This window comes from Amblyomma maculatum, chromosome 11 (assembly GCF_055883805.1).
Source record: "Amblyomma maculatum isolate TAMU_Amacu chromosome 11, ASM5588380v1, whole genome shotgun sequence".
NCBI lineage: Eukaryota > Metazoa > Arthropoda > Arachnida > Ixodida > Ixodidae > Amblyomma > Amblyomma maculatum.
This window is the reverse complement of record NC_139354.1, coordinates 46,019,312-46,159,827: the sequence shown is the minus strand read 5'-3', so window position 1 is coordinate 46,159,827 and position 140,516 is coordinate 46,019,312. Positions and strand designations below refer to the sequence as shown.

General features: G+C 44.3%; 5 protein-coding genes, 1 non-coding gene and 1 pseudogene across 9 annotated transcripts in view; 5 read left to right on the top strand and 2 right to left on the bottom strand.

The window, feature by feature from the left end:
* The window catches only part of LOC146173726 (venom metalloproteinase antarease-like TtrivMP_A), a 44,450-nt gene extending 33,051 nt beyond the window's left edge, over positions 1-11,399 (top strand). The window contains exons 12-14 of the mRNA XM_084585255.1: positions 3,140-3,293; positions 4,708-4,833; positions 11,373-11,399. Coding sequence (XP_084441381.1) covers positions 3,140-3,293; positions 4,708-4,833; positions 11,373-11,399 — 307 coding nt within the window. The remainder of the gene's footprint in view (positions 1-3,139; positions 3,294-4,707; positions 4,834-11,372) is intronic.
* Positions 11,400-26,766: 15,367 nt separating this feature from the next.
* LOC146173725 (venom metalloproteinase antarease-like TtrivMP_A) lies at positions 26,767-55,817 on the top strand. 2 transcript variants are annotated; one of them, XM_084584648.1, is made up of 11 exons: positions 26,767-26,952; positions 30,725-30,918; positions 31,120-31,209; positions 31,296-31,428; positions 33,958-33,996; positions 34,106-34,144; positions 43,847-43,968; positions 51,035-51,106; positions 51,163-51,293; positions 54,642-54,691; positions 55,676-55,817. In XM_084584648.1, the coding sequence occupies exons 2-11, from the start codon at positions 30,760-30,762 to the stop codon at positions 55,789-55,791; spliced, it is 951 nt and encodes a 316-aa protein (XP_084440774.1). In that variant the 5' UTR covers positions 26,767-26,952; positions 30,725-30,759; the 3' UTR covers positions 55,792-55,817. The 2 variants fall into 2 exon arrangements, with proteins under 2 accessions (XP_084440774.1, XP_084440775.1); XM_084584649.1 differs by lacking the exon at positions 33,958-33,996.
* An 85-nt stretch (positions 55,818-55,902) lies between these two features.
* LOC146173724 (uncharacterized) lies at positions 55,903-70,285 on the top strand. Its single transcript, XM_084584647.1, has 7 exons — positions 55,903-56,052; positions 64,078-64,214; positions 66,786-67,234; positions 68,405-68,927; positions 69,512-69,580; positions 69,762-69,851; positions 70,011-70,285. The coding sequence occupies exons 3-7, from the start codon at positions 66,822-66,824 to the stop codon at positions 70,116-70,118; spliced, it is 1,203 nt and encodes a 400-aa protein (XP_084440773.1). The 5' UTR covers positions 55,903-56,052; positions 64,078-64,214; positions 66,786-66,821; the 3' UTR covers positions 70,119-70,285.
* Positions 70,286-73,150: 2,865 nt separating this feature from the next.
* TRNAI-UAU (transfer RNA isoleucine (anticodon UAU)) lies at positions 73,151-73,243 on the top strand. The gene is given in 2 exon segments: positions 73,151-73,188; positions 73,208-73,243. It is a non-coding gene; the product is annotated as a tRNA-Ile (tRNA).
* Positions 73,244-78,557: 5,314 nt separating this feature from the next.
* On the bottom strand, positions 78,558-80,081 carry LOC146173722 (uncharacterized; annotated as a pseudogene).
* A 6,502-nt stretch (positions 80,082-86,583) lies between these two features.
* LOC146173721 (uncharacterized) lies at positions 86,584-113,854 on the bottom strand. Of its 3 annotated transcripts, none has more exons than XM_084583709.1 (3): positions 112,998-113,854; positions 88,570-88,766; positions 86,584-86,664 (listed from the first exon to the last, which is right to left on the bottom strand). In XM_084583709.1, exons 1-3 carry the CDS (start codon positions 113,157-113,159, stop codon positions 86,622-86,624), a joined length of 402 nt encoding a protein of 133 aa, XP_084439835.1. In that variant the 5' UTR covers positions 113,160-113,854; the 3' UTR covers positions 86,584-86,621. The 3 variants fall into 3 exon arrangements, with proteins under 3 accessions (XP_084439835.1, XP_084439836.1, XP_084439837.1); XM_084583710.1 differs by lacking the exons at positions 86,584-86,664; positions 88,570-88,766 and adding exons at positions 107,301-109,024; positions 109,660-109,775 and having other exon boundaries at positions 112,998-113,841; XM_084583711.1 differs by lacking the exons at positions 86,584-86,664; positions 88,570-88,766 and adding an exon at positions 107,301-109,024 and having other exon boundaries at positions 112,998-113,841.
* Positions 113,855-132,853: 18,999 nt separating this feature from the next.
* Positions 132,854-140,516, top strand: part of LOC146173720 (venom metalloproteinase antarease-like TpachMP_B) — a 10,001-nt gene continuing 2,338 nt past the window's right edge. Inside the window, exons 1-5 of the mRNA XM_084584223.1 lie at positions 132,854-132,970; positions 135,471-135,542; positions 135,601-135,722; positions 137,897-137,946; positions 139,149-139,254. Coding sequence (XP_084440349.1) covers positions 132,854-132,970; positions 135,471-135,542; positions 135,601-135,722; positions 137,897-137,946; positions 139,149-139,254 — 467 coding nt within the window. The remainder of the gene's footprint in view (positions 132,971-135,470; positions 135,543-135,600; positions 135,723-137,896; positions 137,947-139,148; positions 139,255-140,516) is intronic.

The following is a 140,516-nucleotide window of genomic DNA, read 5'->3' as shown; positions in this document are numbered from 1 at the left end:
ACGCAGCTCCGTTCGCCTGAATTCGAAAATCTCAAGCTTCCGGGCGTACGTCTTCAGCAACTACTTCCCGATATTGGTTATCTGCGAACCTAATTTACCTCAACCAATCAAAATCATGCTCTCCAGGTACGAATATTTTTTGGCTCCTACATGCCGAGAGCGCAGAAAAGTCCTGGTGCGCATCCACACTGAGATGACGAACGTTCGCTGGCCAGTCCTACCTTACAATGAAGATCAGTACGCAGGTTTCATGGCGAAGACAAAGACATTACAGTTCACACTGACTGCAGCATTTTTATCTCTCTTCACACAATTGGACTGCGAAATGCTGAAGGCCGTCAAGAGGCAGCCACGGCTGCTTCGATAATTACTGATCCTTTTAACGCCCACCACTCACTGTCGGGAAGTACCAGAATCAATGACAAAGAAAAACATCTGGCCTTATTTGCTTCCTATAATGAACTCTGTACAATGAATGACGGCTGTCCTTCTTACCTACGCGGCTATTCCTAGAGCAGTTGCCTAGACCTGACATTTCCTCGATCTTTGCACTGGTCTGTTCAATGGTTTTGCGATGTGACGACCCATGGGATTGACAATATTCCTACTTGCCTTAAAATAAATGGACGTGGTGCGTCCGGCCCAGTTAGGCTTATGCGCATAGACTGGAAAGCATTTCAAAGGCCTATGAATTAGACATGCAAAGAGGCCGTAACTGACATTTTAGAGGACACTGTAGCAAATGCTATGACTGTTGATAGTAATCACATCTTGTAATTGAATATACACGGCGAATGTGACATCAAATTAGAACTTTTACGTACTCTTCGGTGGCGAGCAGAAAGACTATACATAAAAACCAATTGCTTAACTGATCTGAGAACGGCTAGGCATATGTAGAAAAATCTAGCAAAGAAAGAATAGACTTTCTGCCAGCAATTGGATCCCGATAGTCCATATCCCAAATCTGGCGGATTGTTCGGGGCCTTCGTGCGTCTCCACAGCCGCAACAGTCAATCTAAGCTTTTGCTGTATATCAAGAGCGCAAAGAGATTGAGGCAGCAACTAGCTTCTCTAAGAAAATTGTGAGTTCAACGACTAGCTCGATATCCTATCTTGTTCCTCCTGCCTCACGGGAATCACCGATGGATGTCATCTTTTCTCGCAAGAAATTTGACTACTCTTGCAAGATGTAGGCTTTCGTCACTAGGGCCAGATAGATTCACATACGCTGCGCTGTTCCATCCAGCAACGACGCTCGAGCAGAGTTCCTCAAAAATTATAACCACTCTTAGCTAAACGGCGTTGTTCCTCAGGAATGAAAATCTACTCGGCTAATACCCCTACTAAAACTAGGGAACTTTCTGCTCAAGTTCACATCCTACAAGCCAATAGCTTCTGTCAGAAAGTGTGGGAAACGGAAAGGTCACAGAAAGAGTGGTTTTAATGCGACTTGAGTGGTACTCCAAGCATAATACAATATACACGAAAGCAACTGCTGGCTTTGATGTTTGATGCGCTGGAAACTGTGGGCCTCGATGGTCGGATGTTTGCTCGAATAGAGAGCAATCTGACACGATAATTTTTTATTCACTGTGAAAGTAGCTCGACTCCAGCGTATGACACCCACCGTGGTGTGCCCCACAGTGATGTACGCAGCCCGACATTGTTTATTCTAGCACTCACTGCCTCCCAGAGAACCTACCTTCCACCGTCCATATACAAATCTACACCGATGACATCTGCATTTGTACCTCCTCTGTAACGCGTCTCAAGGGGCGTGCAAGACTTTAACGGGCAGCAACACTAACTCATCTTATCTTCAGAAGCAGGGTCTCAGCGTTTAAGTGGGAAAATGCGCGCTAGTAGCATTTACACGCAAATCTATGAATCCATATCAGGTATGCATGGACAGTCATAACATTTCTTACTACAAAACTCATCGTTTTATAGGGATCCCGATAGACCGCAACCTATCGTCAAGCCCGCATTGTACCCTTGATTGAGCCCAAAACTTGATGAGCCAATCATGGTCTACGCCTGGAGGCCGGACGTACCGTTCTCACCATTTTGACCAGTTACTTCAACTGCAGGTACCATTCGGCCTCCCGCGCTGAGATGCCACAATGTTGTGTCGCCTGTTGCTAGGAGTAGCATTCACGAACGCCTATTCCCGTCTTATCAGAATGGAAGACTATTCAGCCTGTGGGAGGTGCGGATGTGTTGAAATGATTGCGCGCATACTTCTCAACTGCCCTCAATTTGAGCGTGAGCGTGTCTTCCTGGCTGCTACACTGCGCCACTTGGACTCTCGTCCTCCTACACAAGCTAAAATGTTGGGCCTTTGGACGGTACCTTCGTCAGAAAGGAAAGCAGTGAAGGTGCTCCTCAAGTACCGAAAGGACTCGGGGTTCAGTTCAAGACTTGAAGTGCAAGCTATCTTCACCTTTTACTGAAGATCTCTGGACATATGACAGGCACCTTTCCTTGGCACTCTTTTTTTTTTCGTTTTTCTTCCTTTGTCCCCCGCCCCCCGTGTAAGGTGGCCTACTGGGAATCAAAAAGTTAACCTTCCTGCCTCTATAATATATTCTCTCTCTCTCTAGATTACGTATTAGCGTCGAGGCGGATACTTTTAAACCATCATTATCATCATCGTCAGCCGGCGTATACCCACTGCAAGGCATAGACCTCTCCCATATTCCCCCATATAACCCTCTCCCGCGCAGCTGCACCCAATTGGCCACTGCGACCTTCTTAACCTCATCCGCCCATCTAGTTTTCTTCCGCCCCCTGCTGCACTTTTCTTCCCTTGGAATCGAATTTGGTACCATAAGCGACCATCTGTTATCCTCTTTTCGCAATACATGTCCTGCCCATGCCCATTTTTTCTCGATTTGCACTAGAACGGCAGTCCCATTAAGTATTTGTCTGACCAACTTTGCATGCCTCCTATCTCCTACGTTACCCCTACCATTTTTCTTTCCATGGCGCTCTGCATCGTCATCCTCTTAAGTACCACCCTTTTTGTTAGCCTCAACGTTTCAACCCTATAAATATTCTTGCACAAATAAATTTACACTTCCACAAAATTTAAATACGGCATTTAAATATTCTTCCACAACGCAATTCTATCCAGGTCTGCTTCTGGGGGCTGCTTGAGACAGGAAGCTAGCCGCTTAAACCGTGCTGTGTTGCCAGACACTGCGAAGAAACTTCCAGGAGAAATTTTAACCGGAGACAAGTACTGTGAAACGTACTTCCCTGAACACCCTAGCGCCTCATATGTAAAGGTACCGCATTGCTTTTTTCTTGAATATTGCGTATGCATCTGTCTGCTTCAAAACCGAATTGGCACGGTTGTGCATTGTAGCCTTACAATCCTGCGCAGACTGAAACTTAACGAAGGGCTGCAATTCCTGTAACAATTTCAATTTTTCAATTCGAGGCTGCAATGAGGAAACTATCTTCGAGATTTCCACAAGAGTACTTACGCACAGCTCCAGGAATAGTAGGAGAGAGCAGCAACATTCTGCTTTTGAAATTACGGCCATCAATAGCACTTGCAGTCTGTCATTAAGGTTCTGTGAGATCTCCGTATTCTTGAAATTACGCGTGAAAATAGGCAGAGGAGGCTAATATTGCATGATTGCGCCTTCAGTCAGCTAGTTACCTCAAGAGATTGCCTGCATATATACTAAAGGGGCTTTTACCAGTCCCTGCCATTGGTTGATATCTTCTGAAATGTTTTTGTGTGGACACAACTTTATTCTTCCTACGTTTTCAATATAACTTCAGTTGCTGGTAGCGTTAAGTTGTATTTGCACAAAATTCACATGAGCACTTAGGACGCCTATAAAACCATCAAAGTGGAGGAGCTGGCAGACTATGTAGAGGGCCAGAAACAACACTCCCAGATGGTCGGCACAAAACAACTCACAAGAGCGCTAAGCCCTGGATCCTGTAATCGGAAATCGCGTATATCTAAACAATTTCGCAATATACGTAAATGATAGAGTTCATAATAAACGCGCGGCGCACTACCTTATCCGTAACATTACGCAACGATGATGTCAGCATTCTCCATCCATGCTTATCCTAACAGGGTAAGGTAGCATGGAATATTTATTTATTTATTTATTTATTTATTCAGTGAATGTGTGGGCAATACATGGTACTGCCCGTGGGGCAGGACAAAAGGAGGTAATTAGTCTCCTGACGAGGTCCTGGCCCCACTGGGCACAACAGCAGCGGGTACAAAGTACAGGCAATGCACATGCAACTACATATAACAATCTTCACCGTATATGAAACAAAAACACATGAAACAAAAACACCGAGTTAAAAACTATCACCGCAGTACAAAATACGCATTCAGACACGTGCCAATAACAAAACATAAAGAAATGTAACAGCAGTTATGAAACTCTGGAACAATGTAAAGGAATAGCACAATACATTTCGATTTCGCATCTACTTTAGTCATGTATTTGGTTTTCTATTGAAGTGAAAAGAGGTTTTATTCTCCGTTTGAAAGTTGGCAGACTTCTACTTGGGTATATTCCATCGTATACTCCCGGTTCTTACTTTACTGCAGTGCCACTTCTTTGCTGCCCGTAAAATCAAGTCGTAGCCTTTAATGTAAACCGCGCAAGTACTTCTATGTGCTCTCACTTTGGACCAACGCGCAGTACTCTCTATTTTCAGTGGGATTCCGACCTCAAACAATGCAAGTACCGCTGCAGACTAGGAGACAAGAAAGATGGCACGCCAAATTATGCGATTCGGTTTGCACCAGACGGTACTCCTTGCAATAGATTCCAGCCACAAATGGTGAAGTATATTTAGCACTTTCTGTTCAAATAAACGAGATAAAGGAAACGTTTGCGAATAATTCGCGCATAGTGTTCCCACATCATGTTTTCTTTTCCAGTAATAATGAAGAAATTGTGGAATATTTTAGATATTCTAATGAGCATATTGGCGGGAATCGTCTAATCTTCCAACGTGTAGCATAAATTTTGTTTTGAAGATTTTAAATCGGTCGGCCCGAGCACTCCCATAGAAAACCAATGCGCGGTACGGGTTTTAATATGATTGTTAGACAACGCTGGAATAGGGTTACGTTATGGACATGCTGATTGTAAAGAATATATCTACCTTTGTATAGAAATTTCAAAACTTTAATGTTTGTTCTCCGCTCACAGCCAGTAGACAAGACGTCCATAAAAAAAAAATAGGGAGGATTTATGGAAATAATTAGCAAACACACTATAAAAGTGCTGAGGGTGTACCTGATGATATTTTGATTTTTATGGTAATCTTACGATTTAAAAAAAAATACCTTGGTGTGCATTAACAAGAACAAAAAGCTTTCGTCCAGATTGCTGGGTATATTATGTCCTGCATAGTCAGAAACTACCACTCATCTATCGAAGGCCATCTGCGATATTCAGAGAGAGACTACACTCAAAGTAGTTGAACGATATCCTCTCTGTGCCGTATTTTCCTCTCCAATCTTATCGTTTAGTATTAGATATCTCAGAATACACTGCAAAGCGCTACAGCAAGCATATATACAAGCAGTCGCACATTATCTCCACTTCCAGCTGCATTACATAGAACGTAATACTATTCTAATACTAATGTAACATATTATGAAACATCGCGGGAATTAATACTCGCAAATATAAAAAGAAAATAATCAAAATATATAAATATAAATATATAGACATAAATATGTTCAAAATATAACAAATAATACATTGAAAAATATAACCACAAAATAAATCGTCGTGTGCTCCAAACAAGTTTTGAATTACGCCTGTGTTGCGCCAGTTTTTTTCCTCTCGGCGGCCCCTTGACACTTTACGTCTTCCGTCTTGGAGAAATAGCTCTGACGGCTCACAGGATACCCGCAGTACGTGAGCCCGCAAAAACGGCAGCGGGTGTTGTAGGCGCCGTTCAATCAATTCTATCTCTTTGTTGAACCGTTATGTTGGCCGGGGCCTGCGGTTCAACATTCCTGCTTTAATGCACCCTACCTGGCTTGGTACCTAGAAGAGGTGTGGCTCACTTTAGTAAAACAAAGAAGGAGGAGTGGCTCATTTTAGTAAAAGTAATTTTTAAATGCAATATTTACTTTTGCAGCAAAATTGCTCCGCTAAATAAATCAGTATATTTGAAATTGCCTGGAAAAGTAAGGAAATTACAGTAATTTCATTACAGCCATTCACTTACTGTGATATCTGGACGAACACCTTGCTATGTTTAAATGGCAAGAATCGCTTTGGCCTTTATTATACGCTGGCACATCAAGCAGTTCTGGGTTGATGCACAGCAGGACTTCGTTTCGTTAATACTTGTGCAGATTTAGCAAACAATGTGAAGTGAATAGCCAACTTCTTAAGAAGCTTTGCTTTTCGAAGCAGGATTAAAGAATTGTGACATTAGTACCTTCATTATGTTGGGCTTCCGTGTCTCAGAAAAAGTTATTTCGATGTTTTTCTTTACACGCAGCGCAACTTTAGCAAAGAACATATAGGTTTAGCTAAAATACCTATGTTAGAAGCCTTCTAAGCCTGTGCTGCAAGGCAGTCTGGCAGTGCGCACTCGAGAGAAGTTTACGGCAGGTGACGGTTCGAGCTCGTAATTCTGTACATGCTTGCAGCAATATGCATATGTTTTGGTGGTAGAATGAAATACTCGATTGTTAATCTCACGCAGTTAATGCGGTTCCCAAATTTATACATTCGACCAGTTTATATACAATGCATCTTTTAAACTTCTATAGCATATTTTATTTCTTAATGACCAATCCGAAAACTTTCAATGTTCTCCTTTAGCCCGAAAACCCATAGTCCTGTACACTACAGGTTTCACTTTTCCACACATTATTAAAACGTTTATCTCTTATTTCCAGAATCTTATGTTGGCCCCGTTAGACGACAGATCTTCAGTTTCGTGCGTCAATTCGCCATGACAGCGCGACCGAGTAAAGCGGCAGCCACGTGTAGCCTGACGCTTCTGCTCTGTCTGATAGTATCTGGCTCTTGAGGACTGCACTGTCTCGCCGGTTTTAGTTGACCATAGTTGTAATATTCCAGAAGGCTTTTCTCTAACAAAGTCGTTTTTGCAAATAGCCGTTGAAACTAAAAAAGTTCGGTACGCCCTCGGCGCTGCAGTCGACGAGTACTGGAGAAAAAAAACTGCTATCTGCGTTGCTGCATTAAACAATGCCATTTAAACTATGTGATGATTCCGTGTAATTAAGCTAAAATCGGGCATCAAACTTGCTTGCGGTTCACAAAATTAAAAAAATAACGCAACAGAACAGCGGACACACATCATATGTACACGACCATTTTTCCCTATGCTGCTGCGAGCCCTTCTCTTGCACAGAAACATATTAGGGTGCAAACGCATATTGGCAGAAAAAGCATCCGGGAATTGTGACCGGAAAGGGGAAAAGTATTGTGAAACAATAAAGAAGTAGTGGGAGGCGGCTGCAAAACAGGAGAGCAAGGGTGTCGAAGATGACGAAATTTTGAAATGACTGGAGGAACTACAGCAAGCGCATTCTAAGTGTGTAAGACAACGAAGAAAGGAAACACAAATAAAGAAAGTTACGGGAAGCTTTAATATTATTGGGCGCTATTATACTTAACCCGAGTTAGATGCGAGAATGCTCCAGGTCAGAGATGGAACACGAAGAGCTACGATGTTTGGAACTCGCTTGCCACGAAGAATTCTTGTGTTCAATATCTGCTCGGCTTTTGCTTTTTTTTTCAGTCAGAAATCAATAGAAGCGGCCATACAAAGCAAGACGTTTTGCTAGGCTCCTAACGTCCGGATTAGCTTAAATCAATGGCAATAAAATGGCATTGAGATATTGTAAACTGCATTTATTTCTGATAGCATGTACGTTAAAAATAAATTTTGCAAGGCCACCCGCTACATAAGACCATACATGTGTAGCAAATGGGTTATAAGGTTCAAATTAGCAGTAAAAATTCACTTTATGATAGAATTCATAACATCCATAACATCCATTCACAGACCGTGAAGGATTCAATCAACGAATGAAGGACATTATAGATGTTTTTACTTAGTGTGGATCCGGGCTGGAATTTACTGTTGAAGAACCAGTGGACGATCGGTAACAGTATTTAGATCTATTGATTCAATTCGGTGATGATCATGTTTGTTGGGAATACCACCCGAGATCGATGAAACCGTTGCTAAGCTCCAATTGGGGGCATTTCAAATTAGTGAAGAATGGGATGATTAACACATGCTTATTAAATGCGTTGAAGAAATCTTGTTGCCACGGCATGGGCAAGAGTTTTGAAAGACAAGTGACAAGAATTGCAAAGGCCGGTTATCGGGAGTCGGTTATTATTGAGGCCAGTTGCCGGGTACTGAAGAGCCTTAAAACAACGCACAGACTAAAATCCCTGCCCAGCATGGGTGAGAGGAAGAGGAAGGTTGCAGTGGTACCGTATGTGCACAGAGTTTCGCATGGCCTCAAAAATGTAGGCAAGAGGTATAATGTTGACGTCGCATTGACCGCCCCGCTCAAGACGAAGAGGATCTGCCCGGCTATTCAAAGGGAAAGAGAAGCGAAGAAGCAAGAATGTGGGGTGAAACATAGAAACCCATATGTTGGATGTAAGACAGGTGTTGTGTACAGGCTTCCACTCTCTTGTGGAGCCAGTTATATAGGACAAACAGGACGATGTATTAATAGGAGACTACAGGAACACCGGAACAACTTGGGAAGTGGAAAGAACAAAACGTTTCTGGTGTCACATTGCCATTCATGTGAAATAATGAAGAAGGAGAAGAAGTGCACTCCTAAGTTTGACAAGGTTAGGATTTTGTATCGCCACAAAGAGAAGATGACGAGAGAGATAGTGGAATCCTATTTTATTTCAACGGACAATAAGTGTGTTAGCAAGACTTCTCTTGCTCTTTCAAGCAAAGCGGTGTCTTACTTAAGTGATTTTTTGAGCAGCAGGTGAACCCAGGGGTTATTTCACGTGACTGTTTCGTTTTCTTCATGTTTGTTTTTCTGGGCCTTGGAGTAAAGGGATTAGGCATAGTTGTGAGTCAGCACTTGTACTGTGTCTTTTATCTGGTCCTTTGTCTTCGTGTTCGCGCTGTTTATAATAATAATGAATTGCAGTGGAGAGTGTCGCACTCTCTAAGCTCCAAGAGCACGTGTACACTGCTTGAGCGAGGTTCATTCACTAAGTTGCGTTCAGCACAGAGCTTGTCAGAGCTCCGTAGGAAGGATCCCTGGCCAAAAAGTGGTCAAGTTCGTACTGAAGAAGCGGAAGCCACCTACAAGCCAAGTCAATTTGCTCCTTGATGCCATTTGAAGTGGGGTTGACGTTAACTTTAGTAGGGCTTGTATTACTAGTATTGCTATAATACGTTTAAAATAATAAACAAATTATTCGTCATAAACGAGCTATAATAGCTAAACCCCATTAACGTGATTATTCAGAAAGAAAGAACAATACACCTTATGTGCGGCGCATGATAGCCTTAGTCGCTTACAAGCCGTAAAATCCACCACAACACATTACGTTTCAGGCAAACAGGGCTCTACTGAACGCTTCAATTGCTTTACTTCACGTGCTATTGGGCGCTCACAATGTGATAACAAGCGGCTACTGAGTGCATATGCGAGATCGGTTCATAACAGGAATCCGCACTAGCATTTCATTTGTTTCACTCAGCCTATAAACACTGAATACAGAGCAGACGTTCACAACTAGTTAAGACAATTGCCCCATCGTTTGGCAATAATCGTTAAGATCGTTAGGATATGCGCATACAGCGCCTGTGTGCATGTCGTCTCTCTTGTACTTGTCTCTGTTTGCGCTTAAAAACCCCACATCAAGATGAAAGAAATTTTAATGATCGTTAAGAAGACCAACCCCAGCCAAGGCAAGACATGCGCAAGTCAGATACTGCAAGCTTGCCCAGGTACGTTGACCCTCGATGGAAGAAAAGCGCTTCTCAAACGAAATCTCGAACTAAGAAAAGAAAAACCACGAGATCATGCCTAGTCGTGGGACGAAATGAATGGCGCCATATCAACTGACTAACTACTTGAGGCGAAAGAACAGTGACCGTGCCGAACATTCCAAACTCATCCCATGGAAGAAATGAAATAGTACTTTAAAAGGGAAGTGTTGTGGATGCGGAAATGCCGCACGCACAATATGACGGAGAGGCAATCGAACCGCAGGGAACTCCTTAAATGAACGGCTGTCCTTTCAGAAGCCAAAGAAATTCCTGAAGAAACATAAAATGTCACGCATGTGTTATCAAGCCAGCTCAGACAACCCATGCCCACCGAAATCGCAGAACGGTGGGAAATATACCTCACATGGGATCACGCGCAGGCTATTCCTTTCTTAGGGTAAACCTCCAATTAACGAAGCCAGCGATATCACTGATTGTAAGGAAGGCCTACAAGCGTCACACTAAGCACGCCGGTGACGTCGATTGCTTAAATATAACAGGATATATAATGCGCGATGGAGCGACGGTGAGGTGAGCGTGCAGGACTGGAGCACGTTGGAAGCCAGACCTGTCACGGTGATGCAGCTCTGTTTGCGTTGCTTGTCTACACGGCGCTCGTGCCTTAGATGAAGCCATAGCTTCGAGTATACCCTCAATAAACATTTTGGCCCACTCGGTGTGTTATTGATTATTGCCAGGGGGCCGTAGTAGCTAGCGGTGCGATAACTGAATTGCCCGCCTTGGAACATCGGGAATGTTAAAAATCGCATACGTATGCTTTCACCTCCCAAGAAAGATCACGAGTTAACCGGTGTTGACTTCACAGCAGCGCGCCGCGATTGTTGGCACGGTAGGCTTTTAGAGCTTCTGCTACAAAATTTTATCTCTGCAACGCAATGCCCGCTTTTGTAACTACAAAGCCTAATGGACGCCGCAGTGCCGCCATCTCATTCCCGTATTCCCGTATTCGTAATGACGCCGCACTACATTTCATTGGCTTAACCTAATGTGAAACTAAAATGAGAATAAAACTTCGCTTTCATTACAGTCAACGTCTTGTAGAAATTTCCAGAAGAAATTTTGTTTCACAATGAAGAAAAAGTATAGGTATTCTGAATCACGGTAAAGTGGCTCTATATACATTTGCAGTGCCCAGCGAGTGACGTAATGGTTATACTTTGAAAAAGTGCTGAGGTGAAGGCCAACGGAAAGGAGTTTACAAAAAGAAATGATGCGTTTCATTTTTTACAATATGCAGCTAGTTTATATGGTCGCTATTCACAGGCGAGAACATTTACTAAGCCTTATCTCGTCTTTTTTTCTTTTTTTTTCAGAAATGCAAGAACTCGGTTTGCGCCTAACGAACAGAATCCTTCGCATTTAATAAAATGTCTATGGAAGATAATAACTTATGCATAACTTATTTCTTTACACAGTTATAATTTCCATGCAAGAATAAAGTGTGAATTTCAAATGGAGCTGCTATATTAGGCGAGAGGAAACGTAAGGCTAGCGCCGACGAATGTAGCTCTCGAAGCAATGAGCACTGTTTCCACAGCGTAAGTACATGCGCTGCATTACCAGCTGCAATGACAACAATCCAGTCAAAAGGGCAGGCGCTGCTGCTTTGTTGTTTACTAAGACTGCCAACTTCAAACAAACATTGCTGCGTTTTTGACTGCACGGGCAGACAAAGAACCCAGTTTGGGAGCTCCTGTTACTTGACCGAGTTTGTTCCACAGCAAAAATATTTCGCACATTCTAGCTTTTATCGTTTTCCGGAGAATAATTACGTGCAGTTTCCATACAAAAAAAAATGGTTGTTCGCTCCTGGCACGTTACTCGACAATACTAAGCATACATTTTCTTAGTGGTAAGCAAACAGGCTACCGTGTGCTTTAGCACTGCTCGGCTGTGTAATTGGAAGAGCGCTATTTAGGGTGAACTATATTAATCTATTTATGATATATTTACGGACAAAAGAGGGTAAAGGATTGAGGTGGTAAAAACTTTTTCGAAATGTGCATTTCAGCATACGAATTCACAGCTCACTGGAAGCTACCGCCGTGCATTTTGGATTCAAAATCATTTCACAGGAATTTCTCGTATGAGCGCATTTAGCACTGATTTCTCTGTCATGGATTACCATATAAAAATGGTTCTCACAATTCAGCGCTTTGCATATATCTCTAGTGTTAAGGTAATCAATTATAGGGAAAATTTAATAAAGGTAATTTGTGCTTACACAGATGGTCATGACGAGCGGATGTCAGAAAATATAAATATGTTTTAGTGCTTGACACCCGGACGCACGCCCCAATAAAGCTGGCTTCATGAGAACGTCCATTGGTAGGCTCTCTTCTAGAGAAGTAGCTGTCTGCTCTCAGGCTGCATCTTTGCTATTTCTTTCAGGATATGGCGAATATAACTGGAGGAACAATTATTTCTGCAAGAAGAATGGTCTCATTTATTTGAGGATAACCGCACTGAAACCCCTAATCATGGACAAAGTTTTAACATTTTGTTATAAAAAAACACTAAGATCAGCAAATCTTCAGTGGACTTAGTTTTTTTTTTTATCTAAGCAACATGATTAACAATGCACGAGATGGACACAGACATTTTCTCGAGAATTTTAAGCACTGCGATGAGTATGATGCCGGTTCTTGTTATCTTCAAGCGAATAGATGTTTTCTTTATATCCGTGGAGACATATTATAAAACCTCGGAGGTTACAAACTGAGACACGCACACACATATTCACCCACAATGCTGTACTCTAAAGTTGCTGTTGTGGGTACCTTTATTCCATTATTGAATGAATGGCACGGTCGTCACAGTATATCTATCTTATTTACGAAGATTCTCAATCCGATTCATGTGATCTAAGGCACATTTATGAGTGTGATGCAAGTTTCCGGCATGGCCAAACAAATGCATGAACCATTTATTCAAACAAGCTGTTTGGTGCGGCTCAATAAAACAGTGCCTGGAGCCTACCTGGAGGAAATTGCTAAGAGCAAAAAAGAATCAAAGAACTAACCATGATATTGCCAACATTTCTCGACCTTAGATCTCCAAGAAATGTTTTAATGAAAACAAAATCATCAGCTTTAAATACTGACGTATTGCGCGATTGAAACATGGTTAGATTTGCTCTTAAGCGCGCAGCTAACAAAGCTGCACGCAGTTGACAAATACCGATGAAATTATTCTGCTGTCTCACTCTATATAATAAATGCATCCTATTTGTGACTGCTTTTTTAAGGGGTACACTAGTTCCATATAAAGCGCGCCTTAGAGAAACTTGTTGTTCTGCAATACTATCTTTCCTTCAGTGGATATTTCCTCAATTTTCGTTTGATAGTCGCAATTTGGCCAGCCTTTGAAAATTTCTCTCTGATTTTAATCCTTCGTCTCAATAAACATATCTGACCAGAAGAACTTATAACAATAATGTCAATTAAACTTCCGGAGGTATTTTTTTTTCATATCAGATGGTGACACTTATGAAAAGCTATTGATATAAAAGCCTTCAAGCCATCCTAATTGCGGTCTTTAAATTATAAGGATTTCGTATCGGCTCCCCTAATATTCTATTCTGATAAGTTACATTGCGTTACTAGTGTTCTGGGAAAGTAAAGATCTTTGCCGTGGATTTGTTCTAGTTGAACGATGCGAAATCATTGTGACTCGTAATATCTCCTTAATCACTTCGTTCGTAATATTCCCGAAAGCTGCAACTTAAGGGAGCCTTTTGCTACTGTTGTACACGTCCTATACATACGCTGATTGCACTCTTCTGCGAAAAATGATTAATCTAGTCAAGTCAAGCAAAGCCAAGAATATTTCCCTTCATCTCAAAATCAATACCCCATGCGAGAGGAAAAAATAGTCTTCAGTAAACAACCGCACTTGTCTGCCGTGCTAGGTGCTCGATTTTAGTTTGCGCTTTACAGACATGGTGCATTATCTGAACCATTCCGCCTGAGTTTGCAGAACAAAGGCCATGCGCTAGTGATAAAAATCATTCAGCATTGTAAAAGTAATTTGTCTTCAATAATTCGGTGTTAAAGAATAACTCTACTAAATCAGTAATCAATCATTCACCAAAGCATCACTTAAATCACCCCACTTGCGCCTGAAGTTCTACTGCATAAAAATGATCTGTCGCATTCATCAGGCCCGCTTCTAGTAAAAACGCAATTTTACCATACTTATCGGCGCGGATAATATGTCAGCTGCTCGTTTTTCACGCGCGCCATGCAGGCCGTTGTTTTCAACTTAGTTATGCGGAACGCTCTAATTGGTGCAGTTTTCTTTCAATTCCTTTATCGCCTATCCCCAACTGTTCTACCTTAAGATTTTACTTAAAACCAAAATAATTCTAGTCGATCAGCAGTTATATTATGTTTGCAGTGACACGGTCAAGAGAGAATATTAACTCGAGCCAAAATGCACAAGACGAGATTCTGCAGACTCCCTGTTTTATAGGGATAGGCACAAGGAAGAAACACAATGGCATTTGGCATCCAAAGAGTGATTCTTTTCCTCGTGCTTCATACAAGGGCTTTCAGAAACTCTATCCTAGCGTTTATTTTATTGTATCAATTTATTCGGGTGCCACTGCTTCTACTTCATCGTAACGCATCGCTTAGGGCGCAACGGGGATGTCAGTAATGCGCCTATAATCTACATTACCTGCCTAAACCCTAACCCGCACCATTTCTGTACTAACACCCCGGCGCGGATGAAAAGGTATAATGAAATGCAACAGCGTTTCTGAAATGCTTTGCGAGCTATACCGGCTCAATGGCAATGCCATAAATAGCGGAGGAGGTGAAAAACGTTGTTCACGGCCAAGAACACAGACAAATGAGGCAGGGCTCTTCCTCTGATCCACTAAGATTCATTGCATCTGCGCATTTTTTGTGTGAAGAATGAAGAAATAGCCTGGCAGTTCTCGGGGTTAAAACAGGGGGCTATCCTGTGATGCCGCATCTAGATAGGCACTTCGTGTGATTTGTCATTTGATTATCCCCATGTTGGATTTGTCATGACTGACCTCACCGCGAATGAAACTAAAGCGAACGCAAATGATCAGTTAAGCGTTACAATAACAGCGGCGGTGAAGCACAAACTGGAAGCCGGATAGTCTAGCCTAGCCAACTGTGGCTCAGGCTTGACAGCTCTTTATGTGAGATGCAAGAGGAGGTAGTCTTTAGCTGAAAATAGCGACCCTATCCCTGGTCGGAAGTGATCAAGTCTGACTGCTAGATGTCATTCGACATGCCGATGTTGCATCGCAGCAACAATATGAACTACACAATCGCCTAACCATGACGTTATGCGTGGCAAGCAGCTACTTTCTTGTGGTGCGCACCGCCGTCTTCGCTTCATGAACGTCCATCCTGGCGTTGTTAAGTACCAAAAGCAACAACAAGCAGGCGCATTCACGTGGAACAAAATTCAAAGTGCGGGCACTGCACTGAAATGTGCTTAGTGCCCTTGTGAAATAGTTTAAGAGAATACCCAAAGTTTGAGCTGATTTGTGATAAATAGGTAATTACTGATTTTTATGAACCCGGCGGCTGATTTACGGCTACGACGAAAGGTAGGATGCTTTCTCAACTGGTAAATATATGTCCGGAAGCTGCATAAGCGCGTGCATAACTCTCGTGACCTGCCTTCGAATATTTTTGCAAAGTCGGCTTAACATCACGCGTTTAAATTATTGTTCCTATGCAGTATTCTGAACAAATTCTTCATGCTTTTTAGGAATATTATCAAAACATTGCAACCAGACCAAGAGTATTTCAATCTAGAATTCAGGTTCGTTCGCTCTAACAGTTTAAAAAAAAATTTTCCGTCTTTGCCAAAAGTATCCAGGCTGCAGGGTTTCCCTTTCAACCGTGTTTGGAGCAATTGATCTATTTCAAAAGCAAAAAATGGTCTTTACAGATAAGAGTGATAGGCTGTTTTTACGCACAGGTGATTATTAATTTGGCATATCCTGTAAAACGCTCAACAACAGGGCTAAGGAGCTAATCTGGCGACCTGGTTGCTTTTGGCAAAGACGGTACGTTCTTTCTAGCCGTGCTTGACAGGCAGCTGTTTGCGACGCAGCGGCGCCAGCTTTCCCCGCGGCGTACGCATTCTTTGTTCTCAGGTCTGAGCAGCGTCCACTGAACCAAGCGAACAGCGCTGGCGCGCTCTCTCTCTTCGACCTTCCCTTCTCTCTCCCAGCGCAGGTGCGCGTCTCGCGGGTTGTTTGCTGCAGCTCCGCTGAGTGTTGCCAATTTAGCTACTTTGTAGCTAGATTTAGCTACTTTTGGACTCAGCCAGCTACCAAGAAAGGTAGTTCAGCTACGAGTAGCTGTTTTAGCTCCTTTCTTCAAAATATAGCTACAAATCTAGCTATTTTGGTAAAATGTAGCTTAAATTTGGCTACGTTTCGGAAAATTACTATTCTGGCGCGAAAAACCTTCAAACAGACGCTACACATGGTAGAAGAACAAATGATAACGTAACTCCCATAGAAGCCTGCGTCCGTGTCGACTCTGAGCGAGGCTTTAGTTTCCCAGCGCCCCCTGCGAACTGTGAGGCACAACAAACACGTGACGTTGCTTGTGACGTCACAGTGACGTACTTTTGGCGGGGAATTTGATTGTCTTTTTACTTATGAACGAAAAACAAAGCCAACAACGACGGAGACAGAACGATGCTCGGATAAGGCAGAAAAAATGGACACCGTAACTGTTCAGTCAACTTTACTTGACATAGATTTCTACTGTCGTTTTACGTTAACTGAAATGTTACGGCATCTTTAACCACCTTATCATAGCATCGTTCTGTCTCCGTCGTCGTTAGCCTAGCCTTTCGTCGCGCGTCATGTAAACGCATTCTGGGGCTTATTTCTTCGGGCACGTTTGCGAACAAGGGCCTTCAAGTGAATTCGGCAAGCACATGAATAGAACCACATGGCTTGAGGCATTTCACTAAGGGCATAAATGAGTGAAGCTGTGCTGCATAGAAAGCCAGGCTTTATTAATTCACGATTACTTACATGACGCTTCACGACAATGAAAAATAAGTGTAGGAGAGCTACCACCGCTCATTCGTCACGGACTTCATGAAATCCTCGTGATAACAAAATGACCTGAGCGTAGGTCTCCAAACGAGACGCGGTAAGATTATAAAAGTGTAAAAGATCTTGTTTGACAGTACATATCAGCGTCAAAGAACAACAAAAACAAACGAACGGCATAACTAACGCTAGCGCTAGAACGCCAACCTGTAAGAGCTTAGGTAAGCAATTCAAATTGGGATTGCTAGTATTTAGAAGTTATTGCGTCTGAGAAGTGAAAATATCTACGATATAGCTTCGCTCCAATAAATCTCGCCCTGTTCATGATTCCCATATTTTACTCGCGCTTCATTTGCCACTGAAAGGAGTCAATGTGAGGTTAGAAATTTACAACTTAAGCATTTAACATGTTCATGAGAAAGATCCCATTGACAATAGGAACATCACTGTAATAATAGCTAAAGCACGTTCAGCGAACGTTGGTGCGGTAATACGACGCAGTAAGCAAAACACGCAGCAAAGGGAGCGGAACGGAAGGCTTTGAGAAATGCGACACGCGTCTTGGGGGCAATAAAATCTCACCTTCACCGCTCAATTAAAACATGCAGCGATACGCCGCTCATGCAGACGTGTATCCGTAAAACAAGCCACCACTTTTGCGACGTGCCTGGGAGGCCGAACCGAGCCGCCGAGCTGTGACGCAGCATTGTCCCATCGTCCGGAAATGCGCACATGCAGCGGCAATCAGTTTCTCATCGAGCACACACAGTCTTCGCCTTGCTGTAAAGCTCTACCACAACTAGCAGAATGAAATACTGACTGTTTGGGACAGATAACCCACTGTACGCAGCACGCAACGATCAACCGGGGCCGATGACGCACCCATCCGCGGATGAAAGAAGCTTTGGTCTGAGCCATTTCTGAGCTTTCGGCATAGTGAAAGAGACTGGTAAAGAGCGGACACTCCCATAGGGCCTAGCGGCCCATTTGACTGTAGTGCACCAAGCGGCCGGCGGCAACTACATCCGGTCTTGCTGAAGGGCGCGCGATTTGAATGCTAGCCATGCGCTGCTCCCTTCCCTGCCCTTTTGGCGCATTATTTTGGTTTTAAATGGTCTGCTAGTGTTTCCATTTATTTTCAGCATGCATAACAACAGGAAAAATAGATTCCCAGTTCTCTAAACTACCCATCAACCCAGCTGCGCCACAGCCTTTGCAAAACAGTAGTGCAGAAAAGACTCCAAGTGCTTCGTGAAATGAATTTATTTTGCTGCATATAAAACAAGAGATGCAACAGATGTAAACGGATGCATTGACAATACTTGACACACATTAGGCGATGTGCACAATACAGAAAAATAAAAACGCACAAGGTGAGAAACAGCACTTAGGTAGAGACAAAAAATAGCATAACTGATTTCCGAATTATTGCAAATGATATGTAACAAAACAGGCATTGCATTATACATAAACTACACAGTCCCAGTCGCGGCTACCTTAGCAAGGGTAACTTGTATTGTCCAGGGCAGAGAGGAGTACTGACGCTTGAGGAAGGGCCACGCCACTCACTCGTCGCATCCGCCATGCTTCGGCTGCAGTCCGTAGGTCCATACAGTGCTGTTGGAAAAGGAATGAACATGATGCAGAAGGTTGCAATGAAATGTAAGGCCACTGCACCGCGCACACATCTGTGCATGTGGGTGGGTACTGAAAACTTGGTGAGCAGCAGTTATGGTCCAGAACAGAAAAGCTGTCATTCGTAAAATTGATACAAAAGCTACTCTTGCAACGTAGAGGTCAGGAAATGCATTTCTACAGAGCGTGAAATAACAGCCACTAAATTAACAATATTCTTCAAGAGCACTGAACAGCTGAAGCAATGAAGCTTGCCGCATAATAGAACATTTTTCACTTTACCGTTGTCCTGTTATATGTAACGCGACACCACGCAAAACTAACCGTTCGCAAAACCGCGGCCGGCGAGCACGCCTTGTTGGCTTGCCTTTCATACGCGACTTTGTGAAGCGGAGACAACCACGCTGTGCTAAACTTCCCGAAATGCCTCTCAGTTTTACAAGAATGCAACATTTCTCACCTTGCGGTTGCCCTGTTAAACGCGACACCACGCAAAACTAGCCGTTCGCAAAACCTCGCGCCATGTCACATGTCATCGCGGCCGGCGAGCCATATTGGCGAGCGCCTTGTCATGCCTGTTGGCTGCCCTTCATGTGCGACTTTGTGAAGCGCAGACCGCCGTACTGAGCTAAACAGCCTGAAATACTGCGTAGTTTGACAAGAAAATCAAAAATGAAACGTTTCTCACTTTACCGTTGCTCTGCTAATCGCGACACTTAGCAAAACTAGCCGTTCGGCAAACTGCGTCACCATGGCCGCAGCGGCCGGCGAACACGCCATTTTGGCGCAACGGCGTGCCTTGATGCCTTCACATGCCACTTTGTCAAGCGTTACGAGCTAAACTGTTCGAAATGAAGCTGTTTCCCGAGAACACAACATATTACACCTCACCGTGGTTGGGAACCGCCAGAGTTACGGCGTAACGAACTGCGCCTGAACAGCCGGTGCGCCTGTTCACGAGCTGCGAAACTTATTGGCACCGACCGGCATGGTCGGCGTAAACTGCTTGAAATGCAGCGTAGTTAAGCAAAAAACGTTGCTCACCTTGCCGTCGTTTCAAACCGCTGTCGTTCTGCGCAGCAGCCCACGAGAGGTCTGTGCCGCACAAGCGCGGCGAGGCACGAGCACCCAAACGCTCCCTTCGACAACTTCTTGTCGTCTGCTCCGGCGGGTTACCGCTGCAGCGAGTGCCGTCGCGCGCGCGTCCGCGCATGCGCACGTTGGTGCCGCCATCCATCAATCGGCGGCAGCGCAAAAAGTGGCGCGTCATTTCCTGGGGCCAGGTTTCGCCGAGTGACCGCTCTTTACCAATCTCTTTCTCTATGCTTTGGGCAACTACGCAGCGGATAATAAGTGGCCGAGAGAGGCCGTTAGAAACAAGTTAAAATATTAATAAAAATGTGACACGTTTTTTCTTACGCAAGAAACAAAAACTGCATTCATTCCTGAGCGCGAATATTATGTTTGCTTTCTAGTTCTTTGGAATTCTGGCAGATCTTATTTTCTGTGTGCTAGTAATTTGCCTCACAGTTCGCAGGAGCCCTCATCATCGAGTTGATGCCGCTGGCAATAGGCAGCTGCACGCGTTTTCTTCCAACTTGCGCGACCAGTTGTACATTGACCTTGCGCTACACATAATGAAACTGACGTCAGGCATTTAGCGCCATCTTGTAGTTTTTAAACAAGACGCAAACCAGACAAACTTGCGAGTACTTGCGAGAAAGAAGGAAACGCTTGAAAAGAGAGAGGAGGATGCAATACAAGGCGGCACCTTAAGGGCGTTGGTATGCCGTATGCCTCGCCTCTGCCTGCATGGAGCTGGGAAAAGAAAAAAAAATAGCTCACAAAGCAAAGAGAGGCGAAGCGATGCGGCCATGCGACTGATGCGGCGGCACAGCTTCTGACGGGTGTCACCTATCGCGCAGCGCTGGGGCTCCGATGAGCATCGAAGTCGTGCTCGCGGTACACTATTGTGCATGTGTGTACGCATTCCTGTTACTTAAACTATTAAGGGTGGAATCAACTGTCAGATTCGGCTCTCTTTGCGGATCATGTGTGGTAATCGCCGAGCAGAAGAAAAGGCCAAGAGGCCCACCGGTCCGAGTTACGCCGAGTAGTGGACTGAAGATATCGTCTGGACAGTCATTAAACCTTTCATAACTCTCCGTTCATAGGCCTCTGTGTACGCGTAAAAAGTAGATAAAAGTTCATTTTTTACATGTTTACAGAGCAGTGATGCATTTGCAGCTCGTCTTTTCTTAGCGCGCAAGTCTTAACGCTTTGCGAAAACTATACGTCTGCCTAAATTATCGGAATCGAAACCTGAGCACATTTATCATTCGTTATTCGTTATTTAGCACTTGTCACAAGCTTTTCATGCGTAGTCGCGGGCTGGAAACCATGTCGACCATGTCTTGATAGCTGAGTTTAATTTTTACAATAGTTCTGCTGCCAATAAATGTGTTATATATCCAAAATATAAAGTAAAAATTCTTAGGAAAAAATTTAGCTACTTTTAGCTCCTTGCTATATTTTTTAGCTACTTTCATGCTGCCATTTAGCTACGTTTGCTCACCGACATTTGGCAACACGGCGGCGCTCACACTCAAAGAATAAACAGTACAACGACGACATGCCTCGTCCTGTCTCGCGGAACAGCCTGCAGCTCAGTGTGAGTACCACTGACCCTTTATTTTAAGTTATATGTTCGTAACGGAGCAGGTTTTTGGGAGAATTTGTTGCTTTATTTGCCTACATTGTGTCTACACTTCCCTGCAGGATGAAAGACTCGGGATCACTAGGACTGACATTTGCGTGCCAATTTCCTCTTGGGCTGCTTCTTTTGTGGCTGCATGCAAGGCTGTGCTGGACGACCGATAAGATATCCATTTTTATACAGGGCATTATTAACTGGAAATTAATCATTTTGTCAGTCGTTGGCACCTGATAATTAGGATTACCAGAATGTGCTTATCTGCTTTTTATGAACACGAGACTCAGAAAATCTTTTTCTTCAACTCTATTGCACAAAACAGAAAATATGCATTCCTCGTGAATTACAATTTGAGCACACTGACATGAACAAACTAATTTTTTATCAGTGGCAAATTTTACTGCTCATGAACAGTTTGCCCAAGCTGTACTAAAACAATTCTGACTATTTATCTTATTTTTGTTTTCGCTTGCAGATGTTTGTACGAAAGGGAAGATGGTGACATGCAAGCTGCTCAAGCATACATCCGCAAGAGCTGCTGAAAACGGCTGTCCTTATAACCAAGAGCAAAACCGCGTGCTAAAGATGCTGACTTGGCAGACACCTGAAGCTGCCTTTAATGCGGCGTCTTCCTACAACCTGGGATCTGCCGACACCTTGTCAATGGACCTAATCAGACGTGAAGTCCTGGAAGTCTGAAAAAAGTCTGCCTATGGTTTTTTTTTCACTGTGTACAACAGGCGCACCTAATAAATATCCATGAAACGAACAATTCTGACTTTTTTTGTGCATGTATACTTTCAGGATGCTGTATATATATTATTAGCTGCATGTAAAATACCTGCACAAAAACAAGCTGAACCCTGTGTTTGGCGCATGATGGCCTTAGCTGCCTCTGCGCCGTAACGCCCATCAAATAAAAATATAGTCACAAAAAACAACATTAAACAATAATGGGATTTCCTGGATGCTAATTATGCAAAGCCAGTGTACAAGCTTGGGTGGGTGATATTGGGCAGCCGATGAGCCTAGCTGAATAGCAGTTATTAAAAGCCAGTGAGTAAACTCGGTTGTAATTATGGGATAGCCAGTGAGACTGGCTGGATGTACTTTGTATAGGAGCCAGTGGGTATGCTTGGGTAGAAGATTTTGGGTAGCTGTTGAGTGAGGCTGCGTGCCAATAAATAACCTAGTATGCCATTGGTGGCTATTGTTGGAAAGCCAGTCTAGTAGATTGAATTAAATCTTGGCACGGATAGCGCCCCAATAAAACGCCAATATTGGTCCCAATATTGGGACTGGTTTTCCCCAATATTGGGCTGATGGCGGTCCATTGACGGCGTGCTACTTGGGATAATTTTCTTTGCAGCGCCTCGAGGATGCCATTTAAAACTTTCTCCAGCGACTCCTCTCTTCTCATCAGACGACCAAAGTAGCTGAGCTCTAACTTTAGAATTTGACCCTCCAATGAGCAGTCAGGGTTTATGGTCGACAATATCGACTTATTTGTTCTTCTGGCAGCCCAAGGAACTCTCAAGAGTCTTCGCCAGCACCACAATTCAAACGCGTCAATTCTTCGGCGGTCAGCCTTCTTCACAGTCCAACTCTCGCATTCCTACATCACAACTAGAAAGACCATGGCACGAGTTATACAGATCTTGGTTGGCAGTCTAATGTCTCTGCTCTTTACTAGGCGGTCAAGGCTAGCCATGGCTCTCTTTCCCAGTAGCAGGCGTCGCCTAATTTCATGGCTGCAGTCTCCATGCGCAAGTCAGTGAGTACCTAAATTGATATCACGAGCCTCTAGTAAGGGTCTATGCGAGATCACATAACTAGATTGAGGAACAGCACGTCATTTCTTTTGCAGACATTGGCCCGCGGAAGTTTTCAACAAGCAGGAAAAACAACAGTAGAACTATTTGGCAAAATACATTAGGAGTACGAAACGCAGCCGCTAAAAGGCCTCTTTAACTCAGTCGGTTACCTGTGACCGAGAGCACAAAAACGCCTTGAATTTTAGTTGAAAACGTATTGTTCTCGAGCACAATGAAGCCCTCGAGTAAAAAGACGAAATATCATCTCAACGTCCAAAATCAGCTAATGAAAAAAATGAAGAAGCAAAGGTAATAGACATGAATAATGGCAAAGCCAGTGAAATTGTACAGAATCAAATATAATTTTTTCAGAATTTAAAGCCACATATTAACCATAATTTAGAAGTGATAGAATATTGACCATGCTTTAAATGCTAAACGTCTTGAAACCCACTTTTTCTAATTTGTTTCTTTTCAGAGATGCAAGAACATCTTATGCGCGTAACGAAATCAATACTTCGCTTTTAATCAAACATATAACAAATGTACATAAATTGTAAAAAAATAAAAGGGTGCCATAACTTTCTTTGCCTTCTACCGAAATGCATCAGTTATTACAATGTTGAAGTGCATGCATTATTGCTCTAGACAGTTATATTTCTCATCCATAAACCAATTACGCTCTTTAATATGGACAGCTGGTGCACATGCAACGGGCAAACTTGAAGCCGCGCCGATGTGATTAGCTCCTGCCACTTGGAATCTGTTCGTAAAGTTAAGCACACTGCCTTACTAGCAGCAAACCAGTAGCGAAGGTGAAGGCAGCTGCTTTACTAGTTTCCTAACAGTGCCGATTTCAAAGAAGAAATTGTCGTGTTACCTCCACCCCATGCAGACAGCTGCGACATTTTACGAGGAACTAGGTTTTGCAACTCCTGTCACTGCGCTGAGCTTGCCTTGCAAAACATGGAGCTTTGCACGAACTATCATTTTTCATTTACAAGAAGAATAAATGCTCGCAGATTGCGTGCAACAAAAGGGGATATTTTCTTCTTGTCCGTCACTAGATAACATGCAGCAAGCATTTGTGAGTGATTTGCAAATCAAACTATCCACTTGCGTTTGCGCTGAATGGATGTTTAACCATAGAAGCTATAATGCAGGCTTCACTCCCGAGGATTTCAAACCTATCTAGAGAAACAAATTCCTTCGGAAGTAGATGCTTTCATCAGGAACACTCACCTCTGTCTTAAACTTCCTGCAGTGCATGCAGGATCCAAAAATCATTTCACACAAATTTGTCATTGAGCGCATCTGGGCAACACTTTTATGTCTCGAATTACGATATAAACAATGACTGTCCAATTTCAGACCTCTGGTGTCATTTACAATGTGGTTATGCAATATACCAATTTAATCAATATACCACACCAATGTAATCAAATATAAGGGATTTACATATAGAACGTCTGTGTTTAAAAAGGAGACCATGCTCATGATTAGCAGAAGTCCGAAACATTAGGCTTGCTGGCCAGGGCGGAAATGTTTTTGCACTATTTTACGTTATAAGCTTGCTGGTTTACACTCGCATTCACTCCCTCCATTAAATGTGTTTCACGAGAAATTCAATGAATACGTTTTATTCTAGAGAAATAGCTCCATTCCTGATTTTAGGCTGTACTTTTGTTTTTTCGTTCCAGATATGTCAAAATCTCTATGGGAGTACTTATTTCTGCGAAGATATTTTGTTTATATCATGATAATCACCTTGCAAACCCTTACCAGAGATGTAGTTTTATTAAGGCGAAAGCGTTAATAAGCTGTACTGTTTTCGCAAAACTTGACTACAAAATATGTCATCGAAATGTGTTGCCGAATGTGACGTCAGCACTCATGACGGGAAGTGAGCTGTGAGTCATGTTATAAAATTGTTGTAAATAATATCGAGCCATTAGTCGTTGGCTATTAAAAGTGATAAATTATAGATAAGAAATATTTATAATAAATTATAGCAGTGGAAAACAAAAAGGATGAAAAACGTATGTATCCGTAGAAACATTGGTCAAATATTATTCTGTGTCAAATTAAGAACTTTATGCGCATATTGAACCATATTATTGTTGTCTGAAGTTCTTATTGTGGACAATACGCTTAAGGTGATCGATACACAATTTTAATTTCGATGCAGCTTTCTGTCAAGGCCAAACAAATCCATTCACCTCATGCCTTCAAACAAGCTGGTTGTACGGCTCAACTATGCAGTGACAGAGCTTTATCTCAAGAGAATGACTGACAGCCAGAAGAAGAAGAAACAATAATTTCGTTAACATTTCTGGACCCTGGGCCTGCAAGAACATTTTTGTTTGAAGAAAAACCGTTAGATTTAGGTACTCATTTTTTTGTTTTGTGTACCAGTTCTTAAGGGTTGTGCCAAGAAAGAAGAATGATGATGTAAATGTACAGAGAGTTGACAAATCACTGGCCAGGTTTCATGCTGCCTCACTATCTATAATAAATGGCTTTTCTTAGTGGCTTCATCATTTGTAGGGGGTATACTAAGTGCATATTTAGTGCGCTTTAGAGAAAATTGCTATTTTCTACAAGATCATGACTCCTTACTTTTAAGGTAATTTTCTCAAGATTAATTTTATGCCCACTAGTTCGCTACTCTACAAAATCTTTTCAGCCGATCAAATTCTTTGTCCTCTAAAAATGTCCGGCCAGATGAACTTGTCCTAACCATGGCATTAAAATTCCTGAATATTTTGCTTTGTTATAGCAGATGCTGACACTTAGGAAAAACTAAGCTATAAATACCAAGAAGCCATCATTATTTATGTCTTTAAATTCTGAAGATATTGCATTGATGCCGTAGATCTCCTCAATACATACAGAAATGTTTCGCTAATCCTGTAGGAAAGAATAGATTTTTGCCGCGAATGACTTCTAATTCAAATATGCGAAATCATACTGAGTTCCGAGAATTCCTGAATCTCAGAGTTCGAAATATCCCCCAAACCTGTAACTTAAGGAAATTGAATACCACAGGAGAAGCGCTATGTATATACTGATCGCAATTTCTTACGAAATATTATTGCCCTTTTCAGGCAGTGCCAACAAATCTTCAGGCAAGAGGAAACGAATGTTCGGCAGATTGAACTGTACTTGTCTGCCGTGCCAGGAGCTCCCCTGTAGTTTGCACTTCATACGGCTTGTTACATTTTGAAAGCCATTCTGCCAGAGTTAAGCTAGAAAGCCATTCCTCTATATTGCACAAAAAAGGCCATGCGCTATGGATGCAAATCTTTATACATTAATAAAGTTTTTTTGCATTTAATAATGCCGTATCTGTTAATGTATAGCTAAACCAAACCAGTAATTTATTCTTCGACAATGCATCCAATATATCATGTTGCTTGCGCCAGAACATGTATTGTATAAAAATTTTATTACATATCTATCAGGCCCTTTTCAGCGGAAAGCACATTTTACCAGTCGTATCAACGGGGATGAAATGTCAGCTGCTCACTTTCAACGCATCTAATGAAGACCGTTGTTCTCAACTTTCTCGTGTGGAACGCTCTAACTGCTACAGTTGTCTTTTTTTCTGTTCCTTTGTCGCCTGTCTCCACCATTCGACTCTGGTAATTCTTGAAAACTCAAAGGTAAATCAACTGATAAGCAATTGTACAATATTTGTAGAGACGATATGAAGAGCGATGATTAACTGGAGAACGAGATTTCTTCGGACGCCCTAATTTAAGGCAGCAGAATCAACAGGCAAACATTCTGGCGTTTCCCTCCTAGCAAAAATGATTGCTCTTCCTGTGACTCGAAAAACGCTATCAAATACTTCGTTATAGCGTTCACTTTTATTGTGTCATTTGAATCCTTAGCCACTGCTTCTACTTCGTGCTAGCGCATGCCGTCGGGATTAACGGTAATATCAGTACTACACTCGTGGTCTCCATTGCCTGCTTACACGCATACCTGTCCCCTGCATTACTGGCACAGCGACGCCTATTCAAAATTATAACGATGTGTAACGCCGCTTTTGACATGCTTTACTAGCATTTTGCAGTTTAATGGTGATGCCCTCATAGCGGAGGACCTATAAACATTGTGGAGTGCCAAAGCTCCAAGCAAGTCAGAAGGGGTCCTGTTTTCTTCCAATAGGATCCGTCTAATCTGTGAACTTTTTATAAAGCATAAATACAGCATAATCTCTACGAAGCGTCCTGCCTGTTTTCGAGGTTACAGGTAGCGGTTAGCTGCGACGCAGCCTTTAGGTACACTCTCCCTTTTATTGGTGTTTGATACGCCGTATGAGTTTCTTCATGGTTGACCTTAACGCGAAGTGAAACTAAAACCATCTGATATGAATCATTAGGAATCAAATGAACAGCGGAAGACAAAGGGCAATACAAACACAGGCGGCTAGGACAGCCCAGCGAGCCGAGCCCAAGGTTGCCAGTTTTTTGTGTGAGGTGCACGGCGCGGAAGACTTTAGCAGTTGGTAGCGACCCCATACAGGGTGGGAAGTGGTCAAGTCGGACAGCTACTTGTCGATCGAAAGGCATTTTTTGCGTTGGAGCATCAATAGCTTATAACACGATCTATAATCCTCGTTTGCCTACCGGAAGATTTTAGCAGTTGGTAGCGACCCTATACAGGGTGGGAAGTGGCCAAGTCGGACAGCTACTTGTCGATCGAAATGCATTTTTTGCGTCGGAGCATCAATAGCTTATAACACGATCTATAATCCTCGTTTGCCTACCGGAAGATTTTAGCAGTTGGTAGCGACCCTATCCATGGTGGGAAGTGGTCAAGTCGGACTGCTACTTGTCGATCAAAGTCCAGTTTTTGCGTAGGAGCACCAATAGCTTATAACACGACTAATAGTCGTTGTTTGCCTACCATGAGCTGATCGTGCGCGGCTCGCTTTGTTGGTACGCCATCCTGAATGAAGTCAAAGAGACGGGGGTCGATTGCTATATATTCCTGCCGAGACGTAATGAAGCAGCTCGTCGCTAGTTGCAGTCGGTGTGACCAATTAAGGAGCATCGAAGCTAATACTCAAACTCTTCTAGAAGGAGGGGACCCTTGGTTCTGATATTAGAGCCGTTATGCGCAACGCACGGTCGGTTGGCGTGAAATCGCGCTGTACTCTTGGAAATTGCAGCAAGTAGGTCGGCCCGACGGCGTCCGAGATTAATTTACTTCTTGATGACATGATTCTAGTTGTCCAACAAAGTGCGAGCTCTGTTACGCGTCAGAAAAAAGTACCATCAGTGCCTCATTAACTGTTTACATTCAAATTTACAAATTAATCAAATAAAATTTATAATATCCGCATTTTAACTCAAGTACATGCTATCACGAACCTTTCAAGAATTGCTTAGCGTAATAAATTGAACAATTGGTTATACCGTCAGTTAGCAACCATTTCATTTGATTCATTTGTGCATATAGAATATTTCAGCCTAGAACTAAATCGAACATTGCAAGCTTCATAGAGGTTCTGAGGGTGTAAGTAACTGCACATCAAACAAATACCTTCCTATTTCTTGTAAATTTCCTAAAAAATTTAGAAATGTTTAATTATTGCACACTCACTGCACACTTTAAACTGCCGACCCTGTTCTCATCGCCGAGCTTGCTAACGGTGAAAATAAATATTTAGCTGATAACATTGACCCATGTAAATATGTTGACATCAAATTTTGTATTCGTGCTCTATTCAGCAGTAATCAAACGGCATTCAATTACATGACCAGGACACTCAGCTATCAAACGTTTTGATTTGTTGATCCAGTATAAAACACGTTATCAGCATTTCGTCAAAAACGAGGTTTATTCCAAAAAGATCTCAATGCCTTAAAAAAAGGAAAATGACTTGGGATTGAGAAGGTTCCGCCATTGCAAGCAAACACTTCGTTCCTTTGATTTCATGGTTTGCTCAAAACAACATTTCAGTAAATGTCGCTTACCTCTGGCATATGTTTCATGTTAAATCAATTTTTAACACTCTCCCTTTTAAAGAAGACAATCATTACTTCCTTCACAGCTGCCTCTCTTATATCGGACTAATATTTAGCATACAGTCTTAAGCCGCCACATTTTGTCGAGGACCACCCGTCAGAGATATAGAGCCCCGCTTCAACTAAGTCGCACCAATATAACCGCCAGGCCAGGATTATAGTATAATGAATAAGCATCCAAGGGTCATAGGTTTAATTTCAGTCTCATCATCCCGTCTCAAAGTAGCTATGTACCTGTGCCTGTCGTCCACTTGTCCAATTCCTGTGGTGTCATGGCTTCGCACTGTCAGTGCCCGGCCATGTCAACTGTCAAGTGCCACCGACCAGACGCATGCCACGTGGTGGTTCGCACATAGCGGCGACAACGCCTGGTTTTCTGAAAAAAAAAAAACAATAACCTCTTTCAATAACCTCAAAAGAGAGCACGTTTTTATTGTACCCTCCACGCGGGTAAGCTTCACGTTTAGCGGAAAAGGCGCTGTAGTGCTACCGGTCGCGTCAGCTTGTCGCAAAGTCCACATAAAAGGATTCTTCATGTTGTTTGAATAGTTATTGAAACTTGAGGCGCAGTGAAAGTTAAGGGTGGCCGCATGTGTCAGTAGGCGTTTGAACGCCTACATTTCCATGCATGTTCTGCGGTCTGTCACTAAAGTTCGATTGCACCACTGAGGGCTGCATGCCCCTATAACGCCATGCTCTTAATGTGGCGCTCCAGTAAAGCTAAAATAATAATGCTTTAAAGGGGGCTAATTGGCTGTTCATAATAATGAACGTATATCGCTAACCCGAAAAAAAAAACGACAAACGGGATCAAACAACGGGATCGTATCGTGTATCAAGTTTGTCGGGTTTTGTAAAGTTCGCGGACTCCTTTAATTATTGATAAAGTGAAGCTTAAAAACTCTAATCATTTATTTTACCTTTCAAAATAAATGCCTACATTTCCCTTACTATTTTATTGATATAAAAGCAGCGTTATTTTGTCTTATGGGATCTAATTTTACAATGGCAAAGTGCACCATAGTGTCCGTAATGTGGTAGTTGGATGGCTACATCGGCTACAGCGAGATTGGACAACGAACCTCAAAATATTACCTATATATCCCAATGCTGGTAGCTCCGTCTCTGTCACTATGCAAAAGTCTGGTTTGATGAGGCCGGTGTAAGTTTATCACACTATAAGGACATCAGTTAGCACGGATGGCGCATTCCCACTTACGCTATTTTGAAAAAGAATGCAAGATTTTCCGAGCACAAATCACAGCGGCGCCTTTATGACCAGAACAACCGCTCTACAGTGTTAGATTTTTTAAAATCGAAACACAGCTGGCAGGCTGAGTTGATATAGACATGGACGTTTAGAAAAAGTTCAACTACATTGTGTGTTTTCTTGCAGTCCCTAAAGCGGAATGCGAATTCAACACCACCACCATGCCTGTTTATCCTCAAGTGTACGAAAGCAGACAAGGGGACTCCGAAAAAGTGCTCGTCATCCATACAAATTATTCTCTTAAGTTAGTTAAAGCTTCAGTCCTGGCTGGTACACTCATTCTTCAAAATATAAGTTCTGAAGGCGTAATCGAAAAATATGTAAGTACGAAATTCTTTTCATACACTTTTGCACGCACTTAGATAGAAAATAATATGTATTGCTTTCCGCGAAATACATTCCAAATATTGCGACAGGAATAATAACCCCAGCATGCCTTTATGAATCCACAACAAAACGCATGTTTTTATGAGCCAAGACGTTGGAGGTTACCAGACGCATTCACAATATTATCGACACAGGTGGACGGAGCTTACCACGAGAGGTACTTGTACTTGTCCAAACAAGCCTCGCTCCTTTTAACACCTCTGGAAGGTGGACACTGCAGTGTAGTGAGTATTCTGCCGTACAAGAAGTCATTTTAAAAGCCTTAATGTAATTAAGTAAATTTATTTGGGACAACTGCGTGCTATTCTAGGTTGGCCTTTTAAACTTCACGCACCGAATCGAGCCCGTCATAGGCCCTGAGCGATCTTCGTCGGGTAATATTCCGCACCGAATATTACCGGTTACTATTAAAGAAGAAATTATGGACACTTGTGAAGAATATGGTGAGTTCATTATTATTACTTCATATTTGTTTTGAAGAACCTGAGCTGCGAAGTGATAACAAGCACTCCAAACACAGTCTTCTGAAAAAAAAAGTATTTTGTCGGGTACTGCAAACTAGTTTCCTTCACTAAATAAGAACCAGGGTCATTTCATAAACTAAATTTGTCGTGTCTGTAAATATTATGGACGTGTTGCAACCTTTCGGAAGCTAGGAGGACAACCTTTGGCGCCATGTGACAGAAAACAATATACTAAAACACCTTTACGTCTGGCTGAGCAATTAGTGAAAGGTTTATGCGCACAACAAAGCGGTAAATTATTTATTTCAATTGTTTCATATATAAAAGGCGTATACATATATCATAGTAAAGTATCAAGTACAAAAATTAAGAAATCTGCTTGAGAAATCCACCTGGCTTTTGCAAAAAGTAATGCATGCATAAATGCATAGGAGATCGCACACAAGCACAAGAGTGCTGGACAATACCAACACAAGCACAACATCAAAATAAATTAAAAAGTCTGTTTTCAAAATGCAATTTCTGGTAAATTATAACGTGGGAGAAGAATTACACTATAAGCTGGTGAGATTCACAACAGCTGAGAATATCATTCACAACGAAGACCAGGATTGCTTTACCATAACTTGTTTTCATTAGCGGAGGCAACCAATTATGAATGGATTAGGTTTTGGTATATATTTCATTTTTTTAGTTTTGTAACATACACAAAAGGGCGGACATCAATAATGAAGAGTTTTTGGCAGTACTATAAAATATCCGAGTTATATAATTTCATTCAAGCAACAGCAAACTGGGTAAACAAATCACATCGATGAGCAGCAAAACTAGCAGCTGCGGTAGACTTTATTTTGAAGGAACGATATCCCTATTTTGAAGGAACGATATCGTGTGCAGGTCGGTTTGCGACGTAGTCGCTCAAACTAAGTGACAATAGTAAGAGTACAATAAATATGCGAGGGGCACAGAGTCCCCAGGGGATCTGTAGCGGCTGCACTTTTAAAACGCAACTTGTGACCAGATATCCAATGCATCATATTTGTCGTCAGTGCCTTGTATGTTTCGTATTGTGTGCTGTTTTACTGTAACGTTGTTGTAGTGTGTTTTCTGTTTTCATGTTTCCTAATAATTTGCTAGCACACTAGTTGATACGCGATTGCAACAGAGGCTGATAAATTGTTGCCTTTCGAAAGGGGGTAATTGAGTGGCAGTGTGCAATAACTTCAAAACTTGGAGGCAGTATTTTTAATGAGATGTCGCTTGGCTTCCGCTTTTAAAGCCATACAGGGGCCAAATACCGCGCCTAGTACGTTTCAGCAGCCCACTGTTTCTAATCTATCTCTCTCCGGTAAGAACTCGCGAGGCCTCAAGCTCTGACTCGACGCACGACTTTTGGCATGTAGAAAGAAAACTAGAGGTCGCTTAAGATTCGCCTTTAGGAGTTTAGCGCACTGGCGCCTAAAAACCAATGCATTGACGACGATGGGTTGATGTATAAGGCTTTGAATTGGGCGGCGGCTTGCGCCATCTGTTGCGGCAGCGTCTTCCGATCCAAGCAATTTTCCAGTTAGCGCCGCATCGCAGGTAAGCAAAGCAGAGACGTTCTTTGCTACTCGCCTGATTATTACTTCGGTAAATATTTTCTTTGTAATGACACACCTAAACGTAGCTGACAGTCATAAAGCAATGCATACATTAAGTCCATCTCCCTTTGGAGAAAAGCAATGCGATTCTGTATCGGTGTGGTTTCATGCATGCCTCGCACTGCGAAGGAACAATGCTCGGCTCCGCACGTTTCCGTAAAACGCTTGTTGTTTCTTTGTATTCGTCTTATTTTCTCTTTCAGTCACAACGCTGGTAATTAATGTTCAGTGCAAATAATTCATAAGGCTTTCATTCATTTCAGCTGTGCTAATCTTATTTCAGTAACAGTCACATTGGCGTGTAATCATTGCACCAGTAGAAGACTGTAGTAGTTCGTTCGAGGGCTGTAGCCCTCTGCCACGTCTGTGCCACTCAAGTTGGATTAATCCACACATAAGCCGTACTTTAAGATAGTCTTTCCTGAAAGTGTACGAACAGCAGCGAATGGCAGTGACCAGTCATGTGTTGAGAGGATGTAGCGAAAGTATAACAGTGCATGGCATAGGGATTCAAAATCACGGAAACCAAGGACGAGGCCATTGATTTTAAACGTTCTGGCGACGTATGCGGATTTGTGTACGCGTCGCATAATTCTTTCCATATGGTTAACAGCTTTGAAAGGAGCCTCTATCATTACGGCACTTCTACACGTACTAAAGGGCCAGGTATGCATGGAGTGGTCTGCACAAGTAATCTTTACGTACAACAGGTGGTGTGATTCAAAACAATATGTGAGCACAAAGAGGTTGCACATATCGTGCCACATGAGGCGATTTCTATAGTCTATAAGAATTTCGCACCACCTTTTTAGATTCAAGAAATATGGTTGTCCGTGAAACTTGAATCGAGTTTCATTTCTTGCAGAATACGAGCCGGAGAACGCAGATGAAACACCGGAACTTGGTTCGTGTACAACACGGAGGCTAGTCCTTAGATGCATTTTTTTAATCAACCAAACTTTGGACATTTGTCGTTTTCTGGCAGCATTTTACTGGATTTCCATTGCTTACAGATGACGAGGCTGGAAACGAAGAGAAGACTCCACAAGTAGGTGCGTCCCATGTCATCAGATTACTTTACCGTCCACAGGATAAACTGTTACGCTTTTGAATACAGTCACAGCTGTGTGTGACACCCACGCCAGGCTTCTTTATAGAGAAATCCCCACGTCTATTTTGCATCTTTCTGCTCATTTTTGTATCTTTAAATTTGTAACATCAGTCATATTTTCATTAAAAAGGACTCTTCGCAGTTCAAGCTAGCACTGAGACCTCTGCTATATATTATATCAGAGAAAATCAGGTATTCTAAGGCAAAAAATATTAAGTTTTTAAGATGTCCAAGCCCGCAAAGTGCTTGTTTTTCGCACGTGCAACAACTTTAACGGCGGCACAATAGCCGTACCCTGTACCTTACTAGAATTAGGAGCAAATATTTCACTAGGAAATAATATCTAGAGTATTCATACTGCCATAACGTTTAACTGAACGACGTCAGTCCAGAGTGACCGTTGTTTCAGGGCAATTAGCAGCTTACGCTCAGGGATCCCGCGAAGCCACTTATGCACGTCGACGTTTTTACAAAGACCCGGCAGATAAAAGAGCCATCTTGGCGCCTCAGGGCGTCGTACAAATTAATGGATCGTTATACGGCTTCAATCGGCTGACCTGAACGGTTTCACGATCAAGACGGTATCAGTCGAAGGTTTCAAGGGCTCAGAAACATGATTCAAAGAAGATATTCGTAAAATCATACAATAACGGCCGTGATATTTGGCGTGGAGGTTGTAGGAAAGGTCCGGAGTGCCTGAAAGCATCCATAGGTAAACGCGGCGCCCTTTCTGCCGAAGCTCATCAGCATTCTTGAGAGAACGGGCGAGTTGGTGGCACACTTCGGCATACGTCGCAATTTCAGAGACAGGAGTGCAGTAGGATGGCTCAGAATGCTAATGAAGAATCGTGTTATGATACTTGAAGGTTCGCGTCCGTAAAAAAAGAATAAAGAGAAAATCTGGGGACTTGGCGGCACGGCAGTATTATATGCGTATGTGACGAATGGAAGAATGGGGTCCCAGTTAGAACTGTCCGATGTGATATACATAGTCAACATGTCACCGAGCGTCCGGCTCAATAGCTCAGTCAGCCGTGTTATTGAGGGTGTTAGACCGTGGATTTCCGATTACGTATGTGGCACTCAATAACGAGCTCCTTTATTACGTCGGATAAGAACACGCGACCGCGGTCACTTACATGTTCGCGAGGGGCACCGTTGCGGAGAGCGAGTTGTCGGAGAATCAATACATTCACCTCTCTGCCTGTAATCGCCGGAAGAGCAGCCGTTTCGACATATCCTGTAGGGTGGTAGACGGCTACAACGATCAAGCGCTGACATGAAGTAGAAGGTGGCAAAAGTCCAACCGGTCAACACCTACGCGATCGAAGGAACGTGCAGGGTACGGCAAAGCTGGAACTGCCCAGAGAGTCGCTTAGGTAGGGTCTTGGGGCGCTGGCAGGCAAAACATGAGCGAATATACTTCCGGAAATAGCTGTGCATGCCGCGCCAGTAGCAACGATTGCGAGGTAATGTATAGGTTTTTACAAGGCCACCATGAGTACCTTCAGATTCGGCGTGGAGAAAAGCGCAACTTCAAAGCGTAAGTAACAAGGAATGACCAATAGTAATTTGCGACCGACGGGCATATGATTATTTCAAATAAGAAGATCATGTAGGAGAATGAAGTGGTGGGCTTCACGTCAGTTTGAGCGGGATATTGCTGGTATGGTGCAACCGGATAACAGGTCGGCCGAATAAATCTAGTGGCCTTTTCTTTCTTTCATGATCAGGCCGCGCTGTCGTCAGGACGCAAGCAAGGGGTCAGTGCTGGACAACGTCGCAGAATACAACGGCAGCGGAGATACGGAAAGAGCGTCCGCGCCAGAGTGTTATCATCCAGACAGGTAGACAACACTAATGTCGTACACTTGAAGGCGCAAAACCCAGCTACCAAGGCGACCCGATGGGCCATTTAAGGACAACAGACAGTATAAAGCATAGTGGTCGGTGACAACGTGGAATAGGTGGCCGTTCAGGTAGGGGCAGAATTCGGTCTGGCCCACAGGATGGCTAAAGTTTCCTAAAGGATGCCAACTCGCATATGCGATAACATATCCACTGACTACAGACTTCTTGTGTGCAAGTACAGCACTGATGCCAAGCCGCAAGCACCTGTGGGTATCTAGGTATGAGCGCTAGGGTCGTAATGTCTAAGAATGGGTGGTGAGGTAAGGAGCCAACGCAATGTATTTAAAGCGCTATCACAATGTCCGCAATGAATTCGGCGCTCGAAGTTGCGTTAAAGGGGAATTTATAGTTGCAAAATTACGCATGCAGAGTCCAAAATGTGAGCACAGGCCGAATAAACTAAGCAATTCTTTAATTGTAGATGGCTTCGTCAAGTTCGCGATTGTAAGGAGATTTGTCATGTCCCACATTTGCCTTCTTTAGACAAACGTGTTCATGTAGGATAAGTTCCTGAGCTTCGAAGTGGCATTTCTTCAAATTGAACTGTAATCCTGCGCAGATAAGACAGGTCAGCACTTCATAATTGCGAGTTAGATGTGTTAGAAAGTCGGCCGAGAAAACGGCAATGACGTTAGATATTCCATTATTTGATGTCCAATATTCGTTCGAATGTTGCGGGAGCATAGCCAAGGAAAAATGGTATAAAATTCATCCAAACCGTGAGGTGCGACGAACGCTGTCTTATCACGGTCGCATTCGGTCATCAAAACCTGCCAGTACTCTGAAGGATTGTCGATTGATGAAAAGAATTCCGCGCCTTGGTGGCAAATCGGGCCGTCATTGATACGCTGAAATGAGTAGACGTCTTTTCGAGTTATCGTGTTCAGGCGACGGTAATCCGCAATCTAATGGAGCCGTCTTTATTGTTAACAAGCAGTACCAGAGAACATCATCGGCATTTCGAGGGTCGTACAATGCTGCCCTTCAGCATGTATCCTTGCTCGGTGATGACACGGCGCTCTGGTGGTGAAACACGATACGGTCGCGGTCGCGGGGGGTTTATGGGAGCCTGTATCGATGCGATGGTTGACGGCTCCAGCACACTGAAGTGCAGATTAGCAAGCATCAAAAGATGAGCGAAAGTCATGCAACAAGAAGAACAACTCATATCGATGCGTTCAGCTTAGGACTAGATTGATGGCACGGGGAAAACATCAGACGTTAATCGGGATGATTGGCATACAGGCGGAAGAGTGGCGAACGAAGGATAATGAACAGTAGCGCTTCCTTCAAAACACCTGGAGCAGCTCAGCCGGTTCGACGTACGTAATGCATTAACTATAAAGCAGAGTCACAGGAGATGGGTAGGGTACTGAAAGACATGATCGTGGTGCCAGAGGTCACCATATGCACAGCGGAGGGCAGCACCAGGTTGGTTTGGCGAATAAATAACTCCGACGGGGTAAACAGCACAAGTGTGTTGGTGGAAAACGAAGCCCACATAAAGGAACCAGGATGGACGAGTGAGCAGGACGGTCCACATCGAATGCAACAAGAAATTTTTCCTGGTGCTCAGTGGGAAATTCGGTAAAAAGAGCGTAGAAGGAACCCCAGAGGGTAACTTCGGCTCGGGTGCAATCGACAATCGCAGATTTCTCACACAGAAAGTTCCATCCTAGAATGACTTCCTGCGCGCAAGACGAGGTAAACAAAAACTCAATCGTATATAAATATTTTGAGTCTTCCAGAGATCTTCTTTCATTTGTACATAGCATCGCCATCATCCCGCGGGGACACCTCTGGCACACGTGTGAGTTCGCCATTGGAATAAACGCCAGACAGAGCATACCTTGCCTTGACGTCACGACCTTGCCGTCTCGCCCTGGCCTTCTTTAAAAAGTTGGGGAGGTGAAACTCGATCCCCTTGCTGCCTTGTGCCCTGCCTCTCACTGAAGCTACGTTCCAGTCGCCGTGTGGCAAATGCCATTATCGTCATGTAAACCGAGAGCCATCCTGACCCGTCCAAACCCTCTATCTTGGCTTCACTGCTACCCTCCGACTGTGCCCAAGCGACAACGCAACCAGCCGCTGTTTGCTGGTCGTCGCATCGGAGACGTGAATCACTGGCTTGACATCTATGAACGTTGCGGTGCCTACAACCGGTGAGACAATGTCTTTCTTTCTACCTTATTGAGGCTACCAGGAACTGGTTCATCAACCGCGAGCCCCACGCCACTAACTGGCACACTCAAACAGCTGTTCCGACAGTACTTTGCCGACTCGGGTATTCGAACTGAGGTCGCGAAGAAAAAACTCGCCTCCTGCATTCAAGGTCCCGAATGCGTCTTACATAGAGGAAGTACTTGCACTCTGCGGGGATTATAGTCCCACTATGCCGGAACCTGAAGGCGCACACCATGTCCTCAATTCAATACACACCATAGTAGCCCATAACCCTTCAAGTGTTGATTCAGTTATTGCCACCGGTCAACGTCTCGACCAGGGGCAGTCCTCCAGATTGCAGCACAGCTTCAATACTGGCCCGACCTTTGCTGACCCCGATCTACGGGCACTGATTCCAGCGATCATCCCCGAGGAGCTCTAAGTCCTCAGCCCTTTCTGCCCGTAGGGTGCGATCAATCCTCTCCGCCTCCTACAGTCGCGCGCCTCCGCAACATCATTAAAGATTTGGCAACAATCAGAGATGGCATCATTAAAAACAGTCGACAAGCACAAGAATTGGGCATGGCAGGACATCTAGTTCGAAGCGAGGATAACAATAGTCTCTAAGAGTAACCAAATGGATTCCAATGGAAGGTAAGCGTAGCAGGGGCGGCCGAAAATTAGGTAGTTGGATGAGATTAAGAAATTCGCGGGGGCCAATTGGACGCAGCTGGCACAGACCTGGGTTAAATGAAAGAAAATGGAAGATGCCTTCGCCCTGCAGTGGGTATAGTCAGGTTGATGATGATGATAATTGCAACAATCACCCACGCTCTAGCACCCGACCCTGCTGTACCTTGCACAGGGCCGAAGTACTCTCACGTCACTGCATCCCCCTTTCCTTTCCTCTCCCCCCCCCACCACCACCGCCCTACAATCACATCAACGCCATGGTGACGGCTGAACCTGCGCCATTACGCACCTTAGCGCCCTCCCGACCAGTGTGCTACTATTGTGGAATTCGAAGACATATATTCCGCGTCTGTCGTCGACGCCTTCAGAACGAGCGCCGTGGTTACGACGCATTCGTAAATCACATATCAGCCTCATATCAGCGCCGTCCTCTTCCCAACCCACCTCACCGACCCTCGTCTGAGGAACCTGGGACCCATGTATCCGGAAGCTGGTCCCCTTCCCCATGCCGCCTCTCTGTTCTTCCACTTCGACCAACAACAACTCTCCCTGTTCGTCATTCGGAGAACTAAACCATGCAGTTTCTGGAAATAAAACTGCACTTTGCGAACTTGCTGAAATTCCTCCCTATTACCCGCACAATATGATTTCTGTTTTAGCTGAATGATCACCGGTCCAAACTTTGATTGCAACAGGGGCTGCTTTGTGCCACTGTTGGCGGAAAGTGACGAATACATATGATATCATGAGCTTCGTTGAGCAAATGAAGTCCCTCTGCGCCCTTTAGCGAAGTGTATAGTTTGAGATGTTATCGACGGCATCCACCACCATGTGCAGTTTACTGTGCTTTCACCTCATGCGTATCTCACAATTTTAGAATGTGATGTTTTGCAACCAGTTAGGGTTAATTTCCTGTGGAACCCCTGTCATCCATATGAGAGAAAGTGTTTTTTCGTTTCACTTTCCTGAACGACATGATTCCCTGATTGCCGCAACTGATACAGTATTGCTTTCACCGTGCGAAAAACTTCTTACCATTGTTTCTGAATACTTAGTCACTAACAGGGATGTACTCGTCGCACCAACTTATCGTCATCTTGCGCGTAGAACCGCCTTTCTATCAAAATTTGTACGCTTCCGCAGCAACCCAGCGACAGTAGCGGCCACGAACACTTCCCGTGAATCCCTCGCGCTGCGATAAGGAATTTCCCTGTCATGCATAGTGCATTCTCAACCTATGTCTATGATAATGCTCACCGTCCTTCTGCCTCAGCAACGTAATTCATCGGACGTCTCTCCGTTATGTCAAAACAATCCGAACCTGCTGAAATACAAATTGCTGGAATTGCATCAAAACCACCGAGCCATTTTTGATGCCACTTCCCCGACACTGGGACGGACTAGTGCTGCACACCACCGCATCTTTACTGAAGGTAACTCGATCGGACGCCGAAGGCTCTTTTCGGGTTTCTCCCTCTGATCACAAAGTAATTGAAGAAAATGTCAATAACATGCTTCATCGCAATATTATTCATCGCCAACAAGCCCATGGCCCTCCCCAGTAGAATTAATTCAAAAGGACGGGTCGGTACGCTTTTGTGATGATTAACGAGCATTCAACAAATTACCCGCAAACATCTCTACCCGATACCGCCAATTGATGATGCCCTTGACTCTGTTTAAGGCGCTGAATATTTCTCGACCTTGGACGTCCGCTCAGGTTATTAGCAAATACCTATTCACACAGATGACGAAGAAAAAAACGCTTTCGCAACTCCCGGTGGACTTCACGAATTTAATGTTACGCCCTTTGGTCTTTGTAACGCACCAGCGACGTTTGATATAATTATCGATAGTGCACTTCGCGGCTTAAAATGGAGATCCTGTTAATGTTACGCGGATGACATTTTTATTTCTTCGGCAGATTTTAACGACCATCTCACGCGCCTGAATGAAGTCCTCACATGTCTAACGAACAGCATCAACAGAAGTGCGCCACGTGGCCGGGGACACAGCAGACATAGGAACTCGGCCTGTTATCACGGGTGCGCCACTGATGATCTCCTTTCGTTCCGGTGGACAAAGGAGACGACTGTGGTGTCAGCGGAGTTCTTTACAATGCATACATATATAGGACGTACTATATGTTTTATTTATCATCTAAGGTGTGGAATGTGGCCGAAGAAAGTGTAATGCACTTGCGTCATGCGCCTGCGGTTTTAGAATTCGTTGGCCTCTTCAAGGCGTACATAGCAGAGCAGTGGGGTGGGAAAGAAATATGACTTTTTTCCCAAGCGAAAGAGAGGACTATATGGGATGTACGTACATAAAATATTACAGTCAGTATAAATTATAAGCTAAAAAGTGCGCTGTTTTCAAACAACTGAAAACATCATATATCTTAAAATATAATGCTGTTCATTAGAGAACGTGTTGCTTGAATTGAGCAAAGAGAAAAATGTTTACGTGTATTCATTAAAGGGCCAAATAGCAGCAGAGTACTGCAAATACTTGAGAGTGAGATGTTGAAATTATGAGGAACTTCGTTTTCCAGAAGATTTTATAATTATACACTATTATGTTGGATGATTTGCTGTCCATCGATTGTTCTGAAAATTTGAACTCTCCATCACTCTGAAAATCGGCTGCTTTGTAAAGATATTGTTCAGCTATAATTCTGCTATTTTTAAAATGATGTACTCGGTCGTTCTTTGCATATATATTACAGCTGGCATAATTTCTACACATATATATTGATTACTTCTAACAACTTCAGCCATGCAAACTTTTGGGAAGTCATTGCTGTGCATTCAACATTTGGAGCCATTAGTAACTTTCGTATCCTGCGAAAGAGAGCACTATGCATTCAACTGAGATTCTCATCGCTTGAGCTAGATATGGGGCCGACAACATAAGTAAATAGAGCACTGCTGCAATGTAGGTAATGCTCAGTCCGGCGCCCTAAACTAAAATAAAACATTTACTATTGTTTTCCAAGACGAAGCTAAGGTATTAGCATCTATACAAATTTGTAACATCAGTGCTTCAAACGGCTAGTACATGAGTCTTCGCATGGTGCCATTTGGATGGATGAACCACATTACTGGATGCTAAGAATTCACAGAATATATAAATTATACAAAAATGGAGATAAGCATGTTTAAAAGAATACTTCGTCAGACAATTATTTGCAGCAAGACCACTTGGCTTGATTTGTCTTATAATCGTCCATACGCTGGTGAAGTCTTCAAGGCTGACGAATAATAATCGCGTTTGACAACGGCTATGAAAATGTTTCTACGAAGTAGCCGTGTGTAATGGGTGCGCTCAGCAATTAGCGATGCGTCGGGGGATTTGAGTAATCTTTTCTTGATTAAGGGCAGCCTTCATGAATAGGAAAGCATTAAATACTGACTAAAAAAGCCAAATTTCCATTGCTGAGACGACAACGTTTTCACACAGATTCCCATCTGCAGTCCATGGCAGGCTGGTTCCGTGTTTGTCGCGGCAGCGAAGTTGGTTGCTATTGACCTGGTGTCCTAGAGGGCGCAACTAGATAGTATGTTTCTTTCAGCGAAAAAAAAAACAACGAAAAGTTTGTGACACCACATGTATGCCCCACGGACAAATGTATTGAACGTCTGTGTTTCTGCTTTATATTTTACAGCTTTTATTTCGGACATCAACCTAAATTCGAAATTACCAGTATTTCAAGACCTGTCACACGCTGTTCACATTCTGGCTATAGGGAGTGTTTCTAAAAATCAGTGGTCACAAGCTTTTATATATTTCTTACCAAAGCAATACACTCAACTTGCAACTTCGCTGGTATTCCAATAATTGGTATCATACGCTAAGACACTTCTAATTTTAATCATACCAAACCACCACAGTGTCTCCATGGTCCCGACCTTCGTCGTTGCCTAGCAAACTATGGCTAAATCTATAACCTTACCTAGAATGCATGAATGTTTCCATTTCTGTAAACTTAACTGTTTTGTTGCGGATAAAAATAACCGGAGAACTCTTTTCCTTTTAAAAACTTTTTGTGCGTTTCATAATTTAAACTGGCATCGTGGTATGTGCGAAGCTGCACTAGACGTCGGTGTGCTTTCACTTGAAAAAATATTGTTTTGTTATCTGCAATACAGAAGGCTCGACATTATATTTAACGGAAAAGCGTGCTACGTTTATGCATGTCCGCACCTGTACATAAATAACAGTGTCAGTCAGTTTGATAGCGCTGTCAAAAATATGTCGACAGTAACAATACATTTTATTTTCAGACGAAGTTTCTATAGCTGCATTTGAGTACTGTATACGACCTTTATGTCGTACTGTATACGGAGCTCATTATATACAACATAAAAAGATTTCCTTGCGTATTATGTAAAAATTTATAGTATGCCATATACGCATTGTTTCAAAACTCTGTTATCCGCGGAAGCTCTTATAAAAAGCCACCCGGCGATCCCATCAAAGGTGTCACGGAATAATTAATGAAATGCTATGAGAAATAACATTTCAGAATGTTATGGATATCTTTATTGCAGTAAATAAAAACAGCTAGGAGCTTTATCAGTGGTATGAAAGTTTGAATATTTCATACAAATACACCGATATAATGCGTAAATGCTACAATAATTTAACATGAGTAAAAATAAATATTTCCTGCTGCAGGCCAAAGTCTGTTCCCATTAGTTTTTGCATTTTTAAAAAGTGGATACAAGGATAACTTAAGTCGACGCCGTACTCCCTACAAGACTTATTTAAATGTTGCTTTTTAAAATGTTATAGACAATTTTACTCAATATTTGAAACAATAATTGCACCATATAACACATTTTGTAATTTACCACCTAATATATTTATGCAGAAGAGAGAGCCTCACCCTCGAGCTTCACATTGGAGTTAGTCGCTATCAGTGACTATGCGCACAACAAGCATTTCAAATCTGAAGAGGACCGTGTTTCATACATGACAATGTTCTTGCATTCGGCAAGTATACTTTTACTCTTTTCCTTGTTATTCTAGAAACACATGCAGGATTATTCTTACGGCTTGCATATAGACTCTAAAATATGATTTTTTAGTCACCCTCCCCTGTTGGATGGACAACCCACGTAACTTATTACATTGTGTGCAACTCCGATTGAAACTCCAGCCTACATCTAGCGTATATCTGCACTAAGGTGTGATAAAAATGGCACTAATACTTACACTGTAATGCTTCATACTGGGTGACTTTTATCCTCCCATTTAGATTGGAAGATTACCTAAATTTGAGAAGAGGATGAAGTTATTGCGAATAACATTGCGGGGAACCTTTGTTTTGTTTGGCCACGTAAAATTCCACTGGGCGCAACTTTAAACTTTCTTTGCAGCAAATGTGTTGTGATTTCTCTCAAATGACTGCCGATAGGCGCGACTTCTATATTATACCAAATGTTCTAGCTGCTTTAGTGGCTTTATTTTAATGTTTCATTGCCTGCTCTAAAATGAATGCTGCAGAGCACAGCTAGTTTGATTAGTGCCTAGCATGTTTCCTGCTGTCGCTGACACCGAATTGAAAAGTTTGCGGGCGCAAGTCAGCTCAATAAAGAGTAGGTTTATTTGCCATGCCGGTATGCTCGTTTGCTGCCGGCGGTGTTGTCGCCACTATATGTGATATATGGAGGAGGGGCTCAATAACACACATACTTGTCGCCCTCACCTCCTGGAAGCTGCTGGAGTAGCATGAGTCGCAGCAAGAAAGTTTGCTCCAGGAAACGCACTAATTCAGAAAGGTCCACTGGAGACTGTGAAGCAACTCATTGCCACGGCCAGCAATTGAGTACAGTCGATGTCACCCTTGTGTAAAGCGCTTGATTCGCGCACTTCCCTGAATAAAAGTCGATACTTCGTCGCAGTTTCTACTTTTTACAAGCAATGCTTGTACGGAAGTAGATTCACACAGACCTGCGAAGAAGATGAGCATGAGCACTTTGTCCGCAAATCATGTGCTGATTTTTAATTTCATTTTTATTGCGGTATGAGAACTTCCCGAGTGGTCTACACAATGGTGACGTCGACTGTACATACTGATAATATACTGCACGTGAGCACAAAAGGAACCAGCGTCTACGTCGACCACGACTGCGACACGAGCCTTCATTGTTCCGTGCCAGCCTCAGTTGCCGCGTATGTTCAAGAGTACACCGAGCGAAAATCCCAAAGCAAGGTTGGGACAGTTTGTCGGTGTTGCCAAATTCATCCACTTATACGACATTCTGTCTCCTGTGCCATGAATAAACCTGCCTAAGTCTGGAAGGACCTATCTGACCCTGAGGGAAACGTTCAAGCGAGGTCTACTAGAGGAATTCATAGGTGTCATACGAAAACAAAGGGCTGACGCACTGCTGCGCTCATGCATTCGGACAATACGTACGTCATAGTTGATACAAAAAGATAGAAATAAATTTGTTCTGAGACGCATAAACCCTAAAATGAGGGAAGGATAAAAAAAGTAAGGCTACTTGTTTGCAAGGAGTCTGGGACTATTTCCTGGACAGGTAAGTGACACCGAGAAAACGCTTTACGAGTTCTTTCAATAAATGTCTACTGTATGATCGACACTTGACACTCAAGACCACCATTACAGCCACCAAGCCCAAGTGCAGGCTTTCCCACAGGCTGCCGTCATCAATGGACAACTATCCGCTCAGTGGAAGAAAGAAATGACAACTTAGGGTCGTCCGCTGATCCGCATCACTAGTGGTAAGTTTAATACGCCGTCGGTGTAGTGCAAGGCAACAGTAAATATAAATACTTATTCTGCAATATTGCGCTCCTCGACCTCAAGCAGTGCGCCATAACACGTTTATTGCATAGATACTTTGAGTGAACATTTAGTAATCAACGACGCTGGATCGAAGGTCATCATGCTTTCGATGGATGAAGCGATAGCAACTACGACAACTTTGACGCATTATGCCGCCCACCGTCTTCGAAAAAGAAATGAGTGTAGCAACTCTATCAGTCATGGTCATATTCTTAGTTACTGTAGACATCAAAACCGCGCTGGGATCCGTTAAGGAAAACACCCACTTGGTTTCGATCGAGGTATCTGCATCACAAGAAGCATAACCCAATCCCGGACAATGACGCAGGATTTCCGTCACCGGGCCGTAGCTACGCTTCCGCTCTACGATTAAGTTCTATTAGTCCCGATAAGGAAACTTGAAACAGTACTCTTTGGAGTTGACACTGCTTCACGGCGAACTGATGACGATCCTCCGAAGCTGAAGAAGGATGAAGATACCCCATCACTACGTCGACGCATCACGTAAGACACAATCGACAATAACGCGACCAGATTTTTGACATACTTCAAGATGGAACTTTTAGCTCACTTGTTAGAAAATTCAATCGGTGCCCTTACGGAAATGCCATATCTGGACTCATAAAAAAAATCCAGATCAGGTATATCAGGAATTGGGCAGATATGGTATATTAGGACAGATCTGGGCCAGATAAGTCATATCTGCCCAATTCCTGATTTCGAGTATCAGATAAGGCATATCTGGTTGTATGTGCCTGATCTGCCCAATTCCTGATTTCGAGTACCAGATAAGGCATATCTGTTCAGGTATGCCTTATCAACCCAATTCCTGATTTAAAGATCTAGCCCGCATGACATGTAGGTTTTGAACTATAGGTCTATATATCTGCATATCAACATAACGCTTTATTACAACACACAGAAAACAATTTCAGTATTCCAGCTAAACACACGCTCAATCAAGATTGCCAAGGGAAACCTGAATTTTCCCTTTTATTTCAAACCTTACAGGAAAATAGCTTTGAAACCACAGGTTTTCTTTTTTCCCTGCCTATATGGAATCTCTCAAAGACGTTCCTGAATTACGTGTGTATACCGAGGGTCAAAGACATGCTCATCCGTTAGTAAACATTGAGATCTACTCATTTACGCGCGATACTATAACAAACTAATGAGATATCTGAACAGAATAATGTCTACACGAGAAGCTAAAGTGAAATACATTAACCTATTAAATTAGATATTACATTTTTATTCTACTCTTTTACACACAGAGCTTTAACCAGTAAATGCTTTTAGTTTGAGCTGGTTTACTTGCGAAGCTAAATAAAATAAACGGCTATTAATCGAACTACATTATTAAAATGGAATTTAAAGGTTTGTCGACACCTGGAAAAGGTACCGCTAAACAGTAGGGCGATAAAACACACACTGCTGGGACTGCTGATAATACCTAAACCTTACCAAAGTACATATAGGCTGTCAGGAGGTACTGGTGTCTTAAGCAGAGACTGCAGTGCAAAATGAGTGAACGCGCCTAACTCGTGGTTGCTTTTCAAATTAGGAGAGAAAGCAAAAAAAAAGCATGCCCGATGGCATTTCTCATGACAGCGAGAGCTCTGCCCTAAACGAAATCAAGCATGAAGCTACTTAGGTAGTGCAAATAATAATAATAATAATAAACAACGAAGGACCCTATCCACTCACTGAAATTTGTCAAAATTGCTACAGCGAAAGACAAATTAGCAACGAAATGTACGGAAAAATATCACACACTGGCAATTACCATCCAATTTACTGATTGGAAAATTAATTTTCCATCAAAATAATAAAGTGAACAGTATCCTGAGGCTGGCAAGTGCTAGTTCCCGACAAGAATTCTCACGCTCACGGTTTTGGTGATCGGGCGGGAAGATGAGGCGGCACGATGAGGGTGCGATCCGACACAATGGTGAAGAATTGGCCGGGCCACCCAGCGCCGAATCCCCGAAAAGCTCAATCGACCATCAGGTTCGCTGCCAAGGCTGGGGAGGCAGCTTCCACCCGCAGTGGGACACAGTAATTTCCTCTGTGCCGACGGTCAGACTGAAGCTCTTGTAGGTTTGCTGTCGCATTTTTGTTACATGCACACAGCTAATAGCGAACAGGCGCTGGCACACGCACACACACCAGCACACAACATGCAGCACGCCCGCCAGCCGCACCGAACTCCGATGTCTGCCACCGAAAAGGAACGAGATACCAAGTGTTTAGGCGCACGGAGTTGAAAGGGGGAGGGGAAAGAAGCAAGCGCACACAAAACGAAGAGCGCGAGGCCTACGCGGTATAGAGCGTGGCAGCGAGGAGGAGAGATGAAATGCGAGCCAGCGACGCAGGGGCCGCCGCTGTCTGAGAGGGAAGAGGGGAACACGGGAGAGGAGGAGTCACTGTCTAGCCACTGCGGCCCTCGACGAAGCAACCCCCAGCTGTCTCTGAGGGTGAGTCACCGTCTGACAGCGCGGAGGGGGCCGTATACTGAACTGCCATCATTTTCTTGATATTTTGAATCGCTCAACTTAACCGACCATGCTTTTGTGCACCGGACTGCGGCCGCATTTTAAATGAAAATGGGAGTTAGTAGGAGGAAAGAGGAGCATGTAGCTATAACCCAGCGCCCTTTTGGATTAAAGAACACATGGTGTAATAATTATAGTGCAGCGAAATCTGCAGAATATTTGAAATATGAGTCGTAGCTATTTTCTAAATTGGATACAATTAACAGGCAGGCCATGCTGAGTGTAGAAAAATTGAAGCTCGACCACATGATGCCAATATTGGATATTTGCAGAAGGTAGACGAAGGCCATATATTGCTAATATACAATAACTATGGCGCCTAGATAATTAAGGCCCCGATGAGGTTATATAAAGACCTGTTGATGCCAGGCATATGTCCCTGGTCTGTCTATATAAGGTCATGACGATGCCATATATGCCCTTTATCAGGCCACATAAGGTCGCGAGGATACCATATATGCCCCTGATCAAGCCATATAAGGTCCCGTTAGCCGTTCAGATATGGATTATATGTTGCATGATATGGCCAAATCTGAGCCATATAAGGGCAACATTTTGCACATATATGACCTTATCTGGCCCAGATAAGGACTTATTTGCTGCCTTATATATTTGTATCTGGCAGCATATGTTTCATATCTGGAGCAGATATGGGATTTTCGTAAGGGTGGGTTATTTATGCTTGAAAACAGTAGCTCTACTGCGTTAATTTTTTAGTGGCGCGTAATTTCGCAATATTCCTACAAGCAGTGTCACAAACGTTCCGCAGACGGCGCCACGTACTCATGTACCGCATGTTGTTTCATCTCTTGCTGTGCAGCGAGCATCGCCTTCTTCATAGTCGTGCTCAAGCACGAGGGGATTACAACATTGCCCTGGCAGATCACACCACGGGTAAAACTACAACACACCATCGCGCTATGTCTGAAAACCGTCGTTTTTATGAACATTCATCTACTCTACCTCTTCATTTGACCTTGGTAAATACGCAACCAACATAGGCCATCTCGCTATAAACAGAACCTGATGCCGTGCCAGAAAGGCTGCCGAGACCAGCGAACAACGTGAAGCAAGACTAGGCCGTTGCCGAGGAGCCTAACACGCGCGGAAACGAATCAGGATCAAGGGAGCAGCAGCATCGACTGCAGTTGTGGCTGATAGCTAACGCTCGTGGAACATAGTTTAAGGGTATTGAACCGCTGAAAACTTCCCTCTATATCGGCGTACTAAACATACACAGGGCCCTTATTCTAACTTATGACACATATTGTATCAAACTAAAAAACAATAAAAATAATTATCTCTTCTCTCTTAGGAGGAAGCCTCAAAATTTCTTACGTAAAGCATTTGCTAATCTCCTTTCTTTAGTAAAATTTCTTGGAAAACTCTAAATACTGAAATAGAATCCCAAAGTTCATAAGCGTGTGTTGCAAAAGGAGTGAAAGAATAATAAAAGTGAACGTGCATGAATATGTTCTGTTTATTACATGTAACGTCTGCACTGTTAGATAAATAATTTACGAAAATAGAACTTCAGACGTGTTAAATGTTTCCTACATTCATCAGACGTTCAGAGTTGCAAACAGGACAAAATATTGAATAAGTAATTATTTTCAATGGCTAAAACTTCTTTCCTTTGCAGTCTTAAAGTGGCCATTTTTGCTCCTTTTATATATACATGCCAAAAAATCTGACCTAAATGAATACCCTGCCAGATCTTCAAGATTATTAAGAATCCCATAATGTGTTGAGAAAATGCGAATAACACTAATCTGCTGGAGTATCACCAAGACAAGGCTGTCGTTATAAGATACCCCAGAATTTCAGAGTCGTTTAGCACAGCAGTGCTGAGAAGCTGAAAAAGCAAAATCATTTCAGAAAACAGCCGACAAATGAAGCCCCTACATTGTGGTACCATACTTCTGCAAGGGAGGTGATTGCAGGTTAACCTATACAAGCTTGCTCAACGAGAGCAACCATAATGTCAGTTGACCACTTAGATATTGAAATATTCCATTATATGAGCTATTATGGCACGTTCAGGTCTTCTGCCTTCGTAAGAGGTTTTTAAGAGCCTCAGCAGGGAATTAGGTGGATGCAGTCTGAAGGTTACTGTGTTGGCTATAAAGTGTAAGTAGAAGTATATTTCTTATACCGTGCTAGGAGAGACACCATGGAGGAGGACTCCTGAAATTTCAGCCAGCTGGGGTTTTTTAATATGCACTGGTGTCGCACAGCACACGAGTGCCTTGTTTTTTACCTCCATCGGAAAGTGGCCACCACGGCCGGGATCACAATCACAATCACTGCACCACAGCGGTGGGGCTTTTCTTATGATATTATCATGTGGCATGAATGCGTTCACGTGGCAGGCACACTGTCTCAGCACTGAGGGAAACGAATGTAGTAACGGTAATGTCAAGGGTCTATTGTGGCGCCGTAAAACCCACTCAATGTGCGCAGCAGAGCCAACGCTCTAAAAAGAAAACACCATTAAAAGCTAAACTTAGTTATCTAAACACATGTCAAATTGCGCGGCGTTTTAATTAGCATTACAGAAGGTTTCGCAATTGTGGGCCAAAGTTAGTGTTAGAGGGCTAACCTGACCAAACGGCATCGTAAGGCTTTCGCAACGGTGCCCCATTGAAGATTGTCATTAGCAAATGTCTATTCTATTTCTTATTCGCAGGTGAGTCTTCGACTTCAACAACTCAACCCACCGGGAAAAATAGCTGTCATTGCTCTCCAAGTTTCCACCACCGTAAGAGCTTCTAAGCTTATTTCGTCTTCAGCCTCACCATTACTTCGTATTTCCAGGAAAAAGAATCCTATGTGAGCTTCTACGACGACTCTAAATTGATAGCTAACGAAACATTGGATAAATTGGTGAGATATTCTTTAACGAATCTTGAAGCAAGGCGATCAGACGCAGTCCTATTGGTGACGGGGTAAGTTTACGTACGTACCATTTCTGGTAAACTGAAAATTACTATCAATGTTGTATCATACACCATAGCACTCTTATCTGCTCTGTGTAGTGTATATTATTTGAAAGGATAAATCTTTTAATAATGGCCTCTATTGGCCGTTGTTCACATTTTTACGATTTTTAATTCGCTAATAAAGAGTTAAACAGAAGAATGAATGAAATCTCAATACACTGCCATTTCATTTTTCACAACAGCTACCCTGCCGCGCCATGTTTCGTGGTTGACTTTTCATTCGGCCTTATGCAGGCTTCTCTGCAGTAGACTTGCCGCTATTGCCACATTGGTGCATTGATTAGAGCAAAGCGCATTGATTATTTCCCGCCACATTTGCCCCGTTGTAATGGACAGGTAACCCTCGTCAACTGTTAATTCATGGCTTATTTTGCCGAAATACTTTATGAAAACGTCTTTGAGATGTTTCTTTGGATGCGTCAAGTTAAGGTTCCTTTATATTTCTAGTGAAGTATTTGTTTTTGAGTAATTTTTGACCCTCTGTAATTATTTTATTTACAGTCTGTTTCGTTTTCTCATATGAAAAACTTTTGAGTGATGTTATGCAACCGACAAAATTCAGTAGTGCTTTAACAGCTGAGCGTGGGCAGTTGACAAATATTAAAGGAGCGATTACGAATACAGGTGTGATGTTAGACGTGCATACAAAAACTGGACAGCAATGTGTATATTTTTAAAATTCGCCTTTGAACAAACTGAGGCAGGTGGCTACGCCGAATATCAAGCGAACGTTTATGAAGTTGGAGTTTCATAAAAATGAGAGTGTTCTAGCTAATGCTCTCTTTGTAGTGGCCAATACACCCTCATATTGCTCTTACGTGCTTTTATTTCCGTCGTTCAGAAGAAAGGTATTCATAAAAAGGCTTTGCCCAAGCCATGGTGCAGACGATGAAATTTTGACATGTTGTCCCCCAGTCTCTAGAGAGAAAAACGCATAATTCCTCGCTCCTATGATGTACTGACGGTGCTGAATAAGCGCACGTGAAAGTTGAACAGGGGCAGCAAGGCGTAAAAATATTCTCACCTAGTTCATTTGTTAAGTAGAAGCGGTCGATGAAAAAGATAAAGAGTAAGAATGTTAGAGATCTGCTAATGACTGCCGAATAGACAGGTTGGATTATAAAGTATTATTTCACCTTTAAGTCACATGTAGATCACCCTAATTCTCATTTTCTTCAGTATTCGTCTTCACCAGTGTGGAGTTGTTGATCTCGGTCACTTCACGACCTGGCATGTTTTCTTTAAGGTTTTCTCTCTCTCTCTTGAAATTTAAACCGCTTTTTATTTCTTTCTTTTTCCTGTTTCCACGCGTGTCGTTGAGTGTGTATTTTTACTGTCTTAATCTCAGCTTTAAAAATACACTTTATATGTGCCTTCATTGTTTACAAAAACGCATTTTAATAAGTCAAAATCTCGGCGGTCATCAAGGTATTGCGAAATAGGATTTAGATCCGGCTGTCGTATTTTTCCACTGCATATTATGCAGTGCTCTCGAATAATTTGTAGGGAGTGTTTCGAGATTTTCAAGTGGCACTGCTATTACGAAGTTCTTTTATTGCACTAGGTATCCTTTTCTGCAGTACAAACTATTTTACGTACACGCCACCTTTATGAAAACGGCGTAGTTAACCGTTTCCTGAGATCTCGACCTATTACACTGTATTTTTTCTCAAGCGAGCGATTGGAAATTTAGCTGTTACGTTATAATTACAGGGTGTGATGCTCATGTTCACCTGTAAACATTCATTATCATTGGTCGTCTACTGCTGGGTAGAAGACGAAGCTTGATCGAATGCCGCTACTTGGTAGCAAGGCGAACCAAATGCTAATTCTTCTTGTCTAACAAGAGTACAGAGAACCTAATTCTGCTTCGTTTTGTTTCACAGTATAATAGTAAAAATTCTGCAGACTAGACTGAAACTGAATACCTCTTAGCTGATTTGCCTGGGCTAGGGATAACGGTATCTTTTATATATTTGTTACTGCCAGTACAGGCACCGTTTATAATATATACAACGACGGACTAAGCATATGCAGAGATAGGTAAATTGTAATAATTTCAGCAACCTGGCTGAGTAACTTCATAAGGTCGTCTGCCTTCTTTCACCAATTTATCATAGGCACACATACGAGTACTTTGGGTAGTTGTTCTATTCAAGCTTTCGATTAAAACCCATATTGTTACTTTCCTATAGAATCACAACTTCCTGACAATTTTCTGATCACCTTCTCTGCTCATCCTACTTTTCAATTCGCGAAAGAAGGTAATCCGAAAGAAGAATCATACCGGTTATCGTAACGTTTCTGCATCTATGTTTAAAAGCGGAAAGTTAATGTCAAAGTTCTGGTAAATCCCATTTGGGGTAAACTCTGAAATGAATCCTATCAGCTCCCCACTCAAAATTCTTTATTTGTCTTACGAATTCACTATTTTCCGTACGCCGCCTATCCGGCTGGTGTTAATTTGCCTACATCAACTTGTAATCCAGGTCATTTTGACATCAGCAGTTCACTTTAGCATATTGCAATGGATGGTTGAAAGCAGCCGCTTTAGGTTTTAATACCAGACAAAATCCTCGTAAATGTCAATAACATTTGGTCGTCAGTTCTCAGGGTTCGCGCGAAGAAACCTTTGTTTAAGGCAAAATATTTGCTCCACCTGGCCTCTGCAATTAACACAAAAAAATATCTCCTATGACTAGTTACACCGGCAAAGCTTGCAAATCTTCCAGATAAGCTACTCTTAAAAGCACTAAACGTTCCTGGCGTTTACTTCAAAAGCGATATTCGCAGACAAATGCCGTTTGAGCAGTTGTGATGACTTAGTCTTGGCCGCTGCCTATAATGCGCCCGAAGAACATGCCACTTTAGAAATATCAAGAAAACAGTAATTTAAAACAAGCGGGAACAAAATTGAATATAAAGCACCCATGAATGGTAGAAAATCAAATATGAGACAATTGCGTCTCAAACAACTTCTAGAAGAACTAAACGCCGTTATTGCACAGAAATACATTCAAAAATAGCTGAATGGTAGTTAATTTCTAAATTAGACTGAACTTTTGAAACATTTCTAAAATAAATTTTGGCCAGAACATTTGCAGCATATTTCGAATGAATTAGAGCACGTTCAATATTTGCTGGAATATTTCTGGATTTGCGTTCCTCCCTTGTTGCCATGTCTGGAATAGCGGCACACTTCAAGAGTGGAGAAAATTTCATTTATGGGTGATGCCTGCGAGCCTCCTGTCACAAAAGGTGGATAACACAGAAATGCTTCTCCAACTGTTTCAGTCGAGACCTAGTAGACCTAATTCCTGGAGGCGTGTCTTCGGGATCAGCTGGTAAGAGTGCTATTTTTGCAGTCATAGAACTGATGATGCATAACGCGCGCGAGTATTCATGCTGTAATTATCATTGTACTACAAAAAATCTTCGTTTTGATTAGATAGCTATTTTAGGCTTTGGGGCGCTGTCAGTACAGAAAATAATTAGGGAGTCACTTGACTATGCATGTCTGGGTAGCGGAAAATCTTCACGTGTAATTATAAATAAAAATAATGATGTACTATTTCACCAATATTGCATAAATTAATCAACGATGTTCAAAGATGGCATAATGGTTTCAAGAACGGAAGAAGTACACCATAATGTGCAATGAAACTTGAAGCTGCGATGCGAAACGTTGTCAGACCGAAAAGTTAAATCTCTGTGTGCCCTAAATTAAACCAGGGTAATCTGTCTCTAGGAACAGCCTGCCAGAAAGCACACCAGCATTGTGGATCTATATAGGCGCCTGTCATTTCAATGTAATGAACGAATATAATTCAATTTTAGGAAAACCTAAATAACGAGCACTGTTCAACGTGTTTGATCCGCACAGGAAGACCTGAAGGCTCGAATTTATCCAGCTTCTTATCGAAAGTTCCATGTGCCTGCAAACTGATAATTTTGAACAGATGAGAAATCTACAGGTTTAAATGTGCACCTCAGAATTAAGAGGCTGAACAAGCATCAAATAAGCAGGGCACCGGCAGCACGTGCAATATCAGTTACAACATCCACCTTGTTTACAGAATCCAGCTGCGATGCCTAATAATGATAGCGTTTATGTACCTGATGTGATTTTGCTTCTTTCATTCGCAACGGCCGGCACAGTCAATTGCCTTTGGATTTACTGTGCACATTCACAGCCACAAATATGTGTGGACCATGGGGAACAAGCTCTGAACTTACGTTCATAGAAACAAACAATGGTTGCTAATCATTTCGTCATCTTTCATTATGCGAAATTGCGGAGAACGAAAAAACATTCTCTTCACGCACAGGTATGGCGTATTTCAAGAAGGCCTGCACTAATATGAAAGTTTTAACTGCAGAGGACAGGTACGCAGGCCTGTTCTCGGGAATAAACTATGCGGCACATGAACTTGGACATCTGTGAGTACTTTATACGGAGCAAGTTTTTGATACTAAGAACCACCCATTTCAGACTGCATGGGCTGCCTCAAACTGTCTCTAAATTTGCAATTCACACGTGTCTTTGCATGACTACTTCATGCTACTCCACCTTGGAGGATTCCCCTAAATATTTGACCGAATAAAGATATAATCACGCAATTATTTTCGCTACCTATAAACAGCACTCAGCTCGCCACCCCTGAGAACACCCGAAAGGCAGGCAATGGGTTCAGAAGAGGAACTCGTAAGTAAACTGCCTTTATAAGGTAATGCATTCACATAGCAACATGATAAGAAACTTTACATCGCATTTGCGGAAACGTATCGCGTCAATAACAAATTGCTTGCCATAAGGTAAGATCGTTTGTAGAAATGTGTGTCCTCCAAGTTGCCCACTCATGATTTTATACTGAGCATCATTTCCTTCCCAGCTTTTAAAATTACTCCTAATAGATGTAACTTTGTTGCAAGGAGATTAAGAAGGGTAGCTGTACTACTGGAATAATTTTCTGACAGGCTTCTATTTATAATATTATTGTTGTCGAGGCCTCCAGCGCAATACAATGGCATATGGGTTGAATGGCCGAAACTTGGCATGATCATCCTAATCGGAGAGTATACGTGAGTGCGATGGCATGGCAAGCTACTCTGAGCCGCTCGCAGTAGTTTAGAACACCCCTTCAATCAAGCCGCAAAACCTGCCTGCGCGAGCTGCAGGCAGCATGTCTTGCTCAGTATTCAATAGTTCTAGAAAGCTGGAATCTGATCTCACATGCCCATCTTAACAGCGAACATCCGGTAGGCGCTTCGAAACGCGCACACACCCGATGAGATGCATAGACCTGGTGAAGTAGGGCTTTCGCACTAGCTTTCCTAACGTCGTTATCCGAATTTATTTCGGTGCCTAGCTTAGAGTAACAGCTCCACCACACGGCTAAGAGACGGACTCATCATCATCATCATCATCATAATTTATTGTCACAGAAGCCAGTGAAACTGGTTCAGCAGGTTTACTTAGGATTAAGTAAAAGCACCGGCAAGATCAGCCACGGAACCGACTGGCGGGCGAGCACCGAGAGCGAAGAAGACGAGCGCGTGCCAGTCTCCCGAGCTCGACACATGGCGGCGCCAGTACGATGATATTGCGGCATTGCCCCTCCCGGTGGAAAAGGCATCGTCCCGATGCCGAGTGGCGAGGTCGAGGATAACCGTAGTCGGCGAGGATGCGTGTTCACATCAAGTAGTTAAAGGAAGCAAAGAAAAAAAACACATGTAGCTTGACCTAGCGGGAGTAGAAGGGCTTCATCCTGGCGACATGTATGACTTCGGACTGTGCTTGCCGTCAGGATGAGCGAACAGTTCCTTGCGGGGTCACTTCGTAGGTGACGTCGCTGAGTTTGCGTTGTACTTCGTACGGGCCGAAGTAGCGGCGCAGAAGCTTCTCGGAGCGACCCCGCTGGCGAACAGGTGTCCACACCCAAACCTGATCGCCAGGGTTGTAGATTACCTCCCTGTGACGAAGGTTATACCGTCGAGCATCTTTACCTTGCTGTGTCCGGACTCTCAGTCTAGCCAACTGGCGAGCGGCCTCGGCATGCTGCACGAATTGGTCGGCACCGGCAATCGATGGTTGGGCAACATCTGGCAGTAGCATTGCATCCAGCATGGTAACAGCTTCGCGACCGTACACCAAACGAAACGGTGTAAAGCGGGTCGTTTCCTGGACGGCGGTGTTATAAGCAAATGTTGCATACGGTAGTATTTGGTCCCAGTTCTTATGATCTTCGTTGACGTACATAGAAAGCATATCGGCGATGGTCTTATTGAGTCGCTCAGTAAGGCCATTCGTCTGAGGGTGGTAAGCTGTTGTTCTGCGATGACAAGTGCCACTGAGCCGCATCACTTCCTGGGTTAGAGCTGAAGTAAATGCCGTGCCTCTGTCAGTTAAAACGATCGCAGGGGCACCGTGACGAAGGACCAGATTAAAGATGAAAAAGTTCGCAATATCAGTAGACGTGCCGCTGGGAAGAGCTTTCGTCTCACAATAGCGGGTTAGATAATCTGTGGCGACTATAATGTACCTGTTGCCCAATGATGACGTAGGAAATGGCCCGAGCAAGTCCATACCGACTTGGTGAAAAGGTACTCGCGGAGGAACAATAGGCTGCAGCATGCCGGCCGGCTTGACAGGTGGTATCTTCCGACGTTGGCAATCACGGCACGTCTTAACATAGCGCTGAACCACAGCGGCAAGCTTGGGCCAGTAGTACTTTTGTCGTACTCGTGCCAAGGTGCGCGAAAAACCGAGATGTCCGGCAGAAAGCTCGTCGTGGCATGCCTGCAAAACGTCGGTACGGAGCGGCGTTGGGACAACCAGCAGATACTGAATGTCTGTGGAAGCGTAGTTTTTCTTGTAGAGGACGCCGTCACGCAAGCAGAATGACGATAGGCCACGCGTGAAAAGGCGAGGAGGCGATGAGGCGGTTCCTTCGAGGTAATCGATGAGGTGCCGCAGTTCCGTGTCGTCTCGCTGCTGTTGAGCGAGATCTGGCGTCGAGAGAGCGCCGAGAAAGACGGAGTCATCTGTTTCACATGAAGAGCATGGGATAGGGTTTCGGGATAGGCAGTCAGCGTCACTGTGTTTCTTGCCGGACTTGTACACAATAGTGACGTCGAACTCCTGTAAGCGGAGACTCCAGCGGGCTAACCTGCCTGAAGGATCTTTAAGGTTCGCTAACCAACAGAGTGAGTGGTGGTCGCTTACCACTCTAAACGGCCGACCATACAAATACGGCCGAAATTTTGTTACCGCCCACACAACTGCAAGGCACTCCTTTTCGGTAGTAGAATAATTCGCTTCGGAACGAGACAGGGTGCGGCTGGCGTAAGCAATCACCCGCTCAACGCCTTCTTGCCACTGAACGAGAACTGCACCGAGGCCAACGTTACTGGCGTCGGTATGCAATTGTGTGTCGGCCTCCTCGTCGAAGTGGCCAAGTACGGGCGTTGTTTGAAGGCGCTTGCGAAGCTCCTCGAAGGCCCTTTGCTGCTCGTCGGCCCAGATGAAAGGCTGGTCGTCCTTTGTTAGACGAGTCAATGGTTCCGCTATTCGGGAGAAGTCGTGCACAAATCTCCTGTAATATGCACAGAGGCCCAAAAACCGACGCACGGAACTTTTATCAGTGGGGGTCGGGAAAGCAGCTACAGCAGCCGTCTTCTCTGGATCAGGGCTAATTCCCTCAGCACTCACGACGTGACCCAGGAACTTGAGCTGTTGGAAGGCAAAGTGGCATTTTTCTGGTTTTAGTGAGAGTCCGGCTCCGCGGATGGCATTTAGCACGGCCGTCAATCGTTTGAGGTGCTCTTCGTAAGTCGCAGAGAAAATGACAACGTCGTCAAGGTAGACGAGGCACGTCTGCCATTTTAGGCCGGCTAGGACAGTGTCTATCATTATTTGAAAGGTTGCGGGAGCGGAACACAAACCGAATGGAAGCACCTTAAATTCGTACAGTCCGTCAGGAGTAATGAATGCGGTTTTCTCTCGATCACGTTCATCGACTTCGATCTGCCAGTACCCGCTGCGTAGATCGAGCGATGAAATGTATCGGGCGTGGCGAAGTCGGTCGAACGAGTCATCGATTCGAGGCAATGGGTAGACGTCCTTTTTCGTAATTTTGTTAAGCCTCCTATAACCGACGCAGAATCTGAGTGCTCCGTCCTTTTTAGTGACCAGCACAACTGGTGAGGCCCATGGACTTGTGGACGGCTGGATGACATCATCGCGGAGCATTTCATCAACTTGCGCCCGAATAGCCTCTCGTTCTTTCGGCGATACTCGGTAGGGGTGTTGGCGGATAGGGCGCTCGGTGGGATCAACTATAATTCGATGTTTGGTTACTGGCGTCTGCTTCACTTTGGAAGTGACGGCAAAGCAGTCACGGTAAGTGTCCAGAATTGCTTGAAGGCGGCGTTTCTGGGTAAGAGACAAAGCTGGGTTCACGTCAGTTTGAACAGTATGTCCAGTGCTCTCGGGAGGGTTCTCGTTGGCCAGCGAAAGGGCGCAATGGGCGGATGGCGCACTGACTTCGTCAAAATAAGCGATAGCTGTACCTTGCGGTAAGTGGCGGTATTCGGCACTAAAGTTCGTTAAAAGCAGTTCAGTTCGCTTATTTCTCAAGGCAAAGATCCCCCGAGCGACGCAGACTTGTAGGCTCAACAATAAATTCACGTTCGTTTCCGCGAGGCCTTGCAAGGCGGGAGGGTTGTCGCACTGCACTGTAACAAACAAGCTGGTGCGTGGAGGTAGAGTGACATGGTCGTCGCACACTCGGAAAGCTGGCCTGTCTGTGTAGTCGTCGTTGTGCTGTCTGTACTCGTCGGAAATTGCGCGATGAGTGGAAAACGTCACCATGAAGTCACGGAAGTCGATGATTGCTTCGTTTTCTCTAAGAAAATCAAGGCCGAGAATCAGGTCCTTTGAGCACTCTGCTAGCACAACAAAGCAGCACGAGAAAGTTACGTGGTGAATCTCGACGCGAGCGGTGCACACTCCGAGCGGCGTTACCACGTGCCCTCCGGCTGTCTTTATCGGGGCTCCGTGCCAAGGAGTCAGGACTTTTCGCAGAATGGTAGCAAGGCCATGACTCATAACGCAAAAATCAGCGCCGGTATCTACAAGGGCAGTCGTGTTGTGGTTATCAACGGCGATCGGTATTTCGGCGGAATGTAGCTCACCGTCGACAAAGTGCGGCGTGTCAGGGATCGTCGGGCTGACGGGTCGTTCGTTGCGTCGAATTACGGCGTCGAAGGTAAGCTTCTGTGATCGTCGGGAGGTCGTCGGACTCGTTGGTCGTGCGGTGCGTCGATTGGGGGCGTCGGAGGAAAACTTCGGCGATCGTCGAAAAGTGGTCGGACTGTTGGTCGGAGCGAAGGGTCGGAGGTCGGTCTGTGTGATCGATTCGGTGAGCGGAGGATGTTGGTCGTAGTGTCCATCGACGGCGGCCCTACCCCCGAGGGTCGCCGTCTTCAGTTTTCCCGGTGCGGACTTGGGGACTGCCTGAGGAAAGAACGGCGGCTGGTGGAAAACTGTCTCGGCGGTGGTGACCTGGACTGGCGTCGATGGAGGGACGCAGGTGGGACGTGGTCGCTGAGGTATTGGTCGATATCCCGAGGTCGTTCGCCATAGCGCGGCCGAGGGGCATCCGGGGAAAATCCGCGCAAGCCCATCCGACGGTACGGGCAGTGGCGCAGAACGTGACCGGCTTCGCCGCAGTGGAAGCACAAAGGCAGATTGTTCGACGTGCGCCACGCGTGTGCTTTGCGAACGGGTGGTCGAGGTTCAGGCACACCAGTCGAAACTGGATATTGCGGTGGAGGACGTACGGGAGGACCAGGGTTACTGGGTGCCACTTGTTCAGGCGCAGGGGTACGCAACACGTCGCTGTACGTCATGATCTGTGGCGCAGGCGGCTGGGGTGATGGTACTGATGGCACTGATGGCACTGCTTGGCGGAGCTCTTCGCGCACAATATCCGAGATGCCCCCAACACGTGGATGTTGTCTGAGAGAGGGCAGCTTTTGCAGCTCTTCGCGCACGATGCTTCGGATAAGCTCGCGAAGGGCTTCCCTGTCGTTTCCGGCCATTGGCAAGCGGAAGTCTACAGCAGCAATGTTCGCAGAGCGATCGAAATGTACAAATCGCTGATTCAAGGCACGCTCGATGCTTGTTGCTTCTCTCGTAAGATCAGCAACAGTACGTGGAGGATCACGTACAAGGCCAACGAACAGCTGCTCCTTGACGCCTTGCATAAGGTAGCGCACCTTCTTTATCTCCGACATGGACGGGTCCGCCCGGTTGAAAAGCCGAGTCATTTCTTCCACAAACATGGCGACGCTTTCATTAGGCCGCTGTGCTCGGGACTGTAGAGCGAGTTCGGCCATCTCTTTTCTTGCATCGTTGCCGAATGTTGCGAGCAGCTGCCGCCGGAAATCCTGCCAGGTGGAAATGGTAGCCTCATGGTTTTTGAACCACATCTTGGCGGCGTCTTCTATTGTGAAATAAACATTCTGCAATTTTCGTTCCTCGTCCCACGCATTAAACACAGCGACCCGGTCGTAGCTGGTCAGCCAGTCCTCAACGTCTTCGAACTTGTCGCCATGAAACGGCGTGGGCATACGTGGAGTATGGCAGATCAGCTGCTGGGCACTCACGGGAAACTGAGTGGTGGTCTGAATTGCCGCTGTAGTCATCGTGGTTCGCGGAGGGGAAACAAGAGGACCACACTCGGGTGCTAAGCCTCTCAAGCGACGGCTCGCTTTGTGCACAGGTGTCGTGTCCACGGTGTGTAGATGGGCGTAGGGGGCAGCCAGAGGCTCTTCGTACATGGGATCTACCCGGAAGCTCCACCAAAAATATCACAGAAGCCAGTGAAACTGGTTCAGCAGGTTTACTTAGGATTAAGTAAAAGCACCGGCAAGATCAGCCACGGAACCGACTGGCGGGCGAGCACCGAGAGCGAAGAAGACGAGCGCGTGCCAGTCTCCCGAGCTCGCCACATGGCGGCGCCAGTACGATGATATTGCGGCATTATTATACCCTTAAGGGCCCTGGGTGAGGTATTACATAGGTGGAGAGGTAACATAAAAACAATTGTTGATGGCCTAAATTGAGGCAGAACAGTCATAAGGCTCAAATACAAACCCTTCAAATGATGGAGGTGGTGCAATACATTAGTAGAGGAAGCACTCGGTTATGACGCGAAATGACATGTCAGGCTTTCTTTTAATCTAGTCGGGTCACGTTCACTTGCATATTCAGGAAGCTGAATCCATTCTTGAACTGCGACTGTTAGAAAGGATTTGTTGAATGTGTTAGTAGATGTATGTAAGCGCTAAATTCTCTTGGAGGTGAACAGATGAGATAATATACGCACTGGTGAAACTAATGCAGAATCACGGAGATGGTGGAAGTTACGGTAAAGTTTGTGGAACAGGTATAAATTTGAAATGTAGCGTCTTAGGGCTAATGAGCTGATACCATACCGAGAGGTGTTTTAATACTGCTGATGCTGAAGAGAAGGTCATAAGTACACCGGATGAGGGCACCAAATTGCAGATGCTCATCAGAGCGTTGGACAAATGAAAGTTTTTACGCAATTTTGCGAATGGATGGCTGTGATAGTTAAAGTGACCGTCTAATGAAGCCATGAGTTCTTGATGTGTCAGCTGATAGTTTTGTGATATGCTCATTCCATGCAGTTTATTGTTGATTAGGACGGTGAGATACCTTTGAGATTAAACCTCTGGTATGATAGTTGCCTTTAGTGAATATGTATAGAAAATATTAGAACGTTTGCGTGAGACCTGCATGAAGTTTTCATTTGGTTACGCCGAGTTTTGTCATCCAGACTGAGCACCAGGTTTCAGTTTTTACATAGGTCTCTCTGAAGGGTTACTTGGTCGTCGGGAAAAGAAATGAAATGGGATAACACGCAGTCATCGGCAAATAGACGTATGGACGATGCTATGCCAGAGGGGAGGTCATGTTTAAAGATAAGGAATAGCAATGGCCCAACCACGGATGTGTGAGGAAGGACTGGGTGATTGTGATGTCTAAGATGAGGCTGGAAATAACATTGATGGATAGAAAAACAGCGCAAAAGACGTGCACGGAGGAGAAGAACGGACAGGACGAGCGCTTCCGTTCTTCTCCTCCGTGCACGTCTTTTGCGCTGTTTTTCTATCATGTCACCATACCAACTCGCCCAGATGTCTCTTCTTTTACATTGATGGAGTTAGGGCACTTAAGCCATCTAGCTACTTTCGACAATGTTTGGAATGTGCTCAGAAGGGAAGAGATGTTGAATTAAATTGCGCGCACACGAAAAAAGCTGTAATGGTATTAAGTGACGTCAAATGAAGCATGAAAATTGCGGCCGCAGCTGCGCATGCATTCCTGAAATAAAATGACTGGCGCAGCTATACCGTCGTCACATAAAATGAAGACTAAAGTGTGTTTCTTCACTAAAAGAATGAATATTAATGGCGACCTTCACCATAATTGTGGGCAAGAACGAATGTGTGATAAAAGAGTTGTCTTCCCGCCAGTAATTTATCACAGCGCCAAGTCACGCCTGCTCTGTCTTGCAGAAGCTAACTTGGGCACACTACATTCAAGGCATAATGACACGCTTGCTTTCTTTTTCGCCTTGTAACGGGAGCATAAATATTTGGTACTGCTGATGAGTCTCCTCGCATCGATCCCCTGCAGGCGGCAAGTTGGCACTTTATGCTCCGTTTACTTTTATTCGGGGTCAGGAACGAGTCTCAAAAGCTGCACACGTACTCAGCGGGTGGTGCTCTCTGAGTTCTTACACTACGCCGATTGCCGATTTCAGTAACTGTGAGGTGAGTTAGTACTTCTGTTTTCCAAAAACAGGTTTTAACACTTTTTATTCATGCACTAAAACGGTGGCATCCATACTGACATGAAATATAAGTGGCACGCCAGCAAAAGTTAATTTTTAATCAAAGGCTGGTGCTTTTGGACGTTGTCAATGAGTGAATAAGCCTACTAATTAGTTATTCATTGTTGTGTAATGTGCTCAAAAATTGCACGCGAAAGTTATGCATCTTAAATCAATTGAAGTGCAACAAAATAAAAATGTGCAGGGTAACGTGTGTCCTGATATGAGTGAGATGCTGCTGCCAAAGATAAAATGAAACTAACTCATATTATCTTCGACCGTTAATTCATCTGCATCAATAGTGCCCGACACGAAACAAAAATTAGCCTTGCTGTAGAATGATCTCTTTGCACTTAAAATTTTTATTGCTTTTGTGGCTTTTAGCATAACTTGCCCTCAGAAAGAAAATTTATGTTATGTATTACATGCAGATATAGATGTTTACAGCTTGAGAAAGTTGACATAATATGTACTCAAATGCTGTTTATCTGATGAAGGAACCCCGTAAAAAAGGTACTGAATGCTCCTTGATGACGTGGTACATTTTTGTGTAAAAGCGGCTTCAGGCTTCAGGACATAAATATTTGGAAGAGCGGCTTCAGTAAACACCTACTTCTGCATGTATGTCATTATTCGAATAACCCGATTGGTGCTTAAGCCGATAACTGATGTAGATGGGATGTGACAGCAGTTCACGATGTTTGCAGATGCATACCCAACAGATATAGTGAAATCTGCATGGTTGCCTGAGCTATTCAAATAACCAGGCTCTTTCTTCGGTGTCAGAGGATGTACTGCAGTAAGTTCGCCAACACACAGGCACTTATTGCGCGTGCCTCCAGGCTACCTATTTACCCATTGTCTGAATTTATTTCTATTGCGTTGCGTCTTCCTGTGGCTTTAGCCAAACTACTTCGTAGAGTTATGCCATTTTCGAAACATTTAGTGCAAACTAAAACATTGCTTTGCGTCTCCAATGCCTGGGATACTCTCACCTTAACTTTTATGCTAGTTACAAAATATTTATTTTTGTATATTACCACGTCACAGGCCGGCTTACACGCCCAGTTATATTCGGAACAAAATCGTATCAAATATTGATAGGTCCAAAGGCTAAAGCGTGTCTTGCAAAGCGAATCAAGACAGGCGTGGTCACCGACGCAAAAAGCTAATTTTAATTATACTGTTATGAATTCTTTCTCCTGGCACGCATTAGTTTTTATGTTGGATCAGTAGAATGAAATTCAGCCATGTGTTTCCTATACCAAATTGGATCTGCTTATTGATTGACATGTAACAAATGTTTGTTGTGAAATGCAACAATGCTTCGAAATAATAGATGACAGCATTGTGTACGGTACCCGCCATTTTAAAGAATAAATTACGTATTTTTGGATATGTTTCGTACACGCATTTCTTCGTGTATACCATTTCATGGGGCGCATCTAAGGTACACAGTTGCTCTAAAACAACAAACGAACAACGACAACTCGCAGTCAAGCTATACACTTCGTCCGGCGAGAACTGCCTTGCCGGTCACATTCTAGGGAAGCGTAGGTGGAAACACATATAGCACGTGCTTTTGGGCAAGTTGGTTCAACATGACTAATATAATTGGCGCCGTGAAAGGACAAACTTGGACGCAACACGCGTAAGGCATCATACGTGCGATGTGCCCAAATTTAGCCTTTTTTGGCGCCATTTACCTTAGTCAGTAGATAGACAAATATTTGGCTTCTAAGAATATCTCACAGCCCTTCCATAAGCTTTGCGTTATCGAAAGCAACTGCTTCATGGACTTCTCAACACAGAATTTCTTGACACCTCTTGGCATCAAATCACGCTATTCAAAAATTTAATCTTTCTACTCTTATAGCTACTGCATATACTAAAGGGCAAAATACTGTGTGGTACATGGCTAGGGCTTTTGCATCATAATGGATACTTACGACATTCTTCATACTTTCCATGTCAGTGATTTGAGAAGGGAAACCACCTGTATACCTTTAAAGGTTATTTCTGATGTTTGAGAGATCTGTAAAAGCGCAATTCTATGGCTCGATGCCAGGCGGCATAAAATACACAGGGCAACGCTTCGTACCTGCTACATATAATAGCGTATAGTACTGTTCAATCTCATGGGGCACGTTTCGTAGATATCGGTTTGTTTTATTTTTCTATTATCTCATCTTTCTTCTGTTATCTCATTCATCTATCAGCAAACATCACAGTTCAGGCTTCCATTTTACTGAAGACAGGTATCGACCCCATTCCGTGCATAATAGCTTATAATAATGTAGTTCAGTTCGTTAGACGGTTAAATGTTCATAGGAGGTTGTTTCAAACGAACACGCATTACAGAATAAAGCTTCGGGAGTAGCACCACAACACATAATTCAATTCACTTCACTTTGTCCTATATGTCATATGATAGGCCGCAACATTGTGGTAACCAGATTTTTGTCACCCCGCCAACCGTCTTCTATTGAAATAATGGTAGGTCTTATTGCAGAGTCCGGTGACTGCTTCGCCCAGAACGACGGCAGTCATGGGCAGCTGGATGGCAGAGCACTTCAAAATATACGGCTGGTTGTGCCGAGCAGCAGGCGTGTTCTTCATAAAGAACTTACAAGCCGCTGATATCGACGAAATGGTGGTGGATTGGAAGTCCTGGTACACTCTGTACTCAATGGCCTGTTTGCTTGTCTTCGCTTCTATGAATATCGCCTTTGTCGCCACAAAATTGGTGCGATTCTCAGTCGACGCTCGCTTTTTCACGAGGTCAATATTTTTGGTCGTTCCGGCGGCCGTGGCCATAAAGGTCACTGTCAACCTCTGCAGTGCAGTCCTCGGCTCTTGGACGATGTTGGAGTTTTTCAGGAAGTCTGCCAAGTACGAGAAGAGGACTGCATTCTTCAGTGAGAAATATCGCCACAAATCCTGGACCTCTTACACTCTCAGGTATTCCAACAAGATTTCTTTTCTAGTGCATCTTTCATGTCCGCTGGCAGTGCTCATCAGAGGATCGCCTCTATTAAAGAGAACAAATTTCAGCACAAAGTTGAATCTATGTTTGAATAAAGCCAATCATTACAGTAGGATTAAAGAATGCATTAGCGAAATTCACAACTTTTCAAAAGTGGCCCGTACTCCCACTGCTGCACAATTGTGCGGTTCTAAGAAAAATAAGTTATGTAGTCGTCATTGAATGCTTTGAAGTTTTAATTCATGACGTGCAACAATGAGGTCGCCTCAATACGGCGATTACCACACGCATTCTAACATGGTTGTCTACTTAAAATTATTGGCCTTTATTCGCACTATATTTACCCTGCCGAGTGTGACTACCGGTGCTCACAAAGATCAAATCGCCTTTTATTGTCAATACAGATTATCCTGAAATTTACAGGACGAGAAACTTTCTTCGTTAGTCTCCTTACTGTTTCATTCTTAAGTGCTACTTTAAGTCAGTGGTTACGTGCCATAAATGTAATTGAAAGCCGCTTAAACAAACAGACTCTGATGAGGGGACTTTTTGCTGATTCCGGAAGGAGCACAGAAATGACAAAAAAAAACTGAGACCAAGATAGAGAAAAGACTGTAAAGATACTGGCATAAAAATTATTTATTGTTTATAGATGAAGATATTCAAAATTTAATACTCTGAAACAGTTGAGTAGAGAAGGAAGAGCTCAGATTATGCGTAAACAGCAATGTTGAGCCAAAATCCATGTGAAAGTTTGGAAAGATATTTAATACCAATGCTGAGAAAACAATAGTGGTAAGTTTACCGCAGTTTTCATTTGCGTTTGCGGATAAGTTTTGGTCAAAAAGCAACGTCATGTGGTTTAAGTCCAGAAACTTTTGAGTTATGGAAATGTAAGTTCTTGGCATAACTGATTGAATATATTCAACAATTAATAAAATGAATTTTTGATTCTCTCCATCTCTTATATGAATGTTTGCTTTACAGTATGTAAAATTTTTCAATTTGCTAAATTTAGGCTGATTCATTATACTGTATATACAATAAATAGTCTCCCTATCATCGTCATGTCCTTGATTACGTTTGATTACATAAAGATAAATTGTTCTACTGCTGTCATGGAAACATGGCTTCCTCTGATCCAGGTTCTTTATGGCAGTGGTATTCTGGGCTAACCTCGCTGCCACCGTCCATGTCATCATGAGCACGCCAGACTCTGACCTCACCTACTACTTGGATCTTGTACTCAATATCAGCACAATTAGCACCAACTTCCTCTTCTTCTTCTATGATGTTCTACACTCTGTCGTCATGAGACCCTGCTGCGAAGTCCTCATCACGTACGTTCGCCACCAGCACGACGTCCTCAAGACGGTGCTACCGACAACGGGCAATGCTGCGATGGATTCCGGCGGTATCGCGGAACTGCAAAAAGTGAGGCTCAACCTGCGATCTATCGTAAAACTACGAAGACTGCTCAACACCACCTGGCATTATTCCTTGATGGCTTCATCCGCCGCTCTACTGGTCGTGGGCTGCATATCCGTCTTTTGCATTTTCGACAAGGGTGTCCCCGGTAACCAGCTGCTCTTGACCTTGTCTTACTGTTCTTACTCAACCTTGGACTTGATCGACATGGCCCGCCTTAGTCACGCCTTGAGCTACGAGGCGAGTACTTGTTTTAAATGTAATTACTTGAATTACTGTAGCCGCAAGAACGACGGGTGCTCCACGATTTTAGTGTCTTGGTGCTGAGGCTACAAGCGAGGTTACCTGACATAGTAAAATGCTAGCAATGCACCGCCCTCTGCGCCTGTAGCGCTTTAAGCATAAATATAAGCGCTTAAAATTAATTTCAAACTCTCCTTCGCCCTTTACGGACACGTCTGGTAGAGTTGAGGCAGCATTGTAAAACCTATACGGTGCAAGTTAGGTTTTGAGAAGTCATCAACCCTTTCTGTACGCTGAGGAGCTTCATGTTTCATCAAATACTCTAAGCGCTCATGCTAGGAAAACATGGCCGCGTCATCCAATTTTCTGCAAATATTTTTTTTTTAAATTCGGCCATACGCTAACGTACAGCGCTACCTACTAGCAAACGCTAGATGAATTTCGCGATCGGCACAAAGGTCTAGATCCAGCACTGCTTCAAACTTTTGTGGCGATATCACAGCAAGTGCTGCCTGTGATATCAAGTTTAGACGAGCCGCCGAGCACCTAACTGAGTGCTGTTTCTTTCTCTCCTTTTGAAGGTTCAAGAAATGAAGGACACCTTAGCCAGAACACCTATGTACCAAAGCTCACCTGAGCAACTCCGTCAGGTATATTCGTGTATCAATTTATCTAAAGTGCTGAGATTATATATAACGTCGCTTTCAATGATGGAAGGAATACAGTCATTGGTATTAAACAACTTTTAATTTGAAAAGAAAAAAGGACTCATCACTTCCGCACCGCACCTCAGGTGCACGAAAAAGTGTCTATAATTTCAAACGCACGCAGGTTGCCTATTTGCACAACTCCATTCGTCCAGAGGAACTGTCACTTTGCGGCGGAAACTTCTTTACTCTTGACTTGCCACTACTGGTTTCGGTGAGTACTCGGGAATAAAGCTCGCTTGAGCTCTGTTCCTGCAATCCTTTGTGCCATTTTTTTGTGTGAACGAAGAGTACCATAAATTGCACACTGCCCATTTTTGAAAACAAGGAATCATAGTGGTGCTGAATTCCTCTTTTGCTACACTCTCTGCAGCTCGCTGGGTCCATCATCACCTACTCCGTAATTCTGGTGCAAACGAGCGACAGTGTGGAGCCAATGCAAGCTTCAACTAGTAACCAAGAAGGCATAATCTCACACTAAAGCATTCTAGCCAACTGAGAAGAGGAATTAGTCTTTGATGTCCTGAACTAATTGACTAGTGTGACAAATAAAGTGAGAAACTCATACTGCTACTTGTATTGCACGTCTCAGTGAAACGTTGTGCTTATCAATTTGACACTTCCTTCATTACTACTCGTAAAAACTATACTCTTCAACACATGCCACTAATTTTTGCTGATGTTAGTTATTGTGGATTTGTGTTAAAAACTATACAAGCCTCTCCTTGTCTCTCTAAGAATGGCTACATTTATAGAGTTCGGCTTCCCGAAGTCGTTCAGTATACTACCTATGAAAAATTAAATCCGTGAACAGATTTTCTTCGAATATTTTACTCCTCTGCTGCCCTCTCAGTTATGCAACTATTAAGCGAATCAAAGGTTCGTCTCTGTGCAAGGTTTCTCAAGAGTCTCTCAAAACTGTCGACACTGCAAACGTTCACATTCTACGCCTAAAAACACACAGAAAAAAAACTACAAGCAATCGCCCACCAAGGCAAAGCCAGAAATGAGACGTGTCAAGCCACAAGCTAGGTAAAATGTCCAAATGTTGAGCAAACAATAGGCAGCGAACCAAGACCGGATAAGCAGATTACAACAAGCAGCCAAAATAACTTATTCCAATGGCCCTCTTTTCGCTTTAAGGGTGATCCTCAGTGCCCTTTTTCTTCATCTTACTTATCGCTCCTTCATTGCCTGCAGGTTTTCTCATCTAAGTACTTGCTTGTCTTGGTATCAGAACTATTCTTCTAGTTATTTCACGTGCTATTATAACCAGCAGCTTTGTATAAAGACGCGGTGTTGATTATATTATGTGCCTAATAACAAGTTGCAATATATAATTATGCTAAAAGAGGCTAATAAGTTTTCTTGGATCCGCGTCACACTTTCTTCAACAAGCAGCTGTACTGAACACCTATCTTCTGTCTAAAATCTTGAAACTAATCTTACACCCCAGGAAGCACATAAAGTGTACTCGGTTGCGCATCATTGCATCTGGTCTGAGAAACGATAGCTTTTTGAAGCAAAATTTAATGGTCCAATTTTGTGCTTTTCGGGCCTTAGCAGTTCACAGCAGTCGTTCGTTTTACCCGAGGAAAATTTTAGCATACCCTGGTAAATTCAAAATCAAACGCTTTGAAACCAGATGCTCTTTCGGAAAAAAAAAAAACAATTTTCAAATGTTAGAATAAACCTTCTAGTCTGTAAAGATTGTTGTTGCGGTTAAGGCGTAGTGAAAAATATTTCGTCCGTAACATCATTTTACCTCATTAGAGGAAATTTTAATTAAATACCCATAGCAGGTCATAATAATTTTGCAGCTTTATTTTTGCCGGTTCTAAAACAACTGGCTGTGTTTGCGCAGTGAGCAAATTTTCTTATTTTGGATAGCAGTTTGACTGTCGTAAAACGCCTTCTGAAACCACCTTCTATATAGTGGTCATCGCTTAATCAGAAGCAGCATTTATTATGAGCAAGGAAATAAAAGTAATTTTTACTCTCTTGAGCCTAATGCACAGTGCGTTGAAAGTGATGAAGACTGTAAAAGTGTGCAACATGAACGCATAAAAATATCGAAACTTCCTGAAAAAGGCAATTAGAATATGCGTACAGAGCGCCCGTTGACTGCTCTAATTTAAACAATAATTATTTCTTTGCTAATAACAAAACAAGAGATCCTTAGGTCCTGCGCCTTTTGTATGCTGACAGAGAGAATAGAGAATGTATTTTTGGAAAAGAGTACCGTATTTTTCGAAGGAGTACCGATTCAAAGTAATATACAGAGCTGTAGCACATCGTTACCATGTTTACGTTACCATGTTTTGCCCACAAGCGCTCCTGCGCTTCTGCGGGCATGAGAATGTACTCTGTATTAATAAATGGTATTAAAATTGTATGTATGTATGTATGTATGTATGTATGTATGTATGTATGTATGTATGTATGTATGTATGTATGTATGTATGTATGTATGTATGTATGTATGTATGTATGTATGTATGTATGTATGTATGTATGTATGTATGTATGTATGTATGTATGTATGTACGTACGTATGTATGTATGTATGTATGTATGTATGTATGTATGTATGTATGCATGCATGCATGCATGCATGTATGTATGTATGTATGTATGTATGTATGTATGTATGTATGTATGTATGTATGTATGTATGTATGTATGTATGTATGTACGTACGTACGTACGTACGCATGTATGTATGTATGTATGTATGTATGTATGTATGTATGTATGTATGTATGTATGTATGTATGTATGTATGTATGTATGTATGTATGTATGTATGTATGTATGTATGTATGTGTGTGTATGTATGTATGTATGTGTGCATGTATGTATGTATGTATGTATGTATGTATGTATGTATGTATGTATGTATGTATGTATGTATGTATGTATGTATGTATGTATGTATGTATGTATGTATGTATGTATGTATGTATGTATGTATGTATGTATGTATGTTTACTTCGCCAGGCTCTGCGGATGCGCGACCATTACCGTGGTGCAAGCAGTTTAAAGATGTGTTTTAACGTTTCGAAGAGTTAGCGAACCGATATGACATCACGCTGCTCGCCAGCTGCGGACCAGACAACGCATCGCCGGATCATTATTTGGTGCCTTATCTCGCCTATGTCAGTGTATTCGCTTTTATGCTGGAAATTGACTTATAACACTAAGTATAATACTACTAGATCTATTTTTCCAAATAATTAGAGATTTATGAAAGGTCTTTGCATGACGAAGCAGTTGCTCATATTCCCAGAGCTGCAAACAACGGCAGTGCTACAGCACACCGATTGATTTACTTCTGTTTCAAATACCAGAATGATATCTGCGTTACAAGCAGCAGAACAAGAATAACGGCACGCATGTCGCATATAGAATACCACCGTTACGATCTTGCCGGATGTGTCGAGAGAGTGAGGAACGGGTGGACGGTGATGAGGTAAGATATGAAGGCGGATAGAGCGGCAGCTTTGCTGTGCTTCCCCAGTGGCGCAATTGGTTAGCGCACGGTACTTATACGACAGTGCTTCGTGAGCTATGCCGGGGTTGTGAGTTCGAACCTCACCTGGGGAATGTTTCTGCTATTCTGAAATTTAGTTTTTCCCCGCAAAAAGTGCTATGGTGCTTTGCTATGCCACCGACCTAAAATGAAGACTAAATATGTTTATGAAACTGTCGTTGGATGAATGTAGACTTTGTGCAGCTATTGATGGTTATGCTTACTGTGCAACACGGCTGCGAGTCTGACGCGCCCGATGCGGGCTGTGCAGGATATTGCGGCAGATAACTCAGAAGAAATAAGACCGCTCGAAAGGACAAATACTTCAGCAAAGTAGAGTTCTGGGCTAGTTGGTATTACATGATAAGTGGGAGGCTTAGCGCGGAAATGACAAATACTGTGTGCCTCTCTGTGTGCCTCTCTTGTCCTTGTTTGTTCCGCGCTAAGCCTCCCACTTATCATGACAAATACTTCGTCGAGACTATTTCACACAACTATAACTATTTGAAGTGCATTAAAAAAATTATCGTCTTTGTTACGTGTGAAATTAAATTGTGAAGTGCATTCTGGTTTCCCTTTTAAGGTCATGAGACGACAGCTTTAATGGCTGTCGCATAATGGCATAACAGGGCACGAGTACCATGTATCCCCATTTCGGAGCTACCGCACTCAAATGTTTGTGTTCTGAAACTACCTTCCGGAAAGGAAAGAAGTTTTCAACAGAAGTTAAGCCACTTGGTCAAAAGTGATCGGGCTTAAAGTGCCTGATGGAATCAGATCTGCTTCTTCGGTCGGGCCATGAACAGAAGCCTGACTTCAAGTTCTAATTTTATGCTATACTGAATGGCGGTGGCGTACCACTGGCCGATGTGTTATTGAAGCAAGCAATGCAGGAGAGCTTTTGATCTTTTATGTTTTTCATAATTCCAGAGACAAACTACAGTAGTTTGAGCAGTGGAATCAAGTGAATGTAGCTGCTTCAAGCGACATCTTTATTACCGACCCTAATTTTTCTACATTTTCTTGGCCCCCCTGTCATGTATTCTGTTTAACTTCAGAGGAGCTACTTTGTGCAGTTTTTAAAACTTCCCTGGTATTTATTCTATAAGGATCAATTAATATTATTTTGGACCAATTTTGTCTGAATTCTAGCGTCGGTCACGGTTGCTGAGTAACAATTCTGCGCATTGCAAGTGTCTAATATTGACTGTTTTGTGACCGGACTTCAAAACTAGCTTCATTACGTAGCACTTGGTTTGCCGAAGCGCGCGGCTAGTATGAAAGGTTATCGTCGACGGCAGGACCCGTTCTTCTGGAATTTCCGCGACTGGCCGCTGGAGTTTTCGACTGACCTGCGGTCATGCTCAAGTCCGGCGAGATGAAACGGAAAACGGATAATCGATATTTATTGCATAATGACACAATGATTTGAGCAGAAGTTGCTGTTATGAACGATTATTTTTTCTGCTACTAAATGTTTTGATTTTGAGGATTGCAACTTCCTCGGTTGCTCGGTGTGACTCATCATTGACTTTTTCTCAGGAGCACAATAAAATCGTTTTTTCATCACGCGGGTTTTCCTTCATTGCTACAAAAATGAATCACTTAGGGGAAGCATTGCAGTCTTTACTTCCACTAGAAGCTTAGAAGCTAACAGTGCGGTTTCTGAATCACTTCTTTAAATCATTACAGAGGTTTGCTACCTAAAATGGATACAACAAATTTTCTCGCTTTGATGCAGTTAATAATACTATATGCATAACATATATGGCGTAGGATATAAAAAGTGTTAAGAACACAGCCACATGTCCGCAAACAATTTGTCCTTTACTTCATCAACTGCGGTGTACCGCTTTTTTAGCCACAGGTGTGCTTTCGTAAGACACTCTGTAGAGCAAAACAAGCGAAATGCATCTATATAGGGGATTTCGCCGCATACGAGTGCATATATAGGGGATTTCGCCGCATACGAGTGCACCAGCCAGTGCAAGCTAAAAATGATACTTGCATGCACAGAGAGCCAAGAAGTCACCCCACAGGAAGTTTTATTTTGCAGTGCAATTATTTATTTGGAATCCACAGAGAACCGGCGTGTGAATGCAGTTCATTCTTGTTTTTTGGTGGCATCGCTTCAAGCCTACACAAAGGCCCAAAACAGAAGAAAACAAGAATGAAATATGGTAGTGGTCTAACGCAGTTAATCCCACTATACATGAGATGGCATTTGCGTATCCTGGTTAGCTCGGTGGTTTGGTGGATATACGGGCATTGCGAGGACGATAATAGGCTCTGATTAAGCTCTGAGTGAGGTAAAGATGATCTAACCTATCAGCGCAGCAGATGAGTGTTGATGAAGACGACAATGTGGAATGCCCAGTGTAAGAGTGTGAGTGATTGTATGTGGCGGTAGGAGAGCCATCGTGTCTAGTGGCCTAAGAAAATCAGTTCTCGTCTCAGCGGTATTGGAAGAAATTTAGGACAATGTTCTTTTTATCCTAAGGTCAGAGCCTAGCGACCTATAGATCAAGTGAGCCACATTTATTTTGCTTCGAATGAATTGCGTCAATCAATGCTTCTGCACTAAGAGGAGAAATAGATATATAAGAAGGGGTCCAAAAGGGATACTTGTTGGCTTTCTGCTAGTGTGGCTAAAGAGCCTCCTTTAACCACATGAAGTCATGATCACCGATTCGCTAGGCACACATATCAGCGACTCATTAATAAGCTAGTTTTTCTTGTAATATGGTGTAGAGAAGAAAGCGCATTTCGTGCTTTAATATTGAATATTGAAGTGAATAACTGTGGGTACTAACAACTAGCGGTATTTGAAATGTTATCGACAAATGAATGTTTATATTTTCTGTAAATTGTAGCCGATGCTCCAGAACATAAGCGACAGTGATCAGTGCATTAAAGATTACAAGTTAGGATAAAAAACATCCCCAGGTTCGCTATTCGACCATTTGCGTGCTGTTTCCTTTTTCCTTGCTGACAAAATGTCAAAGATATTCATCGATGCATTCATAAACACATGCTACATAGCTTAATAAAGCATGGCGTCGCGGTTGATGTGTTTTCTCAGTATAACATAGCTTTATTGAACGATGCCACTTGCAGCTGCTTTGACTTTCAGCAGTTGACAAATCCTGTGCATGCCACCTGTCATCAAGGATTAATGTGCTGCGTGCTACAGACGTATATGACACGAATGTCGCATGGAAATTGGCGCACCTGCCTCCCCGCTCGAGTATGCAGTAAGGATGAGTGATCGTCGAATACCCAGCCATCAAGTGGGAGTTGTCGATATGAACAGTGGCATGATCGTCCTTCAGGTTAAAACAACATAGCGAAAACTAATTCACGCAATGCCGAACCAGACCATGGGTAATAATAAACTTTGAAGAAAATAGGTAATGCAGTGTGAAGAAAATATTATATACCCTACATTTTGCGCAACTTCAAAGGGTCATGTTTCCATAGAGAACACTCTCACTGCGTTTATATTTCGCTTACATAATTTATGTGAGACGACCCGTGCGTTCTGCTCTGTACAGCATTATAGAATTGAATTCTTTTCTAAATACGGGATATGCATCTTCAACCTCAGTATAAAGCCTCACGTTACATGGAAACCCACTTTAGTTGGTTTCTGCTACAGCAAAGCATTGCTTCTGTCCTAGAAGAAGAAAAGATTTAGGTGACCGAATGCGTCGCACTCAAAACAAAGGGAACGTTCATTGCTTACAGCACATACACAGAAAACAGTAATGCTTGAGGCAACTCAGTGTACCGCCGTGAGCACGCTTTAACAAAAAGTTTGACAACATGACTTGGACTAGGCCAGCTTTGTGTAACATTGCCCTATAGACGAGACAATGCTCTGCTTATGTATATGCGGCTGCTGCAGAAAGGTGTAGCGAAATCAATTTGACATCTCGCGTCTGTCCGACTGACGGGATTAGTGTACGCTCTTGAACAACCCCTTTAATCGTTTAATTTGTTGCGGCCTAATTTGCGTGTAGAAAATGCAGTTTAGGTTGATGATTTCTGAAGCTCAACATGACCTGTTACACTTCGAGGGCCTTCAGAATTCGGCCTCAAGGCTGCTGCTTGAGACGAATAAAAATCAGGAAATGCAACGTGAGAAAACCCGGATGAGCGGTGGCTTAGAAAAGGAAATAATAAGACGGAACCAGTTCATTCGGAAGGTTTACTTTTTTCCGACATTAAAACACCATGAACCCGCATTTTCTCTGCTTTTCGTAATCTGTATGCCCCCCCCCCCCACCTCCCCCCTCCTGGTCATAAATAGTTAAAAGACAAGCTCAATCGAATTTACTCCGCTTCTCACCGGTGGCGGCAAATATACTGATATCCTTGTCTCGTCCCCAGCGTCCAAAGTTTCAGTACTGTACTGGTGAATTCAAGACACTATGCCCAGTGCTCATTGTTCAGGGTCCTAACAATGTCACGTGCTTTACGCCTGTAAGCACAGTTTGTCGAATTGTCCACGAGGTATAAGGGAGACAACTTCGGGCCGGGACGCTACGTCACTCTGCGTGGCAGCGCCTTCCTTCCGTGGACAGACCAGAAAAACATCTGAAACGCAAATTTGTATTGGCCGAGGAACCGCAATGCAAAATTCGAAACCCAATTTCTTTGGTGAAATGCTCCAGCTTTGCGCGCGTCTCTGAGCAACTGTTCTGCAGCTCCGGACAACGCAATTTCCACAGGCGTTATAGAGTCCTGTAGAAAGCAGATCTATAAAACTTAAGTCATTTATTGAAACGCTTCTACTCAGAATGGTTTGACCTATGCGGCCACAAGTGAAAAAAGAACCAGAGGCTTACTTGATTAAAGTACGCTTTATTTTCTGTGCAGATAGGGGCTGCATGCAAAATCGTCCTGAATTTTCTTAGCTGGAACGAATGTAAAAATACAAAAAAAAAGATATTTCGTATGAAAGCACGGAATAGTATAGTGTATAGGAGATTTAGCGCTTCAAAATATACGTTAGGCGATATATTAGCCCAAGAATTCAATAGCTTTGAATTCCACTGATTTAAGAGCCAGAAGCGTTGAAAGCTGGATAAAATTTGAATTATCTTCGCCAAGCTTTGCCATCGTTGGCTATATGCCATCATCTCTACTAATAGTTGCTTTTGTACATTTGAAAGATAAATAACTTAACGGTATTTTTAATGCGTCTTCTCGGCGTCTTTATGCTATTTGATGTACAGAAACTCTTTTAGCTACAAGAGGTTTAATCCAATGACAATATTTCACACTTTACATCGAAATGTATAGAGTGAAACTTCTATCAAAAACATACAATGAACCTGATGCTGTCACGTCTCATTTTTAGGCTACGTTTCAAGCCACCCCCGGACCACCTTAACTCCATATGCAGTAAAATGCGAGCCGAAGTAAATAACTTCAAACTTAACAAATGTTACAGAATAGTTTAATAAGAAAGGCTGTCAAAAACGGTAAGTTAAGATTAAACGTTAAACGATTAAAGGAAATATTTCTATATAAATACCTCGTATCCATCTTATCCGTATCAAAGATAAAGCCTGCAACAGGCGGTGATAGAAACAGTACTTGATTTTTCTGTCATTTTTTGCTTAAATTCAGGCTCGGCAAAAAAACACAAATACATTTTGTGCATATTGTTGATATTGTGCATATTCCTTCCATACAGCTGCCATATCTAGCAGTAATGCGAAGATGAAAGAATAATACAAGCATTCTCTCCGCTGCCGGTCATCATATGATGCAACTCAACTTGAGCAAATCCAGATGTGATCTAGTACTGCTTACAAGCCGACCGCGTATAATGAGCAATGTTTTAGAAATGAGTCGTGAAAAAGTACTTACTACTTCTACCATTGCCTGACTCAACCCTGCGATGTCAACAAAGTCGAGGCATGACGAAATAGTGTAGAATAAGGACACCAAGTGTTGAATCGTTGAGAAGTCTTCTTCTAAGAATGTAGTGTAGAAAGTTATGCAAGAAATTAAGAGTGTGCTTCCGCCAGAGATGGCGAGGGACCACCCCCATATGCGATTAAGTCTGTGCTTGAGCTCAGCAATTGCGCAAATGTTTATTCTGATTTCTTGAAGCTTTCTAGCCCACTTCTCTAAAGCCATGCCCGAGCCAGCATCGACAATAGACTGGAAAACTTCGTGTTGATGATTTATGTATAACCGAAGCGTTTCAGCACAAGGTCTGAGGATTATAATATGTACTGTTTCGTACACATAAAACAACCAGTTGCCTGCTATGACAAGGGTCTTCAGGAATCCGCTCAGGAATTCGTTGCGCTGAAGGTTATCAATGGATTGGAAAGAGAGATATGAATTAACAGTTACATTCCCAATGAACGACAGCACCAGCAATAATCGAACAACGTGGCAACTAATTGTCTGTCTGCATTGTTTCGGTGAAACAAACTGCACTAGTTTCTCATACTTCGCCGATGTTTTGAAAAAGTCAGCCAGTACAGGTGACTTAACAGCAATAATATATATGTTAACCACCACTTTAAGATAAACAACTATAAACACAACTACATAGGGGAATACGGTAAAAGAATGGATGTTGATGACGAAATCTATCGCTATATCATAAAATTACACGCTTGAAGTTGATGCAGAGATGACTAAGCATGCCAAGGAGTGGATTAGGTAAAGCGATTTCCAAGTCACTATAATGTCATTTTCATTGCAGCTCTGAAGCTTCTTAAGATAAAAAAAACGCCAGAAATTCTGCACAACCAGCCATACCACATGAAGTGGCCTGCCATGAAGGACGCCATGATATGTTAGTCAAATTTGTCAGATAGAGAAATTCTTTTGAGAACTATTCACAATGCGACTGCATGTTGCTACCCCGTGTTGAGATTCAGTGGTGACCTGAAAACAAAATGAAGAAAATTTGGTTTACGAATTGCATAAACATAAAAAAAAAGTTTCTACATAAACCGCTCGACTGCTTGAAAACACTGTTATACCCTTGCAGCACCGAAACGAAAAAGGTGACCGCGTATGAACACTATAAATTTCATTTTAGTCTTCACCATGTATACGTAGATAAGTAGGTTCTGCTAAGTTCGTGTAAGTTCATTACGTGATAGCAGGTGAGCACTCAGTTTTAGGTGTTTACAATTTATTCTTTTGTGCGAATTATGTGAAACAAATTAAGCGAACATTTAGCTTCGATGAGCTTTCGATTAGCTTTGCTTTTCCACCTGCTACCACTTTCCTTAAGCCTTTGGCTGATGCTTTAATCTTTTAATTAGGGGCAAAAAGTGTAACTGAGGTATACAGTGAAACGTTCAGAGGAGGTGAGTACGATGGAAACAATGACATCAGCTATCTCTGCCCCCAATTCTTCGCCGGTCATCTGTGTTGGAATGTACCATCAAAGTCAGTAACAACAAAAACTAGCAGCATAGACCAGGAAAAAAAAAACACAATTTACAAAGATGGCGCAGTGATGTAAAAGTGTGTCCAGCGAAGCTCGTCTACTTTCATCTACACGCGTTTGAAACCCATCGGAGGTAACTTATTTTTGAGCGGCTGCTCAAAGGACGCTTCGCAGGCACATTGGTGAAATCATTGGTGAAAGCTAAGACAGGCTTTCGAGTTAAATGGTGCCATCTTGCCATCTTCCGTCTTGTAGGGTTTGAAATGAATACTCCCTCTCCTTTGGCTAACGAAGACGGTGGAGTTCACTAGTGCCGAAGTGCAGCGGAGGTGAGAAGGCTTTGCATTTCAAGTGGCTGAAGCATGAATTGCAAAGTGGGGAATACAGCAAAAGGACCCATAAGGACAGCTAAAACGATGACAGGACCTCGTGGTAGAAAAACACAAGCAAAGACAGGCACCCGTATCAAGTGATGCTAACTGCCGAGGCAGATGCTTTGCGGAGAAGGCACAAAGTTCGATACACAAATATTTGACCAACAAATTAGAAATACATTCCTTCCGAAAAAGTATCTCATTACATCCATGAGGGCCTGCCATTTATGTCAAAGCGTCGGATATTTATCTAACAGTACTGTGGAACAGGAAACAGGAAAGGTGCCGAATACCAGAACCCCACCCCAAATTCACCGGTCAACAACAGACGATCCTGCGTCGAGCGCAGGCGGGATCGCTTGCGCATCCCGTACTGATGAACCGTATGTAGCCTGTGGAACACAATATGCTCTGTCCTTTTTGCAAAAGAGAAAGGTGCACCCTGCCGCACGTTTTGGCAGAATGCACAGAACTAAAGACCTCCCCCTCCCTCCTTCGTTTCCCGCCAATCCCCCCAATCCCAAACTCCTCGAGCGATGGAAGACCTTATAATCCAGCCCCACCTTGTCGATTAAGCTCGCACTGACGGGCTAGGAGCTGCTGGGAACATATGGGTTCCCCATCTAGGGCTCAACCCGGTGTGGTTCCTGCGTGCAGCACCGATTTCGGGCCCAATAAATGTTGATTCATTATCATGATCGGCTGCATAGGGGGAAGTGTGAGTAGAGGAAGGAGAAGATGAGAATGAAGCGGCTCTTGCGTGCAGACTCTCAAGCTGACTCAGCTGGCTAATGAATTTCGTCCTCCGGTCAATCGAATTTCGCCCGTAACAATATAGCGCACGTTTTGCTTTCAAACTACACATGCGCTTGATATGCTACCTGAAACACACAATCATAATTAGGAAGTGATGGTAAACAGAGGGACATGACGTGAAATATTTTTCACACGTGAGCTACAAAACCATTCTCGGCGCAGCTCCACATTCATTAGCAGCATCTTCTGTGGTCTGGTAGCACAGTGCGTAGTTTAATGGGGTCATTTTAAAGGTATAATTGAGAAAAGTAGTGACGCAAAAAAGATTCGGAGCTCCGTTGCTGTGAAGGCAGGCAACTGTAATAAAGTGAAATTGCTACGTTACAAAAATATTCGGCCAGGTGTCAGGGTTTGGTTGCAATGTTTAATATGAAGCGTTGCACATTGTGTGCTCGAGGTGTAAAAAAGATGTATCAAATCTCAAGAAAAGCGTCAAAATAAATCGTAAGTTATGTAACACGCATGTCCGATTTCTAACGTAAGGCCTGAACACCATAATATGAAAATAGCCACACAGATGACCGACAAAACGATCCGTTTCGCAACAGAAGACCGTCATGTGCTTGAGATCGGCTCAGAGAGTACGGTATTTATAGGCTAATCGTATTAGTCAAAGAATAATAAACTACCAAGAACGCGCAGACTATCAACCAATCTACTACGAAGAGGTAGCAGGATTACTCTAACGGAAGCGAATAACGCCAGATGCGAACTGTGATCCTGGCCAAACTAATATCAATATTGAAATCGCACAACGCAAATACAGTGAATGCAGAGAAGAGGTATGAGGACCAAGATTAGCACAGAAGCGATTGTAACGTTCTTGTTCGTTCATTAAAACCGCGAGCTACACACACGGACGTCCACAAAAAACACAAGGCGTTACACGGGCAACCTCAATATTTTGTGAAGAAGGGGTTTTGTTTTACACAATACTGCATCATCAATAGCCCAAGAAGATGGCACAATGTTTCAGGCTTGCTCCTTGGGAGGAGCCACATTCGAAGGCGCTCTCAAACTCGATCATGTTGAGGAGTGGCACGAGGCATCGTATCCGGGAGTCGAAACCCGTGGCGGCGGCGCTACAGGCCATGAGGCAGAATCTACGGAAGAAAGTCTGCTGTGCTGCGGACCAAACTGCCCCGAAGTCGTCATTTTCCTTATTGTAGCTATACATGAGCATTGTGGTGGTATGGGCGATCTTAACGGCGCGAGTCCAGGAGAACAGTTCGAGTCCTTGTTGAAAAGACACACTGGCGTTTCTCATTAGGGCGCTTTGCACGCACTCGACAAACCTCTCGACGTTCTCCTTGTACCATGTCTTGCCGCTCCTGGCAGACGGCAGACTCGCTTGAAATAGCTCCTCGACTAAGAGTACGCCAATTGTGCCCATTTCGAACTCGAGAGGGACACTTGTCGAATACATCAGAGGAGGTTGTCGCACTGCAGGCGGAAGCAGAATGGCATTCAGCAGGCGTGAATATGTAGTCTTGGCCATCAAGAACGATTCGTCGATAATGACCTCTGTCAGAGAAGGCGGCTCTTGGAGACTTCTCTCTGCCTCTAGAGCCTTGAGAGACGTATAATTGAGAGGAAAACTATCGGCGGGATTAAGGTGATCTATTGCGGAGCTATCGAGCCTGGTTGACTCAGGAGGCAAGGGATCGTAGTTTACCAGCAGGGTGATGCCTCTTAGAGCCGCAAGCGCATTCTTCTTATCCGCCTCATCCATTCCGTACTCTACAAAGTGCTGTGATGACAGCCGTCGGAGGCTGTAGAAAATATTCCTCACACGGGACCGGGTCGGTAAGGACGACCTTGTGAGACTTGAGAAAAAGTTACGCCAACTGGGCCCCATCACTTCTTGGCTTGCCATGAGACATAACACATCTGCCTTGTTTGAAAATGTGCTTCTGTAATAGAATCTGCCAACTTCTGCTACTATGTGCAGTAATATATACATTAGTCCAATTTTTAAATTCTTCTCAAGGTACTTGACAGCTGCGCTAACTAGATCAAATCGATGGATCATCACGGGTGAGTGTTCGTATAGCGTAGAATTACCACGCATGAGCGAATTCACGAACGTGAGCCAATCCCGAGGGTTCGTTTCTTGCACGACCATGGCGAATTCCGACGCGTTAAGCGTCTGTGTCATCGGCAAGCCTTCCTCGCCCGAAGAGGGTTTGTTGTCAAATGCCAACAGATCCCGTACTGTGATCCTAATCACTGACTTACTTCCGCTGCCTCTGATCTTACTTACCAGCAGGATTGCCTCTCTGATGTAATCAATTAGCGTGGAACTGTCAGAAACATCACCTAGCTTCTCGGTTAACGTTTTGCCTCTAGACACGTAGAGGGCCAGGCCCCCTTCGCCGTGCAACACGACTTTGAAGCTTAGAAGCGTGGGGATTCCACGCTGCAGGGACAGAAGGACGACGTGCCGAAGAGCGGCCGGTGTGCTGGTAAGCTGCAGAATGTCGATGTCACCTCGGTTTGCGATTATGAATCGCCGTCTGCGGACGTTGTGTGTGGAGGCCACGAACTGCCTGCAACCGTTATAGAAGCTGGCCAGGTGGGGCTCGGCTTCCCAAGCTAAAAATACACAAACAAAAAACAAATGAAAAGAATTGGGGCTTATGTTAAGGCCCAATAATCTCGTTACTGTAGTTGGCGACGTGAACAGGAGTTTCAGGATGCACGTTTTCCAACACAGAAAAGCTTTGTCTAAATAACTGAAAAGCAATCGACTCGACGATTTTTAAGTGCTTTCACTGGTAACCGACCGCTTTTATAGAAGAATGTCTACATTTCGCAGCTCTTTCACCTAATCTTGCAGTTTGATTTTACAGACCTCCCAGAAAATGAGCCGAGCTTTATATTTTTTGTTTTATGATACCCACAGAGGCCTTATTATCTTCGGAATATACAGTGCCAGAAAAATATTTTCATGGAGGTAACACACTGTATGCATAGAAAGGAAAGCACCAATAAAATAAGAAAACAAACAATACATTACAATGCAAAAATGCTCCGGATTTAATTATCTTGAAGTCATCCTTTCTCTTATAGGAGCTGCACATGTGCATCGTTGCGGTATGGGCGACATTAATAAAAAATTGCATCCTAATTTGGTAAAAACCGACTAGTAAGGAAGAGTAAGACGCAGGAAGGTATGGTAAAATAAGGCGGCCATATAGCCTGCACACTGCACTGAAGATCAAACACGGTATTCTACAAACGGGACCAAAAAACAAGCGTGTATACATAATGCCGCTCGTAAATGCAAACGCAACTTAGGAATGTGGCATGTGGTTTATCCTGACTGTTCGAGCGAAATAAAACTACGAGATAGATTACCGAGGATCACAGTACATATGTGATGTCACCGATAAAACATTGTAGTTTGATATGACGCGAGGTGACGCCTATATTGTTTTACTTACTCGATGAGCAAAATCGGGCTCACTGGCAGCATGAGGTGTTTCTGTCTCCAGGAGTGAGATGTGAAGCGACCCTATGAGATCTCGTGCGGCTTTCTCAGCCATCGTGGCGCCGTCCACATTCTCCACAATCCAGCGGTGACAGACATGCCGGGAGAAGTCGCGACAGGGATCTACAGTCTTGTCCAGGAAATGGTCCAGATAGGCGTGGGCATTCTGGCGCTCTATGCTGTCGCAATTGTTCTGCCGGCGACTTGGATTAGTGGTCCATACCATGAGCACAACACCAGCACAGGCCAGGACCACGATGGCTCCGAGTGTGGCGTATATCACGCGTGCCTGTGTTATCTTCTCGGTAATAGTGGTGAGGGGGATAACTCGCGGAGAGTTGCTTCACCGACTGCATCGAAGGATAGAGGCGAGGCTTACTGAGCGGCAGGAAACACGCCGAAAACGCGAGGCAGTTACCGTGACAGATGAAAACTTCTGTGAAACGTTAACTAGTTTAAATAAGCCAGACAAAATAATATTCCAGCCAGAAAAATGACGGCCCTCTTGCAATGCGTTTATTTTGAATAGAATTTTGCACACTCAAATTTATATCGGCCAAGTTCGGATTTATTTGCTCGCATCACCTTGCTGCCCGCTTGCTGAGCCGGTTATCAACCATGGAACGGTAATATGCTTTGTGGTGGTACCGTTTTGATTCAAGAAGAGAATTACGTTTTTCATCCGAAGATTCTCAGAAACGGTATTCAATGTACAAATTTAGTTCTGCGCAGGTTTAGACAGCGTGCACAGATAGGAGCTTCTCCCGAATAAGATTGAGGAATAAAGGATTGTTTCAGAAAAAGAAAATTACGGTGGAGAAAATGAGCGCGACTGGCTCGCTGCAGGACAAGATGCCTCAGTCGGGCAATAGATGGAGCCCGGTAAGGAATTATGGCCCTAATAGTGAGTTCAGTAAGTTTTGCTTTTTAGGTGGTAATTATACATATGAAGCATTGGAATCAGTTGATAGTATATGACGAATTGAAGTTGCTACTTTGAAGGTTGTGTCCTATTTGCAGCGCATAAGTGCAAGAAGCTTTTCTCGCCAGCATATGACGCGTAGTTACACGTCCTCGGACAATAAAGCAACTGCAAATGTGGTAAACGCCAATATTTTACAGTCAAACGGGTGAAACTGAATCAGATAAGTAACCATTTCTGTCAAAAATATAGAAGCTTCTATTTCCCTACTCCTTTTAATGAAGACGCTTAAATGTATAATTATTCTTGCTGTTCACAGTATTCCGGAAAAGATGGCAGTAGGCGATTATATAAAAAGGTTAAAGATACTCACATCGCACAGATTTCTTGTGCCAGGGTAACACCAACGAAGGCTTCAACTCTGAAGTGAGAGACGCCGACAATGTGGGGTAGTCCAACTGCACGTGTTCAATGAATGCTTTAATTCAGACTGGTTGTTTGTTAGATTTAGACTAAGCAGAGACTACGATTGGTGCACAGCGTAATGAGTCATCTTTTGCCATATGTTTCAATAAAAGAACAGCGCTGGCTTGGAAGAAGGCTCTTAATGTAAACTCTGACGGATGCTCACAATAAGCTGATGCTCAAAGGGAAGTAGAATATCAATGAAAACCGAGCATAAGTTGAGTTCTCTTTCATGCCGAGTGGCCATCTCCTTCCTCTCCTTCTAAAGGGGAGCACAGGTCGATATGCTATTTTGGCAACCAAGATATTTCCAGAATAAAACTTGTTGTTTATATTGCAAAAGAAGTAAAAGTATAAATAATCATTCTTTGATAAGAATTTGCAAACAAAAAAACCGGTGACATAGACCAAAACTATCCTCAAGCGTGAACACTGATACAATCATGACTGATGTATTTGAAATAATCCGTATCTATTAGTCACAGTATTAGCTGTCTTATTTTAGCCAATAAGAAAGGCCTCTCCAAGACGGCATCCTTAAACGTCCTCAAAATAGTACAATATAACTTGACGTTGCCGCTAAAGAAAGCTCAAAATGGTATATAATTGGCCCATGCATTTGGCTACTGCGCTTGAACACTTAAGGTTGTCCTAGAGATTCAAAGTTTCCACATATGGCGATTGCGAACATATTCCTTAAACGTTTACGTTGTTTTTGATGTAAAATGCAAGAAGACCGACATACTTTTACCATTAAGTACTCGAAGTTCTCGGCTAAATGTTTAGATTGGGGCTCAACTTGCCCTACCGTCTTTCAACAAAACCTTTTTAGCGAGAGCACTGAAATTTCTCGTATCGGCGCCTCCGCCCCTCTACAGCACTCCATTTTGCTAAGACTTTAATGCAGTCCGTGCCATGAATTTAGAAAGGAAAAACTCGATTAGAGTTTTTGTACCGTGGAAGCTCCTCAATAACAAAATTCGTAATATTATTTGAGAAATGTTTGAGAGCACGCAAAGTGAGACCTGCCAGATGAAATAGTGCGTCCCACTTAGAGCTCATACACAGATTTTACGGTCTTGTCTCAGCAATTAAATATGACACTGCGTCATTCCCATTCGCCATGGAAGAGGGACAACTTGAAATCGCCTCGATAACTCCATGCTGTAAACGCCACGAGTGCGAGGCGCCAGATTACAGCTTTGGGTTGCCTTTTTACCTGTACTCGACCGCCAGTCAGGCCTCAAAAATAACCAACTGTGGTCGTAGCGTCCGCTATAAAGATAAAGATTATTATCACCCCAAATAGCTTCATGAAACCAATATCGGCGCCCACTCTCACATCAGCTAGCCGCTGGATATAGATATGATGAAGCGGTTTAATGAAATACTATCTTTATCACCCCGCGGAATACACAAAGCGCATCAACCAAGGCGCTGTTGATGGAGTTTTTAAATTAGCAACGACCTTTATTTGTATCAGAATCGTACGGTGCCCTTTGTATAAAAGCACAGCTGACGACTAGATTTCCAGTCTGGAAAAGTAAAAGTAATTTAACAATTTAACAACTTTTAACCATTAGGAACTCTTATTAGCTATTTGCTGCGAGACGATACTTTAGTCAATGCTGTACCGAAGACTGTGCTGAAGAAGACTGGACTAAGGGCAACCGACCTTTGTCTTAGAAGATGGACGAAGCCATCTGAAAACCGCAGAAGACAAGCCAATCTAGAGGTAAATAAAGTTTTTCACTCACTCGCTCACTCACTCACTCAAGAAGACTCTGCTGAAAAGGTATGAGAAAATTACCCGATTATATAGTAATATATCAGCACGGGTCATAGCGGGGATGATTCAATTGTTTGGGTGATGTTCTTTTGTCACGCGCTGACCTCACCTTATGCGCCTGGGTTCCTTGAAAGGCCTTGACAGCGCCTGGTGACGGGTAGATGCCCTCATGGTGCAGCGACAGGGCAGCTGGGGAGGAAACCGCGTCTGGAACCGCCTCGTTATGAGGATCCAGGATCCGCCCTTCTTCCCTGGTGACCGGATAGTTTGGTTCGGGCGTCGATGGCCTTGTCTGAACAGGTGGCACTGCAACTGAGGGGACCGATGTATTTGCATAAGCACTTCGATGAAGAAGGCTGTGCTAAATGTTTGCTTTTTGGTTATTTTTGAAAAAAATCACATCTCGCCTTGCTACGTGTAAGGGCCCGATATTAAGTGCAGCGGCGAGTTTCGAAACCGATGGGACAGGAAGTAAAACACGCACGCACGCACGCACGCACGCACACACACACACACGCACGCACACACACACACACGCACACAAACACACACACATGCGCGCGCACGCACGCACGCACGCACACACACACACACACACACACACACACACACACACACACACACACACACACACACACACACACACACACACACACACACACACACACACACACACACACACACACACACACACACACACACACACACACACACACACATGTATATAAAGTTTTCAAGGCAACCGATTAATAGTATTAAGTTCAAAGTCACGCTGAAAAAAAAACCATTTCTACACTTTGATAGCAGCGCAACCTTCCTCAAGAATGCCTTTACAGGGCGCTCGGGTATCTTCTTAAAAGTTTTACTACCAATGACCGCGGATGGAGTGCAAGGAAAGTGGAATGAAAGGGAAAACTAATGAGAGGGGTGCAAAAAATAAAAATAAAAACAACCAGGTGGGGTGGTTCATAATCTAAAGAAGGAGACGGACGTTTCGATGTGTGTACACATTTGCGTTAAGTGCAGGTATCTGCGGAGCCTCTGTACTGGTGCGGTGCAGCAGCACTGCACAAGTGTAGCGTGAGGCAAATGAAAAACACACACGTCTTTTATCTGCCTTATGTTAGACCTGTGTCGTAGTGCTACGTCTGGTCCTCCGCGACTGGGTCGGGCGAGTGTGAAGCCGAGCAGGCGGAGAAGAAGGCTGGGCGTCTGAAGGCGATGAGGGTTAAGCGGCGCGAGAGGCCGAGTAAATGCGATAAAAGCAAAGTGGTAACGCCGATTATCGCAAGCACGTTCTACTGAAAGCACGTTGGGACATATCTAGTTTTAGGAAGCGGTGTCCGAAAATGGCGGTGACGTCATCGCCTGGCAGGTAATAAGAAAAAATATAATAACACAGGCTATTTGTGTTTGTGCGTGCGTGTGTGTACATGAGTGTTTATGTGAAACATTATTGCGTCATGCCCTTTAAATGGTTTTGATCCCAAATGGGGCTGCCCATGGAAGGCCACAGTGAGCACCAATTCCACGTTCCAAAACTTCTGCATCCTATCTTTAAGGGTGCCATTTGCTTTATGTCATTCATATTACACAGGCCACTAGTTGCCTCTTTTCAAGATTTCATATAACTGTTCTAAACTTATTCATGCAATAATAAATTCTATCTTTGTTACTATGGCAAGCATGGTAATTATGCAGTACTGGTAGGGAATATGCAGTAATAACTGTTCCGCTTTACAAGTATGTACTGAACTACCTCCAAATCTTCCTTGGGCCATTATTATTCGACACACACCACCGAAATAAACTTTCACACCAACATTTAGGAGTCAATGTGGTTCAGTCTACTTATTATAGAGTTAGGAATAAATTTATCTTGTGTTGCTTAGTACAGATTACAAGGTAAAGGAATAGTGGTCAATGTTGCACACGTGATGGTTAATGCAAGTTGGGCAGCCCCGAAAGTGCTATATTCAACCCATGAGGGCAACACGTAGGCCAGCCCAAATCGGGATCGGGCTGGCCTCCGGAAAGCCCCGTCGGTACAATTCAGGTACTGGAGGGGTTAACCGACATGAAAATTAAAACTTTGTTCAATGGGGCGGCACCCCCTTGTACAAATGTAGGGCCCATTAGTCATTTTGGTATGCTGCCCACATTTGTCTATCTGGGCCGAATTCGGGCAGCCCTCTTTGGGCTGCCCACACGGGTACGAATTGCGACCGAACGGGACAAAATTGTGCAGCTCATGCGGGGCCACTCTGGGCACGAGTTGTAAATCCCATGTGGGGCCCGTATGGTCTGCCCGCAGGTCCCAGCGCGGGCCCCCTTGTCGTAGCCCCCTTTGTGCTACTTGGGAAGGCTTTCGCCTCATCGTGCTTTAGCGTCCAAAGGGCCCCCTAAAATGTTTTGTATGGTGAAAGCCATTATAAGCTCATGAGTTTCCGTCCGCGAGATGTCTCACACTTTACGAGATTTCGCAGGATACCGCGAGATTGTGGCGCCTAAACCTGGTGACGAGGTCGGCCATGCTCGGACGTGACACCTCGGTCATGATCTCAGTCCGGTCATGACCGATGACTTCACCACGAGGTTCGTACATATACGAAGCTGAGACCGCTCTGCTTTCAATCCAGGCGTCCATTCTGGGACTTTCATTTGTCACTTCCTCGAGGCCGCCCTCCACAGCACACAGAAGCATATGCAGTAAAGCAAGAATCGGCTGCGTTGAAACGATGACTTTTGCCTCATCGCCCTATAGTCGTGTAAAGTGCCCCCTAGAAGAATGTTGCTGCGTTAGAATGAACCATGAACGAAAGTTGCTGCTTCGCCACCTTGCGGTACTATGAATGCACACCAAGCAAGAAAACGCCGTGTGGACTGCGTAGCACTTGACACGACCCTTGGTTTTTCTTCTTGATGAGCTCTAATGTGAAACACTTATATACCAAGGTTTCCATTTTGGTTCCTATTCTATCCTGATATTTCTTGAAGTGGGCCTGAAACTAGGGTACCGTAGTGAAAAGAGACAAGGTGCTTCTCAAAAAAGGTCTATCGCGTACAGTCCCCAGACTGTACACGAGCCAGCTGCCGCTGATCCCAGCTCCTACAGCGGCTTGAACAGAGAATCTGAATAAGCCTTTTAATGCCATCAGTATGCTAATATAAATCTCAAATCGTGCGTTGTCAGTAGCTTGGGTGTCTCAAGACACGTCTTACCATCGGTGCTGTAAAATCGGGTTCGAAATTGAGCCGGTATCTGCCCTGAGTACACACCTCCGGTTGCTACATTCGTCCGCTACTTCCGCATTGATGTTGGGGTTGGGGCGAAGACTCAAGGTGGTTGAGTGCTTGTAAATATTTACATTGCAATTAATGATTCACAACATGGGAGCGAGATTGCGTCTCATACATGACTCAACAACACGGCTTCAGCACAAGACTCTGACCAGGCGTTCTGGGCCTGTCAAGCCAGACAGGAGCTTTTTCACCACCACCACCATCTGTAGCGGGGAGGGCAAATCTAGCGGATGTGGTGCTGTAATTTGTCGTGAAATTACAATGGCCAGAGCTTATGACTGATAGCACCTTCACCATCTTCGGTTTGACTATAGCCTGACTACGCCCACTACTAGAGATGTATTTTTCACAATTCTGCAAATTGCCTGGTATCGCTCAAGCTGGTGTCGCATCATCCCTACAAGGTTCCTAACTACTTCACCCCCATATCTACATATCAGCGCCCAGCAGCTCTGGATCTTGAGAGACGGAGCAGGTCACTCTGTTGGGATCTGCGTTACGCGTGGCTGCGGCTTTACCAGAAAGAGCGGAGTCTGATGTTCCTACTTTGCCATCGGAAGACCCAGGTTGCAAGCTGGTTGTACGAGTGCCTGGCGAGTACAAATTCAGCAGTGATGTCTGTACAGGATATGGCGACCCGAAACTACTGCTTGGTCCGGGGCTTGTGGCTCCTGCGGCTGAGCTCCAGACGGAACCAGGGGAGTACGACATCTGTACTTTATCGTGTTGAGCCCCAGTGTGGATGCCACATGTGCCAGTGTCCTGCACCTCAGCACGCGGTCGTGGTGTCTGCCTCTCTACTGGTGAGAATGAACCCTCGTGAATATTTGAGCTTGCCGTCATCACGTCTGAGCCCTTCGTAGGAATACAGGCACCCGACGTGCGTTTTTTGCAGTCGCGGCTTGAAGCGAGGAAGTCGGACGACCCAGTGCCCGGAGTGCACCTATCGTGCACGCACACTTAAGATTTTTTGTTGGAGTTTTCTGTCAATTCAGGGTATAATAAATACGCAAAATCTTCTAGACGAGTTGCCTGAATGTATTTTGTAATCTTTTATTTGTCCGAAAAAGTTTCCGTGGCGCCAGTTCTTTAGGAACTGTCGGAGATAGAACGAGCGAGGCAACACCTACCGCACATTTGTAAAATACTGAAAAAACCAAAAGCATAAAATAAACGTGGAAGCTCGCACAAAATCAGAGGCTATAGCAGAAAAAAATGAAAATATGCGGATGGGGCGAGCGCCCTAGGAAAATAGGATGAAAACCAATTAGAAGAAAAAGACAGCACGAACGACGGGCTGTTTTGAAAACAAAATAATTAGGAAGCACGTAAGAAACAAGCTCGGATTCAACGAGTCGGGATATCCACCCGCCTTAGGAATGCGCCATTACGACGGAGGGAATTATCATCATCGAACGGAGATATGAAAACTGAAGAAAACAGAAAGTTGGGAAAAACTTTATTGAAGCGAAGCCCCACTTACCGCATGCAAAGCTGAAAGTCAAACTAGACTTGAAAATTACCTCTAATGGTATGCCCGCTTGGAAATCAAACTAGCGCACTTCAAAACAAAGACACAGGAAGAGAACGACAACACAACGCTGCGTTGTCAGCGTTGTGTTGTCGTTCTCTTCCTGTGTCTCTGTTTTGAAGTGCGCTAGTTTGATTTCCAAGATGATGTACCAACTAGCCCGTTCTTCCACCCTTGCATGGTATGCCCGCTGCCGCCACAGTCGTGCGCGCGGTATAAAAATATGGCCGTGGTGCTTCGCAGTCACGTCCCCCGCAGCGTAGACCTGCGTTCCAACAGCTCGTTGTTGTTGTTGCGACTGTAGGAAGAAGGAAAAGAAAATGCACGGGCCTGCTACCGGCTCTGTAGCTGAGCCACCTTTGCTGCCTCGTGCAGACAGAAGAGAAAATAGAGAAGAAAGAAAAGGAAGAGGGACAGAAAGACGCGCGTCGCAACAGCCTTCGTCCACCACCGAAGAGGTGGTGGGTGCAATGATGACCTATAACAGATATAAACTCGGTGGCTGGCTAGTGGTACTCCCCTGATAGGGCTGGGACAGGTAGGCCACCGCCGCGTGTGGGGGGGGGGGGGGGGGGGGGCTAGCCTGCTACAGAATTTTATCTGTTGTAGGCCGTCATTGCAACCACCACCGTTTCGGTGGTGGACGACGGCTGTTGTTACAGCGCGCGTCTTTCTCTCCCTCTTCCTTTTTTAGAGCGCAGCTCTTTGGCGTCCGTTCCTGGGTTTCGCTTCGGCATCGGCGTCGGCCTCGTAACGAGCTCCGCCCCCCTTTCATCCCCCCAGCGCTAGCAGCGACTGATTGATACCGCTGGATGCCGCTGACGCCGCTAGAGAGTCAAGATAACGTGACTGCATAGAACACCGTCGCCGCCATGCAGAAAGAGGAGGGGAGGGTCCCCCCCCCCCCCCTGTTTCTGTGTGGCGGATAGGGTGCTCTTCAGTTGCTGACGCGCCGGTTATTTCACGTAGGCCCCGGCACGTCGACGAATACGTGACCACCTTCCCACGGCTAGACCTGGTTCTTGGCGCTGCGGAAGCGAGGGTATCATATTGTTTGCGTCGGCATCGGCGGCGTTGTCCCTGAAACCAACTCCGCAGCTGGGGTTGACTCACTATCGGCGTCAGCAGCATCAGTCAGTCGCTGCTATCTCTTCCCTCCTCCCTTTATCGCGTTGTCCGCTTGCTGCGCGCGCTTCTGCCCCCATCGTTTGCCGCTGGGGGTACACGCCGCCCCCCTCCCCCCTCTTCCTGCGAGTCTCCGGTTGTCAAAGCACCGGCTCGAACTTAATTCCTTTCTTCGCTCCTCCTCCAATGCAACCCCTGTGCGGTGGCAATCAGAGAGCCAGATCGGTGGCGGCGGATCTGTATATGTGCACCGCCCGAGCCGAAATTGCCGCTGCCGTTCGCCACTGCGAAATTATCTGCCAGTTCTTTCTGAGCCATGAGCGAGACGAAAAAATTCTGTGATAGCGCATACATGTGTTGCTCGATTTCTTTGTCTCAATCTATCGAAAAGGTGAAACAGCTTATTGCTGCGCTCAAATTTCGCATTAGGAAGTAACGTAATCGTCGGTAATTTTTTTCTTCTCTATTTTCTCTTCTGTCTGCACAAGGCAGCGGAGGTGCGCACGTTAAAGATCCCCAGGTGGTCGAAATTACTCCGTAGCCCTCCACTACGACTCCTCTTTCTCTCTTTCCACTTTCAATCCCACCTTCCTCCCTTCCCTTACGGTGCGGTTTGTGAGACAGTTATCACACCTTTCCCTTCCGATAAATAAATCAGGCAGCGGAGGTGGCTCAGCAACAGAGCCAGTAGCAGGCCCGTGCATTTTCTTTTCCTTCTTCCTACAGCCATAACAACGACAACACGTGCCGCAAGCGGCGTTGACCTACCAGTCTTAGCCCCGTAGAGCCAGGAACAGCCCCCCTTCACCATCTCCGCTCGCTCTCGTCAGTTGTGTTACTTGGTTCGCCCTGTGATTGGTCATATATGTGGTGCTCGCCGCAGAGAGGAGGAGAAGGGTAGTTTGCGCACTGCGCACGCATGCGCCGCCGAGGAGGGCTGACCGAGTGGAACGGGGCAACATCTGACGGCATCCGCATGCTATGCACATGGCAAAAAAATAGGCTCTGCATAGAATGCCGGTGAACGTTACAGCGTTCAATGGAACGCTGGTTGGGCTCGATGTACCGTTCAGTCGCCCACAGCCAAAGCTTTCACTCCCCATTTGATTCAGCAGCATTGAATCCCTGTAATGTTTTTCTTTTAGAGCACAGCTCTTTGGGCGCCCGTTCCTGCGTTTCGCGGAGTCACCGTCGGCGTTGTCCCTCGTAACCAGGTTCTGCAGTGCGCTTGCGCGCGCCGCCGCGGAAGACTGACCGAGTGGAGCAGGAAAGCCTCTGCAGGCATCGCATGCTCTCGGCATAAAAGTGGATTCAACCTAGAACGCAAGGGAACTTTGCTACGTTCAACTGAACGGTGGTAGTGTTTGATGCAACGATCTGTTGCCCTCACCGCCAGAGCCGAAATTCGTAGCCGCGTCCGTTCGCCCCTCCGTACCATGGAGGAAGGAAAAAAACAAATGAGAGGCCCTTGCCATTCCCAATGCATTGGAGAAAGTCTGGCGGGAGTGTTGTCAAAATGTAGGGTTAGCCAAGTCGGGCCATCAGCAACGGCATCGCTGTTGTATGAAAACTCGGGCCACTTGCAACAGCATTGCTAGGGGCCCGAGGTACGTGAGCGTCACGGAGAAAGGAAATGCGGAGGGTAAAGGAGGAGGAGGAGGAGAGACGTTGCAGCATCGAGTCACACGGCGCGGCCGCGAGGCCGTGCCGGCTTCAGAAAAGTGACGTCAAGGGCCTCAAGTTTTTTCCTTCCTCCATGCTCCTAATCGCCTGCTAAGGAAACGGGCATTTGTAGGAGCCGCCACGATCGCCTAGCAAGCCAGCGCCATCCTGCGAGCAGCGGTGAGAGTATTGCAGGATCGCTCCGGCGTAGCCGGCGGAGGAGTGGTAGCGTAGCCCGAAACTGAAGGTATCACAAAAGAAAGCACGGCGACAAATGGCTATTCCTGTTGAAATTTATGCTTTAGAAGTTTTAATTATCAATTGTGTTATTTTGAACGAGTAAGTAGGGCGCACTTATTGAATCAGGACGCGTGTATGACGTGAAGGAGATGATTTCCGGCTCCTCAGGAAACGTTGAACGGGCAACCGCATTGCCTTTTTAATAAAGACCTGTATTAAATGGACTTGCAGTTCTGGCTGCTTTTACAGAGTGTTATGGTATGACTAGTACGGCCAGTGGCGTATAGCACATATCAGTTATCGCATGGCGACGCGGCCTAATTTCTATGTCTCAACGCTGCGGTACCCTAACGTTCTATGCTTGGTCGACTGTCAACATTTTAAACAGTGATTGTGGCTAAAAATGTATCTGAATGCAAGCTAAACTGTTTATCTGCTCATTCGCAAGCCCTGAAACGGTCCCATTGAGAACACAGAATGATGCATGTGCCGCATACTTGGTCGCATAGGCCACGATGCCGTATATAGTTGCCGCGTATTTAGCATATTTATACACGAGAATTCCAGGGCTTTGTCTGGACCCCACAATTTCCCCAGCGTCATGAGGCTGAGTGCGGGACAACAAGAATAAAAATGGTATAATTTTAACGTAGTAAACAAATCGAGTCGCACGGACGAAAGCGTTTTCGCACAGATGGAAGTTGATGCATACGATAACGTACAATGAAGAGAGTGAGAGTGTGTTGCATTATGCGCGGGGGGTGGATTGGCTGAGGCGATTACTATGGGACTTGGCCCCTATGCCTACGAGAAATTCCTGAGTTCAAATTCGCTCAGATTCGACGGCGTTTTTCCTCCACATGTGCGCATCAGATGCTGCATGAAAGAAGACTCGTGAGATTTGACCGTGTTATGTGTAGTATGCTAAAAATTGTGAGTATAATGGGGCTATTGTGCTAATCATTCAGGAAATAAAATTTTGATTGCGAACCAGCTATGTCTGGCGTGTTTATGTAGGTATAGAAAATGTTGATCGGCGAAAATGTTAGGAGCACTTCCTCCCTGGCGTTTTCTTACCCTCCATGGCGCCATCGAAGCACGAAGAAGTTCAGCGGCGGGCACTTTTCCGGCTTCGTTTTATAAAATTATACCTTATCCTTTGGCGTTAGCATTCCAGAGCTGGACGCATCACCAAGCGCACAATGTCACCATTAATAATCTCATTCCATTGCCACGATCTACTACTATCTTAATATGCACCCTAATCCAAGATATAGAGCTCAACGCAATAGCTTGACCTCCGAAGTTACACTGACAAGTGGGCTCCTATACGTGGAACAATATCTTGCTTTCGTCTCGTCGATGCAGTAGTGTGTCTCTGCGTGTTGTATTGCAACTTGTCCTATTTGAGAGAATAGAAGTAGTTCTTTACTCCTTTACGACTCGGCTCACACGAAAATATCTGGTCGAAGCTCTTCAAAAGGTATGTTTGTGGGCCTCAGCATCTCGCTCGGATAAACAAACCTGATGATGGCGCCGTGCAGTAATAAACACATGTAGACATATTGGATCGGGTCTGCTCTCGTTTGCATTTTAAAGTAATGCACCTTTTGTTAAAATTCAAATCAAATGGTACCTGCACTGAAATTACTGCATGGTATATTTTGCTCGAGGCGAATTGCCCGTTATTAAGTATAACTTTGGGCTCGTACACGCATTTTCAAGCTCTTAGACTCCTAAAGCAGTTTGGTAATGCAAATGTTATCCTAAAACATGCTTTCGAGGAGGGGTGCTTCAGAATAATATATCAGCGACTAAATGGCCATATAATAAAGACGTTTCAATCAGTCCAGGGAGAAGCATTCTGACGATTGATATATCCCAGCTGCTCAGTTCACCCCTGACCAAACCTCATGCACTTCAGCGTATGGCGGTGTATGGTCCGCAAAATTTAAGCATGATAAACGGCGCAGAGCAGAGTTTCAAAATGTTAAACCACCCTGGCTTTTTAACGCGCATTGATATCGCATAGCACAGGCGCGCATTGCTGGTAAACTTGTTACAAAAGCTGCCGCCGAGACCGAGATTTGATCTCGCATTCTGGGACGCAGTTGTTAAGCGCCGTAACCCCTACACCACCGCGGAAGGGCGTATCTTAGAGTGTAAAAATGTGTTTGTGCCTTCTTTATGAAGTGGAGGCTAATTGCGTTGCGGAGAGAGATGTTATTTGCGTTTGCAGCAAACACATTGTTTTCTTGAGAATTCAAGCCGAGCGGATAACCTGGAAGATTCTGGGACATTTTTGAGAGCGTTTATGGAGCTAACCAGACTACTAACCTTTTGGCAGTGCTCTGCCATTCTAGAAAAGTAATCTTGAATCAATACGCAGTGATCACTAAGCATTAGCTGAAAGCCTTTTGTTTTGTGGAGATTCAGCGGCAAGGTTATAGTAATACCGGGATCGAAAAAATGCTCGCCCGCTTCTCGCTACTTCGGGGTGCTGCGGACGCCTCCACAAAAACATCTAAAAGCAAAAAATGTATTGGTACGTTTAGGGATGTAACCAACAACCTGAAGAAAGACCGGAGGATATATCCGCCACCGGATAGATCCCTGAGTAAAAAGCAATCATACGACTGGAGCAGACTCCAAGCTTGAAATTTCTTTTCGCCCCTGTGGAGGAGTTGGACGGGTGCCTGAGGGCGGAAGAGGGACGGTGCAGAAACTGAAATTTGTAAATTTTGCGGCCACGTGGCAAAAACTCAGCGATTCGCCATCCGCCTGGTGGCCGAGGCTGAAGACCTCTTCTCCTAGACGTGGCCGGGTGTCCTCTGGCCGCGGTGCGACAGACTGCCTCCCTGGACGCCTGCGTGCGGACCCGGAGGGGGCTGCCGCGCCATATTCGGCGGAAATAAATGTTCTTCCTTCTCCTCCTCTAGGCAAACTTCACCATGTGCTACGAGCTCAACCTCGATTAGTATGCGAGGCTTCCATTTAAAATAAAAACTTTTAGGAGGTACAAAATTCATCTTAAAATAATAAGGCGAAAGCCTTCAGGGTTAATTCTACTGCACTGTTTATATGAGAGAACTCTTTTTAGATTTTTTTAAGGACGTCGCTTTTGCAATGTCTGCATGACCGCAAAGGTTTCTACTGAGTCAAATGCTTTTTCGTAATCAATGAATGCTATGTATTACGGCTGGTTGTATTCCGAGCATTTGTTCGTCACGTGGTTGATAGTACAGAAATGATCGATAGTAGAGTACCCTTTCCGAAATCCTGCTCGATCTTTTGCTTGGTTGCCGTCTAAGGTTATCCTACGGTATCCAAATAATCATGGTACCCCAATAATCGAGTGGGGTAACATGCGGGCGCACTAGTTGTTTTGCACCTGTATAACCGATGTTGGACACAGGGTGATTTAATGTGGACAGCGCCATTTCGGCTCAACGAGCACCCCACAGCTCACTTTTAGGTTGAATCTGCTCACAAATATCCACCAAGTGACCTGGATTCTGCAATGTGAACTAGACCAAGCAACGCCATTATGGGACCCATGTAGCAAAACTCAAAGTTGTTCTTTCCACGTTTTCCTAGTCGGGCATGAATGCAGGTAATATGATCGTTGCCCCAGCCACCATTGCCTAATTGGGACCCATTGGTGCCTTGCATCCCGTGTTACGTTCGTAATTCTAATTTGTTGTGGTCAGCCCGGCAGCTTCGTGTCACCTTCCTTAGGCAATATCTTCTTGCCAGGACGTCTGGAAGCACGCTGTTACCAGGCGATTACATAGACGAAGTAAATGCGCCATTGTGTTGTCGGGTCTCGGTGCACGTTGAAGAATGCTATTGAAATGAATTTATTTCTAGTTCTCCTGTATGGTGTGTTTGATAAACAAGGTAGTTTTGTAAGATTCAAGCTCAAAAACATCGGAAAACAGGCGATGACAGATGCTCTCTGCTCTTTTTCCGTGGCATGATGTAGAGGTCTGTAAAGCAAAAATAACTATAAATAGAAATGCAGTCATAAATCCCTGATATCGCATTAGGTATGTTTCGGTTTCGTTCACGTTCTGAAAAGAAGCGAATGAAAATGCATTCCAAAATTTAATTTTTTGGCCCTCATATCTCTACACCCGCGCTCGCGGGATCTGAACATGTATTTTTATTTCTTCCTTTTAAATATTTAATCTCTATGGACTCTAATTCGCTGTTTCGCTGTTTTTTTTTTTCTAATTGGTTCCTCTTAAATTTTTGCGTGGGCATTTGCCCATACATTTATATCCCATTTATCCTTTCCTGCGATAAACTAACGTACGGCGCGAGCTTTTCCTTGAACATTTTTTTCAGATGTTATGTTTTCCTGAGAGTTTTACAACAAAGTACAACAAATAAAGCAAGAGGTGCTTGATAATACTCCGTTCATACTGTCAGCCTCTAAGGAATGGTCTTCCTGTAAACGTTTGCGGCAATAGAATGTGTTAGAATATAGTTTTTATTAACCTGTTCAAAATGATTGTTTTTACCTATACAATCCCATTTAGCGACGATTTAAAAAAAAAAACAATTTCTTCAGTTCGCGCGCACAGTAAGCGCACGTTTGCACGCGTGAGGAAGCAGAAGAAGAAATATCGGCTTCAGCACCGTTCGACGGCTGCTCCGTTCCTCTAACAATGGCAGAAACAACAGTGACAAAGAACCCACCCTTAGGAAGAAGGAAAGCGGCAAAGGCGACTGGAACCCCCTCAGGGCTCAACTTGGCAGAAGAAATGTCGGGAGAAGGAGAGCGCTCCCGTCGCCGACGGCGCTCGGAGCGAAGGTGGTCCTCAAGAAGCAGTGACAGCCAGGAAACGGATATCAGCAGACGCGGCACCAGAGGACAAACTTCGGACTCTCTTCATCATGCTGAAGTCATGACAGTAGCCAGAAGTGATGATAGCTCCATCACGCCAGCTGGGCAGCACTCACTACGGCTACATGCGGCTGCCTCGGCCACTGACACATCAGACATGCCTACAGGGACTCGCCACAGCAAGGAAAAAAAGGTGGATGCCCTTCATCCCAGCAAGGACTCACCTCTGCTGCCAAGTTTGAAGAGAAATGCCGGTTCAGTCTCACCAGTAGTGAAGCAGACACCATGCCCACATGTAGGGACTCCGGCCACTGGGACGTCCGACGTCCCTTCTAGGAGTAGCCACTGCAAAGAACACAAGGTGGACGCCCCTCATCATACCGAGGGCTTAGACGGGGTGACCAGCGCCAACAGCCAAGCCGGTTCAGTTTCACCAGAAGCAAGGCCGACACTACGACCAGGTGCTGATGCACCGGACACTGACAAATCTGGCACCCGAAGTGGAGCGCAGCATGACAGAGAAGAGCCCTCGCACTCCCGTCGTTCGGTAGACGGTTCAGCAGTGGTGACTACAAGCGCCGGGACAAGCACCAGTGTTGTCTCGCCACGGCCTGGGCAGATACCGCAGCTAAATTTGGACTCGTTGGGCCCTCGTACGACCTGCTCGCTGCATGGATCTTGCGACGGTAAAGTAGGAAAGTCAGACTCAGCTTTTCCAGGTGAGGCCGCAGCCACGCTTGCGACAAATCCCTGCAAAAAGTCTTTGTCATGTCCCAAGATTCAGACCTCTTAGGAGCTGGTACGTAAGGATAGGTGGGCGAGCAGGTTAGAAGAGGTGTGGTAAACTCACAGCTGCAGATGATATTGATCCCTGAAACGTAAGAAGTAAAGTGATAATTTGGTTAGTGGTTAGTGGGATTTAACGTCCCAAAGCGACTCAGGCTATGAGAGAAGTCTTAATGAAGAGAACCGAAAATTTCGACCATTAGGGGTACTCTAACATGCACTGACATCACACAGCACACAGTAGCCTTTCTTTTCGCCTTTACTGAAAAGCAGCCGTCGAGGCCCGGATTCGACCCCGCATACTTGGGAACAGTAGTCGAGTTCCATAACCACTGCGCCACCTCGAGGGATTTGATAATTTGGTTAACGAATAAATAACAAACAAATTATGCACAGCCTCGTTAACACCCATGCTCGCGAACAAGTGTCGATCTGGTCGGTTACAGGGCCACATATTATGACAAGGCCTTTGACGCCCGAACGAGGTTATCCAGTCCTCATTGAAGAAGGGCACCTCCTGGGTTCTCGCAACGAGGCGATGCCGGACGTCGCTTTGGCCCCAGTTGTTCTGTCGCCGCACCCGGAAGACATCTACCCATCACCAGGCGCTCTCAAGGCCTATGAAGAAACCCAAGCGCATAGGGTAAGCTGCGCACGTGACTACAGAATACCCCTGCTGATATTGTGCCGCAAAAAGAGTGATTTGTTGCTAATTTTTTATCTTTCGTCTTGAGCTAAAGATCACACATTGCCAAATAGCATTGACTGCATGGTTGCCTAACAGAAGATAGCTAAGGTGTGCTCATAATGGTAAAAAATCTTCTTATTTTACTTTTACTTAACCAGGCAGCGATTCAAGACGCGGCGCCTGTGTTTTTATGCAAATGACAGAGTGAAATGTTGAGGAGAAAGTTTGTTTCTAAGTCGATAACCCTATTTTTCAATGACATAAATGCAATCGATGCAGCACTCAGTATATTGCACATAGTGGCATCTATAGTGCTTTATTGAATAGTGATGATTTAGCTATGTCTGGTAAGTAACTAATGGAGGATGGTACGCCGATGCTGGTCTGATCACGCTATAATCGGCGAAAATTATCTTCTATAATCGCTTCATTATGGCTATCATCCAGACCTGCTTGCTGTCTATTAGCGATGAAAATACAATATCGCGAGTGAAGTCTGCCTCTTCACACTCGTATTGTTTAGGGCAGAGTGAAACGGTATGTCGACGCAGTCGCACTGGATGACCATGCAGCGGTCCAAGCCGATTAAACTTTCTTTCTTAAATAGTGCATGTGATTGACGCAATGCTACACGATACTTGATACAAAGCACTAAAAGCTGTGTATGACCTCTGAAGCGGAAATCACTATTTCGTTTTTCTGCGCTGACTTTCCGTGCACTGGAGATTTCTTTTAATGCTACATTGCAGTGGATGAAATGGTTTTAATACAGATGAAGACTTTACGAACGAAAGCTGATTGGAAGCTGCTCGGAGCACAGAACTGTCTTCGCGCGCCTTCTTGCTTCAACTCAAAATCATCAGAAAGCCATTAGGTAGCGTAACAATTTCCCCCCGGCAGGCAATTGTCATCTCGAGAAAATTAGGTCGGTCGACAATGGCAGCGTTGCAGGAGAGCCACATGAACGACTTGTGTCTTGCGGGAACAGTGGTTAACCGCGGTCACTTTGGCGATGACGTAATCACAGCATTCCATCCGTTCAATGCTATGAAGTACCCATCGTATTTGTACAGAAACATCATGTACAATTCTCGCTTGCGGGTAGGCATCCAAAGCCAGACGAAGTTTGCAGGAGCTTAAGTAACGGCACGATGACGTAGCTCGTAGTGGTATTTCGCGCGGCTTTGAGAGGCCAGTGTGTGTACGCGGGCTGTAAACGGGCTTCTTCGGCACGGCATAGTACCTGGACCACCGACGCGTTATCGTTTTGGGAAAACGGGAAGATGGTATCAAGGAAAACGCAGGGAGATCCGGCATACAGCATATAGAAGAGAAATTTGCCGTGTTGCAAGCGGACCTGACATACGGTAGCACTGCGTCCCATTTGCGATGGTCAGACGAGATGTACATGGACAACATGGCTTTCAGGGTGCGGTTGGTGCACTCGGTGAGACCGTTGGTCTGCGGGTGATGCCGCGTGGAATGTCGGTAGTCTAATCCACAAATCCGGAACATTTCTTCCACGACATCAGCAGTCAATTGCCGTCCACGATCACTTAGTATAACACGAGGTGCGCCATGGTGAAGAATAGAAGAGTGTAGAAGGAACGACAATAGATCAGCAGCCTTTGCGATAACGAGACCAACGGTCTGGGCGTGTCTGGCGAGATAATAGTGCAAAGGTCCATCCCATGATGGGAGCAGAGTGAACATATTGTTTTAGAGCCCAGCTCTTTGAAGCCCGTTCCTGCGTTTCGCGTTGTCCTCGCCATTGTCCCTTGTATCCAGCCCCGCAGCCGGGGCAGCACGCTGTCCTGCCACCACCGTTCGCCACTGCGTGAACTCCTCTCCATGTGCGAGTTTCTGATTAAGTAAAAGATATATTTTGGACGGAGGAGCTTTTTCTTACCCGGAGAGCATCAATATCTTTTTCTGCTATTAATTCAGGTACACGATCGGTGCGACCGTATTCGGAATATATAAAGCTCACTCATCGTCTCTAAACTTTTCGAGATGATTTAGGTTAAAACTGTTATGCCTTACGTGGTTAAGGGTATAATATCTGTAATAGAAGTATTTTATGACAAGGTCTGCATCAGAATGTTAACAAAAAGAACAGCTACAGAGGGCGTTGATGCCAGTATAAGAAGCTTAGACGCTGTCTCTAGAAAGATCTTGTTGAAGGATGGCAGGGAAATTTAGCACCAAGAGAACTATTTAGTCGAGAACCACTCTGTCAAAGATATCTCGGTCTTCTACTATTTCTTATCAAAGATGACGTGAAACTAATTTTCATGCTTAAGATCGCTTGGTATGCAAATTTCGAATTTCCGAGGTGACGTAAAAGAGTTATAAAGCGCAGAGAAATTGCCTATAGCAGCAAAAGAACATTTTTCAGCTTTTCTTAATCGGTAGTGTCAAATGGTATGCTATTCTTGGGCAGGATATTCAATCATGCCATTATTTTATCAAAATGTGCAATTTTAAGGACAGTTTCGTATGTATAGTCCCTTTCTTTGTCTATATCACAAGTTTCTGGCAAATTGTTACAAAGTAGGATTGTTTATATTGTACTTCTTTTGCGACGTAATTAACAAGCATTATTTTGAAAATGGCTTGGTCGCCAGAATAAGCATATCTTGACCTGTGCTTCTATTTGGGACGAAAGGAAAATGCTAAATAGCATGAAAGAGAACTCAACTCTCGCCCATTTTTCGTTCCTGCAGCGTTCCCGTAGATCATCAGCATGTTGTGAGCATCCGTGAAAGGTTTGCAATAACAGGCGGTTTCTTAGCAAACGCTGTTCATCTAGCGCAGTTATAAGAAATCAATAATTATGCTGTCCACTGTGGTAATAGCGTTTCTTTGGGCCAAATTTATCGAATACCCGGCCTAAATAAAAGCGTTCTTTCATCTGCAGTTGGACCACCTCACTTTTTCGACGTCCCCCAATGCGGATTCGAAGCATTCAGTAGTGTTGGCCTGGCGCAAGAAGATTGTGCGATGTGAGTATCTTTGATATTTTAAGACGAAAGCCTTTTGCTGGCTCATGGCCGAAATCTCGCGCCCACGCGCGAGATCTGGGTGCGAGCTTTTAGAGCGCAGCTTTTTAGCGCCCGTTCCAGTGTTTCGCGTCGTCTTCTTTGGCCCTCGTAATCAGCTCCGTAGCCGCTGAAGTGCGCTGCTCTATCACAGCGTTCCTAGCGCCATTTCTCCGGCATGCCCAAGCCAAAACTCATAGCCGCCTCCATTCGCCACTGCGTGCACCCTCTTTCTCCATGGCGGTGATAGCGCGTGGTGTTTTCCGGTTGCCGAAGTGCCGGCTCGGCGTCAGTGCATCACGGTACCTGCATTCCAAGCAGAAACACAGACCCCTGTTCACTTGACTCGCTAGCAGCGTCAGCGGCATCAGTCGCTGCTATCTCTTCGTCGTGCAACGTTCCTACGCGCCTACGCACTGCCTCCCATCCCTTGCTCCATATTTACCATTGGAATGCGTTCGCACCTACGGGAGCATTCTTCCTGGTGGACGTAAGCGAATCAGCGCGCAGAACCTGTTCTCGTGGCTGCACCCTCTGCAACGGCCGCCGTCGACTTCGGTCGCCTTCGCTTTGTTGCGAGTACATTGTTGCAGCTGTTGTCAGAACAAGCGTATCTAATGGCAATAATATTTGCGTTTCTGATACAGCATAACCAGATCATGAATCGAAGCGAACACATGTCTTTGAAGCGGCAGAGTTGCGTTTGAAAAATCTGCCGATGCCGAGCGCAGCGCGACAGCATGTCAAGCGAAGCGAGTGCAAGTGTCTCCAGTCTACACTAATTCTGGGGCTCGCTGGATATAATACATATAACGTAAAAAAATGCTAATAAACCCTGTTCGCACATCGGTTGTGATGCGGAACCATTTGCTAGTTCCAAATGGGACAAAAATTGTGCTTCGAATGCCTACACTTGTCATGGCTCGATGCCGGGTTTCGTCATCTTGCTGTCGACGACTTATGCAGGAACAGCATTGAGAATCATGTAAACAATTCACGTGAAGTGCTTTTTAAGCTTAACACGAAAGAAAGGCTTGTGACAGAAAAGTTATTCCGAAGCTTCTTTTGTGAACGGCATTCACTGCTTCTGTAAAAGTACGCTGGAGAACATCAATGCATTCAACGGAATGCTGGTTGTGTTTGATAAGGGACGCGCGATGTACTGTGTTCAGCTGCAAAATTCTGGCTTCCGTATTTCCCCACTGCTGATTCTGCAGTGCTTCCGGGAGTATTGCGTTATCACCGACAAAGCTCTTTTTGCAATAACCTCAACGGCAAGAATAATATGCATTTTACGCGTGTTCAGAAAAATGGATGCACAATGAATAGGATGTCTTTTTTGGTAGAACTGATTATTCACCAGGTTGAAAGCACCAGTCTCACTAAGATATTAGAGTTAACGATATTTTCAACTCTTTTATTTCTGATGGAAGTGCAGGGTACGCGTCATGCGAGCGTGAAAATCTTTTAAACTTTTAAAAACAAAACCGCTGTAAAAGATGTCGTTGCCTTTGATGGAGCAAGATTATTTTTATTTACAATCAGTCGACTCCAACACAATTTATCTATAAATGGCAACCAGCGTGCAAAATTTACAGAGCTCATCATAAGGATCATCCTTGCACGTCAGCCATACGTTGACTGAGAGAACTGGTCTTGCAGTCCGCAAGTCGTGACGACCGTGTCCACAGAAAATTTCCGTTTTTTTAAATATTTTTTTTTGCTCACTCTCATTTGAGCGATGTTTTCTTTACTTTAATAGAAGAGACATCTGGGGGAGTTGGTACGCTGACATGATGAATAAACAGCTATAAGAATAAACAGAATAAAGATATATAAAATATATAAACAGATATTTTGGATGCCCATCCGGAACAAATTAACCGGGAAGTCATTGAGGCCAGGCATATCATTCGATTAGTGAAGATTGTGTTAGTGAACCGTCAATCGCTTTAACAGATAATGAGGTTGGGTTTCATGAATGCGGTAGGTGTGCTGGGCCATCATGACTTGGTTTTTTGTTTATTGTGTGGTTTTGTGCGGCTTGGCTTGGATACTTATATGGTGTGTTTTTTCAATTAACTTCAGTTGCGAGCCAGCGCCCGTTTTGTTTGTTTCGTGATCTTCGTCGTAGTCTGTAGCGCTGTTTATTCATGTTTTCCTTACATGTAAGTCAATCTGTAGTGGCCAGACACACCGGAGCACGGCTAGGTACATCGAGGAACCATACAAGCTTTTGAAAATCTTCAAATTAAGGAAGTGTTACACTGTTGGGATTGAACAGTATAACAGCAAAAGCATAGTGCCTCTCGAGTGCGGCTAAGCAGCGCAGTAAACTCACAGCAAGGCAAGGCCAACAAATAAACCCAAACTTCATTGATATCGATTGCACCGTGCGAATTTCTATTCGATATGAATGTACAAACAGAGGGCCCATCATGTTTTCACTCTGAAAGAACTCGGTGTTGTTTGTTCACAGCAGTTAACGTTTCACAGTAGTTGATTTCCGTCACAGTAACTGCCTCACGTTTCCGACGTTTCTCTTCTTCCTTTCATTCGCTCTCTCCTACTGTGCAGTCGGTGGTGAAACTCTGCTAGAGTTCATCCCCCTCACCACGATTACCGACAGGATAACGCAGTCGCGGGTGATATACTGCGGCCTCGGAGCCATCGTAGCCCTGGCCTGTGTCGGTCTTGTGGTGATGCTGTGGGCCACGAATCCCCGTCACCGGGAGAACGAGTGCGGCAGCGTAGAGTGCCAGAATGCCCGTGCCTATCTGGACTACTTCCTGGACAAGACTGTAGATCCCTGCGTCGACTTTGCCCGGCACGTCTGTAACCGCTGGATCATGGAGAACGTCGACGGCGCCACGATGGCTGAGAAAGCGGCGCGAGACTTCACCAGTGCGCTGCAGTTCGCGCTCCTGGAGAAAGCCAGACGTCATTCTTCTAGTAAGCCTAAAAAAACAATATAGGCACCATCTCAACTTGAATCAAAATACAATCGTTTTCTGTGTAATTGCAGATGTACGCTTGTTTATAGGCAGTGTAGCTTGTAGCTCTTTTCATTCCAGATCGCTCGGGAGAATCCAGGCACAACATTCCTAAAGTCTGCATTTAGGATCGGCATTGCAGATACCCGCGGCACTTTCGTGCATTTTGCACAATGTGCCGTGTTTGGCCTTCAGTACATTGATCGGGTTGTTTGGCATCCTTACTTCCCGTCTTCATGTGTTTTGCTCTGCTCTACCTAGTATTCCTTTTTTCCGACATTAGCTTGCGTTGCATATGGTCGCCCATACAGGGACAATGTACACGTACAAAATCTGCGTACACCTGCAAAAAAGGACAAGGGTAACATTGAGACAATTTGGTCTTGGTATTTTGTAATAGTTTTTGTTGATATTTTAATTGTGTTTTTTTTTTCTCTATAACATGTCACCTGCGGAAAATTGCATTTCTTACTTTGTATACCTCCCAAAGTATTGCCCCTCGCACATTGCAGGTATAAGTATAAATATATAAATATGGTAATAAATATATAGAAACACATAAATATAAATATCTCACACTCTACGCGTTTGTTGAAACAAGCTTTTAAGTTGTCAGATGCATAAAAGAATAAAGTTGTTGACATTTTTGTCGGAGTGAAAGCGCTCAGATGCCAGTGAAAGTCCCACAAACTGTCGAGTCTATTTCTTTACCAATTATTCAGACAAAGCTTTTTTGTGCTAGAAAAAGCGCTTCCTAAAATTTTCATTCACGTTGGCAATGGCTGTGGCAGAAATAACATGCCTTAGCACGAGCCCTATTCTTTAATTTTGTTTATCTTTATTTTTAGCTTCGGAAGCCGACACTCTCTTGGTGAACGTCTACGATAGCTGCATGCAGTTCCTGGCCTCCACGCACGATGTCTATGTACAACAATTCGTAACCACAAACCAAGGAGACATCGACATTCTACGGCTTACAAGTACAGCTGCTGCTCTTCGGCAGGTCGTTCTTTTGTCCTTGCTGCGGGGAATCTCCACACTCTTCAGCGTCAGGGTCGTGATGCACGGCGAAGGAGGCCTGGCCCTCTACGTCTCTAGAGGCAACAGGTTAGCAGAAAAGCTTGCTGATGCTTCTCGCAATTCCACGCTAATTGATTACATCAGAGAGGCACTCCTGTTGGCAAGTAACATCACAGGCTGGGGAAATGAGTCAACGATTGAGGCCACAATACGCGATCTGTTAGTATTTGACAGCCAAGCCTCTTCAAACGAAGAAATCTTTCCGATGACACAGACGGTGAACGCCTCGGAATTCGCCTTGTTTGTGCACGAAGAAAGCCCTCAGGTTTGGCTCCAGTTCGTCAATTCACTCCTGCGTGGAAATTTCACGCTAAACGAATATTCACCTGTAAGGATCCATCAACTCGAACTTGTTAGAGCAGCTGTCGACTACTTTGCAAAGAATTTAGAAATTGGGCTTATGTATATATTGCTGCACATATTAGCTGAAGTTGGGCGATTCTACTACAGAGGCACCTTTTCTAACAAGGCAGAAGTATTATGTCTCACGGCAAGCCAAGACATTATAGGGCCCAGTTGGCTTAACCTTTTCTCAAGTCTCACAAAGACATTCCTTCCCACGCGGCCACATGTGAAGAACATTTTCCACGGCGTTCGAAGGCTGTCGTCGCAGCACTTGCTAGAGTATGGAATGGGTGAGACGGATTTGACGAATGTGCTTGCTGCTCTGAAAGGCATTACCCTGATAGAAGACTACGACCTCGTGGGTCCTGAGCCGCAGGTGGATAGCTCCGTCGTAGATCCCGTGAATCCCGTCGACAAGTTTCCTGGCAAATATGCGTTTTTAAAGGCTCTCGAAGCAACGAGACGTCTACACGAGCCGCCTTCCCTTACAGAGATCATCATCAACGAATCATTCTTCACGGCCAAGACCACATATTCTGCCCTGCTGAATGCCATTCTACTTCCGCCTGCAGTGCGACAACATCCACTGATGCATTCGACCAGAGTCCCTCTCGAGTTCGACATGGGCACAATCGGCATTCTCTTAGCTAAGGAGCTCTTACAAGCGAGTCTGCCAACTGCCAGGAGCAGCAAGACATGGTACAAAGAAAACGTCGATAGGTTTGTCGAGTGTGTGCAACGGGCCTTAATGCGTAACGCTAGTATGTCTCTTCAACAAAGACTCGAAATGTTCTCGTGGGCTCGCGCTGTTAAGGTCGCCTATACTGCCATGATGCTGATGTACAGTTCCAATAAGGACAAAGACGACTTCAAGATAATCTTGTCCGCAGCACAGCAGACTTTCTTCCGTAGATTCTGCCTCATGACCTGTAGCTCCGCCGATGGGGGACTCGACTCTCGGATACGATGTCTCGTGCCTCTCCTCAGCATGGTTGAGTTCGAGAGAGCATTCGGATGTGACGCCTCCCAAGGAGCAAGTCTGAAACACTGTGCTATCTTCTTAGGATTTTAGGGATGTATTGTTGTTTAGAACCAAGGAACCTTCTTCACCAAATAAGATTTTGCCTGCGTAACTGATTGAAGTCTTTGTTTGAAAATGTGTGCGAGTAACACACAGGTGAATACAGGTGGCGATGGAGGAGTAGGAACTGTACCGATCCGTTGTGAGCTCTCCTCCATTCTCAAAAACTCCTGTATACAGTAACTGCGCTTGCATTGCGCGAGATGTGAATTTAACGCGTTTTTTTTTTCATTAGCGTCACAGTTGCCGCCTGGTGTTCTTGACTTATGTGTAGTGCCCTTCGGCTTCCTCTGTGCATTTGCATGGATGATAACGCGTGTCGTTCCCGTTCGCATTTTATCTTTAAACTTATAAGCAACGCACCTGTAATTAGCCAAGTATTCGAGTCAAGGTCTGGTCGATTTTGTATAAGGATAATCTATTGTACAGCATTATCCAGTGCCATAAAGCAAGAAATGAAGTAAATGCGTGTACATTTAAAACGAAACTCATTTTGGCGCTTTTTGCTTTTTTTTCGTTCTTCACATAAACAATAGGACATGCAGCGTATTAAGCTTAATTTTCGATTGAATCTTTTTAGGACTATTGTTTTGCGATAAGCTTTGTTACATTAATTAGCTTCCCCAGTCCTCTCTGAAACGAAGCTCCAGTGTCATCATCACATCATGGCGTTGCAAATTGTAAGCGTTGGATATTATGGTGTAATTTAGTTTGAAGATAACAACTATTAAACTTATAATAGATATTCATTGTAGATAACATGTGTTTTGTTTACACACAGCGATTGTTTTTCAAACGTGGTGCAGCTGCGCGGACAGCATTCACATTCGCCAAAATGCCGTTTTCTCACATTATATTATTTTCTATTTCATGCATAAGGCTTGCTCTGAGTAGCAAGACGAAATCTGCTATTCAGTCATACCGCCTGTCGAATTTCAGGCACAAATGTGCGACATGGTTGCAGAAGTTGTCACCTGGTCCTCATATGGACAAAGCTGGTGTATACACTGTTGTTTCGGTGTCATCTATTGTTTCCTTTTTGCTGCTCCAAGGCCGAGATTTTAGCGGACTCTTAGAGGCGTAAGGTGGAAAATACGCGTTCGTGATAAACGACATTCGCTACGCGTGCGGCGTGCGTATTTCGGAGTTATGTAGTGTGTTCGTGCATTAATGTTCCGACTCAACTGAGTGCTTTAAATAGAATGTTGCTTTAAAGCACCTTTGAAATCAGGTAGAAAATTTAGAATAAAATGTAAAGGAAATTTAAATATTTTCCGACGCGGTGTTGCTTTTTGAACTAATAGACTAGTGAAGAATTATATGGGTAAGCATTCCTAACACCTACCAAAATATTTCACACACTGACTTGAATGTTGACTTAAAACTGTCACACAGTGCAACAGGAAAAGTTACATACCTTCAGGCACAAATGTCCAATCACTTTACCGCCGTAAATGCGCAGAACAAGATTGCACACAAAGCATAAATAAAAACATAGCCAGCGCTCTGAAGCCCTCAGTGGAGAAATACGACAGCGTATGATTTGCTACTGCTGTAGCGACGTAAATGGGTCGACAGTTTTTCTTTCTTTGCTCTCTGGCGGGATCGCTGAACATTACGATCGCGGACCTCGCCCGCAATTGCCCAGAGGTAATATGTATATGGTACTCTTACCTAGGTTAAGTGAACAAAACAAAGCATAGATAGGCCAGGATATACACAGCCAAAGCTATACGTGCAGTGGGTTCGACCCCAGCCAATCGCAACTTGATTTCGACATTTTCACACTGACGCTTGTACGTTCACGTACCTTGGGTGTTTCCGGCACGCACTTAGCTTTCCGCGCTTCCTTCTTACGTAAACGGGCAGCCACACTATAGGCAATGACTTTGGGGTCTACAGCAGCAGCTTCCCGTAGGCTCAGCGTATGCCGCTGCTTATACACGCGGCCACCAGCCGTGTCTTCTTGCATTGATATTTCTCAAGGCAAACGGCCATATTTGCCACGGCGCCGCCGCTAACGGCGAAGTGCTTAGGAAGTGGGGTGCTAGATAAGTGTTGACGTCACGCAGGGCGCTGCGCGAGAGAGGCGAAGGCTGAGCGAACACCTGTGACTCGGAGCAGCTGATTGCCATGGTTACGTCGCATGCGCAAAAGTGAATATCGCCGACCGCCTGAGTTGCGCTGCTGACCTGCCTGGTGTAGCTTTTGCTACAAAAGCGGTATTGATTGTAGTACATGAATACGACGATGTTTGTGGATAGCGTCAGAGTATGTGGCAGTTGGAATACAATGAAGACGACGATCTTCTGCAGAGCATTAAAGTTTGTGTCAGTTTAAAGAGTACGGCTGTGGCTATAGTATGCTCTCGTGCATGGGCCATACAAGCTTATCTGTTCATTTGGCGCGGTTTGGAAACCCAGCCACGTCAGTGTTCTTTTTTTTTTTTTTTGTAGCGAAAGCTACATTGGCCACGAATTTGCGATTTCGCTGTAGTGGTGCTCCGAGGAGTCAGAGAAAGGCCTAGCAACCGGTTTAGCTGGCGGACGCCGCGCGCTAGCCGCGGAGCCGCCACCGCTGTTTCGTATGACGTCAGACCTGGTCAGACCGCTTGCCTTACCGTCGCGCTCGCCTTCGCTAGCTTCGCGAGTTGTGTCGCATGCCCGATAGCATGTCGGAAGAGTGAGACCGATAGCTCTTGTGCGTTTCAACCCCAGTTGAGGCGGCAATATGGACGGCAACAAGTCTGTTTAGCAAGAATAGGCCTGGAATCGATATCTGACCGAAATTAAGAGGAAACGAATCGCCCAGCAAACACGAACAGCGCGCCGAGCGACTGGCTAAGCGCTGTGATTATGCCGCCGCGAGACGGGCACGTCTGTCTAAAACAACGATGTCTCGTCTTTAATGCAACGACATAGCTAGGACAACCACACTAACCTGTACTAGTAATCAAGATTAACCATGCTTAACGAAGCTATGCCCTAGCTTTCGCAACCCTGGCATAGCCGACCTAAGCCACTGCCAATTTTTGTTTGTTTGGTGTCAGCTTGTTCTGACTGACGACTCTTATTACAGGCTCTGTCCACATCCTGTGATGACGCCCGTTACGGTAAAATAAACGCTTTCGTTTTATAGTAAGATTTGTACCGCTCTCATAGATGTGAACTATTATCGTTTCAGTGAAAATGTTATTGTGGACTTATTGCAATTTTATTCAGCGATTTGAAACGACTTGTTGCCGAATCGCGTCTATGAACACCAACTTGGACATCTGAAACTCGGGTGCGCAACGTGAAAATAGCTAAGAATGTGGGCCCACAAAGTTGGTTGTCGTGCTTTCGAGTTACAGGCCTGCCATAATTACTCTGATTTCTGCCTCGGGATTTCAATTAGAACTAGCGGTCACTCAGGGACCAATTTTTCTCTTGTTCGAAGTTTTAACGTTACATGTACCACATTCTTTGAATACTTTCCTACGTAGTGCTCAAATTAAATTCAAACATTTTATTTAGTATTCTTATTTCTGCACCATAAGGGAGTCCTGGTGAGATAGAGCTGTTACATACTTCCCCCCTGGAGCATATATGGTGGGCTTCCAATCATTATCTCAGAACCCCAATTAATGGTAGCCTGTTATGTTGGCTGTTATGTTGGCTGCATTTAGGAAGAGATCTTGTGTTCCGCATCAGATAATATTACATACCGCAGAAATATGTGTTCATGTAAAGATTCAAGAGCTTCGCTTCCTATAATATCGGGTTTACTTCGGAGGCAGTTCAACACCGACTTTAGGTTCCTGCATAATTTCTAAACCTGCTGTTTATATAAGCCAGTTTATTGGTAATCGTTCTTCGCTAACCGTCCCATGAGGTACTTTGTTAAGCAATGTCGTAACGGTATGACAGATTACTAATTCTTTTCCATTAACTCTTATCCACACCTGTTCCTAATAGTTATTTGAGTACCTGCTATGAACAAGCGAATAATAACGCTGTAGAGATTGTGCCTCCCTGTCTGAAGCCTTTCTGCTTGAGCGGCAAAAGTACACAAGAAGAAATTGAAATAATGGCGAGTACTTCAAGGCGCGGAGAGCGTGAGGAATATTTTCGCTCACTCTTACTACTCGGAGTATGTTCCAGAAATGCTAGCTAATATCATCAAAGTATTCAATATGTATGAAGGGAACCGCAGTGAAGTAGTTCACAATTGAATGTGACAAGCCACCCTACTTTTATGTTCTGTTCATTCAATAACATAATGAAACAACAGCGACACGTTTTAGCTATTGCGTTTGCAGTGTTATTTTCACAATTTCTACAAGACAACTACTATAACGTATTCACCCCGCCGGGGTGGCACACTGGTTACGGCGCTGGACTACTGTTCCCAAGAAAGTTGGATGGAATGCCGGTCTCGGCGGCCGCTATTCGATGGAGGCGAAAAGCAAGAAGCCCGTGTGCTGTGCGATGTCAGTGAACGTTAAATAACCCTACGCTGTAAAAAAAAAATTCGCCGATTTACGTAGAAACATGGCGGTAATTTATTTCAGAGCAATTCCCTAATATAACGTAAAACCGTAAAACGGACTCTGTTAATTGGTTACGGAATCTCTGTTTTTTGATTACAGCATAATGTTTATTTCTGCATTATATGGTTTCTGTTTTCTCAGTGCAGCATTGGATTTCTGACATGGTGATGTTATAGTTGGTAAATAGAACGCAGTAATGGCAGTAGCTAGCCACACCAATGGGACCAAGAGTCGTGCTTAAACGTTACGCATTTGCTAAAAAAAAAAGCGCTTAGCAGATAGAACACAAAACGAACACACAGAGCATGGCCATACACTTTGCTGCATAGGGGTTAGTACGCACGCAGAAAAACCACCAAGTTGAGGACGCTAGTTATAGTAGCACATAGAGGTCCTTAGTCTTACGTAGAAGGAAAGCTGTACCGCTATCTAGGGGATTATGCATGCAGCTTCATGATGACCAGTTCCGCCACCATTAGGCTGAGGGCGCCAGGCCTTCTCCGCTAGGCATCCGGTCATCCTTATGAAAAAATATGAATGAACGAAGCGACCACCACGGGCCACCAAAGCATCGTGGGCAGAGAGCTACCTCGTGCAGAACTACACCATTTAGCCAAAATTAAGTCAGAAATAAACGTTGTTGTAGAATGAAAAACATCCTAACATTCCATATTGTGACAATAAATTACAAAAAGCGAGCAAAACAGCATGAAAGAGTAAAATGTGTCTAAAATAAGGGATGGCTCCATCTGCTATTGGGTAAATATTGAGCTTCATGGAAACCAATATTTTTCACCTAACACGCACCCTTTGAAAAGTAAACAAATGATCTGAAAATATGTATTTGCTCAATCACTTCGGGGAGTATTTTAGTGCCATTTGGGAAAACAAACCTTTTATGGGCGTTGTCTGCTTTTGAGCATTCGTTACTATGGCTTTTGAGCTCTACGTTCGCGCCTCGAGGTGACCAAAATTTATTTATTTATTCATAGATACTGTGCGCCTTTACAGGCTCGCACAGGACTGGGTCACAATGCAAATAATCCAGAATGAAAGGACAGCAAAATTACAGAGCAGAGAACGAAATGGAAGTGGAACAACGCAGGAAGCCATCAAGAGAGCAATTGAAAAAAAAAACAAAAAGAGAAACGCGCAAACCAAAGTTGTAATGAACATCAGGATATTGAGAGTCAGTCCTATTCCCACAGAAGTGCCCTGATTTGAGTTTCAACTTGGTCAGCAGAATCAGCATTCACAATTTCTTCTGGGAGGCGGTTCCATGTTTCAGTGTCCAAAAGGCGGCATCTTAGTAACGTATCTCTGTGCAATCGAAAAAATGCAACTACCCTGCACCAAGTAGCACATCACCTCATTGTTCTTAGCGTGCCCATGGCGGCTGAAGTGCAGCCCCCCCGGCTTTTACTCTAGGTAAGAACTATGCAGCAGCATGACCGGCGCGCATGCGCGTTTCTTTTTCCGACTTCCGTTCTACTTCGTCTTGAACGCAGTTAAATTGAATATTTCGTTCTATTTTACTATACCTCGCGGTCGCCGCGCAAGCCAGTTGGTGATAACGCGATACTTTTGAAAACGTGCCTGTTTGTATCTCCCGTTTCATGCTTTCTTTTCTTTCGAATTTCTTTGGATGGGCCATTCTTATCGCTGACGTTTAAGATTGTGATCGCGTTGGTTGTCTCAGCTTTCGGGCACAGCGCTCTTCTTTCAGCAGATTTCTTTTTTTTTTTTACTTGCAGAATTTTTCCAAAATGTCCAATCGTTCCCCAGTTGCGGCAGTGTCTGGTTATTGCGGACATGCAGAGAAATTAGCGAGATGCGAAGCCGAACCTCAATGGTAGTAGGTGGCAAGTGAAGGGTTGAATGATTCCGTACTTGCTAGCGCTGACGGAACCGGTGAAGTTCGACCAGGTCGTTTGTTGCCGTTGCGAAGTGTGCATTCAGCGTTGCGACAGTAGCATTGAAGGGATCCTCGTCAGCCCTTTACGTGACACTTGCCCAAGGATCTACGGTGCTCTTTGTTGCGCCGAGGCTGTGGTACGCACCTTAGCCTTCGACACCGAGGAAGTTCATATGTATTGCCTTGCGACATTTGGGCTGTAGCTTGTCGCCTCCAACCGCTTCCAGGAAATTCAAGAAGACCAGCTTCGACTGTTGCCAAGGTACTCTAGGTTCGCCTAGCGTAGGCAGGAACGATGGGGGTAACGGGATCAATCCCACCCGGCATGGTTCAGAAAGTACAGCTAGAGTAATAATAATAATAATAATAATAATAATAATAATAATAATAATAATAATAATAATAATAATAATAATAATAATAATAATAATAATAATAATAATAATTGTTTCACTGGAAGTGAAAGGCGCTGTAACTGTCTCACTCGTTTTCTGTGGACACCTGAACCGCGCCGTGAGGGAAGGGAGGAAGGTGGGTGTTAAAGTGGAAAGAGAGAAAGAGGAGCCGTAGTGGAGGGCTACGGAGTAATTTCGACCACCTGGGGACCTTTAACGTGCGCTGACATCGCACAGCACACGGACGCCTCTTCGTTTCGCCTCCATCGAAACGCAGCCGCCGAGGTCGGGTTCGAACCCGGGAATTTCGGACAGTTGTCGGGCGTCTTACCTCATCAGCACTTTTTTTTCTCTCTTCTCTCGAACCCGCACGCTCACACTCTGTGTCGTAAATAAACAGTATACCCTGAGCGGCCGTCTGCTACTTTTTGTTTCCTCCGTCCGGATACCGCATACCACAAAACAGCGACGAGGACTCAAGCATAGTTTTCTTTTCCGAAAACTGTAAACTGTACTCTAACTGTAGCCCCGCCGGTGTGGCACAGTTGGTTGGTTTGGTTTGTGGGGTTTAACGTCCCAAAGCGACTAAGGCTATGAGAGACGCCGTAGTGGAGGACTCCGGAAATTTCGACCACCTGGGTTTCTTTAACATGCCCTGGTGCCAGTGCACGTTAAAAAAACCCAGGTGGTCGAAATTTCCGGAGTGCTGATGAGGTAAGACGCCCGACAACTGTCCGGAATCACCGGGTTCGAACCCAACCTCGGCGGCTGCGTTTCGATGGAGGCGAAACGAAGAGGCGTCCGTGTGCTGTGCGATGTCAGCGCACGTTAAAGATCCCCAGGTGGTCGAAATTTCCGGAGTCCTCCACTACGGCATCTCTCATAGCCATAGTCGCTTTGGGACGTTAAACCCCACAAACCAAACCAACCAACTGTGCCACCCCGGCGGGGCTACAGTTAAAATACAGTTTACAGTTTTCGGAAAAGAAAACTGTGCTTGAGTCCTCGTCGCTGTTTTGTGGTATCCGGTATCCGGACGAAGGAAACAAAAAGTAGCAGACGGCAGCTCAGGGTATACTGTTTATTTACGACACAGAGTGTGAGCGTGCGGGTTCGAGAGGAGAGAGAAAAAAGTGCTGATGATGAGAGCACTGTCTGTGTGCAAAGCAAAACCGAAACTGGTGCGGATTACCACACTCACGCCTACCCCACCCTACCCCAGGTGGTTGAAACTCCTCCGTAACCCTCCACTACGGCTCCTCTTTCTCTCAGTCCACTGCCACTTACACTTTCCTACCCCGCCGGGGTGGTGCATTGGTAAAACGCCCGACTACTGTGTCTGATTACCCGGGTTCGAATCCGACCTCGGCGGCTGCGTTTCGATGGAGACGAAACGAAGAGGCGTCCGTGTGCTGTGCGATGTCAGCGCACGTTAAAGATTCCCAGGTGGTCGAAATTACTCCGAAGCCCTCCATTACGGCTCCTTTTTCTCTCTTTCCACTTTCACTCCCACCTTCCTCTCTTTCCTTCGGCGCGGTTGAGGTGTCCACAGAAAACAAGTGAAATAGTTACCGCGTCTTTCCCTTCCTATAAATCAATGAGTCAGTGTAAATCAATCAGTCTCTTCTGTCTGCACGAGGCAGCGGACGTGGCTCAGCTGCAGAGCCATTAGCAGGCCCGTGCATTTTCTTTTCTTTCTTCCTACAGCCACAACAACAACAACTAGCAGATAGAACACGAAGCTAACGCGCTCAGAACTCGGCCATGAAACTTGTTGCGTAGGGGTTGGTACGCGAGCAGCAGAATAGCGAAGCATACGACGCTGGCTCCAGCAGCAGTATTCGACGCGCAGGCTCGTTTGCTCCTTCGCCTCGGCCACAGTGAGCAGGGGAGAGAAACGTTTATTGAGAGCAGGTGTGAAATGTTCGCCCCGGGAGGCAGCCTAGAATATTTTCCTTTAGTTCATTGTACCTCGGTGCCGCCGCGCCAGGCAGTCGGTGCTCGCGCGATACTTTTGAAAATGAGCTCGATTGTGTCTCCAGTTTCATCCTATCAAACCGATATTTCTTCAAATATGCCTCTCAGGTGTCATGTAAAGCATGGCAACCTACAGAGAATGCGCACATAGGAATACAATGGGAGCGGAAGAAACTTAATTGCGCATCAAAACCCTTCTCGAAAACATTTAATCCGCGGAACTCTAATTGCGACCAATGTGTTTTTGTTTTGCTCCTAAAAACAACTGTACTTCGCCGGCATACCTCCCATACTGAGAAGAGGTGTCGGTCGCTAGCCTTACCTTCTCGGAACGAACTTCATACAAGCTGTTATTATCAACAATCTTTTAAGGATCTAGTGTCGCTACATTTTGTTCAGCAGAAGAAAAAATCAGCCCATTTTCGATGTCGCGAATGAGGGATCAGATTATGGCGGTGCCTATTCTATTTTCATGTTCTTAGCAGACAGTTCACTATTTTTTTGTCGTGCGAGTATTTCTTTCCAAGTAACAGAGTGGTTAAGACGTGTGCTACAAGTACGCTTCGTACCAGTGTACACTCTTCAGCACGAATACGCCCACGTCATCTGCGAAATGTCTTATTTTGCAATCATTGACTATTTCACCTGGAATATAATAGTAAGTGCATGCGACGTTGTAGCCTCATATGGCTTTTTATGGCATTTTACATTAGCTGTGCAGTTACGTGCAGGCGTTGCAACGATGTGGAGACGCCAGTAAAATGGAAATAGCAACCTATGTCATACGTAATGATCAAAACTGGTGTATACTCTGACAAAGAAATGACGCACTACTTGCCCGTAAAATAGCTTACTCGTGCAAACCTGCTGTGCGTATTTCGCTGTGTGTTTTCTATTCAGGCGAAAAGTAAAAATTGTGGCAGTCATTGCGTCATTTTTACTTGAAAAGGGAAAGTGCATGCCGTGAATATTTGAACTACTTTTTAGGAACTGCGTTTTATTAAAGTGCTTGCGCTAGTATTTTTGTGCATAAAAGTTACCTCTGCTGCCGTCTGTCAGTTATTTTCTACCAAGGAGAGAGAGGCTAAAAGGAGGAAGAGAGATGGGAAAGAAGTATGGGATAAGAAAAGACTTAGAATTGGGATAGCTTTGAAAGAGACAACTGAAATAAATCGAAAAGGAATTTACCAGCTGTTCTGACCAGGCACTATATATACCCATGATTCACATCCTCAATTAACCCAGAATCTTGCCCGGTGGGGCAATGTTTTGCTCACAGAGTATACTCGCAAACATGATGCGTCAGAGTAGGACTGACGGCGTTAAAAGCTGTCTTAGACCTTCCTTAGAAATGCTAGTCGCAATGTGCACCATCCATTGCTCCGAATCCAGACGGGCAATAAACACATGCAAAGATGTCTATGGGGGCGGGTAGGCCCTGCATAACCACGATATGACCCGGCAACTTCAACACTATACGCAGAGTGTGGCAGGGAGGGCATAAATTTTGTGTGCATCTTATTTCAATTTCTTGGTTCGAGAACCATTCGTTCTCATCAGAAACCATAGCTCGACATGCATGAGTGACTGTAACGTGGAAAGTGCTTCCCATAGCATCGAAATAATTTATTAAAGAAAGCCTGTGTGGAGGCCTACGCAGTGGCAACGAGCTATGCTCGTGCATGCCATTGAGTCAATCAATTGTTGTGCAATGAAAGTTTGCTTAAAGTGTTTCGCTGTTTAAAGTATATGCTGCTCCCGTTCCATCATGCGTTTCTTCATGCTTATTACAAACTAAGTTTTTTTCTCCACTAGGTGTTCGCTACCAGATGGTGAGGCGAGGTCGCTGCGCAATAGTTTACCTTTATATTCATTACCGCAATGCAGGTAGTTTCGAAAGGATGGTTATCGAAGATGGCTACCCGCTTTAATTAGGACGAAGAGTGAAATTCTGTGCCATTTGCGGCAATATAAAAACGAGAGATAGTCATGAACGACAAGGAGGAGAGGAGAGGCGTACATCGTGATGAGTGAAGAAAGCACAGTTTCTGGTTTAGTCGTCGTGGTGTACGTCTGTGCTCTCGTCCTTGTCCTTTTTGACAGGGTCTCCTCTTTGTAAATTGCAACATTTCAAGCTTCTTTCAAGCGCTCCGCTTAATAGAACAGGGCTAAAAAATGACTCTTGATGGCGTCGCCAGGTGTAAACTTCACTGGAGTACTTACGCCCATAATTTCATTTCATTTTGTTACTTTCTGTGTGGTCAGGTGTTAAACGAGGGAGCGGATAGTATTAGCTATATAAAGGTGTGTGCAGCCCAGCATTGTTTAATTTGAAGGTTGTGGGAGAAGATTCTATACCATGGTGATTTGACAGGAATAGCACTTAGGTAAATGTAAAGTTATTGTGGAGAAGACGAAGGTAATATGCAGAATACCACGGAATAGATCATATGAAGAAGGAAACCAATGCAAAATGCAGAAAACCAATTAATTTCAACAGCCTCGGAAAGAAACAGCAGTTTACCATAGGTAGCAAAGACCAGGCAATGGTGAGCGAATATGCCTACTTAGGACAAGTAGTAACCACAGGTCAGGGCTACATAACGAAATAACTAGAAGAATCAGATTTGGATAGAGCGCATTTGCCAGGCACTCGCAGAATATGCGTGGCACCTTACCGGTATCGCTCAAGAGGAAAAAATAAAGTTCCATCATACTGGTACTCGCCTATGGGGCTGAAACTTGGAACCTAACGAAAAGGGTTCTACTGAAGTTCACGACTATACACAGAGCTATGGAACGGAAAATGTCAGCTGTAATGTTAAGAGATACGAAGCTTGGAGAGTAGGTGAGATATACAACTCGAGTTATGCCATTCTACTGGAAATCATGACCTGGGCATAAATAGGACGCAGACCGCGAAAAGAGCATGACTAATGGTCGCTAAGGGTAAGAACTTGGAGTCCAAGGACCTTAAAGAAAGAGTAGCAAGGGGTGGCAGAAAGGTCGGCGGATGAGATTAAGAAGTTTGCAGGGGTCAAGTGGATGCAGCTAGCACAGAAATGGGTTAATTGAAGGAATATTGCAGATGTATTTGCCGTGAATTACGTATAGGCCGACTGATGATGATGATCATAGTGAGAATCATTTGTGGTCTTTTCAGTGCATTCTAAAATCGTTCTAAATGCTTACAATTGCATGCCGAAGCCGGCTTTAGAAGAGTAACTGTAAATGCATAGCCAATTATCAAATACCACGAATCTATTATGCGTTTTTGCGTTTTTCGTTAAGTGTGTCCTTGAACGCCACAATTATCGAGTAACCGGGCGCACACATTCCTTCATCTGCATCTTATGAATATATGGATAGAGCACATGATTTGTTCCGAATGACAACCATTCGCTTTCTGTTAAGGTACAGGTACTTTTTTAAATATTCTGTTCATATTGAAGCTGCACACTAAAAGTGAATCCTTAGAACTCGGTCCTAATATGTTAATCACCATTCTAGATGTCTTTGCATTGCCCTGTCTCCACACTGGTATTTCCTTCAGAGGCGGCGACAAGAGTAATACAGCTGAAGACCTTAGACCTGAACATGTAGGAATGGGGTAATCCCTCCCGAAAGATAATTTTCCCGTGGAAAAACCATATTCACTCTTCGTAATCTAGTAATCAGGCTCTAAATGTGCATTATGTGTATGGGTACCACCGCAACTGCCAGTGTCGGCCCCTATCAGCACACATGAGCAGGTGACTGGTATTGTTTTCGACGTGCGATTTATACATTTTCTAATATGATTTTACATATTTTTGCTGCTATGAGCTAAACTTCCACTTCAATAAATTACATTTTACTAGCAAACTAACAATATGTTGGGCAGTTTATGGTAACGGTGGTGTATGATTCATTTATTGAAAAAAGCGAATAATGATTTGTCGCTGACTATTATTCCTAGCACGAAATATATTCCTAGCACAAAAGTTCTTTCAACAATGATATGATAAAAAGAGTTTTGTTTGCTGGAGTGCGGAAGAAAATACTACAATATTATAGACATTTTCTTGGTGGCCAAGTCTATTCTTCCATACTTGTCTAACAAAAGCACTTCTTTAACAGTATGCCATTCAGGTCGGTCTTTTAATTTCAACACATCAGACTGAGCCTGTTTATACCTTACACCTCTATACGCCGGAAAATATTCAGCACGGGACATCCAAGATAACACCGAGAAAAGAATCATCGGCCATCCTTAGTTCAGTTAGTAAGTAGATGTCTGCTTCATTATTACTTTTTTAGATTAAGGTATGAACTTCTGGAACGACAGCGAAGCCCATGCTGATTATTCCAAACGAAAAATGTAATCTGGTGTTCGTTTAAATGAAAAACTTTCATAGAGCAATGCCTTAATTGTATGTCAGATTACATCCGCCGATATTTGCTAGAAAATATTTTGAATAAATAACACAAGTAAAATGCTAGTTGTTATGATAGCCTGTGAACTAACGCCTTACAATCCACGTTTGCACCGCGCTGTAAATACACTTTCTCAGGGTCAACATAAGCGTTTCTAGCCCACTGAAAGCAATGTCTGCATCCCTTTGGAGCTTTTTGAAACTGCCTTGTAACCACGCATCGCCACTATAGCAGAAGCATTTTCTTCGACCTATGCGGCCGCTTCACAATTCAGGACGTGTTCATGTTCGTTGCCAGCTTGCCGCTCTCGCCCACGTGCAGTGAAGAGAGGTCAAGATATCATCTTCGATATAGGACGCGAATTCGTGTCTACAATATATAGATATTGTGATACAGAAAGGGCCTAGGAAATACTCTTTATCAGGCAAACAGTGGCCCTCTCTCCGAAGAAAATACCCTAAACAAGGAGAAATAAACTGCTAACACCAGTGCGATGACGGTTCCGACCGAAAGTTTAGATAAAACAGGCCTATGTTCCGACCTGTGACAACTGCGTGCGGTGCGGAGTGCGCGAGCGCAGAGTTTTTAGTGCATACCACAAGTTCATGCGCGTGTTTGCCGGAACATGCGCCTACGTACTGTGACCTTTCCGGGTGCAGCGCATGGCATATGTGTTTACGCATTGGGGCCAGTTTGTGAGAGTTCAGATATTTTTCTGCAACTCTGCTGGCGGAATGCAATGACAAGTGGTGTTAGTAGGAGATATGTGCTTCATGTTGTGCGACAGGAGTGTCATCAAGCATGTGAGTGGTGTAGCAAAAGTTCTTTTCTAGGATACGAGTTACATGATTGAGTTCTAGGTAGCCACAGATCAACATCGTCTCTCGCCTGGGCCTGACTTTGCTGGCTTTGGATACCTTTACATCTCCTTTTTCATTGCTGGTTAGAGGTCCAGTCTCACGATCGGCTTGTCTGTGCGACCACTCTTGGTCGCTTTGTGGTTACTGTCATTCTCCCCAGCTAGTGAGCTGGAGCTCATGCCAGCTGCTCATCCATTGGCGCATTCTTCTAAACTAGCTCGGACGTTTTTCTTGCAGTGCAGATCAGATTTCATTGGACGCACTTGCGATGTGTTGCGCCGGTAGCATCATTTCCGGGTCTATATTATGACTGCGTAGATCACAGCAGATTGTGGCAAGCTCTCCAAGAGATGGGAGTTCCAATTCACCTCATCTGTCTCCTCAGGAACCTTTATGAAGGGCAAGAGGCCACAGTCAGAACTGGGCATGGTCTTACTGATTGGTTTCCGATTGAGAAAGGGGTGAGGCAAGGCTGCATACTGTCGCCCTGTCTATTTAACCTATATGCAGAGTGCATCATGAGGAAGGCCGGTCTGGACGAGTCTTCAGCTGGAGTGAAGATTGCTGGAAAACGTATCAACAACCTTAGATATGCGGATGATACCACTTTAATGGCAGAAAGTGAAGTGGAACTCAAGAGACTTCTGATGCGCGTACAAGAAGAGAGTGAGAAGTTTGGGCTTAAACTGAACATTAAAAAGACGAAGATCATGGCGTCTTGCCCTATCAAGTCCTGGAGCATCAATGGACAAGAAGTGGAAGCTGTGACAGATTTTCTATTCTTGGGTGCCAAGATTACCTCGGAAGGAGACTGCAGCCATGAAATTAGGAGACGCCTGCTTCTGGGAAAGAGAGCAATGGTTAGCCTTGACCGCCTAGTAAAGAGCAGAGACATTAGTCTACCAACGAAGATCCGTATAACCCGTGCTATGGTCTTTCCAGTTGTGATGTATGGATGCGAGAGTTGGACTGTGAAAAAGGCTGACCGCCGAAGAATTGACGCGTTTGAATTGTGGTGCTGGCGAAGACTCTTAAGAGTTCCTTGGACTTCCAGACGATCAAATCAGTCGATATTGTCGACCATAAACCCTGACTGCTCATTGGAGGGTCAAATTCTAAAGTTAAAGCTCAGCTACTTTGGTCATCTGATGAGAAGAGAGGAGTCGCTGGAGAAAGATTTGATGTTGGGAAAGGTTGAGGGTCGCCGGAGAAGGGGTAGGCAGCGAACGCGATGGTTAAATGGCATTCTCGAGGCATTGCAGATGAAGCTATTTGATGTTAAGAAGATAGTGAAAGACCGGAAAGCGTGGCGTGACATGGTCCATAGGGTCACGAAGAGTCGGACACGACTGAACGCCTGAACTGAACTGATTATGACTGAATTCGGTTCTTCAGTGTGGCGAACAAATGTGTCAGGTATCCACTTCCTGTCATCTTCCCAGGTCTCTTCCATGGTCTCTTGAGTGCAACGCGGGAAGCTGACTGGTGTGTTGGTCTCCGTAGGTTTTCTGGCGACTGCACTAAGTTCGTAGTTTTTCAGCTATATTTTGCGTAATTTCCGGCTTTGCAGCTTTTCCGACTCCTCTGTTCTGCTATAGAACGTCTGAACGGGTGAACCTAGCACATCATTTCTTGGACTTTTCCTTAGGTTTAGTAAACCCATTTGTACATCCCTTCTGTGTTCAGAGCATTTCCCCAGTATTTCTTTTGTTGCTTGGACAGAACGCTCAGCAAGGCCATTTGACTGGTGGCATCCTGGACTTTATGTTATATGCTTGGTTCCTCGCCCTCGCTGAAATTGTGGAACTCTTGTGCTACGTATCAAACACTGATGTTGGTTGGACATGGTTGGACATGTTTGGACACAATGAGCGGCAAAGCACTCGATAATGCACTGATGGCTTCTTTTGATTATTCGCCATACAGTATAATAAGTTTAGGTATGTAAAACATGAGTTTTGCCTTTGAAGTTGAAAAGGTCGGATGCGGCTTTTTCCCAAGGGAGACTTGGTATTTCCTTCACGAGATGTTGTGCACGTGGTGTCTTATTGTTGGTTCCTTGGCACATGGAGCACCTTTTTACAGTTATTTATGTCTGTTGTCATCCCTGGCCAGTATACTGTTTTTCTGGCTCTCCTGACGCAACTATTTATGCCGATGCGTCCTCTATATATTTTCTTCAGGGTACAGTTTCTCCACTATTTTGGAATAACAAACCGATCCCTTATGAACAGTGCTTCTTCACTCACAGATTGTTCATCCCTGTTCAGTACACGTTTTGCCCTAGCTCTCCTGAGGCCATGTGTCCTGTGTGCATTTGCTTTAAGATACGGTTTCTCCATGTTTTTGGAATCACATAACTATCACCTATTAACAGAACTCGTCCTATAGACAGATAGTTAATCCCTAAATGGCCAGTATAGCTTCGCTGCTCCTAGGGCCTTAGTATATTTTGGTCACCCTTCTCTGACGCTTCTAATAAATTCTTGCAATCCAATGTTCATTTCAACGTCTACATTGAAGCCTTCCCAGGCCTCGGGTGAAATAAGGACAATTGTCATGGCTTAAGAGTCTTTTGCACTTTCTTGGGCAGCCTATTTGCTGCTGCAGTCTTGGCTTGACAGGTCATCTATCACTAAATCTCGGCTTTTCGTGTAAAAATTGTAGCATATTGTTGCATGCCTAGCAGCCGCCTTTGCAGTATTGAAGATGCCTTACTGAGTTGGTTTTTGGTGATGCTTTCAATTGGCTTCTGGTCAGTCTATGGTCATTAGTCTACAATATATGTACAGGTGAAATTTCTTGTATCCATATCTGTTTTCCCGGGCTTCCATATATATTTTTAGATACTTCTTTGTCTCAGTAATGGCGGCTGAGGCATGAGGACATGGCTTTCATTTTTGCAGCACAACTGCTCCCAAAGCCTTGGAACGGGCGTCGACTGAAAGCCTTATAACCCCATTGACATTATTACACTATACCAATGTTGATGCGATTTCAGGGTTTTCTTCTTTTCACAGAGTGCCTTGCTCTACTCATTTGCCCAAATCTCTTCGACATTCCTGGGTATGAGCTTTATTAGGGGCGCTGCATTCTCTGCTACGTTTGGGACTAATTTTTTCAGAAATTGGATCATGCTTAGCAGCCTCTGCAGCTCTGTTTTGTTGCTGAATTCTCCAGGCTGGTCGATTGCAGGTACTTTGTCTTGATAAATCTCTAGTCCACCAATGGTTATTCCATGCTATAGAAACTTCATTTATGGTTTGCCGAAGACACACTTTTCAATATGGAACTTAGTACCGGTTTATTGAATTGCGTTCATGACCTTTTCATAGTACTGTTAATGCTGTTCACTGGTTTCTGCATACAGTACACTGTCATCCATTGTGCTGATTGTATCGGGTATGCCGTCGAGGCATCTTGAGAAAACTTTTTGGAATACAGCTGGCGCAGTGGCAATTCCAAAGGCACCCTTTGAAGCAGTACCTGCCCGTTTTGTACTTCAGGTTAGATACTTCTTCGTGCACTCTGCTACCTTCGTCTGCCAGGATCCTTTCTTTAAGTCCAGCATGGTAAACCTCTTGACTCCTTTGACATGGGCAGCAATGTTTTTCAGCGTCTTTAGGGAGTAGTTTCTTCTTTGCAACAATTTGATGAATTCCACTGAGTCAATGCAAATCGCCAGCGTTCCTACTTGTTTGAATACAAACTTCACAATAGAGTGGGGTCAGCTCCGTAATTTTTGGAGGATTCATTTCTTTTGTATGATTGTCAGTTATTTTTTGACTTCGTCCATGAGGGCATATGGATTCTTTTTGGGGATTCCCTAAATTTTGCGGTCTTCATTGATGAACAGATCACACTCAAAATATTTAATGCATACAATGCCTTAAACAATGTCTTCCTTTGATCTTTCTTAGATTGCGTGCATGCAATTCACTAGGTTCAGTACCTCGCAAGCGCTCTGTCCTAGCACTGGAATGACATCATAATCGGCGACTTGGAATTTCAGCTTTAGTGGTTGATTATTGAAGCGCAGCTTTATCTGGTTCACTCATCCCTGGAGCTTTTAGTTGCTGTACGTTGAAATTATTCTGATATTAGATGAATGCATAGGCAGTCTCATATTTTGCACTTTGTTCAGGGGTAATATTTTGCATGGTGCACCGTTGTCCAGATTCATGGTGACCAGTCATTGCTGAAGTGAATTCCTTGCCACATTGCTTTAGTTTGTTTCCTCTTCAGTTTTGACATCTAAAGTTTTGCATAACCGTGATTCTTGTTAGTGTAATTGTTAATGAGTTTTATATCTGTTCGTGCGATACTCTGGCACAATGTCTTTTCTTTATCCATGGGAATGAACAGGCCGATGCTGAAGCGAAAAGCGCACTTAGCAATGACCTCCATACAGCTGTGCCTTTTTCAAGAGAGGATACGACGTGCCTTCTTACGAGTTGTATGAAGAATGCTACAGCTGCTTACTGGGCCCAGCCAGACACCCTACACATTCGTCTAAGAAGGCTCGATCGAGCATGGAAAGTTTATGTTCCGCGTGATATTCTGCATCTCCAGGCATGCTTGCTACATAGAATTCGTTTAAACGTGGCTTTCACGCGCAAGTACTAACATATAATTGGACACGTGGACTCGCCGGAATGTTCAACTTGTGCCACCCCAGAGACTGTGGACCGTATATTATTGGCGTGCCCAGTGTATGCGTGCGAAAGAGGTGTGCTAGCCGCTTCCTTTCAGCGTTTGGACAAGAGGCCTCTACGGAGGAATTTCTGCTGGGCGCTTGGAAGGATAAGGGGAGGGGTGTCCAGGCAGTGCGTGCTCTTTGCCTTTTTGTGTGCGCCAGCGGAGGTGATTCGCGCTTGTAAAGCAAGCTACTGTGCCTGTATATATATTTCATATGCCTTCTCCCACATCGTCACCCTTCACGATCTCCTTTCTCTCCTCCCCTTCCCTAGTGCAGATTAGCAGGCCAGATTTGAATTATTCCTGCCAACCTCTCTGCCTTTCCTTTCCATCTATATATCTATCTTCTCATTAGACATTTTTGGCACTGCTGGGCATTCTCCACACACTCCGTAGAATTAACACGCTCTTTGTGGGTGTCCCAATTGTCTGTGGTATTTTCGCCTCCGTGAGCGTCCTTCTTCCACCCGAGTTTTACTTTATACTGTGTCGACCATTTTGGTGTCCTTGACTGTAATTTCGTTCAGCTGCATTGATGCTTGTGGCCTTGCCTGGCATTGGTTAATGGCTCTCTGAAAATCGACATTTGGATCACTCACCAGCCTCTCTCGCACATCGCCATTATGTCAACTATGATACGATCTCTGATCAGCTCATTGTTCAGGTCTCCCAACTGTGAATTCTTTGATTGCAGTCCTGCTGCTCTCCGTCCGTTTGCCTAATCTAGTTGCTCTTGTAAATTCCTCAGGCACAGTTTATGTTCGAAATACTCTTTGACTGTTTGCTTCAATACTTTCAGGTTTTTCTAGTCATCCGCGCTCATCGATAGGGTTCGGAACGCTTATTGCGCGTTCGGCTCTTGAAGTAGCGACCTGATTGATAAGCGTCCAATATAAGGAAGTATAAAATGAAGAAAATTGAGCACGATATTAAGAAAACTGGCAGCCTTCAAACGGGGAAGAGGAAATTAGGGATAGGCAAAAAGCAGCCTTATGCGCTAAGGGACCAAGAGGGAACGTCATCACTAATATGGACAAGAAGGCCAAAGTAGGCGAGGAGTTCTTGACTGACCTAAGCAGTAGATAAAGTAGATAGGAGAGAAATGAGATTGACAGTAGTTAAAAATAATCAGACGTTCCGGCAGTTACCAAGGGCAAGGTTAAAGCTTTAGGTGCTATGAAAAGGGGAAGACGGCTAGGGAGGATCAGGTAACAAGAAAATTGTTGAAGGACGGGAATATATCGAGCTAGAAAAAGTGACCTCCCTGCATACGCAATGCCGGGTGATATCGAGAGCACCGGAATCATGGAAGAACGTGAACATTACGTTGACTCGTTAAAAAGGGGACACAAGGACTTCACAAATTATAGACCAGTCAGCTTACTATCTGTTACGCGCAAGGTTTTCACTAAGGTGATCGTTAATAAAATCAGGGCAGCCTTCAACTTCAATCGATCAAAAGATCTCGCCGATTTTCAGAAAGGATACCCTGTTATTGGCCATATCCATACTATCAATCAGATGATGCAAACAATCCCGGAATATAACAAACCCCTATACATACCGTTCATTTATCACGAAAAGCATTTACACAGTAGAAGCAGTCATGAAGGCATTGCGAAAACAGGATCTAGAAAAACTGCATATGAAATTAATGGAAGATATTCGCAGTGGCTGCACCGTAACCGTAGTTACGCATAAAGAAATAAAATCCCCATAAAGAAATGCGTAAGGCAAGGAGACACAATCCCCTCAGTACTATTCACAGCTTGCTTAGAGGAAGTATTCAGACATAAAATTCGAGCAGTTAGGGATAAGGCTTGATTGAGAATACCTCAATAATATGCTATTCGCTATGACATTGTCTTGCTAAGTAATGTAGGGGATTAATTGCAAAAAATTATTGATGACCTACACAGGAATATCAGAAATGCAGGCTTAAAAATAAATATGCAGAAGACAAAAGTAATGTTCAACAGTCTGGGAATGTTGGACAGCTTAGGGAAGGAACAGAAGTTCACAATAGGCAGCGAAACACTTAAGTCGAACACTTGAAGGACAGGTAGTAACCGCTGATACAGACCATGAGAGGGAAATAACTAGGAGAATAAAATTGGCATGGAGCGCATTTGGCAAGTATTGCCGATTATGGCTAGCAGCTTACCGGTGTCGCTCAAGAGGAAAGTATACAACAGTGGAATCTTACCTGTACTCACCTATTGGGCTGAAACGTGGAGGCCGATGAAAAGGATTTTGCGTAAGTTGAGGACAACGCAGTGTTCTTTGGAACAAAAAATGGTAGGTGTAACGTTAACATATAGGAAGCGTGTATAGCGAGTTAGGGAGATAATTCGAGTTAATGATATGCAGTGGAAATAAAAAAATACGGAAGGATAAACGGCATGTAGAGCAAAGAGAAGGTAAGCGATAGTCGCAAAGGGTAACAAAGTGAATTCCAAGGGATGGAGAGGGTAGCAGGGGGAGGTAGAAAGTTAGGTGGGTGGATGAGGCTAGAAAATCGCAGGGGTCAAGTAGATGCAGGCAGAATAGGACGGGGTTAGTTGAGCAATTGAGAGAGGCCTTCTACCTGCAGTGGGTATAATCTAGCTGATGATGATGACAAAATGGAGACAGCACTTCTTCAGAGCGCTGTATAGGCATGATTTCGTGATGCATAGTTTTACCATCCAGGAGAGTACAGGCGAACAAAGGCCGGTGGCGCCTACTGGCAAATTTTCTACACACATAAGTACTCTTACACTGTTCTTGTAAGCCACGAGGCTGCATTCAAAGGTTTACGTTTTCTCGCATTTGAAAGCCGCCAGTATATACATTGCAGCACGGAACTAATTTCAGTTTTTTCTTACTGCAGGCATGAGATCTGATTCCAGCATTGTTTACGTGGACGTGTACGCGATATGCGACCAGCGTCACACTGCACTCCTCGATTCTGATTCCCGCTTCGATTACGTGAAGAAGTTCATGGACAGAGTATGTGCGATAATGGCTCCCATGATGTATGCTGGAACAATAATCGCATTCGTAATATTTGACACGGGAATGCACTACACCAGAATCTGCTGTAAATATTAAAATATTTGATTCAGCAAGTATGCCAGAGTTTACATTGAAGTAAAATGATGAGACTAGTCCTTCCTAGTCGTCTCAAGCAGAATGGCTCTCAAAAAATTTAGTTCTGTATATAAGCCTTATTTACATTATACCGTTACAGTAGCTGTACAAAACCTGCTCTAGCCCCACTCGACCGATATTCATAGGAAAGCACTGCACCGAGATAGACATGCCGCTAAAACACGCCATATAAGCGTTTGAAGCGGAAAGCTTTGTATACCTCACTAGCAAAGCCTTGTATACCTCGCTAGCACTCGCTGAAAATGTGGACATGAAAGCCTGAAACTCGCAGAAAAAAATTATGTCATCACCCCGGTGACCAAGCGGCTGGACGCTGGTGCTGACTGCCTCAAGTATCCAGTCAGCCAGCAGCTGGGCGCATCGGAGGCACGACTGGCTGCCCAGGCTGGGGCAGTGGCAGTTCTAAGGCTCGATGTCTGTCGCCTAGCACCAATGGACCTGAAGAGAGCAGGTCAAGGGACTTTGGCCATCACTGCTGCTCCTGTCTCCGACCGAGAGGCCCTCTTTGGGAGGCAGATGGCCGAGAGAAGTAGGTTGAGCACCAGCGCAGCCTCTCGCATGCCGCGAAGGTGAAGGAGTTAAGACAAGAGCTGGATCAGTAGCTGAGCAAGGTGCAGCAGCAGCAGAAGAGCTTCAAGGCCTAGCAGAAGTTTGGTGAGGAACAGTCGGAATAGATCCAGCGTCATGTGGTCCAGCTGGAGGTGGAACTGGCCCAGGTAGGGATTCGGTGTCTGAACGGGTGCGTTTGTGAGAGGAGGAGCTGGAGCACTCCAACCTTTGAGCGCGAGCGGCAGGAGGTGGTAGCCCATCTGGCTTAGACCCGGGGGCAAGACCTTGGAGACTATGTGAGTGCGCCTGCGGCTACAGCTCGATTAAGAAGCCCACAAACTGGTTGCCCAACGCAGCGTCTCCGTGGGTAAAGGGAGTTGAGTGAGGAAGATGCAAATAGAGTTCAGGCAGAGTGGGCAGAGCATTGGCGTCACCTAATCGCCCTGCAGCGGCGTTGCGAGGAGGATGCCCACCTAGCCGAGTAGCTGAGCACCCGCTTGCCCGAGGCCGTTCAGACGCACAGTAGATAGGAGAGCACAAGTACCTTACAAGAAAACGCAGGCCGAGTAGGTAGAACGGCCGCTAGCCCAAGCTCATGGGGCTAATGTGGAGGAGCTGCGTCGCGAGTTATACGACGAAAAGACCAACCCCGAACTCCGCACAAAGAACAGAGAGATGAAAGAGGCAGTGCGGGCATCCGATAGAAAAGGCAAAGCCCTTGTCAAGTAGTTGTCAAGTAGTTGAGGAGACAATACCATGTATGCGTAGGGAATCCGGAGCCTGGAAGACCGATTGTTGGCCGCGTGTGACCGGAAGGAGTAGGATCTGATGGAGCGCTTTTTACCTGCAGCCAAGGTGGATGGTTGTCTAGCGCACTCAGAATGGCTGGTATGCTTTGAGCAGCAACTGCGATAATGGCTCTAGAAGCATCAAATGCAACATTGGCAAGGGCGACCACCTCGCACAGAAGAACCGTTCGTTCGCTTCGTTTGTGAAGCGCCTGCAGCAGCTCGCTGACACCAATATCCGGGTGCACAAAGTGGTGTTTACTGAGCGACGTATTGAACGAATCAAGGTGGCCAAGTTGAAGACTGGGATCACTGTTCGCTTTTCGTCGTGTTTGCGGGGAAGGTCTCATGCGGCGATATAGACCAGGCGCTACTGTATGTGCGGGACAGACATAACCGACTCTAAATGTACACAAGTCCAAGCTAGCGCCTGAGCGAAAAGATCCCAAGAAAAGTGGAATCGACGGAAAAACCAGTGGGTGAGTTAGTGGGTAGTGGCTGAACGGTCATATGGATGGATAAATATGAGTGGGTGGATGAATGTATAGGTGGATTAATGGATCGATGGAGCGCGTTCACGCAGGCACAGCCCCAGCAGTTGTCGTAGAGCCACCAGGAATTTCATAGCACCCTTTCTATTGAAAGAGGATCCCGTACGCAACCCAAATGGATCGTCCTGGTGAGTGGAGCAGGGAATGAGAGATTTACGATCGCTGTTCAGAACCACGCTACACGACACGGTGTTCCCGTTCGTGTCATCTTATTACTCACGCTGTAACAGGCTTATTGTAACCGTTCATCAAAATAAGCATAATAATTACCTACTTCGCCTTGGCAGAAGCATTCAAACCAAATGCAACAATTAAAGAAAAGTGAATTAGTGCTAACTGCTAGCGTTTCCCCGGTACAAGTCGCAATAAAATAATATTCCTACTGTCTTGTACGCGCAAAATAAATGACAGTACATTGCTTGTCAATATATTTTCAATTTTCTTTCTCAGGTGTCTGCTATAATGGAACAGTTGGATCCTAAAGTTTCCGTAGTTCTTCGAGGAGTTGAAAGCAGCATAAGCGTGAGTGAAATTTTGCCAAGACGTTCGATAAGGCTTTTCAGAACCATATTTTTTTCAGGGGCAAGAAAGATATCTTAGCGTCACGGAAGACGACAAGCTCGTCACTGATGATACACTGCTGAATTTGATAACATATACTTCAAGCGATACGCTTCATGATGCTATCATCCTCCTATCAGCGTAAGAACATCACATTTTATTCGCGTCCTAAAAGGTTAAAGGAGCCCAGAACACACTTAGCTCGCCTTAGAAAGCCAGCCGAAATACGAAAAAGAGAGAGGGATAAGCAGACAGGACCTAGGTATAATAATCTGGTGCCCGATTCCTCAGATATCCATAAGGCAAGGTTCTCTGACTTTCTAGGCCTTCCTGTGAGCCTTTCTTGCTGTAACAGGTTCACCAAAAGTGTGTTCAGTAGGATTTGAAATTTATCGTGTTTGCTTTGGCCAGCATACCAATGTATTTGTAACCACAAAATGTAACTGATATGAACTGATACTTAAGACTTGAAAATGTACGTGTTATTCAGAACTGAGAACTACTACTACCACGTGGACGATAGCATGCAGAAGGTATCTGCGTTACCTGTGCAGTAAAGAAGGCCCTTAAGCTCTGCCTCCCCTCCCGCTGATTTTAGTCACTTCATCTGGTTAAGAGAATGAGAAGCGCTGCCAGCGGTCGACCGCCCTGCAAAATGAGGCGTGGCGCGGTCCGCCTCATGTCTGCAGTATGTAGACGGACCGACCGTCAAATTGATGTATTTCAAACGTGCTCTGTAGCACGCATCTTTTGGCGCCTAGTGACCCGCATGTTCCAAGTGCGAATGCGGCGGCAGGGTTGCCGCAGAGATATTTTTATTGAACTGATAACGTGCAGTAGAGCATATCTCTTATGGAAACGGAGATAACTGTTATTTTTGCGGGGGCGCCCGCAGAATGCCTTGTGTCCTCTACTGCACCGTTTAAGAGTCATAAAAACTACCCACTTGAACGAGGAACTAGTTGCACTTGGGGAAGAAGCTTTTATTCTATACTGGTCCTCAAGGTTCATGCTAGCTAATGATGGAAGTGTGACAATTCCCACCCTTTCCCACTAGGATGGTTGGCGAGTGCTTGTACATTTTCTTTTCCTTGAGGTGTCATAGTACGGCAATGCCGACAAGAATAAAACGTGCGATCATGAACAATATACTAACCATATAATGATAATGTGATATGCAATACCTTAATATGTGCATGCATATTACCACTGCCTACGATGGCTTTGAAACCATCTGTCCAGCCTGAGTGCCAGAAGATACAAGTGCCTTTGTTCTTATGTAGATGAATTCGAAACAATATTCTCAAACATCTCACGAGGTCTTCCGGGCCTACAGCATGTGCGCGACAGATAACACGCCTTTCTATTACTGTTATCCAATTATTTTATACTATTAAGATGACAGCGTGAAAGATAAACTATTGCGGGGAGAAAGCAGGCCTGCACCACATGGTGTGGACCTGCCCACACAAACATCCAGAGGACCCAAATGCAGTGCCAACAATTGAGGGGTGGGAGGCTGCCCTATCCAGCTCTGGACTAGAGGACCAACGGGCCCTCGTGACACTCGCGCGGATAGCAGTGGCAGCCGCTCGAGTCCCAGACTAGGGATCCCCCCTACACATCCCCCTCCCTTATCTCTACTCAATCAAATTTTATGGCCACTCACTTTCCTGTAAAGAAATTAATAATAAAATCATTAGTAGGTTATGTAAAATGAAAAATAAGGGGGATGGTAATTAATAAGAAATGATAAAAATAGTAGTCCACGATAATTAATAGGAATAGAATAAAATGAAAATAAAATTAACAAGAAAAATGAGTAAAATAACATCTTGCATAGCCACACCGCGTAATTGATATGACACGTTATACCACGTCAGGATGGCGACTGAGTCGCGTCCTTCTACTGTCTCGGTCGAAGAAGCGCGCCTTGTCCGGTGGTCAAATTGGAACGGGAGAAAAGATGCCGTAAACGTGAACATGTTGCCTAATGTGTGTATATCCTAGAACGTAACCAAATCGGTACTTAGAGCAAAACACAAAGCTAAACCGAATTAATCCGTGGTTTCGCACGTCTAATTCGGTATAACCCTAGTGGAAACGCTGAATATTTGGTCTTTACTCACATCTCCATCAAACCATTTACTCAGGCCTGTGGCAGTAATATTATTAATATTGTTAGAGTATTTGCGGTGTACCAAAGTGAATTCTAAATTACAGAAATAATGAGATGAGAAAACATTATTGCTGACTACTCTCCCCTCACTCCTCTCCATGTCAACTCAACCCCCTACGTTTTTTTTTTACTTTAGGAGAGACATGATTAAAATGAAAAGTGGAAAAAACAATGGAGCGAAAAAAGGTACTGCTACAGAATATTTGCTATGCATGTCATGGATTTATGTTTTTTCTCTGAATGAGAACTTGCAGCATAACAGTGGTAACTGTGATGGTCCACTTGCATACGGCCACCCCGTCCCGATGAGCGCATCAGAAGGCAATGTGCATCAAAAATAAAATATAATTATTGTAAAAGGCCTGCAGTGCCTCAGAAGCATATGTCGCACAAAATGGTGCTGCTTTCAGATGGCACTGGAAGGTCTAACCGAAATTGTTTTCTATAAGTGTTTTGAAATAAAAGAGCATTAAAATGCTTGTATGTTAATTTGGGAAAGTTTGTCTGCTCATTATCATATTATTGCCTTGTAAGATGAAAGAGGCAAGCTGCTATGATTAAATTGAATGCTAACTTGATTTCATCCGCCAGTAATTCAGCGAAATCGATCGTCCTGTATAGAATGCCCACACTGAAAGCTCATCTTTTCTAGGCGTCAAGCTGGACCGTCCCACGCACAAAATTTTCTGCCTTTCCTGCCTCGGGAGTACCATGCCGCGGTCCTGTGAACGGAAGATGTGAAATAAATGTGTAAACGGATGTGACATCATGTCTTATGTCACGTCATACTCAGGGGAAAATATCCCTAGATCTTGGGACACGTTCCTGGATCTATGGATAAATTTCTTTTGATTTGAAGACACATTAAACCTAGAGACAAACAAGAAGACATAGGGACAGTTTTGTGTTCAGGTAGCCATCCCGCGAATGTCTTTTACACGAGCCAAAATAGAGAAGTAATGAAAATGACATCACGCGGGCTGAAAAAAACTGGAGCTGCGTCGCTGTCTTAGTCGCAGACACAAATGATTTGGAGCTCAGCTATGCTAAACAGTAAGACTACAGTCATCTGGAATTCTAGGTCACAGTAGTCGCAGAAGATCGGCGAAAGCCACAGTCTCGAAACACCAAGAGAGCCAAGCATGCCGTATATATGCGTGCACAACATCAAGCGCAAACGAGAGGCCCAGCCAGAGCGCCGTACGCCACAGTCTCCAACAGGAGAGCCAAGCAAACCACGTATATACATAGCTCCCGCCTTACTGCACGTAAGGGTACATAAGAGCACTCCGGGAATTTTATTTTAGATGCGTGAATATTTACTAACTCTTGCTTTTATGGCCGTAGAAAACTGAACACTTATTATTCTTTTCTGATGTTACCAACAGGAGCAGCTCTTCTAGGAGGAATGTGCGCACGAGAGAAGGTTGCTATTGTGAAGGACGATGGCAAGTTCTCAGGAGTCAACACAGCAGTCCATGAATTTGGGCACTTGTAAGTACCTTCCAGCATTGGATGCATACTGGTGAAGCTATCGCTCATCAACGCTCCTTTCGATTTGTTCTTTTTTCTTTAGACCCTGCACGTTTATGCACTTTCTACAACATTTCTTTGCCAAGGCTCAGTAAATTCAATAATCTGTCGCTGTTCCTACGAATGCCTATTTTGTCCACAACAGTTCAAGTGTCAAGGGCGTATGAAAATTTTGAAATCCTACGTAATTTGCTATTTCTGCCTCTCAATTTCTATTTTAGGTTGGTGGTGCAAAAGACTTGAAATGATATATTTGGCCGTAAGCATTTCTCAGTATAAAGACATAGGTAAGGTAGCGTTGGGATCATAGCCGCTTTGGATGCATATATACAAAAATTACGGGTTACACTCAAGTTCCGCCTTTAAGGTTGTGACGCATAGCATAGGCTGCCGCTCGACATATAAATACCCGTTTCGACCAGGGAGTACGAACGTGTCTGCGTGGTCGATGCGTAGCGTGCTTGGCTCGCTTTCCAAGAGCCTTGAAAGGTTGATTGTAATTCCAGTTTCCCGCCACAATTGAGCAACCTAATTCGAAGGCTCCTTCCAACTTTCTGGTATATGTGGGCTTATTACGTCGCACAAATATTAGAAGAAACCGCGTTCGGCCAAGTCAGATCCCCGCTACTACCTGCTGTTTCCAAGTTCGTGATTTTGGGCTCACAACACTGACAAGGGAATTTCTCGGGAAACAGGTCTGCAATGCTATGGCGTTAAAATAACCGTAATATCGGCCCACCGAGCTACTATTGTTTGAAGTCTTTCCGGTCACATATTTTCTTAATGACGAAGAATTATTTTTTTCTGAGAATCAATTTCCTGCGAACAACAATTTCGCAGTGTTGGTCAATCTTATCAGTCATCCACTGGTTGTCTAGAAACGATAGAAAGAAACAATCCTGCCTTTCGATTGCATGAATCGCGTTGGAGTATATGTTTTGCCGCTTAAAATATTTTGTTTCGAAGCCGGGGCCTGGTATGTCTTCTTGAGCTATGCAAATTGATTGTGCAGTAAGGTGCACATTATCTACAAGGAGCCCTAATGATCAGACTAGTAATGAGTAAGAGGAAGTCGATAACGTTTGATGTTTTTTCATAAAAGTAAACTCAACGTTTTTATTTCAAAAGCAGTCAACACCGTAAACGTACCTAGATTTCAATTGCCTAATCCAAATTGTTCGAAAAAATAAAATTTGACAGTTCCTAGGACGCGACAGTGTTCG

Bases quoted from the DNA above. Each gene is read 5' to 3' on its own strand.
- LOC146173724 (XM_084584647.1), top strand. From the start codon at position 66,822: ATGGGCAGCTGGATGGCAGAGCACTTCAAAATATACGGCTGGTTGTGC. The intron at 68,928-69,511 runs GCGAGTACTTGT...CTCCTTTTGAAG, and splicing joins GTCACGCCTTGAGCTACGAG to GTTCAAGAAATGAAGGACAC. The intron at 69,581-69,761 runs GTATATTCGTGT...AAACGCACGCAG, and splicing joins CACCTGAGCAACTCCGTCAG to GTTGCCTATTTGCACAACTC.
- LOC146173721 (XM_084583709.1), bottom strand. From the start codon at position 113,159: ATGCAAGAAGACACGGCTGGTGGCCGCGTGTATAAGCAGCGGCATACG. The intron at 88,767-112,997 runs GTACGTGAACGT...CCTCAGTTGCAG, and splicing joins GCGTGCCGGAAACACCCAAG to TGCCACCTGTTCAGACAAGG. The intron at 86,665-88,569 runs GTGAGGTCAGCG...GAACACGTGCAG, and splicing joins AAGGAACCCAGGCGCATAAG to TTGGACTACCCCACATTGTC.
- LOC146173725 (XM_084584648.1), top strand. From the start codon at position 30,760: ATGCCTGTTTATCCTCAAGTGTACGAAAGCAGACAAGGGGACTCCGAA. The intron at 34,145-43,846 runs GTGCGTCCCATG...ATATTTATGCAG, and splicing joins AGAGAAGACTCCACAAGTAG to AAGAGAGAGCCTCACCCTCG. The intron at 43,969-51,034 runs GCAAGTATACTT...TCTTATTCGCAG, and splicing joins TGACAATGTTCTTGCATTCG to GTGAGTCTTCGACTTCAACA.